The sequence below is a fragment of the Pseudophryne corroboree genome, chromosome 6 (assembly GCF_028390025.1).
Source record: "Pseudophryne corroboree isolate aPseCor3 chromosome 6, aPseCor3.hap2, whole genome shotgun sequence".
Classification (NCBI taxonomy): Eukaryota; Metazoa; Chordata; class Amphibia; order Anura; family Myobatrachidae; genus Pseudophryne; species Pseudophryne corroboree.
The window spans coordinates 42,999,302-43,143,480 of NC_086449.1; the positions used below are offsets into that span (position 1 = coordinate 42,999,302).

Here is a 144,179-nt window from a genome sequence, read left to right on the forward strand (position 1 = left end):
CCCTGCACAAGCGATTGCACACTTGCTGAGCTACAATACACTCCCCCACAGGCGGCGACTATCTGGTCGCGCGGCTTCAAAAAACTGCAACCGTGTGATCAACTCGGAATGACCCCCACAGTACAGGTGCCGGGACCTAGGCAATGGAAATCTGGTGGCGGAGACTCGGCAGCGATGCCAGTGGCAGCCCTCCTCCTCCACCAAGGTAGGAGCTGTCGCTGCACCCCACCCAAATCTAACTCTCTCTGCACATGTTACATCTGCCCCACCTGCAGTACAACATGGTTTTGCCCAGGACTCCAGACAGGTCCAGTTACTTGTTTTTTTCCTCTTTACTTCCAAATCAGAAAACGGCTCGGTGACGTTCCGAGAGGTGCGGTGTACTGTATTTTTCTTTACATTTTCCAGTTGCATCACAGGCGCAGCAAAAAGCCGCTCACAGAGTACAAGAACGCTCGACCGCGACTTTAACCACAAATGCATTGGTTTTACAAACATAGACAGCCGCAGATGATGCACAAAGGAACTCGGCATGAGGAAAAGCAGCGGCCGCTCGTATCAGAGCCCTTTTACACAGATTAGATGCCTGTTTTAAACAAAAGGGGCTATTTGATGCTTCTGAAGCCACAGAAATAAAAGACACATCTAACAATATTTATTTTCCCAGAATGAAGGTTATGCAATGAGAAAGAGACTGGCGAAACAGGAGGCAACACCGCAGAGTGAGCTCCTGTGGGCTTTCCTGGAAACACAGAGAAACATATGGAGAGAGGTAGGGGATCTCAATTATTTCTTATAGGCTGCATAAAATGCAAGTTTTTATGGGAGCATCGAGACTCAGAGGTCTATTTACTAAGTCTTGGATGGAGATAAAGTGGACAGAGATAAAGTACCAATCAATCAGCTCCTAACTGTCATTTCTCTGACGTCCTAGTGGATGATGGGAACTCCGTAAGGACCATGGGGAATAGACGGGCTCCGCAGGAGACTGGGCACTCTAAAGAAAAGATTAGGTACTATCTGGTGTGCACTGGCTTCTCCCTCTATGCCCCTCCTCCAGACCTCAGTTAGAATCTGTGCCCGGCCAGAGCTGGGTGCTCCTAGTGGGCTCTCCTGAGTTCACTATAGAGAAAGTATTTGTTAGGTTTTTTATTTTCAGAGAGCTTCTGCTGGCAACAGACTCACTGCTACGTGGGACTGAGGGGAGAGAAGCAAACCTACCTGCTTGCAGCTAGCTTGTGCTTCTTAGGCTACTGGACACCATTAGCTCCAGAGGGTTCGAACACAGGCACCTGTCCTCGATCGTCCGTTCCCGGAGCCGCGCCGCCGTCCCCCTCGCAGAGCCAGAAGAACAGAAGCTTGAAGACGACGAAATCGGCGGCAGAAGACTCCTGTCTTCATTTAAGGTAGCGCACAGCACCGCAGCTGTGCGCCATTGCTCCCAGCACACTTACACACTCCGGTCACTGTAGGGTGCAGGGCGCTGGGGGGGGGGGGGGGCGCCCTGGGCAGCAATTGAAGTACCTTTTGGCAATAAAAATACATATATACAGTCTGGCACTGTATATATGTAAAAACCCCAGCCATTTTTTTACACAGAAAGCGGGACAGAAGCCCGCCACTGAGGGGGCGGGGCCTTCTTCCTCAGCACACCAGCGCCATTTTCTCTTCACAGCTCCGCTGGAAGCAGCTCCCCAGGCTCTCCCCTGCAGTATCCAGGTACAAGAAGGGTAAAAAAGAGAGGGGGGGCACATAAATTTAGGCGCAAATAAAACATATAAGGCAGCTATTGGGTAATCACTTATTATAAGTGAAAATCCCTGTGTTATATAGCGCTGTGGTGTGTGCTGGCATACTCTCTCTCTGTCTCCCCAAAGGACTTTGTAGGGTCCTGTCCTCAGTCTGAGCATTCCCTGTGTGTGTGCGGTGTGTCGGTACGGCTGTGTCGACATGTTTGATGAGGAGGGTTACGTGGAGGCGGAGCAAGGGCAGATAAGTGTGGTGTCGCCCCAGTCTGGGACGACACCTGATTGGATGAATATGTGGAAGGTCTTAAACGACAATGTAAGCTCCTTACATAAAAGGTTTGATGACGCTGCAGCCTTGGCATACCTCCCAACTGTCCCGATTTTCGCGGGACAGTCCCGTTTTTTGGGGACTGTCCCGCTGTCCCACCCGCGGGCCGCAGTGTCCCGCGGTGGGGGGGTCAGTTGAGAGGCTCTGTCAATCGCTGCTCTGCTTAGCAGAGCAGCGGTGAATAGACGCTGTGTGCATGCGCACAGCGTCTATTCAGTGGAGTCAGAGGGAGAGGGAGCATGCCAGCGGCTCACAGAGCGCTGGGCATGCCCCCTCAGTGACGAAAACGGGGGCGTGGCTCGCGATCGCGGGTCCTCCGTGAAGCAACGCTCCCTTTTCACAGACCACGCCCCCTTTTTCGGGAACGCGCGCGGCTTCGCCGCGCAAGTGTCCTGCTCCACAGTACTGTAAAGTTGGAAGGTATGGCCTTGGGACAGCCGGGGTCTCAGCCCGCGCCTGCCCAGGCGACTCAGAAACCGTCAGGGGCTCATAAACGCCCTCTATCTCAGATGGTTGACACAGATGTCGACACGGAGTCCGACTCAAGTGTCGACGATGATGAGGCACATTTACAGTCTAAAATGACCAAGGCCATCCGATACATGATTATTGCAATGAAAGATGTATTACACATTTCTGAGATTAACCCTGTTAATACCAAGAGGGTTTATATGTTTGGGGAGAAAAAGCAGCCAGTGACTTTTCCCCCATCTGATCAATTAAATGAATTATGTGAAGAAGCGTGGAGTTCCCCTGATAAGAAACTAGTGATTTCTAAGAGGTTACTGATGGCTTACCCTTTCCCGCCAACGGACAGGTTACGTTGGGAAACATCCCCTAGGGTGGACAAGGCGCTGACACGCTTATCTAAAAAGGTGGCCCTGCCGTCTCAGGATACGGCCGCCCTAAAGGAGCCTGCGGATAGAAAGCAGGAAGCTATCCTGAAGTCAGTGTATACGCACTCTGGTACTCTACTGGTACTCTACTGAGACCTGCTATTGCTTCAGCCTGGATGTGTAGTGCTGTAGCAGCATGGACAGATACTCTGTCAGATGACATAGATTCCCTCGACAGGGATACTGTTTTGCTAACCCTGGGCCATATAAAAGACGTCGTCTTATATATGCGGGATGCTCAGAGGGACATTTGCCTGCTGGGCTCTAGAATTAATGCTATGTCCATTTCTGCCAGGAGGGTCTTATGGACTCGGCAATGGACAGGAGATGCTGATTCTAAAAAACACATGGAGGTTTTGCCTTATAAGGGTGAGGAATTGTTTGGGGACGGTCTATCGGACCTCGTGTCCACAGCGACAGCTGGAAAGTCGACTTTCTTGCCTCAGGTTTCCTCACAGCCTAAGAAAGCACCGTATTATCAAATGCAGTCCTTTCGTTCTCAGAAAGGCAAGAGGGTCAGGGGCACATCCTTTCTTGCCAGAGGCAGGGGTAGAGGTAAGTAGCTGCACCATGCTGCCAGTTCCCAGGAACAAAAGCCCTCCCCTGCTTCCACTAAGTCCACCGCATGACGTTGGGGCTCCACAGGCGGAGCCAGGTGCGGTGGGGGCGCGTCTCTGAAACTTTAGCAACCAGTGGGTTCGCTCACAGGTGGATCTCTGGGCTGTACAAATTGTATCTCAGGGATACAAGCTGGACTTCGAAGCGACTCCCCCCCGCCGTTACCTCAAATCAGCCTTGCCAGCTTCCCCCATCGAAAGGGAGGTAGTACTGGCGGCAATTCACAAGCTGTACCTCCAGCAAGTGATTATCAGGGTCCCCCTCCTTCAACAGGGAAGGGGTTACTATTCCACAATGTTTGTGGTACCGAAACCGGACGGTTCGGTGAGACCCATTCTGAATTTAAAATCCTTGAACACTTATATAAAGAAATTCAAGTTCAAAATGGAATCGCTCAGAGCGGTTATTGCAAGCCTGGAAGAGGGGGATTTTATGGTGTCGCTGGACATCAAGGATGCTTACTTGCATGTCCCCATTTACCCACTTCACCAGGAGTACCTCAGGTTTGTGGTACAGGACTGTCATTACCAGTTCCAGACGTTGCCGTTTGGCCTGTCCACGGCACCGAGGATATTTACCAAGGTAATGGCCGAAATGATGATACTCCTTCGGAAGAAGGGAGTTATAGTTATCCCGTACTTGGACGATCTCCTCATAAAGGCGAGGTCCAGAGAGCAGTTGTTGATCAGCGTAGCACTCTCTCAGGAGGTGTTGCAACAGCACGGCTGGATTCTGAATGTTCCAAAGTCGCAGCTGATTCCTACGACGCGTCTGCTTTTCCTGGGCATGATTCTGGACACAAAACAGAAGAAGGTGTTTCTCCCGGTGGAGAAGGCCCAGGAATTAGCATCTCTGGTCAGGGACCTCCTGAAACCAAAACAGGTATCGGTGCATCACTGCACGCGAGTCCTGGGAAAGATGGTGGCTTCATACGAAGCCATTCCCTTCGGCAGGTTCCATGCAAGGATCTTTCAGTGGGATCTGTTGGACAAGTGGTCCGGATCGCATCTTCAGATGCATCGGCTGATCACCCTGTCCTCAAGGGCCAGGGTGTCTCTTCTGTGGTGGCTGCAGAGTGCTCATCTTCTCGAGGGCCGCAGGTTCGGCATACAGGACTGGGTCCTGGTGACCACGGATGCAAGCCTCCGAGGATGGGGGGCAGGCACTCAGGGAAGAAACTTCCAAGGGCTGTGGTCAAGTCTGGAGACTTCTCTACACATAAATACAAAAAGCTAAAAAGATATTGCGCCAGGTCAAGGGACCCTCAGGCGATAGCTGTGGACGCCCTAGTGACACCGTGGGTGTACCAGTCGGTATATGTGTTTCCTCCTCTTCCTCTCATACCCAAAGTACTGAGAATAGTAAGAAAGAGAGGAATAAGAACAATACTCATTGTTCCGGATTGGCCAAGAAGGACTTGGTACCCGGAACTGCAAGAAATGCGCACAGAGGACCCATGGCCTCTGCCTCTCAGACAGGACCTGCTGCAACAAGGGCCCTATCTGTTCCAAGACTTACCGCGGCTGCATTTGACAGCATGGCATTCCGGATGAAATTATTCCTACGCTGATAAAGGCTAGGAAGGACGTGACAGCAAAGCATTATCACCGTATATGGTGAAAATATGTTGCTTGGTGTGAGGCCAGGATGGCCCCTACAGAGGAATTCCAGCTGGGTCGATTCCTGCACTTCCTACAGTCAGGGGTGACTATGGGCCTAAAATTGGGGTCCATAAAGGTCCAGATTTCGGCCCTATCCATTTTCTTTCAAAAAGAACTGGCTTCACTGCCTGAGGTTCAGACGTTTGTTAAGGGAGTGCTGCATATTCAGCCCCCTTTTGTGCCACCAGTGGCACCTTGGGATCTTAACGTTGTGTTGGATTTCCTGAAATCCCACTGGTTTGAGCCACTTAGGACCGTGGAACTAAAGTATCTCACGTGGAAAGTGGTCATGCTGTTGGCCTTAGCATCGGCTAGGCGTGTGTCGGAATTGGCGCTTTGTCATGTAAAAGCCCATATCTGATCTTCCATATGGACAGGGCAGAATTGAGGACTCGTCCCCAATTTCTCCCAAAGGTGGTATCATCGTTTCATTTGAACCAACCTATTGTGGTGCCTGCGGCTACTCTGGACTTTTAGGTCTCCAAGTTGCTGGACGTAGTCAGGGCTTTGAAAATATATGTTTCCAGAATGGCTGGAGTCAGGAAGACTGACTCGCTGTTTATCCTGCATGCACCCAACAAGCTGGGTGCTCCTGCTTCAAAGCAAACTATTGCTCGCTGGATCTGTAGCACGATTCAGCTGGCTCACTCTGCGGCTGGATTGCCGCATCCAAAATCAGTAAAAGCCCATTCCACAAGGAAGGTGGGCTCTTCTTGGGCGGCTGCCCGAGGGGTCTCGGCTTTACAGCTTTGCTGAGCGGCTACTTGGTCGGGTTCAAACACTTTTGCAAAGTTCTACAAGTTTGATACCCTGGCTGAGGAGGACCTTGTGTTTGCTCATTCGGTGCTGCAGAGTCATCCGCACTCTCCCGCCCGTTTGGGAGCTTTGGTATAATCCCCATGGTCCTTACGGAGTTCCCAGCATCCACTAGGACGTCAGAGAAAATAAGAATTTACTCACCGGTAATTCTATTTCTCGTAGTCCGTAGTGGATGCTGGGCGCCCGTCCCAAGTGCGGACTTTCTGCAATACGTGTATATAGTTATTGCTTAAATAAGGGTTATTGTTATGAGCCATCCGTTGAGTGAGGCTCAGTTGTTGTTCATACTGTTAACTGGGTAAGGTTATCACAAGTTGTACGGTGTGATTGGTGTGGCTGGTATGAGTCTTACCCTGGATTCCAAAAATACTTTCCTTGTAATGTCAGCTCTTCCGGGCACAGTTTCCTTAACTGAGGTCTGGAGGAGGGGCATAGAGGGAGGAGCCAGTGCACACCAGATAGTACCTAATCTTTTCTTTAGAGTGCCCAGTCTCCTGCGGAGCCCGTCTATTCCCCATGGTCCTTACGGAGTTCCCAGCATCCACTACGGACTACGAGAAATAGAATTACCGGTGAGTAAATTCTTATTTTTTCAAACCCAGCCTGTAGCATGGCAATTAGAAGCTGATAGGCTGGTACTTTGGCCCTCATTCCGAGAGGCTGGTACTTTGGCCCTCATTCCGAGATGATCGTAGCTGTGCTAAATTTAGCACAGCTACGATCATTCACACTGACATGCGGGGGGACCCCCAGCACAGGGCTAGTCCTCCCCGCATGTCAGTGCCAGCCCCCCAGCAGAAGTGCAAAGGCATCGCACAGCGGTGATGCCTTTGCACTTCAAGAGTAGCTCCCGACCAGCGCAGCTTTAGCGTGCTGGCCGGGAGCTACTCGTCGCTCCCCGGCCCGCAGCGGCTGCGTATGATGTCACGCAGCCGCTGCGGCCATCCCCCCGCGCGGTCTGGCCACGCCTGCGTTGGTCGGACCGCGCCCCCATAACGGCGGCCAAACGCCGCTGTGCCGCCCCCACCCGCCCAGCGACCGCCTCTGCCTGTCAATCAGGCAGAGGCGATCGCAGGGAAACGACGGCCTTCGACCGTCCGGCATGCGCCGGCGCACTGCGGCACCGACGCATGCGCAATTCCGACCCGATCGCTGTGCTGCGATAAACTGCAGCGAGCGATCAGGTCGGAATGACCCCCCTTATTTCCATCCACTTTATATCCATCCAAGTCTTAGTAAATAGACATAACCTTTGAATATTTGAATATTAAACATACTTGTCTTATTGGTAGCCCCCGACCAAAGTCACACCCCTTACTGGATGCATATTTATAAACTGGGTAATCACAGACTGGCTTGAGAATATGTGGAGTGATACCTAATAAGAACATTAGAATGTTAACAGCAGTACAGAGTGTTTCAGCTCAGTCGTCTCCCTTCTGTGAACATGCACACACAACCAGAAATGTTTCATAGCTATGTGAAACTCTTTCCGATCTGTAGTGGGAAGTTTGCAGTGTCAAATGCAGATCTATATAAAAATAAAGCCAATTTATCATGTGTATTCAGAAGTCCGCAAAGTTAATTACATATTTCCAAAACCACGTAAAAATGGTCTTCACAAGGAAACTAGTAATGTCTCTGGTTAGGGAGTGAGATAAATGTATGTTAGATGTTTAGGATGGAAATATTTGAGGTAATCATAGTCCCCCAGTGGAAATATTTTTCTATTAAAACCGCATTACCGTACTCTTTCCATTAAGCTAAAGTGATAAAAAAAAAATGACCGTGCACATGACGCTAGTATTGTATACATTGGTTCAGCAGTGAGGACGCCCCTTCAGACTCCCTCTGACGGTAGTTATCGTTTTAACCTGAGCCGTTATTGTTATTTTTGTATATTTACATTTTTTTTTATTTTGATAGATTATATTATTTGTTGGTTTCACCCCCCCTGAAGATTTTTTCTTCCACCATTTGCAGTAAGCGTTTTTTTAATTGAGTTCTAAGTGGAACCAAATGGAGACTGAAGTGATTCCATGTGGAGACTGATTTAAATTAATTCTGATTCATTGTAACACACAAATATATCCATGGAATTGACAAGCTCGTCTTATGGAACTGCAATAAAAGATAGAGAAACGCGTCAGCTCAATTAACCAGGGACTAGATAACTGGAGATTTCTGCATGCAGGACATTTTTTATAAAGTTGCTGTTTGTTTACCCTTGAGCTGCTGCGTTGCCTCTGAATTGAACAGTCCGTTGCTCTCGGTTACTAACTGAATACAGATACACTGTGTTGCTATCTAAGGATGTGGGCACCTAGAGGATATATCAGAGTTTAAGATCTCCCCCTGAGATTTTTGCAATTGTGCAAGAACTTTTCCCAGTACATTAGCTGTTTTTGGTTCCTTCAGGCATTAACTAGGACTTGTTAGTCCCAGTTAACATACTATGTCAGAGAGCTGAAGCTCTCATCTCAGTGCAATGAACTTTTATATTTTAATCTGACCTAACTTTATAAGACTTTCTCTATTATATTTCACACAGGAGGATCAGTTTAGTCTGCTCAAGCGCAACCAAAGCAGCAACCGCTGCTGCAGGTCAGGTCCTCGCAGTGCACAGCAACAACCAGCCACCGATGGCGCCACAGTGTTCTTAATTAGTATATTTCCTTGCATTTGTTGTATGCATATTAGAATGGGCACTGTTACAGATAAGACCTGGATAAATGCATGTAATGTGTCAGTATTAGGGATGTTAGGGACCCACCTGATGAGGTCTCCGTGACGTGGCATTTTTGGCCAAGCATGTGCTAAGAACCTCAAATTTACTCCACATTAAATATTAGAGTTTACTATAATTGTTGTGATCATCAGTGTTCTTAATGCTTAGAGTGTGCAGCTGCATTTTTCTTTTTTACTCTGCGGCACTACAAGTCTCAGCATGGTAGCACCTCTTGTGTTTAAAATTAGGGTATGCAGTCCAGCACCGCCCACCCCCTTTACTCTGTAATTTTGTATGTATGTACACTTGAAGGTGGAGACTACTTCTACCTGGACTAGCTGCCCACCCACCAGCACTTAGGTGTTTTTAATTAATCTTCCATTTAAAGCCATTTATCGGCTAATGCTCCTGCATATATAGACTTGCCATATACCTTGAATCCGGGACACATAGGCATACATAGCAGCTGACACAGCAGGTGCCCCCACCCATCAAGGACATAGACTGCTTACCTAGGCGGCCCAAGGGGAGCAGTCTAAATTCCAGAGAAAGGGGTGGAGGAGGTAGTCTGTTACCCAGCGGATTGGGGAATTCCTGGATCGGCAATGTCAACCTTTTGAACCTGTGTAAATCATAGGTGTCCCAAATTATGGCCAGCCTTTGCATACACATCTGCAATTATTAAGCCGATATCGGGGGAGCAGATTGATAATTGCATAGGTGTACCCAGCTTTAAGTGAACCTAACTTTCTCTCCAATGCACACTTTTAGTACACTCTCTTTATCTGGTAGTCAAGGGTTAACAATTGCTAGCACTCGAAGGGTTAAATTCTTTGCAGACTTGCATTCCATAGTTAACAGGGCCTAAGCAATTTGTCCAGCGGTCATTCAGAACAATCCAATAACCGTGTTACTCGGAGCATGAAGGAAACATTTAATGTTACGTATGATACGCCAAAAAGTAGCACAGCACTAAAAAAAAATTCATTGCAACACGACGTACAGTAAGTTTGCAAATATACAATTAAAAATAAAAAGAAGAAATTTACGGAGTACAGTATATGGAACACACAGTGTCATCTGGCTGGGGGGACAGCTGGAGATTAATGTATAGTCTTGACAAATTCTTATCTGATCTACAGGGTTTATAAACTTTAATCACTGGGGGGAGCACTCAGACAGCCGGTCCAGGTGCTGATGTGGGGGTGTACATTTCTACAAGTTATGAATGATAGCATCACAAAACTATTCCAATTCTTTTTTACACTAAAATTCTTCTCTGATGTTTCACATAAACATATTTGCACTATCACTACATCAGTCGGCCATAGCCTCCTGTACAGATTAATGTAAATGTATAAACTGCCATAAAGAGTATATGTGATAACTAGAAGCAAAGAAAATTAATGCCTTCACTGCAGAACTCCAAATAAGCCTATCTTACACTAACAAATACTACGAGGCTGACCTGTTGGCCATACCCCCAATTACCCACCCCCTTCCTAATTTTGTAATACACCCCTGTAGTATGAGGGATAATAACATATTTTTGCTCCTAAATCTAGTCCGCAAGTGGTGAAAGATGTACTTGGGCCTTCCCATCCACATTTATGATGTATATTTAAAAGGACATGTGTAGTTTAACAAACCAAGCACTTCAGTAACAGGGAGCAGTATTTTTGTGGCTGAAGTGCTTGGTTTGTTTGGGCCCCCCACAAGGACTACCTCCGATCATTAATGAGAAGGTTGAAATATGAGGGTGTTGGTGGTGGCGATTACATGTGCTGGTAGCTGATACTGGGATGCTAGTTATTTTACAAATAACTTGCATGAACTCGCTGCAAAATATGTAACATGGAGGAGATGCCTAGATGGTTAATGTTCCTACTTCTACTAATTTTGGCCATTCACAAATGGTACATGTCATGAATACAGCCTGCCCCTCGGATACAGCAATTTAGAACAGCTAGTCGTGATGGTGGGCACCTCAGTCACTCACTGGTAACTGCACAATTTCTCTGCCAACATGAGGGATTATAATGGAGCCCCTACGTTCTCCACACAAATGTCAATATTCTACACTTAGTTACACATAGGTATGTACAGTGTAGCATGGGCTTCATAGGCTCACAGACTCAGTAACAATCATGGAGAGTATGCTAGATTAAATGTGTTTAATCTGAAAAATGTTTCCAAGGCTCACTTATCAAAACACTTACTACAATGATAAACAGATTATAAATGCAAATTAGTTTCACAAATGAAACTAAAAGGAATAATTTAGCAGGGTAGGGCCTAATGCCGTGAAGTGCCCCCACCCCCATCAGAGACCTGTGCTGAAGTCTAATCAGGATGTAACAGATAGTGTATCTCCCGCTTGCACTCCCTCCCTCTTTATCTCTCCCCCCTCCCTTGCACCCCTCTCTCTCTCCCTCTCTTTGTCTCACCCACTTTCTCTCCCTGACAAGCTCTCTCTCTCTCTTTCTCTCTCACTGCTTTCCTGAGGCTCTCACTCCCTGATGTGCTCTCTCTCTCCCTCTGACACCCTCCCTCTCTCTCCCACTCACTCCTTCTCCTCTCTCTCTTGCACCCCTATCTCCCCCTCTCTTTGTCTGTCCCTCATTCTCTCCCTGACGCTCTTTTCCTCTCTCTTGTTTCCTCTCTGTCTCCCTTGCTCCCTGATGCCCTCTCTCTCTCCCACATGCCCTCCCTCTCTCTCTTATATCTCCTCTCTCTATACCTCTCTTTTTCTCTCCCTCTTTATCTCCCTGACATGCTCTCAACTGCCCTGATACCCTCTCTCACTCTCCCGCTCGTACCCCTCCCTCACTCCCTTATCTTCTCTCTCCCTCTCGCGCCCCTCTCACTCTCCCTTTCTCCACCCCTCTCTTTCCCTGACACCCCCACTCTCTCCCCCTCTTTTTCTCAATCACCCTCTTTCTCACTCTCTCTTGCGCCTCTCTCACGGTCTCTCTCTCTCCCCTCTCTTTCCTTCTCTCTCTCTCCCTGAGACCCTCTTGCTCTCTCTCCCCTCTTTCTTCTAATCCCTTTCTTTCCCTGACACCCTCGCTCTCTCTCGCTATGATACCATCTCTCCCCCTCTCTCCCTGACCCTCTCTCCCTGGCACTTTCTCTCTCTCTCTCTCTCTCTCTCCCTAACACCCACTATCTCTCTCTCTGACATCCTCTTTCACTATCTCACTCTTCTTTTTCTCCCTGATACCATCTTTTTCTCTCATTCTCCCCTTTCTCCCCCTTTCTCTCTCCCTCTTCCGGACATACTCTTAATCCAGCCCTGACCATATGGGTGAGAGTGACAAAACCTAACCAAAAAGCCAGGGGCAGATTAAGAGAGAAGCCTCCATGTAGGTAATCCTGTCTCTGCGGTGCAGATGTGTAAATATGGGTCCCCGGGAACATGGTGATTGTACCATGTTTCATGTGATTTCTGTACTGCACTTGTTCAAGTCTCCAGGAAAATGGCATCCATTTTCCCAACCAGCACCGATGCTGCACTCTGGAGTTTATACCAAATAGTTGCATGGTGTTTGGTGTGGGCACCTCCTTGGCCCATGTGCTCTCAATGACCTTACAATTACAAAATGCAGTTCATATATACTGTACTGTTATCATTTGAGCAGTAGTCAAATTATTACTAACGAGAGATATTCTCTCCCCAGCTATGCCCTGACCGCCACAACCTTAAACAGCAGCAATGTCTGTGAGTGCTGACGGCAATTAAGTGTAAATGGGGTTTAGAGGTTTATTTAATAAAATGGTGCCCCAGTGCTTCAGCACATAAAGGCCAATCAGTTATTACACTGTATAGGTCTAGCTTGTACTGGGTCCAATGACAGATAATATATGTTTGTCCCATGCTATTAAATAGCCATCCATTTCATCTAGGTACAAAGATCTAATTATATAAATAGAAGCCTTTGAAGTCACAGAAATTGCAGCGTGCGGGCTTTCTTCAATAAGCCATGGTCCTGATTTGCCGTTCACTTCCGTCCTCCCAGTAAAGGGTCAGGTCACTGCCGTCTGTCTGTTACATAACATTACTGTTATTCCGAACTCAGTTATAAAATTAACTTTTTTAGCCTAAAGGTTTGGTCTTTGGCACCCACTGAATTGTGTATTGCATTAAACTAGTATTTATATCTAGATCAGGACCATATTTCCACAAGAGGAGTTGCTGTATGGAATAGTTAATCCAGATACGGAATAGTTAATCTCTTCCCCAGCCACTAACGAGCTGCACTCATTAAGCCCAGGGTGGCTATAGCTTTTTCTACAGAATATATGGAACATTGGGGGTCATTCTGAGTTGATCGCTCGCTAGCAACTTTTTGCAGCGCTGCGATCAGATAGTCGCCACCTATGGGGGAGTGTATTTTCGCTTTGCAAGTGTGCAAACGCATGTGCAGCCGAGCGGTACAAAAAACGTTTGTGTAGTTTCTGAGTAGCTTAGAACTTACTCAGCCGCTACGATCACTTCAGCCTGTCTGGACCGGAATTGACGTCAGACACCCTCCCTGCAAATGCTTGGACACGCCTGCGTTTTTTCAAACACTCCCAGAAAACAGTCAGTTGCCACCCACAAATGCTTTATTCCTGTCAATCACCTTGCGATCGGCTGCGCGAATGGATTCTTCGTTAAATCCATCGCCCAGCGCGATATGCTTTGTACCCGTATGATGCGCCTGCGCATTGCGGTGCATACACATGTGCAGTTTTGCTAAGTGTTAACCTGATTGCAGCGCTGCAAAAAGTTACTAGCGAGTGATCAACTCGGAATGACCCCAATTCTCTCCACTGACTCCCACCAGGGCAGATTCTAGACAATATGACTCCTTGTGCTAAAGTCAAAATTAACCCCTAACCCCCAGGGCCGGTGCAAGGTGTCTGGCACTCTAGGAAAAACTTCAGCCTACCCCCTTCCTTTCCTCCTCTTTTATTTATTATTATTTTCTGTTCAGGATTGAAGCATACATCAGCAGAATACATCTGTTGTGCAATTGTATAAAAATATCTACACACTGGTGGTGCCTAACCCTAACCCTCCCATCCCCGCTGCCTAACCCTAACCCTCCCTTCCCCGCTGCCTAACCCTAACCCTCTCCTGCCGGTCCATAACCCTAACCCTCCCTTCCCCGCTGCCTAACCCTAACCGTCTCCTGCCGGTCCATAACCCTAACCCTCCCTTCCCCGCTGTCTAACTCTTACCCTCTCCCGCTGGTCCATAACCCTAACCCTCCCTTCCCCGCTGCCTAACCCTAACCCTCCCTTCCCCGCTGCCTAACCCTAACCCTCTCCTGCCAGTCCATAATCCTAACCCTCCCTTCCCCACTGCCTAACTTTAACCCGCTCCCGCTGGTCCATAACCCTAACCCTCCCTTCTCCGCTGCCTAACTCTAACCCTCCCTTCCCCGCTGTCTAACCCTAACCCTCCCTTCCCCGCTGCTTAACCCTCCCTTTTCCGCTGCCTAACCCTAACCCTCTCCTGCCAGTCCATAACCCTAACCCTCCCTTCCCCGCTGCCTAACCCTAACCCTCTCCCGCTGGTCCATGACCCTAACCCTCCCTTCCCCGCTGCCTAACCCTAACCCTCTCCTGCCAGTCCATAACCCTAACCCTCCCTTCCCCGCTGCCTAACTCTAACCCTCTCCCGCTGGTCCATAACCCTAACCCTCCCTTCCCCGCTGCCTAACCCTCCCTTCCCCGCTGCCTAACCCTCCCTTCCCCGCTGCCTAACTCTAACCCTCTCCCGCTGGTTCATAACCCTAACCCTCCCTTCCCCGCTGCCTAACCCTAACCCTCCCTTCCCCGCTGCCTAACCCTAACCCTCTCCTGCCGGACCATAACCCTAACCCTCCCTTCCCCGCTGCCTAACTCTAACCCTCTCCCGCTGGTCCATAACCCTAACCCTCCCTTCCCCGCTGCCTAACCCTCCCTTCCCCACTTCCTAACCCTAACTCTCTCCCGCTGGTCCATAACCCTAACCCTCCCTTCCCCGCTGCCTAACCCTAACCCTCTCCTGCCGGTCCATAACCCTAACCCTCCCTTCCCACTGCCTAACCCTAACCCTCCCTTCCCCGCTGCCTAACCCTAACACTCTCCTGCCAGTCCATAATCCTAACCCTCCCTTCCCCGCTGCCTAACTTTAACCCGCTCCCGCTGGTCCATAACCCTTACCCTCCCTTCTCCGCTGACTAACCCCAACCCTCCCTTCCCCGCTGCCTAACCCTAACCCTCTCCTGCCGGTCCATAACCCTAACCCTCCCTTCCCCGCTGCCTAACTCTAACCCTCTCCCGCTGGTCCATAACCCTAACCCTCCCTTCCCCGCTGCCTAACCCTCCCTTCCCCACTTCCTAACCCTAACTCTCTCCCGCTGGTCTATAACCCTAACCCTCCCTTCCCCGCTGCCTAACCCTAACCCTCTCCTGCCGGTCCATAACTCTAACCCTCCCTTCCCCGCTGCCTAACCCTAACCCTCTCCTGCTGGTTCATAACCCTAACCCTCCCTTCCCCGCTGCCTGACTCTAACCCTCTCCCGCTGGTCCATAACCCTAACCCTCCCTTCCCCGCTGCCTAACCCTAACCCTCCCTTCCCCGCTGCCTAACCCTAACCCTCTCCTGCCAGTCCATAATCCTAACCCTCCCTTCCCCACTGCCTAACTTTAACCCGCTCCCGCTGGTCCATAACCCTAACCCTCCCTTCTCCGCTGACTAACTCTAACCCTCCCTTCCCCGCTGTCTAACCCTAACCCTCCCTTCCCCGCTGCCTAACCCTCCCTTCCCCGCTGCCTAACCCTAACCCTCTCCTGCCAGTCCATAACCCTAACCCTCCCTTCCCCGCTGCCTAACCCTAACCCTCTCCCGCTGGTCCATAACCCTAACCCTCCCTTCCCAGCTGCCTAACTCTAACCCTCTCCCGCTGGTCCATAACCATAGCCCTCCCTTCCCCGCTGCCTAACCCTAACCCTCCCTTCCCCGCTGCCTAACCCTAACCCTCTCCTGCCAGTCCATAACCCTAACCCTCCCTTCCCCGCTGCCTAACTCTAACCCTCTCCCGCTGGTCCATAACCCTAACCCTCCCTTCCCCGCTGCCTAACCCTCCCTTCCCCACTTCCTAACCCTAACTCTCTCCCGCTGGTACATAACCCTAACCCTCCCTTCCCCGCTGCCTAACCCTAACCCTCTCCTGCCGGTCCATAACCCTAACCCTCCCTTCCCCGCTGCCTAACCCTAACCCTCTCCTGCCGGTCCATAATCCTAACCCTCCCTTCCCCGCTGCCTAACTCTAACCCTCTCCCGCTGGTCCATAACCCTAACCCTCCCTTCCCCGCTGCCTAACCCTAACCCTCCCTTCCCCGCTGCCTAACCCTAACCCTCTCCTGCCAGTCCATAATCCTAACCCTCCCTTCCCCACTGCCTAACTTTAACCCGCTCCCGCTGGTCCATAACGCTAACCCTCCCTTCTCCGCTGACTAACTCTAACCCTCCCTTCACCGCTGTCTAACCCTAACCCTCCCTTCTCCGCTGCCTAACCCTCCCTTCCCCGCTGCCTAACCCTAACCCTCTCCTGCCAGTCCATAACCCTAACCCTCCCTTCCCCGCTGCCTAACCCTAACCCTCTCCCGCTGGTCCATAACCCTAACCCTCCCTTCCCCGCTGCCTAACTCTAACCCTTTCCCGCTGGTCCATAACCCTAACCCTCCCTTCCCCGCTGCCTAACCCTAACCCTCCCTTCCCCGCTGCCTAACCCTAACCCTCTCCTGCCAGTCCATAACCCTAACCCTCCCTTCCCCGCTGCCTAACTTTAACCCTCTCCCGCTGGTCCATAACCCTAACCCTCCCTTCCCCGCTGCCTAACCCTCCCTTCCCCGCTGCCTAACTCTAACCCTCTCCCGCTGGTCCATAACCCTAACCCTCCCTTCCCCGCTGCCTAACCCTAACCCTCCCTTCCCCGCTGCCTAACCCTAACCCTCTCCTGCCGGTCCATAACCCTAACCCTCCCTTCCCTGCTGCCTAACTCTAACCCTCTCCCGCTGGTCCATAACCCTAACCCTCCCTTCCCCGCTGCCTAACTCTAACCCTCTCCCGCTGGTCCATAACCCTAACCCTCCCTTCTCCGCTGCCTAACCCTAACCCTCTCCTGCCAGTCCATAACCCTAACCCTCCCTTCCCCGCTGCCTAAACCTAACCCTCTCCCGCTGGTCCATAAGCCTAACCCTCCCTTCCCCGCTGCCTAACTCTAACCCTCTCCCGCTGGTCCATAACCCTAACCCTCCCTTCCCCGCTGCCTAACCCTAACCCTCCCTTCCCCGCTGCCTAACCCTAACCATCTCCTGCCAGTCCATAACCCTAACCCTCCCTTCCCCGTTGCCTAACTCTAACCCTCTCCCGCTGGTCCATAACCCTAACCCTCCCTTCCCCGCTGCCTAACCCTCCCTTCCCCGCTGCCTAACTCTAACCCTCTCCCGCTGGTCCATAACCCTAACCCTCCCTTCCCCGCTGCCTAACCCTAACCCTCCCTTTCCTGCTGCCTAACCCTATCCCTCTCCTGCCGGTCCATAACCCTAACCCTCCCTTCCCCGCTACCTAACTCTAACCCTCTCCCGCTGGTCCATAACCCTAACCCTCCCTTCTCCGCTGCCTAACTCTAACCCTCCCTTCCCCGCTGTCTAACCCTAACCCTCCCTTCCCCGCTGCTTAACCCTCCCTTTTCCGCTGCCTAACCCTAACCCTCTCCTGCCAGTCCATAACCCTAACCCTCCCTTCCCCGCTGCCTAACCCTAACCCTCTCCCGCTGGTCCATAACCCTAACCCTCCCATCGCCGCTGCCTAACTCTAACCCTCTCCCGCTGGTCCATAACCCTAACCCTCCCTTCCCTGCTGCCTAACCCTAACCCTCCCTTCCCCGCTGCATAACCCTAACACTCTCCTGCCAGTCCATAGCCCTAACCCTCCCTTCCCCGCTGCCTAACCCTAACCCTCCCTTCCCCGCTGCCTAACCCTAACCCTCTCCTGCCAGTCCATAATCCTAACCCTCCCTTCCCCACTGCCTAACTTTAACCCGCTCCCGCTGGTCCATAACCCTAACCCTCCCTTCCCCGCTGCCTAACCCTCCCTTCCCCGCTGTCTAACCCTAACCCTCCCTTCCCCGCTGCTTAACCCTCCCTTTTCCGCTGCCTAACCCTAACCCTCTCCTGCCAGTCCATAACCCTAACCCTCCCTTTCCCGCTGCCTAACCCTAACCCTCTCCCGCTGGTCCATAACCCTAACCCTCCCTTCCCCGCTGCCTAACTCTAACCCTCTCCCGCTGGTCCATAACCCTAACCCTCCCTTCCCCGCTGCCTAACCCTAACCCTCCCTTCCCCGCTGCCTAACCCTAACCCTCTCCTGCCAGTCCATAACCCTAACCCTCCCTTCCCCGCTGCCTAACTCTAACCCTCTCCCGCTGGTCCATAACCCTAACCCTCCCTTCCCCGCTGCCTAACCCTCCCTTCCCCGCTGCCTAACTCTAACCCTCTCCCGCTGGTTCATAACCCTAACCCTCCCTTCCCCGCTGCCTAACCCTAACCCTCCCTTCCCCGCTGCCTAACCCTAACCCTCTCCTGCCGGTCCATAACCCTAACCCTCCCTTCCCCGCTGCCTAACTCTAAACCTCTCCCGCTGGTCCATAACCCTAACCCTCCCTTCCCCGCTGCCTAACCCTCCCTTCCCCACTTCCTAACCCTAACTCTCTCCCGCTGGTCCATAACCCTAACCCTCCCTTGCCCGCTGCCTAACCCTAACCCTCTCCTGCCGGTCCATAACCCTAACCCTCCCTTCCCCGCTGCCTAAGCCTTTCCCTCTCCAGCCGGTCCATAACCCTAACCCTCCCTTCCCCGCTGCCTAACTCTAACCCTCTCCCGCTGGTCCATAACCCTAACCCTCCCTTCCCCGCTGCCTAACCCTAACCCTCCCTTCCCCGCTGCCTAACCCTAACACTCTCCTGCCAGTCCATAATCCTAACCCTCCCTTCCCCACTGCCTAACTTTAACCCGCTCCCGCTGGTCCATAACCCTTACCCTCCCTTCTCCGCTGACTAACCCTAACCCTCCCTTCCCCGCTGCCTAACCCTAACCCTCTCCTGCCGGTCCATAACCCTAACCCTCCCTTCCCCGCTGCCTAACTCTAACCCTCTCCCGCTGGTCCATAACCCTAACCCTCCCTTCCCCGCTGCCTAACCCTAACCCTCCCTTCCCCGCTGCCTAACCCTAACCCTCTCCTGCCGGTCCATAACCCTAACCCTCCCTTCCCCGCTGCCTAACTCTAACCCTCTCCCGCTGGTCCATAACCCTAACCCTCCCTTCCCCGCTGCCTAACCCTTCCTTCCCCACTTCCTAACCCTAACTCTCTCCCGCTGGTCTATAACCCTAACCCTCCCTTCCCCGCTGCCTAACCCTAACCCTCTCCTGCCCGTCCATAACCCTAACCCTCCCTTCCCCGCTGCCTAACCCTAACCCTCTCCTGCCGGTTAATAACCCTAACCCTCCCTTCCCCGCTGCCTAACTCTAACCCTCTCCCGCTGGTCCATAACCCTAACCCTCCCTTCCCCGCTGCCTAACCCTAACCCTCTCCTGCCGGTCCATAACCCTAACCCTCCCTTCCCCGCTGCCTAACCCTAACCCTCTCCTGCCGGTTCATAACCCTAACCCTCCCTTCCCCGCTGCCTAACTCTAACCCTCTCCTTCTGGTCCATAACCCTAACCCTCCCTTCCCCGCTGCCTAGCCCTAACCCTCCCTTCCCCGCTGCCTAACCCTAACCCTCTCCTGCCAGTCCATAATCCTAACCCTCCCTTCCCCACTGCCTAACTTTAACCCGCTCCCGCTGGTCCATAACCCTAACCCTCCCTTCTCCGCTGACTAACTCTAACCCTCCCTTCCCCGCTGTCTAACCCTAACCCTCCCTTCCCCGCTGCCTAACCCTCCCTTCCCCGCTGCCTAACCCTAACCCTCTCCTGCCAGTCCATAACCCTAACCCTCCCTTCCCCGCTGCCTAACCCTAACCCTCTCCCGCTGGTCCATAACCCTAACCCTCCCTTCCCCGCTGCCTAACCCTAACCCTCCCTTCCCCGCTGCCTAACCCTAACCCTCTCCTGCCAGTCCATAACCCTAACCCTCCCTTCCCCGCTGCCTAACTTTAACCCTCTCCCGCTGGTCCATAACCCTAACCCTCCCTTCCCCGCTGCCTAACCCTCCCTTCCCCGCTGCCTAACTCTAACCCTCTCCCGCTGGTCCATAACCCTAACCCTCCCTTCCCCGCTGCCTAACCCTAACCCTCCCTTCCCCGCTGCCTAACCCTAACCCTCTCCTGCCGGTCCATAACCCTAACCCTCCCTTCCCTGCTGCCTAACTCTAACCCTCTCCCGCTGGTCCATAACCCTAACCCTCCCTTCCCCGCTGCCTAACTCTAACCCTCTCCCGCTGGTCCATAACCCTAACCCTCCCTTCTCCGCTGCCTAACCCTAACCCTCTCCTGCCAGTCCATAACCCTAACCCTCCCTTCCCCGCTGCCTAAACCTAACCCTCTCCCGCTGGTCCATAAGCCTAACCCTCCCTTCCCCGCTGCCTAACTCTAACCCTCTCCCGCTGGTCCATAACCCTAACCCTCCCTTCCCCGCTGCCTAACCCTAACCCTCCCTTCCCCGCTGCCTAACCCTAACCATCTCCTGCCAGTCCATAACCCTAACCCTCCCTTCCCCGTTGCCTAACTCTAACCCTCTCCCGCTGGTCCATAACCCTAACCCTCCCTTCCCCGCTGCCTAACCCTCCCTTCCCCGCTGCCTAACTCTAACCCTCTCCCGCTGGTCCATAACCCTAACCCTCCCTTCCCCGCTGCCTAACCCTAACCCTCCCTTTCCTGCTGCCTAACCCTATCCCTCTCCTGCCGGTCCATAACCCTAACCCTCCCTTCCCCGCTACCTAACTCTAACCCTCTCCCGCTGGTCCATAACCCTAACCCTCCCTTCTCCGCTGCCTAACTCTAACCCTCCCTTCCCCGCTGTCTAACCCTAACCCTCCCTTCCCCGCTGCTTAACCCTCCCTTTTCCGCTGCCTAACCCTAACCCTCTCCTGCCAGTCCATAACCCTAACCCTCCCTTCCCCGCTGCCTAACCCTAACCCTCTCCCGCTGGTCCATAACCCTAACCCTCCCATCGCCGCTGCCTAACTCTAACCCTCTCCCGCTGGTCCATAACCCTAACCCTCCCTTCCCTGCTGCCTAACCCTAACCCTCCCTTCCCCGCTGCATAACCCTAACACTCTCCTGCCAGTCCATAGCCCTAACCCTCCCTTCCCCGCTGCCTAACCCTAACCCTCCCTTCCCCGCTGCCTAACCCTAACCCTCTCCTGCCAGTCCATAATCCTAACCCTCCCTTCCCCACTGCCTAACTTTAACCCGCTCCCGCTGGTCCATAACCCTAACCCTCCCTTCCCCGCTGCCTAACCCTCCCTTCCCCGCTGTCTAACCCTAACCCTCCCTTCCCCGCTGCTTAACCCTCCCTTTTCCGCTGCCTAACCCTAACCCTCTCCTGCCAGTCCATAACCCTAACCCTCCCTTTCCCGCTGCCTAACCCTAACCCTCTCCCGCTGGTCCATAACCCTAACCCTCCCTTCCCCGCTGCCTAACTCTAACCCTCTCCCGCTGGTCCATAACCCTAACCCTCCCTTCCCCGCTGCCTAACCCTAACCCTCCCTTCCCCGCTGCCTAACCCTAACCCTCTCCTGCCAGTCCATAACCCTAACCCTCCCTTCCCCGCTGCCTAACTCTAACCCTCTCCCGCTGGTCCATAACCCTAACCCTCCCTTCCCCGCTGCCTAACCCTCCCTTCCCCGCTGCCTAACTCTAACCCTCTCCCGCTGGTTCATAACCCTAACCCTCCCTTCCCCGCTGCCTAACCCTAACCCTCCCTTCCCCGCTGCCTAACCCTAACCCTATCCTGCCGGTCCATAACCCTAACCCTCCCTTCCCCGCTGCCTAACTCTAAACCTCTCCCGCTGGTCCATAACCCTAACCCTCCCTTCCCCGCTGCCTAACCCTCCCTTCCCCACTTCCTAACCCTAACTCTCTCCCGCTGGTCCATAACCCTAACCCTCCCTTGCCCGCTGCCTAACCCTAACCCTCTCCTGCCGGTCCATAACCCTAACCCTCCCTTCCCCGCTGCCTAAGCCTTTCCCTCTCCAGCCGGTCCATAACCCTAACCCTCCCTTCCCCGCTGCCTAACTCTAACCCTCTCCCGCTGGTCCATAACCCTAACCCTCCCTTCCCCGCTGCCTAACCCTAACCCTCCCTTCCCCGCTGCCTAACCCTAACACTCTCCTGCCAGTCCATAATCCTAAACCTCCCTTCCCCACTGCCTAACTTTAACCCGCTCCCGCTGGTCCATAACCCTTACCCTCCCTTCTCCGCTGACTAACCCTAACCCTCCCTTCCCCGCTGCCTAACCCTAACCCTCTCCTGCCGGTCCATAACCCTAACCCTCCCTTCCCCGCTGCCTAACTCTAACCCTCTCCCGCTGGTCCATAACCCTAACCCTCCCTTCCCCGCTGCCTAACCCTAACCCTCCCTTCCCCGCTGCCTAACCCTAACCCTCTCCTGCCGGTCCATAACCCTAACCCTCCCTTCCCCGCTGCCTAACTCTAACCCTCTCCCGCTGGTCCATAACCCTAACCCTCCCTTCCCCGCTGCCTAACCCTTCCTTCCCCACTTCCTAACCCTAACTCTCTCCCGCTGGTCTATAACCCTAACCCTCCCTTCCCCGCTGCCTAACCCTAACCCTCTCCTGCCCGTCCATAACCCTAACCCTCCCTTCCCCGCTGCCTAACCCTAACCCTCTCCTGCCGGTTAATAACCCTAACCCTCCCTTCCCCGCTGCCTAACTCTAACCCTCTCCCGCTGGTCCATAACCCTAACCCTCCCTTCCCCGCTGCCTAACCCTAACCCTCTCCTGCCGGTCCATAACCCTAACCCTCCCTTCCCCGCTGCCTAACCCTAACCCTCTCCTGCCGGTTCATAACCCTAACCCTCCCTTCCCCGCTGCCTAACTCTAACCCTCTCCTTCTGGTCCATAACCCTAACCCTCCCTTCCCCGCTGCCTAACCCTAACCCTCCCTTCCCCGCTGCCTAACCCTAACCCTCTCCTGCCAGTCCATAATCCTAACCCTCCCTTCCCCACTGCCTAACTTTAACCCGCTCCCGCTGGTCCATAACCCTAACCCTCCCTTCTCCGCTGACTAACTCTAACCCTCCCTTCCCCGCTGTCTAACCCTAACCCTCCCTTCCCCGCTGCCTAACCCTCCCTTCCCCGCTGCCTAACCCTAACCCTCTCCTGCCAGTCCATAACCCTAACCCTCCCTTCCCCGCTGCATAACCCTAACACTCTCCTGCCAGTCCATAACCCTAACCCTCCCTTCCCCGCTGCCTAACCCTAACCCTCCCTTCCCCGCTGCCTAACCCTAACCCTCTCCTGCCAGTCCATAATCCTAACCCTCCCTTCCCCACTGCCTAACTTTAACCCGCTCCCGCTGGTCCATAACCCTAACCCTCCCTTCTCCGCTGCCTAACTCTAACCCTCCCTTCCCCGCTGTCTAACCCTAACCCTCCCTTCCCCGCTGCTTAACCCTCCCTTTTCCGCTGCCTAACCCTAACCATCTCCTGCCAGTCCATAACCCTAACCCTCCCTTCCCCGCTGCCTAACCCTAACCCTCCCTTCCCCGCTGCCTAACCCTAACCCTCTCCTGCCAGTCCATAACCCTAACTCTCCCTTCCCCGCTGCCTAACTCTAACCCTCTTCCGCTATTCCATAACCCTAACCCTCCCTTCCCCGCTGCCTAACCCTCCCTTCCCCGCTGCCTAACTCTAACCCTCTCCCGCTGGTTCATAACCCTAACCCCCCCTTCCCCGCTGCCTAACCCTAACCCTCCCTTCCCCGCTGCCTTACCCTAACCCTCTCCTGCCGGTCCATAACCCTAACCCTCCCTTCCCCGCTGCCTAACTCTAACCCTCTCCCGCTGGTCCATAACCCTAACCCTCCCTTCCCCGCTGCCTAACCCTCCCTTCCCCACTTCCTAACCCTAACTCTCTCCCGCTGGTCCATAACCCTAACCCTCCCTTCCCCGCTGCCTAACCCTAACCCTCTCCTGCCGGTCCATAACCCTAACCCTCCCTTCCCCGCTGCCTAAGCCTTTCCCTCTCCTGCCAGTCCATAACCCTAACCCTCCCTTCCCCGCTGCCTAACTCTAACCCTCTCCCGCTGGTCCATAACCCTAACCCTCCCTTCCCCGCTGCCTAACCCTAACCCTCCCTTCCCCGCTGCCTAACCCTAACACTCTCCTGCCAGTCCATAATCCTAACCCTCCCTTCCCCACTGCCTAACTTTAACCCGCTCCCGCTGGTCCATAACCCTTACCCTCCCTTCTCCGCTGACTAACCCTAACCCTCCCTTCCCCGCTGCCTAACCCTAACCCTCTCCTGCCGGTCCATAACCCTAACCCTCCCTTCCCCGCTGCCTAACTCTAACCCTCTCCCGCTGGTCCATAACCCTAACCCTCCCTTCCCCGCTGCCTAACCCTAACCCTCCCTTCCCCGCTGCCTAACCCTAACCCTCTCCTGCCGGTCTATAACCCTAACCCTCCCTTCCCCGCTGCCTAACTCTAACCCTCTCCCGCTGGTCCATAGCCCTAACCCTCCCTTCCCCGCTGCCTAACCCTCCCTTCCCCACTTCCTAACCCTAACTCTCTCCCGCTGGTCTATAAACCTAACCCTCCCTTCCCCGCTGCCTAACCCTAACCCTCTCCTGCTGGTCCATAACCCTAACCCTCCCTTCCCCGCTGCCTAACCCTAACCCTCTCCTGCCGGTTCATAACCCTAACCCTCCCTTCCCCGCTGCCTAACTCTAACCCTCTCCCGCTGGTCCATAACCCTAACCCTCCCTTCCCCGCTGCCTAACCCTAACCCTCTCCTGCCGGTCCATAACCCTAACCCTCCCTTCCCCGCTGCCTAACCCTAACCCTCTCCTGCCGGTTCATAACCCTAACCCTCCCTTCCCCGCTGCCTAACTCTAACCCTCTCCCGCTGGTCCATAACCCTAACCCTCCCTTCCCCACTGCCTAACCCTAACCCTCCCTTCCCCGCTGCCTAACCCTAACCCTCTCCTGCCAGTCCATAATCCTAACCCTCCCTTCCCCAATGCCTAACTTTAACCCGCTCCCGCTGGTCCATAACCCTAACCCTCCCTTCTCCGCTGACTAACTCTAACCCTCCCTTCCCCGCTGTCTAACCCTAACCCTCCCTTCCCCGCTGCCTAACCCTCCCTTCCCCGCTGCCTAACCCTAACCCTCTCCTGCCAGTCCATAACCCTAACCCTCCCTTCCCCGCTGCCTAACCCTAACCCTCTCCCGCTGATCCATAACCCTAACCCTCCCTTCCCCGCTGCCTAACTCTAACCCTCTCCCGCTGGTCCATAACCCTAACCCTCCCTTCCCCGCTGCCTAACCCTAACCCTCCCTTCCCCGCTGCCTAACCCTAACCCTCTCCTGCCAGTCCATAACCCTAACCCTCCCTTCCCCGCTGCCTAACTCTAACCCTCTCCCGCTGGTCCATAACCCTAACCCTCCCTTCCGCGCTGCCTAACCCTCCCTTCCCCGCTGCCTAACTCTAACCCTCTCCCGCTGGTTCATAACCCTAACCATCCCTTCCCCGCTGCCTAACCCTAACCCTCCCTTCCCCGCTGCCTAACCCTAACCCTCTCCTGCCGATCCATAACCCTAACCCTCCCTTCCCCGCTGCCTAACTCTAACCCTCTCCCGCTGGTCCATAACCCTAACCCTCCCTTCCCCGCTGCCTAACCCTCCCTTCCCCACTTCCTAACCCTAACTCTCTCCCACTGGTACATAACCCTAACCCTCACTTCCCCGCTGCCTAACCCTAACCCTCTCCTGCCGGTCCAAAACCCTAACCCTCCCTTCCCCGCTGCCTAACCCTAACCCTCTCCTGCCGGTCCATAACCCTAACCCTCCCTTCCCCGCTGCCTAACTCTAACCCTCTCCCGCTGGTCCATAACCCTAACCCTCCCTTCCCCGCTGCCTAACCCTAACCCTCCCTTCCCCGCTGCCTAACCCTAACCCTCTCCTGCCAGTCCATAATCATAACCCTCCCTTCCCCACTGCCTAACTTTAACCCGCTCCCGCTGGTCCATAACCCTAACCCTCCCTTCTCCGCTGACTAACTCTAACCCTCCCTTCCCCGCTGTCTAACCCTAACCCTCCCTTCCCCGCTGCCTAACCCTCCTTTCCCCGCTGCCTAACCCTAACCCTCCCTTCCCCGCTGCCTAACCCTAACCCTCTCCTGCCAGTCCATAACCCTAACCCTCCCTTCCCCTCTGCCTAACCCTAACCCTCTCCCGCTGGTCCATAACCCTAACCCTGCCTTCCCCGCTGCCTAACTCTAACCCTCTCCCGCTGGTCCATAACCCTAACCCTCCCTTCCCCGCTGCCTAACCCTAACCCTCCCTTCCCCGCTGCCTAACCCTAACCCTCTCCTGCCAGTCCATAACCCTAACCCTCCCTTCCCCGCTGCCTAACTCTAACCCTCTCCCGCTGGTCCATAACCCTAACCCTCCCTTCCCCGCTGCCTAACCCTCCCTTCCCCGCTGCCTAACTCTAACCCTCTCCCGCTGGTCCATAACCCTCCCTTCCCCGCTGCCTAACCCTAACCCTCCCTTCCCCGCTGCCTAACCCTAACCCTCTCCTGCCGGTCCATAACCCTAACCCTCCCTTCCCTGCTGCCTAACTCTAACCCTCTCCCGCTGGTCCATAACCCTAACCCTCCCTTCCCCGCTGCCTAACTCTAACCCTCTCCCGCTGGTCCATAACCCTAACCCTCCCTTCTCCGCTGCCTAACCCTAACCCTCTCCTGCCAGTCCATAACCCTAACCCTCTCTTCCCCGCTGCCTAAACCTAACCCTCTCCCGCTGGTCCATAACCCTAACCCTCCCTTCCCCGCTGCCTAACTCTAACCCTCTCCCGCTGGTCCATAACCCTAACCCTCCCTTCCCCGCTGCCTAACCCTAACCCTCCCTTCCCCGCTGCCTAACCCTAACCCTCTCCTGCCAGTCCATAACCCTAACCCTCCCTTCCCCGTTGCCTAACTCTAACCCTCTCCCGCTGGTCCATAACCGTAACCCTCCCTTCCCCGCTGCCTAACCCTCCCTTCCCCGCTGCCTAACTCTAACCCTCTTCCGCTGGTCCATAACCCTAACCCTCCCTTCCCCGCTGCCTAACCCTAACCCTCCCTTTCCTGCTGCCTAACCCTAACCCTCTCCTGCCGGTCCATAACCCTAACCCTCCCTTCCCCGCTGCCTAACTCTAACCCTCTCCCGCTGGTCCATAACCCTAACCCTCCCTTCCCCGCTGCCTAACCCTCCCTTCCCCACTTCCTAACCCTAACTCTCTCCCGCTGGTCCATAACCCTAACCCTCCCTTCTCCGCTGCCTAACCATAACCCTCCCTTCCCCGCTGCCTAACCCTAACCCTCTCCTGCCAGTCCATAACCCTAAACCCCCTTCTTCACCCTAAACCTAACCTCCCCCCCACGCTATCAGGATGCTCAGGATGCCAGCTGTCGGTATTTTGATGCCGGCATCCTGTTCAGCATTGGTATGTTGACGCCGGGATGGTGTCATCGTTTGGGATGCTGGCATCGGTATAGCGACCGTCGTTATCCCGTCCGTTGGTTAGGTAAATGCTTCCCGCTGTCACCCATACACAGCTGTCACCCGCTGTCACCCATACACAGCTGTCACCCACTGTCACCCATACACAGCAGTCACCCACTGTCACATACCCTCCAGCTGGACCTTTTTGGTAGGTACAGTACCTTTTTTTATGGTCTGTACCGATTTTTGGCTCTCCAAACTTCCATTGAAAGTATAGGGAAAGGGGCGTGGTCTTAGCCGTGGCCACGCCCCTTCTCGGATTTGTACCGATTTTTATGTGTAAAATGTTGGAGGGTATGCTGTCACCCATACACAGCTGTCACACACACAGCTGTCCCCATACACAGCTGTCACCCAATCTCTCACACACACACAAACAGTGCACCCAGTAGTGCTCACCTAGCGCCACCTCACACTATGCAGCGGGCTGTGATGAGCACAGGCAGCAGATGTCATCTGCAGAGGTTATGTGCCCAGCTCTAGATCACTTGTGGTACAGTAGCTGCGACTGGTGTGATGGCTGCTCAGTGGCTAGGAGAAGCTCTGCTCCACCCGTCAGGATCAGCCACTGCAGCAACAGCCGGGGGAGGGACAGGGAACTGCCAGCAGGGAGTGCGCAGGGAGGATGTACCGGGTCCCAATGCTGATGTGTTCTAAGAAGCGGGAAGTCTCTGACTCTCCTCAGCTTGGCCCCAGCAGCCCCGCTCCTCGAGCAGGCCAGGGATTGGGCGCCACACAGGAAGGATTCATTGAAGCGCACGGCATGACAGCGCTGGGGGCGGGACTCGAAGAGACCAATAGACTGCAGGCGGTGAGGTGAGTGACGGACAGACCCTCGCCGCGGCCGCCCCTAGGCTAGCAAAATGTATTTTTTACAAAAAAAGGATTTAACTGGAGCATGCCGCCCTCTAGTGGCCGGCGTCCATAGGCAGCTGCCTAAAGCTGCCTAATGGTGGCGCTGACCCTGCTAACCCCCCTAGAAGCATAAAATAGGACATCTGCTTAGCATTATGACAGGGAGTCTGGACTCAATGGAAAAGACTACCTTACACCTCAGTTTTGCACCCTGTATCCCTGCAGGGAAAAAAGTTACTCCAATTGGCCCCCACAGGAGAAAATAAAACACATTGACCCTGATAGGGGGGGGGGGGGGGGATTTTTTCCTGTGGTGGCCAAACACATTGCTCCCCACAGTAGAAACAAACAAATACAGTATCCCACACAGTAAAGAAATAATATACAATGGCCGGTATAGACCCCTGCATTACTGCTGTTACCTGTGTACCTGTTGTTACCAATAAGCCAGCAACCTGCTCAAGGGCTCTCTGCACTGCAAGGAAAGAGTTAAGCAGGGTATTCCCCAAAAGTGGATTAGTAGTGATCCCGTCTTGTCATACTAATGAGATCTAAAGTCCTTCTGATAAGCCGTATACACCCCCCTGGTTGTGCACCTGCCATGCAACATTCCTTTCAGAAGAAATGAGAGAGTCTCATTCTGCGTCCCTATCAGCCTCTCACCCGCCAGGTCCTCTAAGCCCATCCTAGCGACATGCTCCATTCTCTCTGGCTGCCACGCACAGATGGCCTGTCCACGGTGAGGCTCCTAATCTGGTCTTCAGCAAAGACTCTTATCGATACAGAGATGAGGCAGGAAGATGACGCGTTAAAGACAAGGCACAATGCTCTGCGCTCGTAGGTGTCAGAATCATGGACGCAACCCAAAGTGCCTTGGTATTATATCTCACCCATACTTTTTCCTGGGATGGATCAATTTTCCAGATGACGCAGCCTTGAGTACTAGTTATGTCACAGAGGCACGAGCCATGAAGTGAAATAGCAGATGCCCTCTAATATTTGCTCAGTCTGCAAAGTGTATTCCTCTGGTGTGCGCAGGTAAAGTATCCTCTTCTGACTCTGTATCATCTTCTGACCCTGGAGTCGCATTATATTCGATCTGGCCAACCTGGATGCACTAATGTGCATTCTCAGCATTTCCACATGCCCCTGAGACTCTCCCCAGAGAGACGGCTTACACTACAGGAGAGACCCTGCACACTCCACTATATGTAAGTGGGTGCATACCCCACTGCCACCACTGCTTGTATGTATACAGGTGTGTGCTCCAGTACAGGTACACCACCTGCATTATCCCCCTCATGTCCCTGGCTGGATCTGCAGAACCTGATGTATTGTGCACCTACTGCATTAACACTGTGTTGCCCTGCAAATTAGGGTTGGCAATCGACCATTGATGGTTACAAACCATTGATGGTTAAACGCCAATGTTGGATAGTTTTGCCGATGGTTGGAGAGAACCAATGGTTCTCCACTATGAATGGTACAGAGGCCCCCCCGCCCCCAATGGTTTACCCCCCAGTGTGAGCAGGGACACGGAGCCTAGCTTTGCCCCCAATTCCCCCGGTGAAGACCCACCCCAGTGTCCACTGTCCATCCACTCCAGTGCTGCCATTGCACCTGTCCAGTGTCCATCCGCTCCAGTACTGCCAACACACCTGTCCTGTGTCTAACTGCTACAGTGTTGTCGACGCACCTGGCCAGTATCCATCCGCTCCAGAGCTCATGATGAACCTGTCCACTGTAACGCCACAGGCCATACCCCACTGTGTATCCATAATGTACAAGTACTGTGGACTCTGCAGCCTGTACCTCACTGTGTATCCATAACACACAAGTACTGTGGACTCCACAGGCCATACCCCACTGTGTATTCATAACATACAAGTACTGTGGACCCTGCAGGCTGTACCCCACTGTGTATCCATAACATACAAGTACTGTGGACCCTGCAGGCTGTACCCCACTGTGTATCCATAACATACAAGTACTGTGGACTCTGCAGGCCATAACTAACTGTGTATCCATAATGTACAAGTACTGTGGACCTCGCAGGCTGTGCATCACTGTGAATCAATAACATATAAATACTGTGGACTCCATAGGCCGTAGCCCACTGTGTATCCATAACATACAAGTACTGTACTGTGGACTCCTCAGGCCATACCCCACTGTGTATCCATAACATACAAGTACTGTGGACCCTGCAGGCTGTATCCCACTGTGTATCCGTAACATACAAGTACTGTGGACCCTGCAGGCTGTACCCCACTGTGTATCCATAACATACAAATATTGTGGACTTCGCAGGCCATTCCCAACTGTGTATCCATAATGTACAAGTACTGTGGACTCTGCAGGCTGTACAATACTGTATATCCATAACATATAAGTACTGTGGACTCCATAGGCCGTACCCCACTGTGTATCCATAACATACAAGTACTGTACTATGGACTCTGCAGGCCATACCCCACTGTGTATCAATAACATACAAGTAATGTGGACCCTGCAGGCCGTACCCCACTGTGTATCCATAACATACAAGTACTGTGGACCCTGTAGGCTGTACCCCATTGTGTACCCATAACATACAAGTACTGTGGACCCTGCAGGCTGTACCCCACTGTGTATCCATAACATACAAGTACTGTGGACCCTGCAGGCTGTACCCCACTTTGTATCCATAGCATACAAGTACTGTGGACTCTGTAGGCCATACCCAACTGTGTATCCATAATTTACAAGTACTATGGACTCCGCAGGCCATACCCCACTGTGTAGCAATAACATACAAGTACAGTGGACTCCACAGGCCATACCCCATTGTGAATCCATAATGTACAAGTACTGTGGACTCTGCAGGCTGTACATCACTGTGTATCCATAACATATAAGTAGTGTGGACTCCATAGGTCGTACGCCACTGTGTATCCATAACATACAAGTGCTGTGGAAGCTGCAGACTGTACCCCACTGTGTATCCATAACATAAAAGTACTGTGGACCCTGAGGCTGTACCCTGTTTATCTATGACATACAAATACTGTGGACTCTGCAGGCCATACCCCACTGTGTATCCATAACATAAAAAGTACTGTGGACCCTACAGGCTGTAACCCACTGTGAATCCATAACATACAAGTACTATGGACTCCACAGGCCATACCCCACTGTGTATCCATAACATACAATTACTGTGGACTCCACTGGTCGTACCCCACTGTGTATGCATGACATACAAATACTGTGGACTCCGCAAGCCATACCCCACTGTGTATCCATGACATACCTTTACTGTGTACTCTGCAGGCTGTACCTCACTGTGTTTCCATAACGTACAAGTATTGTACCTCTGCAGGCTGTACCCCACTGTGTATCCATAACATTCAAGTATTGTGACTCCGCAGGCCATACCCCACTGTTTATCCATAACATTCAAGTATTGTGACTCCGCAGGCCATACCCCACTGTGTAGCAATAACATACAAGTACAGTGGACTCCACAGGCCATACCCCATTGTGAATCCATAATGTACAAGTACTGTGGACTCTGCAGGCTGTACATCACTGTGTATCCATAACATATAAGTAGTGTGGACTCCATAGGTCGTACGCCACTGTGTATCCATAACATACAAGTGCTGTGGAAGCTGCAGACTGTACCCCACTGTGTATCCAATCCATAACATAAAAGTACTGTGGACCCTGAGGCTGTACCCTGTTTATCTATGACATACAAATACTGTGGACTCTGCAGGCCATACCCCACTGTGTATCCATCACATAAAAAGTACTGTGGACCCTACAGGCTGTAACCCACTGTGAATCCATAACATACAAGTACTATGGACTCCACAGGCCATACCCCACTGTGTATCCATAACATACAATTACTGTGGACTACGCTGGTCGTACCCCACTGTGTATGCATGACATACAAGTACTGTGGACTCCGCAAGCCATACCCCACTGTGTATCCATGACATACCTTTACTGTGTACTCTGCAGGCTGTACCTCACTGTGTTTCCATAACGTACAAGTATTGTACCTCTGCAGGCTGTACCCCACTGTGTATCCATAACATTCAAGTATTGTGACTCCGCAGGCCATACCCCACTGTTTATCCATAACATTCAAGTATTGTGACTCCGCAGGCCATACCCCACTGTGTATCCATAACATACAAGTCCTGTGGACTCTACAGGTTGTACCCCATTGTGTATCCATAACGTACAAGTCCTGTGGACTCCACAAGCTGTACTCCACTGTTTATCCATAATGTACAAGTAATGTGGCACTACAGGCCTTACCCTACTGTGTATCCATAACTTGCAGGCGGTCCAGCTGCATTTTTTTCATCAGTACGGCTACATGTTACGTCACGCAGCCACCCCTGAAAATGTTCCCAACATGCCCTCATTTCTCCCATCATGCCTGCAAAATGCCTCATGCTGCACTTGCACAGCCGGAGGAACTCTCTCCAATAGAATTGGGGAAAGAGTAGCCTATAGCTACTACAGGCTAATGTCGCCTTCAGGTGGCATTAGTAGGCTTTGCATCGTAAAGCTTGGTAATTCCGACAACACAGCTGCTCCATCCAAAATGTCATTTTTACCAATATTTGCAACCGCTATGGGCAGGCCAGAGACACATTAAAAGCCAGCAAGGGAATTTTCCTCCTTGGAATTCATGGTTTGTGCTGTTTTCTGTTACTCCATAGAACAAATTAGTTGGACCGCAAATGTTTTGGATATATGGGCCAAAAATAGCAGGTCTGCTGGGAGAATATGGCGGGCTGCAGCAGTGAGAGGCCAGTGCATGGCTGTAATCAGATACAATCATATGTGCATTAGGGTCCCACTGGGGAGAATTCTGCTCATTCAGTAAATACCAGCACAGCGATCGTGGTTCAGCTGATACGTCCTGGTGTACACAGCTGATGTTCTAGCAGCACTGGCGTTTCTACCTTGTGAATAAAGAGCAATACAGGTAAAAAAAAAAGTTAGGGTGAATAGCTGTACTACATTATAAGATGGACTGGATGGGGAAACTGGATTGCAAATATGATGAGGCTGATTCCCACAAAACGATCGGCAACAGTAGTGGTGCCAGAAGTGGGGCTGCAAATAATAAAACTGGGCAGTGAGGGCTGGCTATTACTGTTATGCTTAGGGGCGAACTGACCAATAAATCTACCCTTGGAAACAGAACATGGGTCCTGATTCAAAGATGGACTCTACCGTATTTGTGTCGCTGCTGCGTCTTTGGATGCAGCAGCAATGCGAAAACATGATACTACCTGCAGGAGGTGCCTGAAGACAAAAGACAGCCACTGACGGAATTGCAGGTCCAGTGGTGTAACTAGAGGCTTGGAGACCCCTTGCAGATTCTCTAGGTGGGCCTCCTATTTAACTTCTATAAACCCTTAGGTCTACATGTGCAGCTGCAGCAGTGTAGGTACCAACGGAACCAAACAGCGAAGCGGCAGACTAGGAGGGAGCTGAGTAAAATGGTGGTAAGAGGCACTTCCAGGGGACAGACACACCTACAGGCAACCATGAAAGTTCCAATCTCCATAGACAGACCCCAGCGACGGAGGAGCCTCCTCAGGTAAGTTGCAGACAGTTGGGAATCAGGCCTGGCCAGCAGCACCAGCGTCGACATGGTCATGGCAGATGATGTTCCAGGAGTCTGGAAATCCAGGCCACAGCTTCGGGTCTATCCAGACGGCAGAGCTCCGTGGGCCATTTCACCTTGTAAGCCCTTGGACAATTGCCTGTCTAGCAACCATAGGCATTTTTATAATGGGTGTAATGTGTGCAGTACACATGCTGCACCCATTTTTAATAACTTTCCGGAGTCAAGCGTCGGGCGCTGCAGTCGCGATGAAAATCACCACCAAAATGGGCGCCGCACATGCACAATAGGGATTTTGGTCTCCAGAACATTGCGCACACCAGAGCCGGCACTAACCAATATAATGCCCTAGGCAAGATTTTGGCTGGTGCCCCCTAGCACCGCCGCTAGTTCTGCAGGAGATGATGGCATGAGTCAGCTGGTAGCTCTGCTAATGCCGGGCGCCTTTTGTTTATAAAAATGCATCTTATTTGCATTACTATGTGGCTAGGATGCACCTGCAGCTTCTGCTGATTAAAATGTGACAATGCTAAATTCCTTTGTCGTATAACCAACCCTTTATGAAGTCTAAGAACACTGTACGCTGTTTACTTAAGAAGTACCGTAATGGTACGCTGTTGGCGTAACGATCGCTCGGCCGTAAGCGAGACGCTCAAGCGTCACGTTCGCTCGCGGCCCAGCGATCACAGGACACGTTATTGGTTATGTCTAGGGTAATGATTCGCTATGGCGTAGCTTACGCTCGAGACCACGAGGAGGTCACCAGCGATGCAGACGCTCACAACACTATACCTTTATGTTAAAACCTTATACCAATGAAATACTCTGAATACCTTAATATGAGTACAGGGTGTAAGTGCAACCTTGTGTAACCTGACTAACTACAAAGCTGCTTGAGCGTCACCGACGCTCAAGTGAACACTTAACACTATAGAAAATACACAGATACTGGTTTAGGTTCCAAAGCCTATTAACTATGTATTATAACTAATATACTTGCAAAAAGGAATCACAGTACAAATGATACACTACAGTATAACATAAACCACCTAACCAGATAACTATACAGGAAACACACTACAATACAATACAGTTAAGTTTAAGGAGAAATAAGAGAAGATGAGAAGACAAGAGAGAGAGAGAGATTTGAGAGAGATTGGCTCACAATAACATTAAAAGACAATATGGTTGCAGCGAAGCTTACACATGTGAGGAACAATCGCTGCGCAGTTAATCAATGCTGAGAATCTTTGTTTAGAAAGTACTTGAGCTTACCCATGCTGCCTGTCCCTATATACACAACACCCAGCTACACAATCGTCCCTACAATGCCGCATGGGGCAGAAGCTAGACTCCATTTTATTCCAAAATGTCCAAGCCTCAAAACAATGCATATGTTCTGATTTTACAATTCCAAACAATCTAAATCACCTTTCACAATTTCAAGCAAACACAGTATCTCTATAACCAGAGCATATGAGTTATCACAAGACCAGACCACCAGGTACTCACAAGTATCAGCCTGCCATTGCTACCAGCACATATTCAAAAGTACTGCATGGTGGTATTTATGATTAACAAGATCCCAGCTACCATCACAGATTCCACAGGGCACCAACACTAACACCCAACAATCATCACAGCCAAGTTACAATATCCTATTTAAACCAGAAAGCAATATGTCTATATTTCCTTCTATAGCCATGTGATTCTATACTTAGCCTTTGGGAAGGAATTCTGTCCTGGGGATGTAGCCGCCATGCTGCTTGATGCTAGCTTAGTTCTGAGTGTCAGTCAGCCCTGTGATCTCCAGTGGGTATATCATACCTGCATTCCAGCTGTGGGGGTGTGTCAACCACAGGAAGTGTGTGTCCCTCCCAGCATGTGAGCCAGCTGCATCAGTGGCCTTGGTTATGTAACACAATGGGTGATGACCAACACATTCCTGTCTAGTGAGAAGCTATTGTTTGGCGAATACAAAACAGAATCCTGTCTGGGTTTTGTTCTATATTCATGATGTCCACTTTCAGTTGAGACAATGACATCTCAGCCCTCATTCTCCTGTATACAAATCCAGCCCCATTTGTAAACACAGGTGTTGGCCCTCCTTATTGAGTCTCAAAAGCTCAGTGTAATTAAAGGCTATTGTACTCCGTCTGCGGGAAAGATACTGATTTGGAGTACAATTGATCTTCAATTACTATTCCTGTGTTTACCTTATGCATGTGTAGATATGAGGCCCTCTTAACATGCAAACTATTGTTTGGGGGATCTCTGAGGTCAAAGAGACATTTGAGACCTACTGATGCCTGTCTCCAACTGTTCAGATGCATGACTAAGTAAGAACAAATACTAATAAATAAATGGACATAACTTCTTATGTCCATAACTATTCGCACGAGCAATTAATACGCTCCAAACCAACACCGGAATATTGCTAATTAAATACTCTTCCGATGGGTACCAAACACTGCTGTATGATTCCTGTTAGACCCTTCGTACGATGCAAAGAGGGACTCCTCAGCTCAGGGACATTCTATTTTAACCAAACTTTCAGAATCTATCAAAGGGACCATGATCTATAAACTACATTAATTGTGAACAGTTGTAACGAATGGGTCGCATGCTACGACTACGTAAACTCTACCGTAAATACGCATACCGCGCCTGTGAGTGCACGCTATTGCGGGTATGCGCCTCCACGGGAGAGCGCACGCATGCGCAGCACGGACCAGTGTGCGGTGCAAATATGGCAACGTGCATAGAGACATTTTTCTGACTTCGACAGTCCACCCTTTGGCAGTCAATAATAACTGCCACAAAACGTTTAAGGAGAAAAATGTAAGTCAGGGGTTAATTGATTTCCATGGTGGGGTAAGGAAGAAGAGAGGAGTAGGTGTGAAAAGGGTATGACCTAGTGAGAGAGTAGAAGCATGTGTGTATGAGTCCATGTTTGGAGGGTCATGTATCATCGTGCCGTACGTGTGGTAAATCAAGCTTCGAGGTATTGCGAAGTATACATTTGAATTCCTTCTTATCCTGTGGTACAGGTCTGTGGATGGGCTGTCAAACTCTACCGAGCTCATTTCGGCTGTGGTTGTAACAAAATGGGGATGCACATTTTAGTTGATGATACATGAATGGGGGAGGTATGTGGTTGCTGATATCTGTGCCTGTATTCCCTATCGACTATGTGTGTCGTTACCTGAGGGTTGTAGAGATGAAGATAAAGAACACTTACGAAAAATGCAATGATATTCTATGTCAGGGAAATGTACATCTGTCGTTGAGGTTGTGTTCGGTATCTGTTGAGAGTCGTCTTCTTTGCGCTGTATTGCTCCTTAGGCATGAGCAAATAGCTTTGTCTGAGCCATCAGATTTACAAAAAATGTTGGGCTAGCGTGAGTTTAAAAGTACTAGGGAAACTGGGGATCCATGGCAAAGTTCATCAAGTGTCCATATCATAGGTTGTCAAAACTTCATCTTTGGTGCTTGTCTGTTGTCTGTATAGCGTCTCGTCAACTTCCACGTCCAAGGGGGTCTTTGCATCTTGGAGAAAAGCAGAAAAACAGGTGAAAGAAACGGACCGTATAATCGCATTTTTCATCACATTCTGGTTTCTATCATTGGGTCATAAATCAAATCCAGGTTAATTACAGTTTCCTCACTCCTCAAGCTCATCACTTTTGTACTTTGTTTGCACCTCATTAAAGCCTGCCCGCATCTAAATATCAATCCAATCGATATAACGACACCCAAGATACATAGTAGAAACTTTCCAACATCCTTTATGACTCCTTGAGCCCATTCTCCCAAACCGGAGAACCAATTTCGCGGGTTCAACCATGACACCCAACTAGTCAGCTCATTACCTACAGCAGCAAGGGTGAGATTGTGTTTTCGACGAAATTCCCACTTCAATTGGAGAATATCGTCCATCTTTTGGTCTATGACCTCTACCGGATCCTCGGTGCTATTTGTGATATACGTGCAACACTTTATGCCGTACTGTGTTGCCAATGTAACACAATATCCGCCTGTTACTGCTGTAAGATAATTAAGAACCATCCTATGCTGAACTAGTTCTGTTTTGTAGGCTTGAAGTTCTCTTCCAGTGTATCTAAACGTGTCATCATACATTTCAGTGATATTATCTAACAAATTGTCGAGTGCGGAAATGTATCTATAATTCATCACTCCTCGAGCGGTACGAGTGAAATCTAACGCTACCAGAACCTGAATCCCGGTGGATTCATGGATAAGATCAGAGGCCGGATGCTCTAACCTTTCTGACAGTTGTCTTTTAACTCGGTGCTCGTAATGAGTGTGAGTATAAGGAGCTTGGGCACCACGGTGTATGTCCTTCATTTTGTCATGTGTAACAGTCATCACTTCAGGCAATACTTTTCCAATATAACACAATCCTTCAGAGTTTGGGGCAAGCCACTTGTACGCCTTTCTCCCGCATATGAAATATGCATCATCGGGGAGAACATATGGGACGGAGAAGGACATGACCATGTTACAAACCTTCCAGGTGAAATCTCCTGACCCTAATTCTTCCATCTGCCTAATGCACGTATCAGTTTGTACGATATGTGCACAGTATCCTGGTGATACCTCTCCAACTCTAGTAATCCTATTTCCTAAGGTATATCGATACCGGAAAGATTTTCCTCTACTGGCTATGTGGCGTACCAGCTCTGTATCTGTAGGCATTCTATCTGCTCTGTGTGAAAAGGTCATGGTAAGGTTGCTCCATGACACTTCCCAATTTCCCGGTTTTCTGGGATTGGAGATGTTAAAACATATGAGGGACCTATCCACATGGTATTGGTGGAGCTTCAAACTAGGAGGGCTGGAGATATTAAACCTCCGGTCCACCGGTCTCCCACCCCTTAGCTCAAGTACCTCCCCTAACGTTAAAGGAAATGGTACTAGCCCTGATTTGCTATGACCCTGAGGTACTTGAGAACATACCCAAAAATCTGTCTCATTTAACACGCTACCCACTAAGGAGTGATAGTCACTCAATGGATGCCGGTCCCTATGGTTATTAAAACTGGATTGGCATTATTGTTACCGAGCCTACTGATACAACTTTCTTTTTGAACTAACATTCCTTCACAGTTGTCTACAAATAACATGGTTGTTAGATCGTGCCCGGTACTCGCCTTTGCTTGGTGATTGGGTTGCTATTGGAAATTTACACCTCCGTCTCAGTCATCAGGACCTTTCTGGATCCTTTCTCGACCTCACTGGTACTCTCACCGAAACAGACTGCTCTGGTCAACATCATGGTTAACGGGAAAAATCCATATCACAGTCTCTTGGGGCAAGTCCATCTTACAGGAGGAGAAAAGAAGAAATTTGTAAATGGGGTATAAGAAAATCAGTTTGAGGGGGAGAGAACTCGTTACGATAATAAGTTCTCTCGTCTTGTTGTTCTTCTTGTTCTGCTGTCCTCTCAAAGGTGTTGTCTCTCAGTCTTCAAAAACGATCATTCTGGTGATGCAATATTCCTTCCTAACCGACGATCTTTCTGTAAGGAGCAAAAATCTGGCATTACCATTGGTCCAACTGAGGGGTGACATAGCATCTTTAAACCATGGAAACATGAGTGAGAAGGGAGAGAAAATAAAAAAAAAAACAAAAGAGATAGAGAACAATTCATGTGCATATATACATTACATAACTCGACAATAACCATCAATAAGAAAAGAGAAACAAAGCATTTTTAAACATTGTAAGAAAACATTGTTAGCATTAGAAAAACATTGTCAGACTTATTAGGCTGTCATATCTATGTGTCTACTGGTCTCCTTGAGCAGTCCCTCCCCACCAGCACCTGCATTACTCCACTGTCTGTATCTGGCCAGAAATACATTGTGGCGGAGGTCATGCTGGGGTTTGGTAGACTTCTGCAAGGACCAAGTGGGTATGCAATGTGTGAATTCTTACCACTACTAGTCAGAGATGGGGGTAGAGAGAGGGAGAGAAAAACATTTTTCACAAATACATTTACAACTTTTCACCTGGTCATTCCTGTGTCTTTAGTGAATGACCTCCCACTTCATTAACCGTTACTTCAGGCTTGCCTCCATTCCTAATAATCACCTTTCCTGCCTATGTGATCCTTGATTATAATGGTGTGTATTGTAATTTTGCTCATTTCTTGGTCTAGGGGGTCTAACTTTATGTGGGTTATTACAGTTGCTAGCACAATGCCCTTCTCTTTTGCACAGATCACAAATCCTTAAGTTCCTCCATGTGCCAATGGCCTGGGGTTTTGGTTGATTTGATGCCTCCTCAAACGCTTGGATGCTCATCACCATCAACCGCTTTCCCTGTACCTACCTGATTCCTTGGATACCATGATTATGTCGTTGTCTAGGGAGTTGATATACCTTCTGTGAATCTTTGATCATACAGTTAGATCTTTCCTAGGATCTGGGTAATCAGACATGATTGATCTCAATTCTGTCCGGGACCAGGGATGGCGCATTGCACTGTCCTTGACGGGAATGGTTCCCTGATCGTCAGTCTTCCCATTGGGGACTGTGATCACCCTGACAGGACTAAACTCAATTACATCACCTTGTTTTGGTCTTATAATATGGGGTACATTTGTTTGTGCGTGATATAAAACATTGTACGTACCTGTGGACACGACCTCACCTGACCCTCCGTTAGGGGGTTTGATTATTGCCTTTACCAATTTGGTCGTGTCCACCTGGATGTCTTGTAGGATGGCTTCTGGAAGAGGTGCCGACATCGTTCTGGGCTCACTTTCTTGTTTGTATTCCTGAGGGAGGTTTGACATGGGGTGCAGCTTGCACAGGTTAATAGTTGTACATTCAACAGTATTACAATAATCATTGTTACATTTATTACACTTATTCTTATAATCTATATTACAGTTGCTAAGAGCGTTTTTATTGTTCACCCTTGTGTCTTTCTCTCCGCAATCAACCCCTCTCCTGATGCCACTGTCTCTCCTCTCAAGATAAGAGTCAGAAAAGTCAATAGACTCTTTTTGTAATTCACTTTCCTGTTGCCATAACTGTAAATATTCATAATGTTTATTTTGTCTCTTCGTTGGTTCAATGAGACTTATCCTCCTCCTTAAATTTTGTAACACTACTGGACTGAAGCTACCTATTCTTGGGAATTTGTCCCTGTCTTGTACAGTCATTCTCTCCCATTCATCACATAAAACCTCTGTGTGACTACCGTATTTTTCACACATTACATATCGTGCCGACCCAACTGGTCGGTTCTCTGAATCAACCCGAACCGAGGTTGATCGCCCCCTACCTGAACAAATGGCCCCCATAATCTGCAGGCGTTGCTTATTCCTCCTTGGATCTTTATCTCAAGGTTTTCAGCGAACCCTTACAAACAAACCAAGATGTCCTTGGGCAGGCCGGCGGTGGTGGTTTATCAAGTACCCCACTTACTTCTCGCCCACGTTGGCCTGTGCTGCAATCACTGTAACCAGAGCTGCTGTACCCAACCCAGGGCCCCTGTGAACCTTTATTTACTGGGGCGCGTTCCCCAGCAAGTATCGGTTGTTGGATAGTTCCTGAGTGACCAGCGAACTTCCCTTCCAAAAATAAAAAATTACACAAATCACGTCAGAATGTACAAATAGCGTTTGTGACCACTTTACTCTAATGGTATTAGGTCAGATTACTAACTACTGCACACAATTACGTGCGGTCCAATCGTTCAGTACACGAGCACTACTTGTCATGTACTGAAAGATCAATGGAATCGATGTTTCCGGCCGCGATTCCTTCAGCAAGAGCTTGTATGGCCTATATGGGTTCTGCACCAACACCCCAGGCGTTGTGCCACTGGACTTTTATAGCGGACCTCTTTGTCTATTTTACCTGTTACCTTATGACCTCCTGGTCTGTTACCTTATGACCTCCTGGTCTGTTACCTTATGACCTCCTGGTCTGTTACCTTATGGTCCGCTATACTCTAATGCTCAAATATTATTTAACCAGGGATGCCTCCCTAGCCACCGTATATGTCACTTACACGTATGTCCCTTGACGAGTACCCGGCTTTCCTTTTGGTTCCACCTTACAGTTATATAAACTTTTGTATACAAAACACACTCACTCAACACATGTACACTTTTGTTTCTATATCTATTTCTGCGCAGAAATTGTCTTTAGGCCAAAAGTGTTACCAATTAGGAGCAGGATCTGTTAAACTAAATTTCAGATTTTCCAAAAATAGATTTGCGTTATTTACCGCTTCGCGTTATCTACCGCTGTGCGTTAATTATCGCCTTTGCGTTACTTCACTTTATCACAACTTGAGCTACGTGGGCGTAACCGGACGCTACGTTGCGTAATGTACACTGCGTGCGTCTGCCTTTTGGATTGCGTACGCTAGTCTTTGTTAGCGACACGTGTACGCAATGCAAAGGATCCACCGTAACACAATATATTTTTATCAATGTAAATGATCCCTGATCATCTACCGCAATCCACACTGACTGCCTTGTATCTCAGACAAACCGTGTGTTGTTCTATACTTTAACTATTACCTCTACTATGAAATAACAGCAAATCTCTTTTTAGCACTTTCTATCAACTATAAAATTGGCAAACAGGAATAGTGATATACGAAAATGAAACAGAAATGCAGATATATGCGTGCGTACGCAAGACAAAAGAAAAATAAACAGTTTTAAAAGGACACAAGCGTTTTGTTCTTACTTCCGGTTACCGGGTTCCTTCAGCACTCTTTATCTAAGCGAAGCAGACGCTTATCCCGCCAGCACTATGAGACAATCTCCCACCCTTTGCTGGGGGATAATGTCTGCTGATCTACCTAGTGCAGATGTGAGAAGTATAGGACGAGTTCCCAATTGACAATGCTAAATTCCTTTGTCGTATAACCAACCCTTTATGAAGTCTAAGAACACTGTACGCTGTTTACTTAAGAAGTACCGTAATGGTACGCTGTTGGCGTAACGATCGCTCGGCCGTAGGCGAGACGCTCAAGCGTCACGTTCGCTCGCGGCCCAGCGATCACAGGACACGTTATTGGTTATGTCTAGGGTAATGATTCGCTATGGCGTAGCTTACGCTCGAGACCACGAGGAGGTCACCAGCGATGCAGACGCTCACAACACTATACCTTTATGTTAAAACCTTATACCAATGAAATACTCTGAATACCTTAATATGAGTACAGGGTGTAAGTGCAACCTTGTGTAACCTGACTAACTACAAAGCTGCTTGAGCGTCACCGACGCTCAAGTGAACACTTAACACTATAGAAAATACACAGATACTGGTTTAGGTTCCAAAGCCTATTAACTATGTATTATAACTAATATACTTGCAAAAAGGAATCACAGTACAAATGATACACTACAGTATAACATAAACCACCTAACCAGATAACTATACAGGAAACACACTACAATACAATACAGTTAAGTTTAAGGAGAAATAAGAGAAGATGAGAAGACAAGAGAGAGAGAGAGATTTGAGAGAGATTGGCTCACAATAACATTAAAAGACAATATGGTTGCAGCGAAGCTTACACATGTGAGGAACAATCGCTGCGCAGTTAATCAATGCTGAGAATCTTTGTTTAGAAAGTACTTGAGCTTACCCATGCTGCCTGTCCCTATATACACAACACCCAGCTACACAATCGTCCCTACAATGCCGCATGGGGCAGAAGCTAGACTCCATTTTATTCCAAAATGTCCAAGCCTCAAAACAATGCATATGTTCTGATTTTACAATTCCAAACAATCTAAATCACCTTTCACAATTTCAAGCAAACACAGTATCTCTATAACCAGAGCATATGAGTTATCACAAGACCAGACCACCAGGTACTCACAAGTATCAGCCTGCCATTGCTACCAGCACATATTCAAAAGTACTGCATGGTGGTATTTATGATTAACAAGATCCCAGCTACCATCACAGATTCCACAGGGCACCAACACTAACACCCAACAATCATCACAGCCAAGTTACAATATCCTATTTAAACCAGAAAGCAATATGTCTATATTTCCTTCTATAGCCATGTGATTCTATACTTAGCCTTTGGGAAGGAATTCTGTCCTGGGGATGTAGCCGCCATGCTGCTTGATGCTAGCTTAGTTCTGAGTGTCAGTCAGCCCTGTGATCTCCAGTGGGTATATCATACCTGCATTCCAGCTGTGGGGGTGTGTCAACCACAGGAAGTGTGTGTCCCTCCCAGCATGTGAGCCAGCTGCATCAGTGGCCTTGGTTATGTAACACAATGGGTGATGACCAACACATTCCTGTCTAGTGAGAAGCTATTGTTTGGCGAATACAAAACAGAATCCTGTCTGGGTTTTGTTCTATATTCATGATGTCCACTTTCAGTTGAGACAATGACATCTCAGCCCTCATTCTCCTGTATACAAATCCAGCCCCATTTGTAAACACAGGTGTTGGCCCTCCTTATTGAGTCTCAAAAGCTCAGTGTAATTAAAGGCTATTGTACTCCGTCTGCGGGAAAGATACTGATTTGGAGTACAATTGATCTTCAATTACTATTCCTGTGTTTACCTTATGCATGTGTAGATATGAGGCCCTCTTAACATGCAAACTATTGTTTGGGGGATCTCTGAGGTCAAAGAGACATTTGAGACCTACTGATGCCTGTCTCCAACTGTTCAGATGCATGACTAAGTAAGAACAAATACTAATAAATAAATGGACATAACTTCTTATGTCCATAACTATTCGCACGAGCAATTAATACGCTCCAAACCAACACCGGAATATTGCTAATTAAATACTCTTCCGATGGGTACCAAACACTGCTGTATGATTCCTGTTAGACCCTTCGTACGATGCAAAGAGGGACTCCTCAGCTCAGGGACATTCTATTTTAACCAAACTTTCAGAATCTATCAAAGGGACCATGATCTATAAACTACATTAATTGTGAACAGTTGTAACGAATGGGTCGCACGCTACGACTACGTAAACTCTACCGTAAATACGCATACCGCGCCTGTGAGTGCACGCTATTGCGGGTATGCGCCTCCACGGGAGAGCGCACGCATGCGCAGCACGGACCAGTGTGCGGTGCAAATATGGCAACGTGCATAGAGACATTTTTCTGACTTCGACAAATGATATGCAGCATGCTTATATTCTGTGTGTGACTGCGGCTGTATCTGCATATGAAATACTACATTACAGTGGTTTCCAGGACTACACTGCAACATAGCATTTTGTATGCAGATACAGCCGCAGTCACACACAGAATATAGGCATGCCGCATATCATTTTAATCAGCAGAAGCTGCTGGTGCCCCTAAGCATACCAAATGCCCTAGGCAACTGCCTAGCTTGCCTATGCCTAAGGCCGGCTCTGGCGCACACCATGTTTCCAGAGACCTGTGCATGCGCAGCAGACTCCGGCACAATGCCGGAGTCTACTGTGACGTACAGAGGAGGGGGCCCAACCCGGAGGTGCACATGGTCCCCCTCCTCTGTTAAACGCCCCTGCTAGCCACCCTGTAGTTACGCCACTGCACAGCTCCAAGTGCTGCATCCAAAAATGCAGAATCCTATCACCATCCCGACTTCGAACCTGCATTTGTGGACGGTCACGGCATGGGAGCACAGCAACTGTAGTTGAAGAAAGAGATGCGCTCACGCGCAGATCTTCAACCATAGGAGATGTACGTAAACCATCGGCTCTATGAACTGTACATCTCTCAATCAGGCCTATAGTGTGTAGGTTTCTGGCAGATTTAGAGCAGAAGTAAATTATATTGTTGGGTGAAAGGCAAGGCTGTCTACAGGTCTCTGGCAGGGAAAGGGTTATGGGCAAGATTCTGGAAGAGGAAGATATAACACAGAATAGTCTACAGGTTCCCCACAAGGGACGGAATAGGGGTTAGCTGGTGCGCAAGTTCCTGGAAGATTCTTGGAAGATGAAGAGTTAAGAGCGTAATAGTAGCCAGTAGGGGCTAGGAAAGAGTGAGCTGCCTACAGGTCTTCAGATAGAAGAGGAAGAAGATTGCATCGCTCCCTGACTTACACTTCTCTTCTCCCCTCCCTTCCTAACTATCTCCCACTGTCCATTTATCAGTCCTTAGCCTCAGGTTGTATCAGGAGCCTGGAAGTTTCCTGTGTCCAGGGGATGAGATTCCCCACCAAACAGGCACAGAATTTCCCCTCTCCTCCACCATTGCTCCCTCCCCCTGGAGAATAGCAGCGGGATCACTAAATAGCACTTTTGTTAGGAAAGAATTCTGAGGACAGATGGAGAAGTAAGAAGAGAAGGAAGAAAGAGGAGAGAAAGGAGGGGGGACAAAGAGAGAAGGGAGGGAGGGGGGGCGACAGGGGAGAGAGGGTGAGCTGGGAGAGTCTGGGGTAACAGAAGGCAGACAGAGGCAGAAGAGAGAGACAAGGGGGGCTTACAGCAGGGGCAAGAGAGGGCAATAAGGGGGGCAGGAAAATCAGGGCAGGAGAGAGAGAGAGAATAGGGTCAGGGACAGCAGGGAGGGGAGGAAGGAAAGAGAGAGAGAGAGAGAGAGAGAGAGAGAGAGAGAGAGAGAGAGAGAGAGAGAGAGAAAACTGAAAAGTAGAGAATACGGAGAACACCAGAGGGAAATGAGAGACAGATGAGAGGAAGACAGACAGACGACTCGCACAACAACCAGGGAAAGTTCTGCAACTGATGGAGATACACAGTGAGGTGGACATGAGTAACGGAGGGCACCCACATTACAGGGGAAATGTATAAGTATGAGAAAGGCCTGAATCACCATCAGGGGGAGAGATCAGGATGAGAGATGTTGTGACTTGTGCAAGCTGGAAATAAGGAGGGAACGTGACATCTATAGACGGATAAACTGAGAGACATCACCAGACACCCCCAGCACATCACCTAGACAGGTGAGTGCAACTCAGGTAACATCTATCTCATATCTGCCTACTGTGTCTGCACTATCTATCTATCTGTCTATCTATCTATCTATCTGTCCATCTCATAAATATTTATCTATCTATCTGTCCATCTCATAAATATTTATCTATCTATCTATCTATCTATCTATCTATCTATCTATCTATCTATCTATCTATCTATCTCACATCTGCCTACTGTGTCTGCACTATCTATCTATCTATCTATCTGTATCTCAGAAATATTGCATCTATCTATCTATCTATCTATCGCTACACTATCACTCTATCTATCTGTCCATCTCATAAATATTACATTATCTATCTATCTATTTATCTATCAATCTATCTATCTATATCAATTTATATCTCAGAAATATTGCATCTATCTATCTATCGATCTATCTATCTGTCTATCTATCTATCTATCTATCTATCTATCTATCTATCTATCTATCTCTCAGAAATATTGCATCTATCTATCTATCGATCTATCTATCTCATTTCTGCCTACTGTGTCTGCACTATCTATCCAGGGCCGTAACTAGGTGTGTGCGGAGGGGGCACCGCACATAGCGCTGCAGGCTAGGGGGCACTGTTGGCGGTACTTATCAATTATCTGTTTTAATTACTTTCACTTGCAGATTCCCCCCTTTTTGAATCCCACTATCTTCTGACCACCCCTGTCTCCTACCCTGACCCCTTCTGTCACTGATACCTATGTAACATTCATAAACTATACTTGAGATTTCTTTGTTATTCAGTCACACTGTCTATTATTAAATTTCAAGATGCTGACATCCCGGGATTCAAACCCATTGCCTGTGTCATTGCAGTCAGACAATCTTATTAATTGAGCTACAGTATCTGCCCTTGTACAGCAAGCTAGAGAATTCTAACTATTTGAAGTCTACTTTGCATTTTGTGAAGAAATGATCAGCATTGCGGCTGAGCAGATCTATGTAGTGTGTGGCTGCAAAGGATTGGATGTGTGGCTGCACACTACATAGATCTGCTCAATTGCAATGCTGATTATTTTGTTACAAAGTACCAGTAGTTTCATATAGTGTTCATAGTTTTTATGCAGGATCACATAGCTCAATGAGTAGGGTGTTTGATTATAATTCAACAGGTTATAGGTTTGAATCCTGGGTATGGCAGTATATTGAAGTGTGTTATTTAATAAAGGGTATTGTAACTGAATAACAATATATATATAAATGTGGGAAGGGGCATCATAGCACGTGCTTTCTCTGGGATCAATTTTGTCATTCCTCTTCCCAAAAGGCATGCACCTTATGTCCATATTGGAAAAATGGGGAGGAGGAGCGCCAATTCTCTCTCTGGCACAGGGCACCAAAAAGTCTAGTTATGGCTCTGTATCTATCTATCTATCTATCTATCTATCTATCTATCTATCTATCCTATATCCATCCATCTCATATCTACCTACTGTGTCTGCACTATCTATCTATCTATCTATCTATCTATCTGTCCATCTCATAAATATTACTCTATCTATCTATCTATCTATCTATCTATCTATCTATCTATCTATCTATCTATCTATCCATCCATCTCATTTCTGCCTAGCTCATATCTGTCTAGTATGCCTACACTATCTATCTATCTATCTATCTATCTATCTATCTATCTATCTATCTATCTATCTATCTATCTATCTAATCTATATTTCTATCTATCCATCTCATATCTCCCTATCTCACATCTGCCTACTGTGTCTATCTATCTATCTATCTATCTATCTATCTATCTATCTATCTATCTATCTATCTATCTATCTATCTAATCTATCTTTCTATCTATCTATCTCATATCTCCGTCTCACATCTGCCTACTGTGTCTGATCTATCTATCTGTCTATCTATCTATCTATCTATCTATCTATCTATCTATCTATCTATCTATCTATCTATCCATCCATCCATCCATCCATCCATCCATCCATCCATCCATCTATCTAATCTATCTTTCTATCTATCTATCCATCTCATATCTCCGTCTCACATCTGCCTACTGTGTCTGCTCTATCTATCTATCTATCTATCTATCTATCTATCTATTCATCTCATATCTGCCTATAGCTGGGCTATCCATCCTTCCATCCATCCATCCATCCATCTATCTATCTATCTATCTATCTATCTATTCATCTCATATCTGCCTATAGCTGGGCTATCCATCCATCCATCTATCTATCTATCTATCTATCTATCTATCTATCTATCCATCCATCTCATTTCTGCCTAGCTCATATCTGTCTAGTATGCCTACACTATCTATCTATCTATCTATCTATCTATCTATCTATCTATCTATCTATCTATCTATCTAATCTATATTTCTATCTATCCATCTCATATCTCCCTATCTCACATCTGCCTACTGTGTCTATCTATCTATCTATCTATCTATCTATCTATCTATCTATCTATCTATCTATCTAATCTATCTTTCTATCTATCTATCTCATATCTCCGTCTCACATCTGCCTACTGTGTCTGATCTATCTATCTATCTATCTATCTATCTATCTATCTATCCATCTATCCATCCTTCCATCCATCCATCCATCCATCCATCCATCCATCCATCCATCCATCCATCCATCTATCTAATCTATCTTTCTATCTATCTATCTATCTATCTATCCATCTCATATCTCCGTCTCACATCTGCCTACTGTGTCTGCTCTATCTATCTATCTATCTATCTATCTATCTATCTATCTATTCATCTCATATCTGCCTATAGCTGGGCTATCCATCCATCCATCTATCTATCTATCTATCTATCTATCTATCTATCTATCTATCTATCTATCTATTCATCTCATATCTGGCTATAGCTGGGCTATCCATCCATCCATCCATCCATCCATCCATCCTTCCATCCATCCATCCTTCCTTCCATCCATCCATCCATCCATCCATCCATCCATCTCATCTATCTATCTATCTATCTATCTATCTATCTATCTATCTATCTATCTATTCATCTCATATCTGCCTATAGCTGGGTACACACGGTAAGATTTTGGCTAAGTTAAGATATCCTACACTATTTCTCTGAGCTCCGGAACAAAGCAAATAGTCATACACCCGGTAAGATATAGCATGTGATTTAGCACAATCGGATATAGCATAAGATACTGTATGGCTTCTCACTACTGTGATGACACAGATTGGATACAATATCATACATTACCACACACACGGTACAATGGGACTAATCCAGACCCGATCGCTGCTGGGCGTTTTCACACAGTGGGTGATCAGGTCTGAACTGCGCAGTGCGCCAGTACATGCCAGAGATGCCATCGGCATCTCAGCCCAGCGATCGCCTCTGACTGATTGACAGGCAGAGGCAGTCGCTGGGCGGGAGGGGGGCAGCACGGCGGCGCCCGTGACATCACACGCAGCCACTGCTACCCGGAGAGCGACAGGTAGCTCCCTGCCAGTGCGCAGGAGCTGCGCTGCTAGGGAGCTACTCTTCAGGTACAAAAGCATGGCCGCCGTGTGATGCTTTTGTACTTGTGCAGGGGGGGTAGGGCCAGACATGCGGAGTGGACTAGCCCTGTGCTGGGCGTCCCCCCGCACAGAGGCGGAACTACCGCCAGTGCAACCAGTGCATTGCACTGGGGCCCGCCTCTGTCCAGGGGCCCAAAGCATGTAATGAGTCAAACTGACTCATTACATGCCGCTGTGTGCTGCGGGCAACCGCTGCCCGCAGCACACAGCCGCCCGGAGAGGAGAGGAGCGCAGCGGACACGGGGGGAAGGAAGAGGAGGGAGGTGGAGGAGGGAGCCGCAGCAGCGCTTTGTTACTGGTGGAGGCGCTGCTGCTGCCCCTCTGCATCACTATAGGCTGTCTTCCGAGAACAGCCTATAGTGAAGCAGAGGGGCAGCAGCACCTCCACCAATAACACAGCGCTGCTGCGGCTCCCTCCTCCTCCTTCTCTACTGCCCGGGAATCGTCAGAAGCTGCACCGAGGAGCCTGAGCCAGCGGAGAGGGTAAGTATAATTCTTCTTTCTTTCTGTCTCTTTATTACTTACTTACTTACTTACTTTCTTTCTTTCTGTCTTTCTTTCTGTCTTTCTTGGGACTGCCTGCCGCAATGTGTAAAAATGGGGAATCTGCCGCAATGTGTAAAAAGGGGGAATCTGCCTGCCGCAATGTGTAAAAATGGGGAATCTGCCTGCCGCAATGTGTAAAAATGGGGAATCTGCCTGCCGCAATGTGTAAAAAGGGGGAATCTGCCTGCCGTAATGTGTAAAAAGGGGGACGCTGTCTGCCGTAATGTGTAACAAGGGCACGCTGTCTGCCGTTATGTGTAAAAAGGGGACGCTGTCTGCCGATATGTGTAAAAAGTGTACGCTGTTTGCCGTAATATGTAAAAAGGGGGACGCTGTCTGCCGTTATGTGTAAAAAGTGTATGCTGTCTGCCGCTATGTTTAACAAGGGCACACTGGCTGCCGTTATGTGTAAAAAGTATACGCTGTCTGCCGCTATGTGTAACAAGGGCACGCTGTCTGCCGTTATGTGTAAAAAGGGGACGCTGTCTGCCGTTATGTGTAAAAAGTGCATGCTGTCTGCCGTAATGTGTAAAAAGGGGGACGCTGTCTGCCGTAATGTGTAAAAAGGGGACGCTGTCTGCCGTAATTTGTAAAAAGAGGAATCTGTCCGCAGTAAGGTGTAAAAGGGTCTCTACCTGGTGTAGTGGTGCTACTGTGCGGCGTAATTTGAATAATGGAGACTACTGTGCACCGTTTTATGAATTGGTATTATTTTGTGGCCACACCCCTTCCCCACGAAGCCACGCCACTATGTATTTTTGGGCGCGCCCACGGCGCGCACTGACCATGTTTTGCATGCAGGGGTGGGGCTCCGATGCCGTTTCTTGCACACAGTGCTAAAATGTCTAGTTACGGCACTGTTGCTAGGTATCCATTTCTCTGGCCCTGAGCAGGTCCCCCTCACCAGATCCTCTCCAGGGGTGAGGGGGTGGACTTGGATGGGATGGGGGGGGGGGGGGGGCAAAGCATTTTGTCGCACTTGGGCCCACCGCTCGCTAGTTCCGCCACTGCCCCCGCATGTCAGGGTGGCTGATCATAGCCGTGCAAAATCTACAATCAGGTCTGAATTAGGCCCAATATGCACTAAATAGTGCACTATCTAGCCAAAAGTGAGCTGCATGTTCATCCAATATAGAACATTGGATCCGACCCGTGGGAGCGCGCACCGCACTATAGGCCTAATTCAGATCTGATCGCTCGCTAGTGTTTTTTTGCAGTCCAGCGTTCACGCAGTCGCCGCCCACCGGGGAGTGTATTTTAGCTGTGCAAGTGTGCGATCGCATGTGCAGCCGAGCGGTACAAAAAACTTTGTGCAGTTTCTGAGTTTCCCAGAACTTACTCAGCCGCTGCGATCACTTCAGCCTGTCCGGGGCCGGAATTGACGTCAGACACCCGCCCTGCAAACGCTTGGATGTGGATGGCATGTGATAAAATCACCCAAATCCGCACTGCGATAGTTGATTACATCGCAGGGATATATCAATTATTGCACGCAGGGACAGAGCTTGTGAGCAAGCATCTGTCCTGCGATGACAATCCGCAGCATCATCAGGGTATTTTTCGGGAAAGATACCCTGATGTCCTGCTGCGCATGCACTGCCAACATCACTGCTACCGCAGCCGCCTTGTTGACCCACCGTCGTGAAAACCCCCCTTGCGCCACGGACTCCTTCCCCACTGGAAATATACTTACCAGTCCAGGGAGCTGGTCATCACTGCTCCTGCTGGGCTGCCGGACACCGGATCCTGTGCGCTGCTGTGACCCCCGGTGCTGTAAAGTGAGCTGCTGTTTTGCAGCGTCACTTTACTGCACCTGGGGTCACAGCGCAGCTCATGGAGGACATGGTGCCTGGCAGCGCTCACCAGAGCACCAACCACTGGCTCCCTAGACTGGTAAGTATGTTTTGGGGATTTTTTACTCTTTTTTTTTTTTTAAACAGTGATCAGCGAGTCCCCGCACAGCTTTCTCAGAGCCGTCTTAACAGCAGTGTAGGCCCCTGGACACAGCAATGCACTGGGGCCATACTTACCGACATTTTCTTTCTCCTCTCCGGGAGAAGCCCGGAGAAGAGATGCTGCAGTGACTTCGGGGGGCGGGGCCGGACTGTGACATCACTAAGCCCCGCCCCGCATCGGGAAATGCCGTGATTCGCGGGTCCGCGGGAAGGGGGTGGGGCTAAAATGACGCGATTTGCGTCATTTTAACCCCTTCTCCACCCGACGGACCCGCGAATCGGGAGGTTATTTCTCCATCCTGCCCGCATCACTAGGGTGCGAGCAGGATGCGGGAGACCTGCCCACTCTTCCGGGGGTGCGGGGGGCTACCCCAAAAAACGGGAGCCTCCTGCAGCTTCCGGGAGAGTAGGTAAGTATGACTGGGGCCCCTACCCACCCATCAGCGGAAGGGGTGGGGGGTGCTATCAGCGGCAGCTTTGATGTTCCGCGGGGGGTAGGGGGTGTTCTATCTTTCGCTCAGCATGTAGGACCTGGAGAAATAATTTCTGCTAATTACTCCTTTACTGCACAAATGGGGCGGGAAGGAGAACACTAAACTGTAGAAGGGGGCATTGTGCTGAATGAAGGGGCCCTGGTACATGACTTCCAGGGTGGTAAGGGATGTTTAATACACAGGGGAGGGGTGGATAGTGGAGTGGGCTTAATATTCATCATTTTCCGGGGGTCAGGGCAGCTTGCTTTACTGCAGATATCTCCAGATCCTGGAAATAGATTTCTTAGCTTTAATGGGAAAAAAAAAACTAGAGAGTCCCATCTTTCAGGAGGTACTGGGGACACCTGTCAGGAGGTACTGGGGACACCTGTCAGGAGGTACTGGGGACTTGGGGATTAGAATTCAGGAGCCAGAGCAATCCACCAACAAAAATATAAAACTGCATATTAGGAGTGTGGAGCTGGAGCAGGGACCAGCTGCTTGAAGGCTGATATCTCTGGTTCTGGGCACAGTAGAGACAAGCTGCCAGTGTCCACCAAAAGGGGAGAGTCTCAGCTTTTGGAGTATACCCTCAGAAAAACTGTAAACCAGACAGAACCCAAGATATCTGGCTGGGAAGAGCAATTAACAGGCTTGGATGGGGACCACTGCTTTGAAGTCTGATATCTCTGGTTCCCCTGGGCCGATTTTCAAAAATCTGGTACCCCTGGAAAGAGGGAACCCTCAGCTATCAGCCTAGGGCCCTTTTACTCCTGGGGCCCTTGGGCAAGAGCCCATTGAGCCCATACGAAAAGACGGCCCTGAGCTTTCTCTACCAGGGGGCAGAGAAAGCTGGGCAGAAGTAGGGATCTCGCAGTGCTGCCATGTGATTTCGCCAGCCTGAGCTGGTGTTATTATCACAGGGCAGCACGGCAGTGTTTTGTTTTGCTTTGTTTTTTAAATTAGTAAATTTGGCCACTTTGCATTTCCCATTATAAGTATGGGAACTGCTCCAAATGCCCTTTAATACATTGGAGTGATACTAACATAGGGGGGTCATTCCGAGTTGATTGCTCGCTAGCTACTTTTTGCAGCGCTGCGATCAGATAGTCGCCGCCTATAGGGGAGTGTATTTTCGCTTGTGCAGCTGAGCGGTACAAAAAAGTTTTGTGCAGTTTCTGAGTAGGTTTGAACTTACTCAGCCGCTGCGATCACTTCAGCCTGTCCGGGACCGGAATTGACGTCAGACACCCGACCTGCAAACGCTTGGACACGCCTGCGTTTTTCCAAATACTCCCAGAAAACGGTCATTTGCCACCCACAAACGCCTTCTTCCTGTCAATCTCCTTGCGATCGGCTGTGCGAATGGATTCTTCGTTAAATCCATCGCTCAGCAACGATCCGCTTTGTACTCATATGACGCGCATGCGCTTTGCGGTACATACGCATGCGCAGTTTTGACCTGATCGCATCGCTGCAAAAAAAACCTACCGTGCGATCAGGTCGGAATGACCCCCATAATGTGAAAAGGGTGTGAAAATTCCCTTTTTCACATTATTTTAGTAAAAATAATGTTAATAAATAGGCCTCATAGTGCACTATTTGGCAATCTAGCCAGATGGTGTACAATATATTGTAAACATTCTTACCGTGTGTACCCAGCTTAACTCCTATCTATCTATCTATCTATCTATCTATCTATCTATCTATCTATCTATCTATCTATCTATCCATCTAATAAATAGTACATTATCTATCTATCTATCTATCTATCTGATAAATAGTATATTATCTATCTATCTGTCCATCTCATACACAGTACATTATCTATCTATCTATCTATCTATCTGATAAATAGTATATTATCTATCTATCTATCTGTCCATCTCATGCACAGTACATTATCTATCTATCTATCTATCTATCTATCTATCTATCTATCTATCTATCTATCTATCTGTCCGTCTCATAAGTAGTACATTATCTATCTATCTATCTATCTATCTATCTATCTATCTATCTATCTATCTATATGTCTGTCATCTCAGAAATAGTACATCGTACATTATCTATTTATCTATCGATCTATCCATCTCATAAATAGTACATTATCTATCTATCTATCTATCTATCTATCTATCTATCTATCTATCTATCTATCTGTCCATCTCATAAATAGTACATTATCTATCTCTCTATCTATCTATCTATCTATCTATCTATCTCATAAATAGTACATTATCTATCTATCTATCTATCTATCTATCTATCTATCTGTCTATCTATCTGTCTGTCCATCTCATAAATAGTACATTATCTATCTATCTATCTATCTATTTATCTATCTATCTATCTCATAAATAGTACATTATCTATCTATCTATCTATCTATCTATCTATCTATCTGTCTGTCTGTCCATCTAATAAATAGTACATTATCTATCTATCTATTTATCTATCTATCTATCTCATAAATAGTACATTATCTATCTATCTATTTATCTATCTATCTATCTATCTATCTATCTATCTATCTATCTATCACTCATATATCTGTCTATTTATCTGTCATGTTCTTCTACTCAGTGCTGTACATTGAGGTGGCCATGAGAAAATAACTTACTAATTACTTACTAACGAATCACTTCATTTGAAGCTTATGAGCTGCAAGACGATAAATGGATTTTATTTTATGACATTGTTTCTTATACATTTATATCATGCTTCCATTAATCCTTGCTATGGTATCAATGACACATTTAGAGCTTTTCTGAAGCGTATTACCATTTCATTATTTATAGGGAAGTAGCTAGGTGACCGGCGGTCAGGAGAGCGCCAGCCACAATACCGACGCCGGAATCCCGTTCCCTTACAGTCCCGACAGTCGGACTATTCCCACTAGTGGGTGCCCACGACACACATAGACTGGGGAAACTATCCCTGCGCATACCCAACCTTTATTTATAGGGTGCCACAAGGCTCTGCAGAGCATTGATACAAACAGGACAGACATAGTAACACAATGACAAGGTTAGTAGACATAGTAACACAATGACAAGGCTGCTGCTATACCTGTGCATAGTTACAAGTGATTCATTTACTTGCAGAAATAGTTATGTGAGTTATAGGGGAAGATGAGACGAGGAGGGAGGGCCCTGCTTATGAGAGCTTACAGTACATTAGGAATGGATTTTGGCCTGAGGGAGACAGTGAGAGTCTTCCATAGATTAGGAGCACCATGGGAGAAGGTGTGGAGATGGGAGTGAGAGGTAATGATGATAATTATGGCAGGTGAACATTCCCATGTTAGGTTTTATGTGCATCCTTTATTACAATGCAATGTAACACTCAGGTTTTCTAAGACGTGCCCTTTTAAAGGTAGGACTCGGGCGCTTACTATTTTGGATTTTGTACATATGATTATAACTTTAAATATGCTGATTAACCCATGCACACAGACTGCACCAGCAGTCCTCAGTCTTCTTCCTCACATCCTTACTGCCTGTCAGGGGCAACAGAGGACGTGACATCATCATTTGCTCCCAAACACTGGAAAATAGACAAAAACTGTTGTCCAGACAAATTGGTCTGATTGAACCATTTTCCAGTGTTAGGGGGCAAATGGTCGATCGATTGTGGTCGTCCCCACATCGCCCACCTTTGACGATGCAACGTCCCCTGTTGCCCTGAAAGTCAGTAAGGATGTGATTTGCTCCCATCCATTACCAGATTTTCATTCCAACCAGCCAGATAACTGTATAGTGTACGCCCAGCCAGGGCCGGTGCTAGGGTGTTCGGCGCCCCTCCTGCAAAATATAAATTTGCGCCCTCCCATACTTTACATGCAGGGCCGGGGGGATTACCGCTTTGTGCAAGAGAGGGCATCACCCCACGCGTATGTAAAATAGGAGCAGTGCGTGCCACAGGCGCGCGCAATAAATATAGGGGCGTGGCTTCGTGGGGAAGGGGTGTGGCCACAAAATAATACCAATTCATATTACATATTATAGTAGTCTCCATTATTCAAACTACGCTGCACAGTAGCGCCACTACACCAGGTAGAGCCCCTTTTACACATTACGGAGGACAGATTCCCCTTTTTACATATTACGGCGGACAGATTCCCCTTTTTACATATTACGGCAGACAGCGTCCCCCTTTTTACACATTACGGCAGCCAGTGTCCCCATTTTTACACATTACAGCAGCCAGCGTCCCCTTTTTACACATTACGGCGGACAGCGTCCTCCTTTTTACACATTACGGCAGCCAGCGTCCCCCTTTTTACACATTACGGCAGCCAGCGTCCCTTTTTTACACATTATGGCGGACAGAGTCCCCTTTTTACACATTACGGCAGCCAGCGTCCCCCTTTTTACACATTACGGCAGGCAGCGTCCCTCTTTTTACACATTACGGCAGACAGCGTACCGTTTTTAAATACAAACACACACATACATATGTCATATACACAAACACACACACACACACACTTTCTCTCTCACACTCTTTTTACATCCCCTTACCACAAACTTGCTGGCCAGATCTGCCACAGTCAGCTAGCCCGGTCCGTGTAGCTCCGCCCCCTTTCGTCAGAATGAAAAACTGACACTCCTCTTACTGTCACAGGGGACAGAGGAGAATGAGTCATGCTTCCGGCGCTGCTGCGGCTGCCTGTCAGTGTGACAGGGCAGGCGCAGCAGCCAGCAGCAGGGGGGATAGGACGGCGCTTCAGCAGGGATGCAGAGCAGTGAAGGCGCCTCTCCTGCCCGGCGCCTACCTGCACTGCATCCCTTTGCTGAGCGGGTAGCGCCGAACCTGTGCCCAGCTTTCTATCTATCTATCTATCTATCTATCTATCTATCTATCTATCTATCTATCTATCTATCTATCTATCTATCTATCTATCTATCTACAGTATCTATCTATCTATCTATCTATCTATCTATCTATTTGTTCAACTCATAAATATTACATCTATCTATCTATCTATCTATCTATCTATCTATCTATCTATCTAATCATCTTACTATCTGTCTTGTATCCTTTAATCTATCTAGACAATTTCCCATACTTACTCATCACATACAGGTGTGCCCTTACTCGTCTTGCGGTTTTTCACCGAATAACCGTAGCCTGTCGCTGCTAGTTGCGATGTGCGTACGCACCATGAATTCCTATGGAAGCGAGTGTGTACACACTTGCCCGCGAGTAGTTGCGGGCACACTAATTGCAGAAAACAAGTCAAATTTGCCATGAATAGCTGGTAATATGAATGTGAACACATCTGTACCATTGAAAACACAGACACTCCTGATAATTAGCCAATAACAATATCACAATATCAGCAACAAAGAAAATGGCTATCTGGTCAGAAAGTGACACCAGAATGCGGACAGTTCCTGAGTGTCAGCAGTCAGAATGTTGACGTGAACATAAGATCGACAAGAAAAATACCAATATTCACACATGTACATGTAGACTTGAGAATGTCAGGATAGTTTTTTGCATATTGTAGCCTAACCCTGTCCCCTAACCCTAAAAATAACGCAAAAATGTACTTCCGACCTTCTGGTGTCAACAATTATTGTTGACACCAGAAGGTCGGAAGTACATTTTTGTGTTATTTTTAGGGTTAGGGGACAGGGTTAGGCTACAATATGCAAAAAACTATCCTGACATTCTCAAGTCTACATGTTAAAAGTCAACATTATGAACATTATTAATTTATTAATAATTCCTCAACAGCTTTGCTTCCTGGCTTCCTCGCTTCTGACATTCCCTCCATTATCCTAGGTGATTTCAAAATCCCTATCGATATCCCCACAGAATCCTCTATCTCTAAACTCTCACATCTTCACTTGGTCTCTCCCAGTGGACCTCCTCACCCTCCCATGAGAATGGGAGCTCACTGGATCTGGTCTTCACCCACCATTGAGGTTATCGACACCTCATCCCTATCATCCATGTTCAACTCACTTCTCTCTCCTATTCTGTCTCTCTCATGCCATGAACAAGCCACGTCCCTATACAATGCATCCCTTACTTCTGCTCTTGACTTTGTCACTGCACCAACCACTATTAACCCTCGCAGATTAACAGCACAACCCTGGCACACCAAATGCACCAGATATCTGAATAAATGCTCAAGTACTGCTGAGCGACACTGGAGAAAATCACGCTCTAAGGCAGACTTCCTCCATTTCAAACTTATGCTCTCATCCTTCAGTGCTGCCCTTTCCCTCGCTAACAGTCATACTTCAAGAACCTCATCTCCACCCAGACTTCAAACCTCCGGTGCCTCTTTGCCACTGTCAACTCCCTCCTCTGCCCACCTCCACCTCATCTCCCTTCCTCACTCTCTGCTCTTGATTTTGCCACTTACTTACTTCACATATAAAATTGACTCCATATGTCAGGCCATCACATCCCACCAGACCATCAGCAACCAGCCACCTCCTTTCCCTTACCATCCCTTTCCATTCCTCTCACCAACGCTGACATCTTTCTTCCATGGATCAGGTGAGGAAGTCATGACTTTCATCCATTACTCCACCCCACCACCTCTCCACTTGACCCTATACCCTCCTGCCTCCTCCGCTACCTCTCTCTTTCTGCCTGTTCCCATCTTGCCCACCTTCTCAATCTCTCCCTCTCATCTGGCACTGTCCCCTCTGCCTTCAATCATACACTCATCTCCCCTATTCTTAAATAACCTACCCTTGATCCAAACACCCTTTCCAACTACCGACCAATCTCTTCCCTCCCTTTTGCCTCCAAACTCCTGGATCGTATTGTCTTTCTTTCCTACCACTCACTGCTTGACCCATTCCAATCTGGCTTCCGTCCTCTCCACTCCACTGAAACTGCCCTCAAAAAAGTCTGCAATGACCTCCATGCAGCCAAATCTAAGGGCCACCACTCTCTGCTTATTCTTCTTGACCTCGCTGCTGATTTTGACACTGGACCACCCTCTACTTCTGCAAATCCTTCCCTCCCTTGGTCTGTGTGATATTCCCCTGACCTTTCCACTTCTCTCACTCGTATCTTCAACTGTTTCTCTGCTATCTCTTCCTGAATGTCCCAGCGCTTTCTTAAACTCAACATATCTAAGACTGAGCTGATCATCTTCCCACCCTCCCGCATAACCTCACCTCCCACAATTAAAATTATCTATTGATGGCACTACTGTCTCTTCTAGCCCCCAAGTGCGCTGTCTTGGAGTAATCCTTGACTCCTTCCTCTCCTTTAAACAACACTTTCTGCACCTATCACAAATCTGCCGTTTATATATATTTTTAAATTCCAGGATCAGACCCTTTCTTACCCAGGATGCCACTAAGACTTTTATCCACCCACTGTAATCTTCTCCTATCTGGCATCCCTGACAAATGCCTCTCTCCACTCCAATCTATCCTCAATGCTGCAGCCCGGCTCATCTTCCTCACCAAGCACACTACATCCACCTCTCCTCTCTCCTACAAGCCCTTCACTTGCTCCCCTTCCCTTTCAGAATCCATTTCAAGCTTCTCACACTCACCAACACCTCCCTCATTTACATCTCTGACCTTATCTCCCTTTACACTCACAACCATTTTTGCTCCGCTAGTGCATGCCACCTCTGCTGCCTACATATTGCTTCCTCCCACTTCTACCTCCAAGATTTTTCACGTGCTGCTCCCTTTCTCTGGAATTCTCTAACTCTCCTCCGACTCTCCACCTCTCTACAAAACTTCAAACAGACTCTCACTTCTTCACCAAACCCAGCCAACTCTCACTCTCACTGTCTACCCCATCTGTGTCACCCTTGTCTGTCTGCCGCTTCCCTTTAGAATGTAAGCTCTCACGAGCAGGGCCCTCTTCCCTCATGTGATTTTCCTTCTCTTAAACTATCTTTGACGGCACCAAATCCTGTGGTTTTCTGCCACCTGATGCTTATGTCAGTGTCGGCTGCGGATACAGCTATGTTTATATATCCTGTACTTGTCCTATATTGTATTGAATTATAAGTTGCTGTTTTCCTGTTTTGCTTATTAATTTATGTACTCTGTAATTGGGCGCTGTGGATCTTTTGTGGCGCCATATAAATAAAGGATAATAATAATAACAATATAGTGCAGCATATTTAATTGTACTTTTCAACACTGGGTAATAACAGATATACATAGAGGTAGGAGGGCCCTGCTCACAAGCTTACAATGTAAAGAGAAATAGGCATTGATACACAAAGATAGGTGTTATCTGTTGCATGATGCTCCACCAGATTGCAAAGGTTCTTAATGGGCTATGGGGGTGATTCCGAGTTGTTCGCTCGCTAGCAGATTTTAGCAGCATTGCACACGCTAGGCCGCCGCCCTATGGGAGTGTATCTTCGCTTAGCAGAATTGTGAACGAAAGATTAGCAGAATTGCGAATAGAAAATTCTTAGCAGTTTCTGAGTAGCTCAAGACTTACTCACTCCTACACTGCGATCAGCTCAGCCCGTTTCGTTCCTGGTTTGACGTCACAAACACGCCCTGCGTTCGGCCAGCCACTCCCCCGTTTCTCCAGACACTCCCGCGTTTTATCCTGGCACGCCTGCGTTTTTCCGCACACTCCCAGAAAACGGCCAGTTTCCACCCAGAAACACCCACTACCTGTCAATCACACTCCGATCACTTCAACGATGAAAATTCTTAGTTCTGCCGTGAGTAAATCTACTAAGTTTTGTGCTAAAATACTTAGCGCATGCGCACTGCGTACCATGCGCATGCGCATTTTCGCATTAATCGCTCCGTTGCGAAAATCGGCAACGAGCGATCAACTCGGAATGACCCCCTTTATGATATAGCCTTACAACTATGTTGGAAAAGGGTCAGGAGGATGTGAAATTGAGGTAAAAGAAAATAAGTGAGGATATAAGTGGATTGTAGTTGTACAGAGAAGATGTTATTAGGGATGTTTATGAATGTTATGTTTGTGGTTCCAGACCTTGATAAGCTTGTATGAAGAGATGAGTGTTCAGAGAATACTTGAAGGTTTGGAGACTAGAGGAGAATCATATTGTGCGTGGGAGGGCATTCCACAGAGTGGGTGCAGCTCGTAAGAAGTGTTGAAATCGTGAGTGGGAGCGAGTAATGCGTGTGGAAGAGAGACGTAGATCTTGTGAAGAGGTCGGGTTAGGAGAGATTTTGAGATAAGCGAAGAGATGTACTTTGGTGCAGTTTGGTTAATAAGCCTTATATGTAAGTAAAAGTATTTTATATTGAATACCGGTAACCAATGGAGGGACTGACAGAGTGGACCCACAGATGATGAACGTCTAGTGAGGAAGATTAGCCTCGCAGCTGCATTCAGAGTGGATTGTAGTGGTGAGAGTCCCTTTTTGGTAAGACCAGTAAGAAGACTATTGCCATAATGCGGGAGATAATGGTGGAAATTTACAAAGCTCCCGATTTGATTCGAGATTGCATTTTCATACGAAAAAATGCAACTCGGAAATTTACTAAACACAATTCACGGCAGTGTTGGGCCAATTTGTATTGAGATACACAGCCGTCCACACAAATACGAATCAATAGACTATCGGTCAAACACGGTTGTTTTTTCACATACACCTCATACCACACGGGAATTTACTAAGAATTTGTATTCTCAATCACTTCCAACAATAGCCAAACACTGCCAGAAAAGTATTGAATTCGTACAGAAATAGAACTTTCAAATAGACCTGCTTCTGGCTGGCGTGTTTGGAGAATCGTGCACGGATCAGTGAGATCAGTGCGTGCTTCTCTATTTAAAAATGTAGTAAAAACTTAAAAATAAAAAATGCGTGGTGTCCCCCCTCCTGAACATAACCAGTCCAGGGGTCTTTGAGATGGTCCTGGTTTTTAAAATACCGGGGAAAAATTGTGTAGGGTCCCCAGTATTTTAAAAACTAGCACCGGGCTCTTGGACCGGTCCTGGTTCCAAAAATACGAGGGAAAAAGGATGTAGGGGGTCACCCGTATTTTTTTTTAAAAAGCACTGGGCTCCACTAGTCAAGGAGATAAGGCCACAGCCAGGGGACACATTTATATAGGTCCCGGCGGCCGTGGCTTTACCCCCCCCCCAACTGGTCACCCCTGGTCGGGGTTTCCTGGGGGACTGGGGACCAACCCCAATAAATACCCGTCCCTGGCCCGCCTTGAAACAGAAAGCTGTGGTTTTGGGGAACTGCGAGAGATCTCACAGTAGAAGATCAGTGAATGTGCCAAACTGGTCATGTGCGCGCATAGCGGGATCCGGTCAGGACGCAATGGACATGATGTAGTTAATATCCCAGTGGTCAGAATACCGACGTTGGGATCCCGGCCAACAGAATGCCGGCAGCTGCGCCACGGCTATACCCACTCGTGGGTGTCCACGACACCCATAGAGTGGGAATAGAACTTGTGGTGAGCGCAGTGAGCCCACAAGGGGCTTTCTATCGCTCGCCCCGCTGCCGGCATTCTGGCGGACAGGATTTCATACTCAACCCCAATGGACGGAATCCCGGCTGTCGAAATACAGATGCCGTAATCCCAACACTGCTCGGAATGCCAAATTAGGCTGCGGGAATGGAGGGTTGGGGTAAGGGGGGCATTGCGGAAAGGTAGTATACTTACCTTGCCCCTGTCAGGATTATCATATCACCATCAGGATACCGCGGTATTCTGACCGTCGGCATCCCGACTGCCAGCATATCGAACCCGGGTGTGGTATGGGGGGTCGACCACACTTAGGTTGACCACTATTGGTCGGCAGTAATTAGGTCGACGGGGATGCTAGGTCGACAGGATTTCTAGGTCGACATGGTCTAGATCGACATGTCAAAAGGTCGACATGAGGTTATTTAAAAAAAATTGGTGCCGTTTTCTCCTTACAGTGGCCGGGAACCCCAATTAGTGAACCGTGTCCCCTCGCATGGCTCGCGAAGCAAGTGTTAGGTTCCTGGTGCTCAGAACAAGGGAGATGTTCATGAAGTGAGTCCAGAGCACCAGGACGTAACGCTGGGAAAGGGGAATGGAAAGGGAATAGCCCCTGGCGCCCTAACTCTGTTGTCTCACCCGTGCTGTCAGAAATCCCTTGCGAGACTATGGTTTCTTGAGCCCTTGGCAGCCGCGTTTGAAGGGCGGATTATGTCTGCCCAACTCCGATGCCCCCCGGTCTTAGTGAGAGACAAAGGGAAATCCGAGACAGGATGATAACAAGAGGCCCTCTAACTAAGCAAACAGGCCAGGGGCTACAAGCTAACTAAAAACCTAAAGTATGTGCGGAGAAACCGCCAAAGGAAAAGAACAACAAAGGAAATGCTGATCACACGCCGACACAATACCTTTGTGTACCGGCGGTGACAGCATAAGCAGAACCCTCTGCAAAACACCAGGGACAGAAACAATAATGGAATACAGCGGCCTAGGCCAACGGACGCGGCAGAGCCGCTACTCACGGAACCGGTACGAATACTGGCAAACGGACAGGAACCCTCAATGATGCCGACACACACTCTCAGAACTGGAGGACAGGCAGAATCCCAAACGACAGACCGGAGGACACCAGGAAACCAGGAACTTGACCAGGGATAGGCAAAGCCACTGGACATCAGGGCAGGAACGCCTCACAGCAGGACACGGGCTCAGACACAGGAATCGACACAGGGACTGACACAGGAATCAACACAGGAAGCAGCTAGTCAGATACTGCTATACAGGAGCTCAGGGACTGGCAGGAACCAGCACAGACTTCAAGCAGACTGAAAACCAAGAAATATCACCAGCATCTGTGAATTGCAGACAGCCAGCATATAACAGAGAGGCCTAATTAATAATCCCATGCAGCTGCCCTGTTGCATGACTCTAAACTGACAAGATGCAATTAGCAGCCAGGTGAGGCTGAACACATGGGAACAAGCTGCAATTACACAGACCCACCAGCGGCAGCAGACAAGAGTATTCTAAAACAGAGCAACGGGAAATCCTGGCATGCAAGACAACTTTATAAACATAAAATAGGAATGAACCACTACCTGTGGTTCATAACAGTATCCCCTCCTTAAGGGTGAGCTCCGAGCACCCCATGACACCCACGGGGAACATAAACAGAAGTATAACATAAAATACAGAACAAAAATGCAAAACAGGAATGAGCCACAGCCGTGGCTCATAACATTACCCCCCCCTTGAGGAGGGGTCAAAAGACCCCAAAATTCAGACTATCCAGAACAAGGGATACAAAAAAAAAACCTGACACACTGGTCTAACAGACAAGAAAACAAAAAACAAGCTGTAGCAACAACTTGTAACAGTGCCCTCCCCTTGATGGTGGCCACTGGACACAAGACAAGGGAAAAAAATCTTTTTTTTTTTTTTTTTTTATCAAGGCAAGAGTCAAAAATTATTTCTTTTTCTTCTTCTTCTTTTTACAAAGCTCTTTAGGTCTGACCAAGGTAATTCCCCAAACATTGTCTGAACTGATGGTACCACCCAGCAAGGCTGCGTTCAAATCAGAGACATGTCTCTTACCCTTGGGAGCTGAACTTTCTGGTAAAGTACTATTATTAGAAGAAGAAGTCAGAAAAGCACATCCTGCAGTCAAAACAACGGGCTGGGACTCTTGTGCCGAGTTTACAGTATTTGGTGGACTCTCAGCAGACAAGACGGGTGACTTATCTTTTAATAATTGCATCACAGAATGCTAGGGGATCCTGAAGAATGGGATCTTCAGCTTTCATTAGGCTGGTCGCCCACTCAAAAGGCTCTCCTCTAAAAGAATAAATCAGATAGAGCCCAAGGTTTTCTGAAGTGATGCCCAGAAATTGTCTAGACAACATAATAGTGTAATAGTGTTTGAAAAGCGCCAGAAATTGGGCTAAGTCCCCATCAAAGGTTATGGATGTTGAGATATCAGAGTCAGGATCTGTTTCCTTCTCATCTGACTGACTGGAGTGCTTTGCTAGGACCTGGTCACTATTGACCTTACTCGAGGCTGAGACTCTCTGAACCCCACCCGGGGCAGTTGCTTTCTGAACCCCACCTGGGGCTGAGACTTTCTGAACCCCACCCGGGGCAGTGACTTTCTGAACCCCACCCGGGGCAGTGACTTTCTGAACCCCACCCAGGGCAGTGACTTTCTGAACCCCTCCCGGGGCAGTGACTTTCTGAATCCCACCCGGGGCAGTGACTTTCTGAACCCCACCCGGGGCAGTGACTTTCTGAACCCCACCCGGGGCAGTGACTTCCGGGAACCCCGCTGGGGCAGTGGCCTCCGGGAACCCCGCTGGGGCAGTGGCCTCCGGGAACCCCGCTGGGGTCAGCACCTCGGATTCTTTTACTGGGACCGGGCCGTTGGCCTCCCTGACTGGGATCGGGCCATCGGCCTCCCTCTCTGAGTCGATAATTATCGAAAGTTCTCCCGGGACTATGACTTCCGGGACTTTTGCTGAAGCAATAACGTTCAGATCCTCCACTAATGCTATGCTTCTTAAGTTCTTTCCTGGGGAAGCGACTTCTAGACCCTTCTTTGGGGCTGCGTCTCTCGAGACCCCACTTGGGGATATTACTTCAAAGATCCCTTCTGGGGTTTTGCTTCTCGAGTTCCCTTCTAGAACTATGGTTTTAGAGACCCTTTCTAGGGTTGCGCTCTTCAAGTCCCTACCTGGGGTAACAGCTTCTGAGACCCCTTCTGGTATGGACACCTGAACTACAATATTTGATGTCCCTCTATAAGCTTGGGCATCGGGTACCGCACCAGCACTCTGGGCATCGGGTACCGCACCAGCACTCTGGGCATCGGGTACCGCACCAGCACTCTGGGCATCGGGTACCGCACCAGCACTCTGGGCATCGGGTACCGCACCAAGATCCTGAGCTACGGGCACCACTCCAGGACCCTGGGCTACGGGCACCACTCCAGGACCCTGGGCTACGGGCACCACTCCAGGACCCTGGGCATCGGGCACCACTCCAGGACCCTGGGCATCGGGCACCACTCCAGGACCCTGGGCATCGGGCATCACTCCAGGACCCTGGGCATCGGGCACCACTCCAGGACCCTGGGCATCGGGCACCCACTCCAGGAACCTGGGCAACGGGCACCACTCCAGGAACCTGGACAACGGGCACCACTCCAGGGGCTTGCAACTCTGCTTCAACAGGAACCTCAAGAGAGGATAGAAACATTCTCTTTTGATTCCTAAATCCATAACGGGGCTCCTTTGCCCAAGGACCCCAATTATAGGACAGAGAGCTTTTTAGTGTGGGTTGTGTGACAAGTACCTCTGCCACAGTAGAGACAGGAGTAGGTCTTGTATCCTGACTCAACTTGGCCAGAGGGCAAGACTCGTCACCACACTTTGGCTTGCGCAACTCACAGGTCTGCAGATAGTGACCTAAACCCCCACAATATAGGCATAAGTTTAAGTTTCTGCGACGCAGACGCTCCTCTTCTGAGAGCCTGGGCCGCAGAAAACTGTTAAACCTTTTCTCTTCAATTAAACCAGAGGATTCTCTTGTCACCATACTGTGAACAAGAGTCTCTTTAGAGATAGATGTACTCTCAACGACTTCTGGCAAGATGAGCAAGATTTTAGTCAGAAGGTTTTGCAGTTGCTTTAGGGATTGCTGCAAAACTTCTAGTCGCTCTGGTCTCAAAGCACTGAAAACAGAGTTCAGGGCTGCGAGAGATGCCTGCAGGGCTTGCATAGTAGACATAGGAGGATTTAAAACTAGACAAGACAAAGCAGGACTAGACAAGGCAGGACTAGACAAGGCAGGACTAGACAAGGCAGGACTAAATTTTTGCTAAACAAAACAAGACTTTTTTTTTTTTTTTTAAACACCGGACTGGATTCTAAACACCGGACTGGATTCTAACACCGGACTGGATTCTAACACCGGACTGGATTCTAACACCGGACTGGATTCTAAACACCGGACTGGATTCTAAACACTGAATTCTAGACAGGACTGGATTCTAAACACCGGATTGGATTCTGCACACTGAATTCTAGACAAGACTGGATTCTAAACACCGGTTTGGATTCTGCACACTGAATTCTAGACAGGACTGGATTCTAGACTAGACACTGGACTGGGCCAAAAAAGGAAAAAAAAGTTTTATTTCTTTTTTGTGGTAGGGCTGGTGATAATGTTAGGTTCCTGGTGCTCAGAACAAGGGAGATGTTCATGAAGTGAGTCCAGAGCACCAGGACGTAACGCTGGGAAAGGGGAATGGAAAGGGAATAGCCCCTGGCGCCCTAACTCTGTTGTCTCACCCGTGCTGTCAGAAATCCCTTGCAAGACTATGGTTTCTTGAGCCCTTGGCAGCCGCGTTTGAAGGGCGGATTATGTCTGCCCAACTCCGATGCCCCCCGGTCCTAGTGAGAGACAAAGGGAAATCCGAGACAGGATGATAACAAGAGGCCCTCTAACTAAGCAAACAGGCCAGGGGCTACAAGCTAACTAAAAACCTAAAGTATGTGCGGAGAAACCGCCAAAGGAAAAGAACAACAAAGGAAATGCTGATCACACGCCGACACAATACCTTTGTGTACCGGCGGTGACAGCATAAGCAGAACCCTCTGCAAAACACCAGGGACAGAAACAATAATGGAATACAGCGGCCTAGGCCAACGGACGCGGCAGAGCCGCTACTCACGGAACCGGTACGAATACTGGCAAACAGACAGGAACCCTCAATGATGCCGATACACACTCTCAGAACTGGAGGACAGGCAGAATCCCAAACGACAGACTGGTGGACACCAGGAAACCAGGAACTTGACCAGGGATAGGCAAAGCCACTGGACATCAGGGCAGGAACGCCTCACAGCAGGACACGGGCTCAGACACAGGAATCGACACAGGGACTGACACAGGAATCAACACAGGAAGCAGCTAGTCAGATACTGCTATACAGGAGCTCAGGGACTGGCAGGAACCAGCACAGACTTCAAGCAGACTGAAAACCAAGAAATATCACCAGCATCTGTGAATTGCAGACAGCCAGCATATAACAGAGAGGCCTAATTAATAATCCCATGCAGCTGCCCTGTTGCATGACTCTAAACTGACAAGATGCAATTAGCAGCCAGGTGAGGCTGAACACATGGGAACAAGCTGCAATTACACAGACTCACCAGCGGCAGCAGACAAGAGTATTCTAAAACAGAGCAACGGGAAATCCTGGCATGCAAGACAACTTTATAAACATAAAATAGGAATGAACCACTACCTGTGGTTCATAACAGTATCCCCTCCTTAAGGGTGAGCTCCGAGCACCCCATGACACCCACGGGGAACATAAACAGAAGTATAACATAAAATACAGAACAAAAATGCAAAACAGGAATGAGCCACAGCCGTGGCTCATAACAGCAAGGTGTCTCGCTCCGCTACTGCTGCGCTCGGCACAGGTTACCGTTCCCAATTGTAGTCCGCGCAGATCGTTAAGTATGAAAAAGTAAAAAAAAAAAGAAAATATGTGAAAAACTCATGTCGACCTTTGACCTGTCGACCTAGAACATGTCGACCTAGAAACCCTGTCGACCTAGTGACTGTCAACCAATAGTGGTCGACCTAGAGACCGGATACCGTCGAACCCAAACACTTGTAACGTTGGGATAGTAAGCGCACCATCAGGGTTTATTCTCAGGGAATAAGCAGAAAATGTAAGCAGGATTCAGTGCTGCAGTGCATACCTCCCAGCTGTCCCGATTTTTATGGGACAGTCCCGTTTTTTTGGGACTGTCCCGCTGTCCCACCCGCGGGCCGCAGTGTCCCGTGTTGGTGGTGGGGGGGGGGGGGCAGTGAATAGATGCTGTGCACATTCACAGGAGACAGAGGGAGAGGGGGCATGCCAGCAGCTCACATAGCACTGTCCATGCCCCCTCAGTGACAGAAAACGGGGGCGTGACAGGCGGTCCCGGCATTCCCGTGAAGCCACGCCCCTTTTTGATGAGGCCACACCCCCTTTTCGGTCGGCCGCTGATTCGCCACGCAAAGGAGTCCCGCTTCAACTTAATTCAAAGTTGGGAGGTATGGTGCTGTATTAATAAAAATAAAAAGGTTTAAGTCCCATCTTGTTTGGAAAGCTCTTTGACATGACTCCACTGCCACTGCACTCGTACTAGGATTCTCTAACACAAAGAAGCCTGATTTCTGGAGGAACCAGTCTTATAAGTGCAAACCTCACAAAGAAATATAGGCATAGTTACTAGAGATGTGCACCGGAAATTTTTCTGGTTTTATGTTTTGATTTTGGATTCGGTTCCGCGGCCGTGTTTTGGATTCGGACGCGTTTTGCCAAAACCTCCCTGAAAAATTTTTGTCGGATTCGGGTGTGTTTTGGATTCGGGTGGTTTTTTTTTTACAAAAAACCCTCAAAAACAGCTTAAATCATAGAATTTGGGGGTCATTTTGATCCCATAGTATTATTAACCTCAATAACCATAATTTACAATCATTTACAGTCTATTCTAAACACCTCACACCTCACAATATTATTTTTAGTCCTAAAATTTGCACCAAGGTCGTTGGATGGCTAAGCTAAGCGACACAAGTGGCCGACACAAACACCTGGCCCATCTAGGAGTGGCACTGCAGTGTCAGATAGGATGGCACTTAAAAAAATAGTCCTCAAACAGCACATGATGCAAAGAAAAATGGAAGAAAAAAGAGGTGCAAGATGGAATTGTCCTTGGGCCCTCCCACCCACCCTTATGTTGTATAAACAGGACATGCACACTTTAACGAACCCATCATTTCAGCGAGAGGGTCTGCCACACGACTGTGACTGAAATGACTGGTTGGTTTGGGCCCCCACCAAAAAAGAAGCAATCAATCTCTCCTTGCACAAACTGGCTCTACAGAGGCAAGATGTCCACCTCATCATCACCCTCCGATTCCTCACCCCTTTCACTGTGTACATCCCCCTCCTCACAGATTATTAATTCGTCCCCACTGGAATCCACCATTTCAGATCCCTGTGTACTTTCTGGAGGCAATTGCTGGTGAATGTCTCCACGGAGGAATTGATTATAATTCATTTTGATGAACATCATCTTCTCCACATTTTCTGGAAGTAACCTCGTACGCCGATTGCTGACAAGGTGAGCGGCTGCACTAAACACTCTTTCGGAGTACACACTGGAGGGAGGGCAACTTAGGTAGAATAAAGCCAGTTTGTGCAAGGGCCTCCAAATTGCCTCTTTTTCCTGCCAGTATACGTACGGACTGTCTGACGTGCCTACTTGGATGCGGTCACTCATATAATCCTCCACCATTCTTTCAATGGTGACAGAATCATATGCAGTGACAGTAGACGACATGTCAGTAATCGTTGGCAGGTCCTTCAGTCCGGACCAGATGTCAGCACTCGCTCCAGACTGCTCTACATCACCGCCAGCGGGTGGGCTCGGAATTCTTAGCCTTTTCCTCGCACCCCCAGTTGCGGGAGAATGTGTAGGAGGAGCTGTTGACGGGTCACGTTCCGCTTGACTTGACAATTTTCTTACCAGCAGGTATTTGAACCTCTGCAGACTTGTGTCTGCTGGAAAGAGAGATACAACGTAGGTTTTAAATCTAGGATCGAGCACGGTGGCCAAAATGTAGTGCTCTGATTTCAACAGATTGATCACCCGTGAATCCTGGTTAAGCGAATTAAGGGCTCCATCCACAAGTCCCACATGCCTAGTGGAATCGCTCTGTTTTAGCTCCTCCTTCAATGTCTCCAGCTTCTTCTGCAAAAGCCTGATGAGGGGAATGACCTGACTCAGGCTGGCAGTGTCTGAACTGACTTCACGTGTGGCAAGTTCAAAGGGTTGCAGAACCTTGCACAACGTTGAAATCATTCTCCACTGCGCTTGAGTCAGGTGCATTCCCCCTCCTTTGCCTATATCGTGGGCAGATGTATAGGCTTGAATGGCCTTTTGCTGCTCCTCCATCCTCTGAAGCATATAGAGGGTTGAATTCCACCTCGTTACCACCTCTTGCTTCAGATGATGGCAGGGCAGGTTCAGGACTGTTTGCTGGTGCTCCAGTCTTCGGCACGCGGTGGCTGAATGCCGAAAGTGGCCCGCAATTATTTGGGCCACCGACAGCATCTCTTGCACGCCCCTGTCGTTTTTTAAATAATTCTGCACCACCAAATTCAATGTATGTGCAAAACATGGGACGTGCTGAAATTTGCCCAGATGTAATGCACGCACAATATTGGTGGCGTTGTCCGATGTCACAAATCCCCAGGAGAGTCCAATTGGGGTAAGCCATTCTGCGATGATGTTCCTCAGTTTCCGTAAGAGGTTGTCAGCTGTGTGCCTCTTATGGAAAGCAGTGATACAAAGCGTAGCCTGACTAGGAACGAGTTGGCGTTTGCGAGATGCTGCTACTGGTGCCGTCGCTGCTGTTCTTGCTGCGGGAGGCAATACATCTACCCAGTGGGCTGTCACAGTCATATAGTCCTGAGTCTGCCCTGCTCCACTTGTCCACTTGTCCACATGTCCGTGGTTAAGTGGACATTGGGTACAACTGCATTTTTTAGGACACTGGTGACTCTTTTTCTGACGTCTGTGTACATTTTCGGTATCGCCTGCCTAGAGAAATGGAACCTAGATGGTATTTGTTACCGGGGACACAGTACCTCAATCAAGTCTCTAGTTGCCTGTGAATAAACGGTGGATACCGGACACACATTTCTCACCACCCAGGCTGACAAGACCTGAGTTATCCGCTTTGCAGCAGGATGACTGCTGTGATATTTCATCTTCCTCGCAAAGGACTGTTGGACAGTCAATTGCTTACTGGAAGTAGTACAAGTGGTCTTCTGACTTCACCTCTGGGATGACGATCGACTCCCAGCAGCAACAACAGCAGCGCCAGCAGCAGTAGGCGTTACACTCAAGGATGCATCGGAGGAATCCCAGGCAGGAGAGGACTCGTCAGACTTGCCAGTGACATGGCCTGCAGGACTATTGGCTTTCCTGTGAAAGGTGGAAATTGACACTGAGGGAGTTGGTGGTGTGGTTTGCAGGAGCTTGGTTATAAGAGGAAGGGATTTAGTGGTCAGTGGACTGCTTCCGCTGTCATCCAAAGTTTTTGAACTTGTCACTGACTTCTGATGAATGCGGTCCAGGTGACGTATAAGGGAGGATGTTCCTAGGTGGTTAACGTCCTTACCCCTACTTATTACAGCTTGACAAAGGCAACACACGGCTTGACACCTGTTGTCCGCATTTGTGTTGAAATAATTCTACACCGAAGAGGTGATTTTTTTTGTATTTTGACCAGGCATGTCAATGGCCATATTCATCCCACGGACAACAGGTGTCTCCCCGGGTGCCTGACTTAAACAAACCACCTCACCATCAGAATCCTCCTTGTCAATTTCCTCCCCAGCGCCAGCAACACCCATATCCTCATCCTGGTGTACTTCAACAGTGACATCTTCAATTTGACTATCAGGAACTGGACTGCGGGTGCTCCTTCCAGCACTTGCAGGGGGCGTGCAAATGGTGGAAGGCATCGCAACCGACACAATTGGACTCTCCTTGGGGATTTGTGATTTAGAAGAATGCACAGTTCTTTGCTGTGCTTTTGCCAGCTTAAGCCTTTTCATTTTTCTAGCGAGAGGATGAGTGCTTCCATCCTCATGTGAATCTGAACCCCTAACCATGAACATAGGCCAGGGCCTCAGCCGTTCCTTGCCACTCCGTGTCGTAAATGGCACATTGGCAAGTTTACGCTTCTCATCAGACGCTTTCAATTTTGATTTTGGGTCATTTTACTGAACTTTTGTTTTTTGGATTTTACATGCTCTCTACTATGACATTGGGCATCGGCCTTGGCAGACGACGTTGATGGCATTTCATCGTCTCGGCCATGACTAGTGGCAGCAGCTTCAGCACGAGGTGGAAGTGGATCTTGATCTTTCCCTATTTTAACCTCCACATTTTTGTTCTCCATTTTTTAATGTGTGGAATTATATGCCAGTATCAATAGCAATGGCCTACTACTATATATACTGCGCACAACTGAAATGCACCACAGGTATGGATGGATAGTATACTTGACGACACAGAGGTAGGTAGAGCAGTGGCCTTCCGTACCGTACTGCTATATATACTGGTGGTCACTGTCAGCAAACTGCAAAACTAAAATGCACCACAGGTATAGAATCTAGATGGATAGTATACTTGACGACACAGAGGTAGGTAGAGCAGTGGCCTTCCGTACCGTACTGCTATATATACTGGTGGTCACTGTCAGCAAACTGCAAAACTAAAATGTACCACAGGTATAGAATGTAGATGGATAGTATACTTGATGACACAGAGGTAGGTAGAGCAGTGGCCTTCCGTACCGTACTGCTATATATACTGGTGGTCACTGTCAGCAAACTGCAAAACTAAAATGCACCACAGGTATAGAATCTAGATGGATAGTATACTTGACGACACAGAGGTAGGTAGAGCAGTGGCCTTCCATACCGTACTGCTATATATACTGGTGGTCACTGTCAGCAAACTGCAAAACTAAAATGCACCACAGGTATAGAATCTAGATGGATAGTATACTTGACGACACAGAGGTAGGTAGAGCAGTGGCCTTCCATACCGTACTGCTATATATACTGGTGGTCACTGTCAGCAAACTACAAAAATAAAATGCACCACAGGTATACAATCTAGATGGATAGTATACTTGACGACACAGAGGTAGGTAGAGCAGTGGCCTTTCGTACCGTACTGCTATATATACTGGTGGTCACTGTCAGCAAACTGCAAAACTAAAATGCCCCACAGGTATAGAATCTAGATGGATAGTATACTTGACGACACAGAGGTAGGTAGAGCAGTGGCCTTCCATACCGTACTGCTATATATACTGGTGATCACTGTCAGCAAACTGCAAAACTAAAATGCACCACAGGTATAGAATCTAGATGGATAGTATACTTGACGACACAGAGGTAGGTAGAGCAGTGGCCTTCCGTACCGTACTGCTGTATATACTGGTGGTCACTGTCAGCAAACTGCAAAACTAAAATGCACCACAGGTATAGAATCTAGATGGATAGTATACTTGACGGCACAGAGGTAGGTAGAGCAGTGGCTTTCCGTACCGTACTGCTATATATACTGGTGGTCACTGTCAGCAAACTGCAAAACTAAAATGCACCACAGGTATAGAATCTAGATGAATAGTATACTTGACGACACAGAGGTAGGTAGAGCAGTGGCCTTCCGTACCGTACTGCTATATATACTGGTGGTCACTGTCTGCAAACTGCAAAACTAAAATGCACCACAGGTATAGAATCTAGATGGATAGTATACTTGACGACACAGAGGTAGGTAGAGCAGTGGCCTTCCGTACCGTACTGCTATATATACTGGTGGTCACTGTCAGCAAACTGCAAAACTAAAATGCACCACAGGTATAGAATCTAGATGGATAGTATACTTGACGACACAGAGGTAGGTAGAGCAGTGGCCTTCCGTACCGTACTGCTATATATACTGGTGGTCACTGTCAGCAAAACTCTGCACTGTACTCCTCCTATATAATACTGCTGGTCCCCAGTCCCCACAATAAAGCAGTGTGAGCACAGATATATGCAGCACACTGAGCACAGATATGGAGCGTTTTTCAGGCAGAGAATGGATAAAACTGGTGGTCACTGATCAGCAAAACTCTGCACTGTACTCCTCCTATATAATACAGCTGCTCCCCAGTCCCCACAATTAAGCAATAAGCACAAATATTTGCAGCAACATTAATAAACGGAGAGGACGCCAGCCACGTCCTCTCCAAAACATTTCCAATGCACAAGTGAAAAATGGCGGTGACGCGCGGCTCCTTATATAGAATTCCGAATCTTGCGAGAATCCGACAGCGGGATGATGACGTTCGGGCGCGCTCGGGTTAACCGAGCCGTACGGGAGAATCCGAGTATGCCTCGGACCCGTGTAAAATGGGTGAAGTTCGGGGGGGTTCGGTTTCCGAGGAACCGAACCCGCTCATCACTATTAGTTACCTACCCTCCCTCATTCTGCAGGAGACTCCCTGAAATAGCAGCAATCTCCCTGACTCCCTGAATAGACCAGCAATCTCCCTGATTGCATGTTACCCCCATTATGCAGCTGTTACATTCTTGGGGGGGGGGAATAAATCAGAGATAAATTCATTCAAATGGGATCATCAGTGCTATTTCCCTGCATTGGTTATTATAAGGCACAATGATCCCTATGGCTACATGCATTTTAAATAAGGTTTCTTGTGGCCACTTACAGTATATGGAACCTCTTGTAAAACACAATACACAAACAAATCCTGAAAAATATCAGTGTCTTTTCCTCAACAAATAGATATTACTAAGTTTGGGCCTCATTTACATTTGGATGTAAGTCATTTTCATAACACGCCTCTCTGATGTAGCAGTACGCGCCCGCGCTTTTAGTTGTTACTTTCACAATCTCGCTGAAATGCTTTTTCAAAAGTAGGCAAGTATGGATATATAGGACCTGTATCATGTTTGAAAGTAAAGCAAAAAAGCAAGCAACTGGGCAAAACCATGCTGCACTGCAGGTGGGGCAGATGTAACATGTGCAGAGAGAGTTAGATTTGAGTGGGGTGTGTTCAAACTGAAATCTAAATTGCAGTGTAAAAATAAAGCAGCCAGTATTTACCCTGCACAGAAACAATATAACCCACCCAAATCTAACTCTCTCTGCACATGTTACATCTGCCCCACCTGCAGTGCACATGGTTTTTCCAAGTTGCTTGCATTTTTGCTTTACTTTCAAACATGAGTCAGGCGCCACACTGTAGCTGCTTATCATAATGGCTCAGTCTATGAAAAGAGCACTTGAGCCGCACCAAGAGCGCAGGATAAGAGGCGGGTCTTCAGTGAGAGTGATGTCCTAGAAGAGGAACTGTCTTATAAAACATGTCACAATGCAGCAGCCTCAGCGCATGCTGTATGTCATTTTGCAATTAAACTTGTCAATGAGTAACTGGCTCTCTCCTTAGTCACCTCATTAAGAAGAGTGGCCCTCCCTTAACCCTTTACTTGCCGCTTGCAGAGCCCCCCCCCCCCCCCCCCCCTCGCCTTTTACGAGTTGCTGACTGACACAGAAACGGTTCCTTGTATTTTAACACCTTCCAGGACTATTTTCTACACAAATATGTATTTTGCTGCAGGCCATGCGGCAGTGTTCCCATCCACCCAATTTTAGTGATGTCATTGTGGGAAATGAATGAAAACGTTTAAACTTGCAGCTGGGTTTTCCCAAGTGACTGCAATAGGCTAAACAAATACAGCCTGAGAGATACTATAGGACAGGGATGAGGAGGTGGTGGGATGGAAGGCGTCCCAGCCGGGAAGACTGAGTGATAGAGGGAGAAGGAGAAAGGAAGGATGAGAAGGTGTGAGGTGAGTGTGACAAGAGGGAAAGCCGAGGTGGAGAGGGGGTGATGCAAGAGGGGGGTCCTGCTATAGATGGGAGTAGGCTGGGGCATAATCCTGCACTTAGAGTAATATCCCCAGGATCACATGGCTGAGAGAGTTTATACTTAACCCCTGACTCTCCAGATCAGCATCACAAATGAAAGGGCAGAACCCACTGTGTGAGTGTGAGGGGAGATATTGGTTCCTTGCTGTCTGACTCAGAGATGTTGCGCACTGCGGAGCGATTTGTGGCCACTTCGCCCGCATGGAAGTCGCACTGCGCATGTTCCGCGATGGTCCTGTGACGGTGGTAGCACAGAGGGTTTATTTGCAGAGTGAGTGACAGGCAGGGGGCGTTGGTGGGAGGCATGTTGCGACCATATCCTGAGCGTGTTTCAGCCTGCGACTACGATACCGTGCGCAGTTACGGTGGTTCCTGTAGCTTACTTCCTGCCACCGTGCAGTGCAGCCGTAGGGTAACTAAGAAGGGTGATTGTCGGCCGATGTGTGTCCGATGGTTGCATCTTTGTTCACAAGTGGCCGATATGCGGCGCTGCAGTGGTGGTCTCAGTACAAATCCTGAAGGCTGCACATATTTTCGCAGAGGCACTGCGGAATAAATTGCAAATGTGACGGCATGTATCACTAGTGCAGCCATTTGCGGAGTAACACTGTATCACTAGTGCAGCCACCTGTGGGTTAACACTGTTAACACTAGTGCAGCCACCTGTGGGTTAACACTGTTAACACTAGTGCAGCCACCTGTGGGTTAACGCTGTATCACTACTGTAGCTACCTGCTGAGTAAAACTGTATCACTAGTGCAGCCACCTGCTGAGTAACACTGCATCACTAGTGCAGCCACCTGCTGAGTAACACTGCATCACTAGTGCAGCCACCTGTGGAGTAACACTGTATCACTGGCACAGCCACCTGCGGTGTAACACTGTATCACTAGTGCAGCCACCTGTGGAGTAACACTGTATCACTACTGCAGCCACCTGCTGAGTAACACTGTATCACTGGCACAGCCACCTGCGGTGTAACACTGTATCACTAGTGCCGCCACCTGTGGAGTAACACTGTATCACTAGTACAGCCATATGCGGAGTAACACTGTATCACTTAGTGCAGCCATCTGCTGAGTAACACTGTATCACTAGTGCAGCCACCTGTGGAGTAACACTGTATCATTACTGCAGCCACCTCCTGAGTAACACTGTATCACTAGTGCAACCACCTGCTGAGTAACAGTGTATCACTAGTGCAGCCACCTGCTGAGTAACACTGCATCACTAGTGCAGCCGCCTGTGGAGTAACACTGTATCACTACTGCAGCCACCTGCTGAGTAACACTGTATCGCTAGTGCAACCACCTACTGAGTAACACTGTATCACTACTGCAGCCACCTTCTGAGTAACACTGTATCACTACTGCAGCCATATGCGGAGTAACACTGTATCACTAGTGCAGCCACCTGTGGAGTAACACTGTATCATTACTGCAGCCACCTGCTGAGTAACACTGTATCACTAGTACAGCCATATGCGGAGTAACACTGTATTACTAGTACAGCCACCTGCAGAGTAACACTGTATCACTAGTGCAGCAACCTGCGGGGTAACACTGTATCATTACTGCAGCCACCTGCTGAGTAACACTGCATCACTAGTGCAACCACCTGCTGAGTAACAGTGTATCACTAGTGCAGCCACCTGCTGAGTAACACCACATCACTAGTGCAGCCGCCTGTGGAGTAACACTGTATCACTACTGCAGCCACCTGCTGAATAACACTGTATCACTAGTGCAGCCACCTGCTGAGTAACACTGTATCACTAGTGCAGACACCTGCTGAGTAACACTGCATCACTAGTGCAGCCGCCTGTGGAGTAACACTGTATCACTACTGCAGCCACCTGCAGAGTAACACTGTATCACTACTGCAGCCATATGCGGAGTAACACTGTATCACTAGCACAGCCACCTGCGGTGTAACACTGTATCACTAGTGCAGCCATATGCGGAGTAACACTGTATTACTAGTACAGCCACCTGCAGAGTAACACTGTATCACTAGTGCAGCCACCTGCGGGGTAACACTGTATACTAGTACAGCCACCTGCAGGGTAACACTGTATCACTAGTGTAGCCACCTGCTGAGTAACACTGTATCACTAGTGCAGCTACCTGTGGAGTAATACTGTATCACTAGTATAGCCATATGCGGGGTAACACTGTATACTAGTACAGCCACCTGCAGGGTAACACTATCACTAGTGCAGCCACCTGCTGAGTAAAACTGTATCACTAGTGCAGCCACTTGTGGAGTAACACTGTATCACTAGTACAGCCATATGCGGAGTAACACTGTATTACTAGTACAGCCACCAGCAGGGTAACACTGTATCACTAGTGCAGCCACCTGCGGAGTAACACTATATCATTAGGCAGCTGCCTGTGTGGTAACACCATATTACTAGTGCAGCCACCTACAGGGTAACATTCTGTCACTAGTGCAGCCATCTGTGGGATAACATTCTGTCACTAGTGCAGTTACCTGTGGAGTAACATTGTATCACTATTGCAGCGACCTCTGGGGTAATAGCCTGTCACTAGTGCAACTACCTGGAGTGTAATAATATATCACTGATGCAGCCACCTGTGAGGTAACATTCTATCACTGAAGCAGCCACCTGTGGGGTAACATTCTGTCACTGATGCAGCCACCTGCGGGGTAACATTTTATCACTGATGCAGCCACCTGTTGGGGTAACATTCTATCACTGATGCAGCCACCTGTGGGGTAACATTCTATCACTGATGCAGCCACCTCTGGGGTAACATTCTATCACTGAAGCAGCCACCTGTGGGGTCACATTCTATCACTGATGCAGCCACTGCTGGGGTAACATTCTATCACTGATGCAGCCACCTGTGGGGTAACATTCTAGCACTGATGCAGCCACTGCTGGGGTAACATTCTAGCACTGATGCAGCCACCTGTGGGGTAACATTCTAGCACTGATGCCGCCACCTGTCTGTAACATTCTAGCACTGATACAGTCACCTGTGGGTAACATTCTAGCACTGATGCAGCCACCTGTGGGGTAACATTCTATCACTGATGCAGCCACCTGTGGAGTAACATTCTATCACCGATGCAGTCACCTGTGGGGTAACATTCTATCACTGATGCAGCCACCTGTGGGGTAATATTTTATCACTGATGCAGCCACCTGTGGGGTAACATTCTATCACTGATGCAGCCACCTGTGTGTAACATTCTAGCACTGATGCAGCCACCTGTGGGTAACATTCTAGCACTGATGCAGCAACCTGTGGAGTTACATTCTAGCACTGATGCAGTCACCTGTGGGTAACATTCTAGCACTGATGCAGCCACCTTTGGGGTAACATTCTAGCACTGATGCAGCCACATGTGGCTAACATTCTAGCACTGATGCAGCCACCTGTGGGTAACATTCTATCACTGATGCAGCCACCGGTGGGGTAACATTCTATCACTGATGCAGCCACCTGTGGGTAACATTCTATTACTGATGCAGTCACCTGTGGGGCAACATTCTATCACTGATGCATCCACCTGTGAGGTAATATTTTATCACTGATGCAGCCACCTGTGGGGTAACATTCTATCACTGATGCAGTCACCTGTGTGTAACATTCTAGCACTGATGCAGCCACCTGTGGGTAACATTCTAGCACTGATGCAGCAACCTGTGGAGTAACATTCTATCACTGATGCAGCCACCTGTAGGGTAACAGTCTATCACTGATGCAGCCACCTGTGGGGTAAAATTATATCACTGATGCAGCCACCTCTGGGGTAACATTCTATCACTGAAGCAGCCACCTGTGGGGTCACATTCTATCACTGATGCAGCCACTGCTGGGGTAACATTCTATCACTGATGCAGCCACCTGCGGGGTAACATTCTAGCACTGATGCAGCCACTGCTGGGGTAACATTCTAGCACTAATGCAGCCACCTGTGGTGTAACATTCTAGCACTGATGCAGCCACCTGTGGGGTAACATTCTAGCACTGATGCCGCTGCCTGTCGGTATCATTCTAGCACTGATGCAGTCACCTGTGGGTAACATTCTAGCACTGATGCAGCCACCTTTTGGGTAACATTCTATCACTGATGCAGCCACATGTGGGTAACATTCTATCACTGATGCAGCCACCTGTGGGTAACATTCTATCACTGATGCAGCCACCTGTGGGGTAACATTCTATCACTGATGCAGCCACCTGTGGAGTAACATTCTATCACTGATGCAGTCACCTGTGGGGTAACATTCTATCACTGATGCAGCCACCTGTGTGTAACATTCTAGCACTGATGCAGCCACATGTGGGTAACATTCTAGCACTGATGCAGCAACCTGTGGAGTAACATTCTAGCACTGATGCAGTCACCTGTGGGTAATATTCTAGCACTGATGCAGCCACCTTTGGGGTAACATTCTAGCACTGATACAGCCACATGTGGGTAACATTCTATCACTGACGCAGCCACCTGTGGGCAACATTCTATCACTGATGCAGCCACCTGTGGGGTAACATTCTATCACTGATGGAGCCACCTGTGGGTAACATTCTATCACTGATGCAGCCACCTGTGTAACATTCTAGCACTGATGCAGTCACCTGTGGGTAACATTCTAGCACTGATACAGCAACCTGTGGAGTAACATTCTATCACTGATGCAGCCACCTGTAGGGTAACAGTCTATCACTTATGCAGCCACCTGTGGGGTAAAATTCTATCACTGATGCAGCCACCTTCTGAGTAACACTGTATCACTACTGCAGCCACCTTCTGAGTAACACTGTATCACTACTGCAGCAATATGCGTAGTAACACTGTATCACTAGTGCAGCCACCTGTGGAGTAACACTGTATCATTACTGCAGCCACCTGCTGAGTAACACTGTATCACTAGTACAGCCATATGCGGAGTAACACTGTATTACTAGTACAGCCACCTGCAGAGTAACACTGTATCACTAGTGCAGCAACCTGCGGGGTAACACTGTATCATTACTGCAGCCACCTGCTGAGTAACACTGCATCACTAGTGCAACCACCTGCTGAGTAACAGTGTATCACTAGTGCAGCCACCTGCTGAGTAACACCACATCACTAGTGCAGCCGCCTGTGGAGTAACACTGTATCACTACTGCAGCCACCTGCTGAATAACACTGTATCACTAGTGCAGCCACCTGCTGAGTAACACTGTATCACTAGTGCAGACACCTGCTGAGTAACACTGCATCACTAGTGCAGCCGCCTGTGGAGTAACACTGTATCACTACTGCAGCCACCTGCAGAGTAACACTGTATCACTACTGCAGCCATATGCGGAGTAACACTGTATCACTAGCACAGCCACCTGCGGTGTAACACTGTATCACTAGTGCAGCCACCTGTGGAGTAACACTGTATCACTAGTACAGCCATATGCGGAGTAACACTGTATTACTAGTACAGCCACCTGCAGAGTAACACTGTATCACTAGTGCAGCCACCTGCGGGGTAACACTGTATACTAGTACAGCCACCTGCAGGGTAACACTGTATCACTAGTGTAGCCACCTGCTGAGTAACACTGTATCACTAGTGCAGCTACCTGTGGAGTAATACTGTATCACTAGTATAGCCATATGCGGGGTAACACTGTATACTAGTACAGCCACCTGCAGGGTAACACTATCACTAGTGCAGCCACCTGCTGAGTAACACTGTATCACTAGTGCAGCCACTTGTGGAGTAACACTGTATCACTAGTACAGCCATATGCGGAGTAACACTGTATTACTAGTACAGCCACCTGCAGGGTAACACTGTATCACTAGTGCAGCCACCTGCGGAGTAACACTATATCATTAGGCAGCTGCCTGTGTGGTAACACCATATTACTAGTGCAGCCACCTACAGGGTAACATTCTGTCACTAGTGCAGCCATCTGTGGGATAACATTCTGTCACTAGTGCAGTTACCTGTGGAGTAACATTGTATCACTATTGCAGCGACCTCTGGGGTAATAGCCTGTCACTAGTGCAACTACCTGGAGTGTAATAATATATCACTGATGCAGCCACCTGTGAGGTAACATTCTATCACTGAAGCAGCCACCTGTGGGGTAACATTCTGTCACTGATGCAGCCACCTGCGGGGTAACATTTTATCACTGATGCAGCCACCTGTGGGGTAACATTCTATCACTGATGCAGCCACCTGTGGGGTAACATTCTATCACTGATGCAGCCACCTCTGGGATAACATTCTATCACTGATGCAGCCACTGCTGGGGTAACATTCTATCACTGATGCAGCCACCTGTGGGGTAACATTCTAGCACTGATGCAGCCACTGCTGGGGTAACATTCTAGCACTGATGCAGCCACCTGTGGGGTAACATTCTAGCACTGATGCCGCCACCTGTCGGTAACATTCTAGCACTGATGCAGTCACCTGTGGGTAACATTCTAGCACTGATGCAGCCACCTGTGGGGTAACATTCTATCACTGATGCAGCCACCTGTGGAGTAACATTCTATCACTGATGCAGTCACCTGTGGGGTAACATTCTATCACTGATGCAGCCACCTGTGGGGTAATATTTTATCACTGATGCAGCCACCTGTGGGGTAACATTCTATCACTGATGCAGCCACCTGTGTGTAACATTCTAGCACTGATGCAGCCACCTGTGGGTAACATTCTAGCACTGATGCAGCAACCTGTGGAGTTACATTCTAGCACTGATGCAGTCACCTGTGGGTAACATTCTAGCACTGATGCAGCCACCTTTGGGGTAACATTCTAGCACTGATGCAGCCACATGTGGCTAACATTCTATCACTGATGCAGCCACCTGTGGGTAACATTCTATCACTGATGCAGCCACCTGTGGGTAACATTCTATCACTGATGCAGCCACCTGTGGGTAACATTCTATTACTGATGCAGTCACCTGTGGGGCAACATTCTATCACTGATGCATCCACCTGTGGGGTAATATTTTATCACTGATGCAGCCACCTGTGGGGTAACATTCTATCACTGATGCAGTCACCTGTGTGTAACATTCTAGCACTGATGCAGCCACCTGTGGGTAACATTCTAGCACTGATGCAGCAACCTGTGGAGTAACATTCTATCACTGATGCAGCCACCTGTAGGGTAACAGTCTATCACTGATGCAGCCACCTGTGGGGTAAAATTATATCACTGATGCAGCCACCTCTGGGGTAACATTCTATCACTGAAGCAGCCACCTGTGGGGTCACATTCTATCACTGATGCAACCACTGCTGGGGTAACATTCTATCACTGATGCAGCCACCTGTGGGGTAACATTCTAGCACTGATGCAGCCACTGCTGGGGTAACATTCTAGCACTGATGCAGCCACCTGTGGTGTAACATTCTAGCACTGATGCAGCCACCTGTGGGGTAACATTCTAGCACTGATGCCGCTGCCTGTCGGTATCATTCTAGCACTGATGCAGTCACCTGTGGGTAACATTCTAGCACTGATGCAGCCACCTTTTGGGTAACATTCTATCACTGATGCAGCCACATGTGGGTAACATTCTATCACTGATGCAGCCACCTGTGGGTAACATTCTATCACTGATGCAGCCACCTGTGGGGTAACATTCTATCACTGATGCAGCCACCTGTGGAGTAACATTCTATCACTGATGCAGTCACCTGTGGGGTAACATTCTATCACTGATGCAGCCACCTGTGTGTAACATTCTAGCACTGATGCAGCCACATGTGGGTAACATTCTAGCACTGATGCAGCAACCTGTGGAGTAACATTCTAGCACTGATGCAGTCACCTGTGGGTAATATTCTAGCACTGATGCAGCCACCTTTGGGGTAACATTCTAGCACTGATACAGCCACATGTGGGTAACATTCTATCACTGACGCAGCCACCTGTGGGTAACATTCTATCACTGATGCAGCCACCTGTGGGGTAACATTCTATCACTGATGGAGCCACCTGTGGGTAACATTCTATCACTGATGCAGTCACCTATGGGGCAACATTCTATCACTGATGCAGCCACCTGTGGGGTAATATTTTATCACTGATGCAGCCACCTGTGGGGTAACATTCTATCACTGATGCAGCCACCTGTGTAACATTCTAGCACTGATGCAGTCACCTGTGGGTAACATTCTAGCACTGATACAGCAACCTGTGGAGTAACATTCTATCACTGATGCAGCCACCTGTAGGGTAACAGTCTATCACTTATGCAGCCACCTGTGGGGTAAAATTCTATCACTGATGCAGCCACCTCTGGGGTAACATTCTTTCACTGAAGCAGCCACCTGTGGGGTCACATTCTATCACTGATGCAGCCACTGCTGGGGTAACATTCTATCACTGATGCAGCCACCTGTGGGGTAACATTCTAGCACTGATGCAGCCACTGCTGGGGTAACATTCTAGCACTGATGCAGCCACTGCTGGGGTAACATTCTAGCACTGATGCAGCCACCTGTGGGGTAACATTCTAGCACTGATGCAGCCACCTGTGGGTAACATTCTAGCACTGATGCAGCAACCTGTGGAGTAACATTCTATCACTGATGCAGCCACCTGTGGGGTAACAGTCTATCACTGATGCAGCCACCTGTGGGGTAAAATTCTACCACTGATGCAGCCTCCTGTGGGGTAACATTCTATCACTGATGCAGCCACTGCTGGGGTAACAGTCTATCACTGATGCAGCCACCTGTGGGGTAACAGTCTATCACTGATGCAGCCACCTGCGGGGTAACATTCTATGACTGATGCAACCACCGCTTGCTGGTATCTTGACATATGGGGTATAATTCTGACACATTTTGTCCTGACATTAGTGCAGCCATCTGTGAGATATTGTGGAGTTAGTGCAGCCACCCCCGGGGTAATGTCAAAGTCAGAAAAATATCTCTATGCACACTACCATATTTGCACCTCACACAGGTCCGTGCTGCGCATGCGTACGCTCTCCCGTACGTGCGCATACTCACATTCGCGGGCACCCGCAGGCGCACGGTATGCGTATTTACGGTAGAGTTTATGTGATCGTAGCGTGCGACTCAATCATTACATATTTTCACTATATAATGTATTTTTTAGATCATGGTCCCTTTGATAGATTCTGAAAGTTTGGTTAATATAGAATGTTCATGAACAGAGAAATCCCTCTTTGTTTGATACGAAGGGTCAGACAGGAGTAATACAGTGGTGTTTAGTATCCATCGGAAGAATATTTAATTAGAAATATTCCGGTGTTGGTTTGAAGCAGATCAATCGCTCGTGCGAATAGTTATGGACATAAGAAGTTTATGAACATTTACTTTATTTGCACTTTATTACCCATGCGGCGGGAAACCCAGTTTCCCTCCCACCTGAGCTGTTGGAAATAGTCACAGCCCACCTGTATGAATCAACCTATGACCTTTTGTTATAATGCGAAGCCGAATTCCTGTGTCCAATGAACAATGAGATTGTAGGGACCATTGAATTGCATTGTGTGTGGGGCATAAATAGAAAGGCCGATCACATCCAGCTCTCACTCTTCAACGGTTATCATTGCTGAAAATCGGGAGCTGGATGTCCAGAGGTGCATGCGATCGTTTCCTTTGTGCGTAAGTTTTTCTCCGTAATCATACTGTTTCTCTCTTGTTATTATGGGCCATATCTTTCTCTCTCTTCTCTTTCTCTCATTTTCTCTTAAACTTAATTGTATTGTATTTACTGTATAGTTACCTGGTTAGTTAGTCTATGTTATATTGTAGTGTATGATTTGTATTTGTATTAATTCTTTTGCAAGTATATCATTCAAAATATATATATATTAGGCGTTGGACCCTAAGCCTAGGTATCTGTGTATTTCTTATAGAGTTAAGTATTCTCAGAGCGTCGGTGACGCTCAAACTGCTTTTAAGCTAGTAAGGTTATACTGTGTTGCATTTACACCATATCACTACACAAAGGGTTTACTGCATAATACACTGTTTATGGTTTAGATATAAAGGTTTTACATTGTGAGCGTATGCGCCGCTGGTGATCTCCTCGTGGTCTCGAGCGGTCGCATCGCTATAGCGAATCATTACGGTAGTCGGCAGCCAATAGCGTGCCTGCCAGTGATCTCTTGGCCGTGAGCGAACGTAACGCTTGAGCGTCTCGACCACGGCTAAGCGATCATTACGCAACGTGCGTACCCTTGCGGTACTTCATACGTAGTTAGCGTACAGTGTTCTTAGACCTCATAAAGGGTATTATATACGATAAATATTTAGCTTTATCAATTGGGGGCTCGTCCTGTCCTTCACATATCTGCACTAGGTAATTTCAGCAGACATTATCCAGCAGCAAAGGGCGGGAGATCATATTCCTCGTAGTGCTGTTTGGATAAGCGTCTGCTTCTCTTAGTAAAGGGTGCTGAAGGAATCCGGGAACCGGAGGTAAGAACAACACGCTAGTCTCTTTTAAAACTGTTTATTTCTGTCTTGCGTACACACGCACGCATATCTGCATTTCTTTTCATTCGTGTATTTTCATATATCACTCTCCTGTTTGCTATTGTATAGTTGATAAACGTGCTAAGAGAGATTTGCCGCTATTTCATAGTTTAAGAGTAAAGGTAATATAGTTAAAGTATAGACAAACACACAGCTGTGCCTGAGAGACAAGGCGAAGTCAGTGTGGTGCGGGGTAGATGATAAAGGATCATCTACATTGATAAACGTATAAATTGTGTTACGGTGGATCTTTGCTTTGCGTACACGTGTCTCTAACAAAAGACTGAGACTTGCGTACGCAATCCAAGGGCCGACGCACGCAGCGTATATTACGTAACGGAGCGTACGGGTACGCCCACGTAACTCAAATCACAAGTTTTTTTTTTTCTCTCCTCTCAACGCGATAAGTAGCGCCACGCGGTAAATAACGCCAGGCGATAAATCGCGCAAATCTATTTTTTTTTAAATTCGAAATTTAAATTACCGTATATACTCGAGTATAAGTCGACCCGAATATAAGCCGAGGCACCTAATTCTACCACAAAAACCTGGGAAAACTTATTGACTCGAGTATAAGCCTAGGGTGGGAAATGCAGCTCTAGCCGTACACAGCCCTCAGTGCCAGATATGCCCTCATAGTGCCAGATATGCCCCCACAGTGCTGCCAGATATGCCCCCACAGTGCTGCCAGATATGCCCCCACAGTGCTGCCAGTTATGCCCCCACAGTGCTGCCAGATATGCCCCCACAGTGCTGCCAGATATGCCCCCACAGTGCTGCCAGTTATGCCCCCACAGTGCTGCCAGATATGCCCCCACAGTGCTGCCAGATATGCCCCCACAGTGCTGCCAGATATGCCCCCACAGTGCTGCCAGTTATGCCCCCACAGTGCTGCCAGTTATGCCCCCACAGTGCTGCCAGATATGCCCCCACAGTGCTGCCAGATATGCCCCCACAGTGCTGCCAGATATGCCCCCACAGTGCTGCCAGATATGCCCCCACAGTGCTGCCAGATATGCCCCCACAGTGCTGCCAGATATGCCCCCACAGTGCTGCCAGATATGCCCCCACAGTGCTGCCAGATATGCCCACACAGTGCTGCCAGATATGCCCCCACAGTGCTGCCAGATATGCCCCCACAGTGCTGCCAGATACGTTCCCTCCCCAAGTGCCAGGTATGCCCCACAGTGTTGTTACTTACCCCTCCGTCGATCCCGCGCTGTCTTCTGGAGGGACACGAAGCACACAGCGTGCGCGGCTCTCCTGTGTCCCTCCTGCATCTTCGGCGGCCGCGGCGGGTCTATTATAGGAAGTGCCGGTTCGTGATCAGAGGTCACGAACGGGTATTTCCTGTAATAGAACCGCCGCTGCTGCCGCCGGAGATGCAGGAGGGACACAGGAGCGCCGCGCGCTGTGCGCTCCATGTCCCTCCTTCACACTGCTCTGCCTCTGCCTGCACTGACTCGAGTATAAGCCGAGGTGGCTTTTTCAGCACAAAAAAAAGTGCTGAAAAAGTCGGCTTATACTCGAGTATATACGGTAATAGATCCTTCTCCTAATTTGTAACACATCTGGTCTAAAGAGAAATTTCTGCGCAGAAATAGAAATAGAAACAAAAGTGTACATGTGGTGAGTGAGTGTGGTGTATACAATTTTACAGGTTGAACCACAAGAAAAGTCGAGTTCTCGTGAGGTACATGCGTGTAAGTGACGTACATGGTGGCTAGGGAGGCATCCCTGGTTAAAACATACAATTTGAGCATTAGAGTGTAGCAGACCAGGAGGTCATACTGTAACAGACCAGGAGGTCATAGCAGACCAACAGGTTCAGGTACAGCAGACAAGGAAGTCCGCTATACAGTCCACAGGCACAACACCAAGAAAGGGTTGGTGCAACACCCATATAGGCCATACAAGCTCTGGCTGAAGGAATTCGCAGCCGCAATTTTCGATTCCACTGGTCGCTCCGTACATAAGATTAGTTGCTTATGTGCTGAACGATTGTACCGCACGTAATTGTGTACATTAGTAAACCTGACCGGTACTATTTGTGTACGAAGGTCATAAACGCTATTTGTACATTCTAACGTGATTTGTGTAATTTTTTTTTATTTTAAGGGAAGTTCGCTGCTCACTCAGGAACTATCCAACAACCAATAGTTACTGGAAAGAGTAAGTGTTCTTCGGATCACCCTCACAGGTTCCAGTAAATAGAGGTTCAGGTCGCAGGGGCCCTAGGTCGAGTACGCCAGCACCATATCGGTGTGATCAGGTCGTATTGGTCGGCGTGGGCGAGTGAGTGGGGTACTCGGTAAACCGCCACCGTCAGCCTATTTTGGACATTTGGTTTGCGTAAGGGTTGGCTGGATAAAGCAACACTTTCGAACTATGGGGGCCACTTGTTCAGGTAGGGGGCGATCAACCTCGGTTCGGGTTGATTCAGTGAACCGACCAATTGGGTCGGCAAGGTATGTAATGTGTGAGAAATACGGAAGTCACACAGAAGCTTTATGTGATGAATGGGAGAGAATGACAGTACATGACGGGGAGAAATTCCCAAGAGTAGGTAGCTTCAGCACAGAAGTGTTAACGAATTTAAGGAGAAGGATATGTCTCATTACATCAGCAAAGAGACGAATCAAGCATTATGATTATTTGCAGTTGTGGCAACAGGAGGGTGACATACAGAGAGGATTGGCTCAGGCGGCGGGATCTGGCTCAATCAGAAAACTGATAGCCACGGCCCCACCGCCACCATACATATCAGGAGAGAAATTGGTTGCGGAGAATGACGCACTAAGGTGTAACACACAAACACTTAGCAACTGTGTAAATGTTAAAGATAATGTTAACCAATTAACCAATGCAAGTATTAACCCGTGCAAGTTGTACCCTGTTTTGAACTTTCCTCAGGAGTGTGATCAAGAAGATGAATCGGCAACAATTTCAGCGCTCTCTCTAGCAGCCACCATAGCAGAGACCACAGTAGGCACAGCTCCACCCACGAGATTAGTAACAAGGGCCCCTAGCGGAGGGATAGGTGAGGTCGTATCTACAGGTAAGTACGGCACCATACACTATGCTGAAACCATTTCACCACAGGCTGTAGAACCCACACAGAGTGATGTTGTTAGAGTTAATCCTGTTAGGGTAATAGCTGTTCCAAATGGGAAAACTGACACATCAGGAGTCACCCCTGTGAGGAACATTGCCATGTATAGCCCATTTTCCAGAATGGAATTAAGGACCATAGTGTCTGAATTCCCTGACCCTAGAAAAGACTTAGTTGCCAGTCAAAAATACATCAGAGACTTAGGTAACACTGTAGAGCCCAACAATAAAGACTGGCAGATATTGCTGAGAGCATGTTTACCCTCCAATGTTGACGCAACTCAATTTTTAGCTGATTGCGGATTAGATCAGGATGTACCTCTTACAGATGTGTACAACAAAGATAATGTAAAAAGAATAAGCTTACAGTTAAAAGAGTATTTCCCAGCCGTAGTTAAATGGAACAAAATATTCTCCATTAAACAGAAGGAGTCAGAGACAGCTGCAGAGTATTTTCACAGAGCATTATCAGAAATGGCAAAATACACAGGCATAGAGGACATTAAAACAAACATAAACCATCGAGAAGTAGCAGTATCGGTACTGATGGATGGTTTAAAAGAATCATTAAAGACTAGGGTACAGACCACACAACCATGTTGGCGAGGTCTGTCTGTGGCTACTTTGAGAGAGGCTGCTATTGATCACGATAGGAACATCACCAGACACAGGGAACAACAAAGTGATAAGTTAATGGCAGTAAGTATACAGGCCCTGACCACAAAACAGCCTGTGTTAACATCACCAAACCCTGTGGGTAAGTCAAATGTGGTAACATGTTATTTTTGTCACAAACAGGGACACTTTGCACGAGACTGTAGATCGAGAAATGTACAAAAATCTTATCAACCCCCTAGACAACGACACGACACACGACATTGGGAGCAGGGTCCGCAGAAACGGAGTTATGAGCCACATGCAGGGGAAACAAAAAGATACCCCCCAAACAGAGATTGGCAAACCTCTGGTAGTTCCCAGCTAACTCCCTCACAAGTAGTTGCTGCCAGCGGGATTCAGGGAGGTCACCATACCCAATAGGGGTGTGGCCATACCTGTAATCTGCAGCCAGTAAAATTGATTGCAAGCCTTGGAAGTGAACCAGAAATTGCAATCAATGTAGCTGGTAAATCATTAAACTTTCTTGTAGACACAGGGGCGGCCAAATCAGTGATAAATTCGACAGTGGGCATGAGAACCACTGGTAAGACAATTCCAGCCATAGGGGTAACGGGAGTAGTCCAGCACTACCCTGTTAGCAAACCAGCCGAGATTACAGTAGGGCCGTTACATACCAAGCATTCCTTTTTGCTGGCTGCATCGGCACCGACCAATCTCCTGGGTAGAGACTTATTGTGTAAAATGGGGTGCGTCATTTATTGTACTCCTGAAGGTGTATTCTTGGACATACCTGAGAATCACGCTCAGGAAGTACGAGACATGTTATACTCCCCGTCAAAATTAATGTCACATACCATTATGACAAATAGGACTCCCTCCCAAGTAGAAGAAATGACATCTCAGATACCAGAGTCACTTTGGACAAAAGATGGACAGGACACTGGATTAATGGCAAACGTAGCTCCGGTAGTTGTACAAGTAAAAGATGGTAGGATAGCTCCAAAAATCCCACAGTACCCTCTGAAGCCAGAGGTGGAGTTAGGAGTTTATCCCGTAATAGAGCGCTTGCTACAACAGGGCATTCTGGTAAGAACGTCCAGCACTGCTAATAGTCCCATCTTCCCTGTGAAAAAGAGTGGGGGGAGGGGTTACAGGCTAGTGCAGGATCTAAGGGGGATTAACAAAATAGTTGAGAGTCAGTTCCCCGTAGTGCCAAATCCAGCTGTCATCCTAATGCAAATCCCTCCCACTGCGAAATTTTTCACTGTTATTGACCTCTGCTCCGCTTTCTTTTCGGTACCTCTGCACCCTGACAGTCAATATTTGTTTGCATTTACATACAGAGGAGTCCAATACACATGGACTCGATTACCACAAGGATTCATAGATAGTCCAAGTATATTTTCTCAGGCTTTGCATGATTGTTTACAGTCTTTCCAACCAGTGAGTGGATCAGTATTAATACAGTACGTGGATGATCTACTGCTGTGTTCTGATTCATTGGAAGCATCCCTGAAGGATACGAAACAGCTCCTGTTTCATCTTTCAGACACAGGACACAAGGTTTCCAAAGACAAGTTGCAATTATGCCAAACTAAGGTAAAATATTTGGGACACTGTTTAACACAAGGACTGAGACACCTGACCGCTGATAGAATTCAAGCAATTAGAGACATGACTCTGCCACAAACCCAGCAACAGATCAGAACATTTTTAGGAATGTGTGGGTATTGCCGTAATTGGATCCCAGGGTTTTCCATTTTAGCTTTACCTTTGCAGGAGATGGTCTCCTCAAACAAACCTGATCGGATTTCGCATACAGACGAGTCTGAGGCAGCATTTGAGAGACTTAAACAGTGCCTAACGCAGGCACCAGCATTAGGTATGCCGGACTATGGGAAACCCTTTGAACTATACGGAACAGAAAGTGCTGGTTGCGCGGCAGGCGTACTAACCCAAAAGAACGGTGATGCCAGCAGGCCAGTAGCATATTACAGCGCTCAGCTAGACACAGTAGCGCGATCCCTCCCCACATGCTTGCGAAGCGTTGCTGCGATAGCATTGCTAGTAACGAAAAGCGAAGACGTCGTGCTAGGTCACAACCTCACAATTCATACACCACATGCAGTGTCAGCCTTGTTAAATTCTGCACAAACCAGACACGTCTCATCAGCGCGGTTTACAAGATGGGAATTGGCACTAATGGCCCCCGTAAACATCACCATAAGGAGATGCAGTGCATTAAATCCTGCAACATATCTCCCAGGTGTGCCTGGACAGGCACAAAGGGTGGAGGATGAGAGTGGTGGGGAAGGAGGATTTAATACAAAGGAAGACACTCATGATTGTATGGAATATTTGACCCAAAATTTTACCGCAAGGCCTGACATCAGTGACAACCCACTGGAAGATGCAGAACTTACGTTCTACACGGACGGTAGTTGTCATAGACAGTCAGACTCGGGAGACTTGTGTACTGGGTACGCAGTCGTAGATGACCAAGGCACCATAGAAGCGGAACCGCTAGGCCCACCTCACTCAGCCCAGGTTGCTGAACTGGTCGCTCTAACCAGAGCATGTGAATTGGCTAAGGGCAAATCAGCCAATATCTACACCGATTCTAGATACGCATTTGGGGTAGTCCATGATTTCGGAGCCCTATGGCGCCTCAGAAATTTCATGACGGCAGCTGGTACACCGGTAGCGCATGCAGCTCACATAAAAAGGCTTCTAACAGCGATACAGGAACCCGACAGAGTGGCTGTTATCAAATGTAAAGCACATACATATAGCCAAGACCCAGTATCGCTTGGTAACAGCCGATCAGACGAAGCTGCTAAATTAGCAGCTGCTACCCCCAGACAGACAGACACCACACAATTGATGGTATTTAATACCATCAACACACAGAAGTTGTGTGAAATGCAAAATTTGTGTTCCACACAGGAAAAGGCAGTCTGGAAGGCAAAGGGATATGGCCAGGAGTCCTCAGGACTCTGGACGGATGGACATGGTAAACCAGTGGCCCCCAGAGCATATCTTCCATGTTTGGCGGAAGCAGCTCACGGGCTGACTCATCTAGGCAAGGAAGGGATGTGCAAGTTGGTAAGAGCATATTGGTGCGCCCCAGGATTCTCTTCTCATGCGAGTAAAAGAGCCATGTCATGCCTTACCTGTTTGAGAAAGAATATTGGAAAGGCAATACCTACAGAACCATCCCATATCCCACCTGCCGGCGGCCCTTTCCAGGTAATACAGATTGACTTCATTCAATTACCCCCTTGTCGAAATTTGAAATATGTACTTGTTTGTATAGATGTTTTCTCAAATTGGGTCGAAGCATTTCCGGCGGCCACAAATACCGCTATGTTTACTGCTAAGAAAATTGTGCAGGAATTTGTATGTAGATATGGTATCCCTAGAATTATCGAAAGTGATAGGGGTACCCATTTTACAGGTGATGTCTTTCAAGGAATGTGTAAATTGATGGGAATTGATAGCAAGCTGCACACTCCATACCGTCCACAGGCGAGTGCGAAAGTGGAAAGAGTGAACAGCACTATTAAAAATAAACTGAGTAAAGTGATGGCAGAGACAGGATTGACATGGCCAGAAGCTTTACCCATTGTACTGTACAGCATCAGAACCACTCCCAGGTCCCCTCTTAATCTGTCTCCCTTTGAAATCTTGTTTGGTCGACAACCGCATGTTATGATTAACCCTCAGGATGATTTGAAGTGTAACAATGAAGTGACTGTAAAATACTTGATTAACATGAGTAAACAGTTAAGGAATCAAAATGATAATCTGAAGTTAGTGATTCCTGATTTACCAGATAGTAATTGTCATGACATTGAACCTGGGGATTATGTAATGATACAGAATTTTCTACGCTCAGGTTGCCTTATTGACAGATGGGAAGGACCATACCAGGTCTTATTGACTAGCACTACAGCATTGAAGGTTGCTGAGAGAGAGACTTGGGTTCATTCGTCCCACTGTAAGAAGGTCGTTGATCCAGAGAAGTCCTGTGATAAGGAACAGACGGTAGAGGTTGTATCACTAGAGTGTCTGTTCCAGGAGGACTAAGGCGGCACCTGAGCATCGAGAACCACAAGATCAAAAGCAGTTGTCGATCCCCTGTTCCCTTTTATTGTTTTTCTCCACTTCCCATCCCCTCTCCCTCAAATTATTTTTTCCCCCTTCTCATTCTTCTTCGTCTCCTCCTAAGATGGACTTGCCTCAAGAGACTGTGATCCGGATTTTCCTGTTGACCATGATGTTGACCAGAACAGTCTGTTCCGGCGAGAGTACCATGGAGTTCGAGAGAGGTTCTGGAATGGGTTCTGATGACAGAAATGGAGGCGTAGTTTTCCGAGAACAACATAATCAACAAGCAAAGGCGAGTATCAGAAAACGATCCGATAGCATTGACCATAGAAGGAATTGTGAAGGATTGTTAGCTGAAGAAAACTGTATCTGTCGGCTTTGTAACAATGTCATTGAGGATGGGTGCATAAAGAAATGCCAATCCAGTTTTAATATCCATATGGACCGGCATCCCTTGAGTGACTATCACTCCTTAGTGGGTAATGTGTTAAATAAAACAGATTGTTGGGTATGCTCTCAAGTACCTCAAGGTCATAGCAAATCAGGGCTAGTACCATTTCCTTTAACGATAGGGGAGGTACTTGAGTTAAGTGGTGGGAGACCGGTGGACAGGAGGTTTAATATCTCCAGTCCTCCTAGTTTGAAGCTCCACCAATACCATGTGGATAGGTCCCTATTATGTTTCGACATCTCCAATCCCCGAAAGCAGGGAAATTGGGAAGTGTCATGGAGTAACCAAACCATGACCTTTTCGCATAGAGCAGATAGAATGCCTACAGATACAGAACTTGTACGCCACATAGCCAGTAGAGGAAAATCTTTCCGGTATAGGTATACCTTAGGAAATAGGATTACGAGAGTTGGAGAGGTATCACCAGGATACTGTGCACATATCATACAACCTGATACGTGTACTAAGCAGATGGAAGAATTAGGGTTAGGAGATTTCACATGGAAGGTGTGTAATATGGTTATGTCCTACTCCGTCCCATATGTTCTCCCCGATGATGCATATTTCATATGCGGGAGAAAGGCGTACAAGTGGCTTGCCCCAAACTCTGAAGGATTGTGTTATATTGGAAAAGTACTGCCCGAAGTAATGACTGTATCACATGACAAAATGAAAGACATACACCGTGGTGCCCAAGCTCCTTATACTCACACCCATTACGAGCACGTTGTTAAAAGGCACCTGATAGAGAAGACAGAGCATCCGGCCTCTGATCTGATAAGTGAATCCACCGGGATTCAATTCTTAATCGCGTTAGATTTCACCCGCACCGCTAGAGGAGTGCTGAATTATAAATACATATCGGCGCTCGCAAATTTGTTAGATAATATCACTGAAATGTATGATGACACGTTTAGGTATACTGGAAGGGAACTTCAGGCTTACAAAACAGAACTAGTCCAGCATAGAATGGTTCTTAATTACCTCACAGCAGTAACAGGCGGATATTGTGTCACACTGGCAACACAATACGGCGTGAAATGTTGCACATATATTACGAATAGCACCGAGGACCCGGTCGAGGTCATAGACCAAAAGATGGACGATATTCTCCAATTGAAGTGGGAATTTCGCAGGAGACACAATCTCACTCTTGCTGCTGTAGGTAATGAGCTGACTGGTTGGGTGTCATGGTTGAACCCGCGAAATTGGTTCTCCGGTTTAGGAGAATGGGCCCAAGGAGTTATAATGGATGTTGGGAAGTTTCTCCTATGTATCTTAGGTGTTATCATAACGATTGGTTTGATATTTAGATGCGGTCAGGCTTTAATGAGGTGCAATCATCGTACTAGGGTAATGAGTTTAAGGAGTGAGGAAACTGTAATTCCAATGGACTTGATTTATGACCCAAATGTAGAAACAATGATGTGATGAAAATGCGATTTCTACGGTCCGTTTCTTTCACCTGTTTTTCCGTTTCCTCCAAGGTAAAAAGACCCACTTGGACGAGGAATTTGATGAGCCGATATACAGACAACAGGTGGATTAAAGAAGAAGTTTTGACAACCTGAAACACAGATTTTGATTAACTATGCCATGGATCCCCAGTTTCCCTAGAAATTTTAAAATTACGCTAGCCCAACACTTTTGTAAATCTATGGACATTGACAGCTTTGCTCGCACCTTATGAGCAAAAGCACAAAGAAGACTGCATTCAACAGACACCAAACAAGACCTCAATCGACGAATGTACATTTACCTGACATAGAATACCACCGCATTTACCGTAATTATGTCTTTTCTTCATTTCTACAACCCTCAGGTAATGACACACATAGTCGATAGGGAATACAGGCACAGATATCAGCAATCACATATCTCCCCCATTCATGTATCATCAACTAAAATGTGCTCCCCCATTTTGTTACAACCAAAGCCGAAAAGAGCTCGGTAAAGTTTGACAGCCCATCCACTGACCCGTACCACGGGATAAGAAGGAATTCAAATGTATACTTCGCAATACCTCGAAGCTTGATTTAAAACACGTACGGCACGATGATACATGACCCCCAAGCACGGATTCATACACACATGCTTCTGCTATCTCACTAGGTCATACCCTTTTCCTACCATCTCCTCTCCTCCCTTACCCAACCATGTAAATGTATTAACCCCTAACATATATTTTTCTCTTTTTGAAATGTTTTCAGGAAGTGGCAGTTATTGTTGACTGCCAAAGGGTGGACTGTCAAAGTCAGAAAAATATCTCTATGCACACTACCATATTTGCACCTCACACAGGTCCGTGCTGCGCATGCGTACGCTCTCCCGTACGTGCGCATACTCACAGTCGCGGGCACCCGCAGGCGCACGGTATGCGTATTTACGGTAGAGTTTATGTGATCGTAGCGTGCGACTCAATCATTACATATTTTCACTATATAATGTATTTTTTAGATCATGGTCCCTTTGATAGATTCTGAAAGTTTGGTTAATATAGAATGTTCATGAACAGAGAAATCCCTCTTTGTTTGATACGAAGGGTCAGACAGGAGTAATACAGTGGTGTTTAGTATCCATCGGAAGAATATTTAATTAGAAATATTCCGGTGTTGGTTTGAAGCAGATCAATCGCTCGTGCGAATAGTTATGGACATAAGAAGTTTATGAACATTTACTTTATTTGCACTTTATTACCCATGCGGCGGGAAACCCAGTTTCCCTCCCACCTGAGCTGTTGGAAATAGTCACAGCCCACCTGTATGAATCAACCTATGACCTTTTGTTATAATGCGAAGCCGAATTCCTGTGTCCAATGAACAATGAGATTGTAGGGACCATTGAATTGCATTGTGTGTGGGGCATAAATAGAAAGGCCGATCACATCCAGCTCTCACTCTTCAACGGTTATCATTGCTGAAAATCGGGAGCTGGATGTCCAGAGGCGCATGCGATCGTTTCCTTTGTGCGTAAGTTTTTCTCCGTAATCATACTGTTTCTCTCTTGTTATTATGGGCCATATCTTTCTCTCTCTTCTCTTTCTCTCATTTTCTCTTAAACTTAATTGTATTGTATTTACTGTATAGTTACCTGGTTAGTTAGTCTATGTTATATTGTAGTGTATGATTTGTATTTGTATTAATTCTTTTGCAAGTATATCATTCAAAATATATATATATTAGGCGTTGGACCCTAAGCCTAGGTATCTGTGTATTTCTTATAGAGTTAAGTATTCTCAGAGCGTCGGTGACGCTCAAACTGCTTTTAAGCTAGTAAGGTTATACTGTGTTGCATTTACACCATATCACTACACAATGGGTTTACTGCATAATACACTGTTTATGGTTTAGATATAAAGGTTTTACATTGTGAGCGTATGCGCCGCTGGTGATCTCCTCGTGGTCTCGAGCGGTCGCATCGCTATAGCGAATCATTACGGTAGTCGGCAGCCAATAGCGTGCCTGCCAGTGATCTCTTGGCCGTGAGCGAACGTAACGCTTGAGCGTCTCGACCACGGCTAAGCGATCGTTACGCAACGTGCGTACCCTTGCGGTACTTCATACGTAGTTAGCGTACAGTGTTCTTAGACCTCATAAAGGGTATTATATACGATAAATATTTAGCTTTATCAGTAACATTCTAGCACTGATGCAGCCACTGCTGGGGTAACATTCTAGCACTGATGCAGCCACTGCTGGGGTAGCATTCTAGCACTGATGCAGCCACCTGTGGGGTAACATTCTAGCACTGATGCAGCAACCTGTGGAGTAACATTCTAGCACTGATGCAGTCACCTGTGAGGTAACATTCTAGCATTGATGCTGCCACCTTTTGGGTAAAATTCTATCACTGATGCAGCCACATGTGGGTAACATTCTTTCACTGATGCAGCCACCTGTGGGTAACATTCTATCACTGATGCAGCAACCTGTGGGGTAACATTCTATCACTGATGCAGCCACCTGTGGAGTAACATTCTATCACTGATGCAGTCACCTGTGGGGTAACATTCTATCACTGATGCAGCCACCTGTGGGGTAACATTCTATCACTGATGCAGCCACCTGTGGGTAACATTCTAGCATTGATGCAGCAACCTGTGGAGTAACATTCTAGCACTGATGCAGTCACCTGTGGGTAACATTCTAGCACTGATGCAGCCACCTTTGGGGTAACATTCTAGCACTGATGCAGCCACATGTGGGTAACATTCTATCACTGACGCAGCCACCTGTGGGTAACATTCTATCACTGATGCAGCCACCTGTGGGGTAACATTCTATCACTGATGCAGCCACCTGTGGGTAACATTCTATCACTGATGCAGTCACCTGTGGGGCAACATTCTATCACTGATGCAGCCACCTGTGGGGTAATATTTTATCACTGATGCAGCCACCTGTGGGGTAACATTCTATCACTGATGCAGCCACCTGTGTGTAACATTCTAGCACTGATACAGCCACCTGTGGGTAACATTCTAGCACTGATGCAGCCACCTGTGGGTAACATTCTAGCATTGATGCAGCAACCTGTGGAGTAACATTCTAGCACTGATGCAGTCACCTGTGGGTAACATTCTAGCACTGATGCAGCCACCTTTTGGGTAAAATTCTATCACTGATGCAGCCACATGTGGGTAACATTCTTTCACTGATGCAGCCACCTGTGGGTAACATTTTATCACTGATGCAGCAACCTGTGGGGTAACATTCTATCACTGATGCAGCCACCTGTGGAGTAACATTCTATCACTGATGCAGTCACCTGTGGGGTAACATTCTATCACTGATGCAGCCACCTGTGGGGTAACATTCTATCACTGATGCAGCCACCTGTGTGTAACATTCTAGCATTGATGCAGCAACCTGTGGAGTAACATTCTAGCACTGATGCAGTCACCTGTGGGTAACATTCTAGCACTGATGCAGCCACCTTTGGGGTAACATTCTAGCACTGATGCAGCCACATGTGGGTAACATTCTATCACTGACGCAGCCACCTGTGGGTAACATTCTATCACTGACGCAGCCACCTGTGGGGTAACATTCTATCACTGATGCAGCCACCTGTGGGTAACATTCTATCACTGATGCAGCCACCTGTGGGTAACATTCTATCACTGATGCAGCAACCTGTGGGGTAACATTCTATCACTGATGCAGCCACCTGTGGAGTAACATTCTATCACTGATGCAGTCACCTGTGGGGTAACATTCTATCACTGATGCAGCCACCTGTGGGGTAACATTCTATCACTGATGCAGCCACCTGTGGGTAACATTCTAGCATTGATGCAGCAACCTGTGGAGTAACATTCTAGCACTGATGCAGTCACCTGTGGGTAACATTCTAGCACTGATGCAGCCACCTTTGGGGTAACATTCTAGCACTGATGCAGCCACATGTGGGTAACATTCTATCACTGACGCAGCCACCTGTGGGTAACATTCTATCACTGATGCAGCCACCTGTGGGGTAACATTCTATCACTGATGCAGCCACCTGTGGGTAACATTCTATCACTGATGCAGTCACCTGTGGGGCAACATTCTATCACTGATGCAGCCACCTGTGGGGTAATATTTTATCACTGATGCAGCCACCTGTGGGGTAACATTCTATCACTGATGCAGCCACCTGTGTGTAACATTCTAGCACTGATACAGCCACCTGTGGGTAACATTCTAGCACTGATGCAGCCACCTGTGGGTAACATTCTAGCATTGATGCAGCAACCTGTGGAGTAACATTCTAGCACTGATGCAGTCACCTGTGGGTAACATTCTAGCACTGATGCAGCCACCTTTTGGGTAAAATTCTATCACTGATGCAGCCACATGTGGGTAACATTCTTTCACTGATGCAGCCACCTGTGGGTAACATTTTATCACTGATGCAGCAACCTGTGGGGTAACATTCTATCACTGATGCAGCCACCTGTGGAGTAACATTCTATCACTGATGCAGTCACCTGTGGGGTAACATTCTATCACTGATGCAGCCACCTGTGGGGTAACATTCTATCACTGATGCAGCCACCTGTGTGTAACATTCTAGCATTGATGCAGCAACCTGTGGAGTAACATTCTAGCACTGATGCAGTCACCTGTGGGTAACATTCTAGCACTGATGCAGCCACCTTTGGGGTAACATTCTAGCACTGATGCAGCCACATGTGGGTAACATTCTATCACTGACGCAGCCACCTGTGGGTAACATTCTATCACTGATGCAGCCACCTGTGGGGTAACATTCTATCACTGATGCAGCCACCTGTGGGTAACATTCTATCACTGATGCAGTCACCTGTGGGGCAACATTCTATCACTGATGCAGCCACCTGTGGGGTAATATTTTATCACTGATGCAGCCACCTGTGGGGTAACATTCTATCACTGATGCAGCCACCTGTGTGTAACATTCTAGCACTGATGCAGCCACCTTTGGGGTAACATTCTAGCACTGATGCAGCAACCTGTGGAGTAACATTCTATCACTGATGCAGCCACCTGTGGGGTAACAGTCTATCACTGATGCAGCCACCTGTGGGGTAAAATTCTATCACTGATGCAGCCTCCTGTGGGGTAACATACTATCACTGATGCAGCCACTGCTGGGTTAACAGTCTATCACTGATGCAGCCACCTGTGGGGTAACAGTCTATCACTGATGCAGCCACCTGCGGGGTAACATTCTATGACTGATGCAACCACCGCTTGCTGGTATCTTGACATATGGGGTATAATTCTGACACATTTTGTCCTGACATTAGTGCAGCCATCTGTGAGATATTGTGGAGTTAGTGCAGCCACCCCCGGGGTAACATTCTAGCACTGATGCAGCCACTGCTGGGGTAACATTCTAGCACTGATGCAGCCACTGCTGGGGTAGCATTCTAGCACTGATGCAGCCACCTGTGGGGTAACATTCCAGCACTGATGCAGCCACCTGTGGGGTAACATTCTAGCACTGATGCAGCAACCTGTGGAGTAACATTCTAGCACTGATGCAGTCACCTGTGAGGTAACATTCTAGCACTGATGCTGCCACCTTTTGGGTAAAATGCTATCACTGATGCAGCCACATGTGGGTAACATTCTATCACTGATGCAGCCACCTGTGGGTAACATTCTATCACTGATGCAGCAATCTGTGGGGTAACATTCTATCACTGATGCAGCCACCTGTGGAGTAACATTCTATCACTGATGCAGTCACCTGTGGGGTAACATTCTATCACTGATGCAGCCACCTGTGGGGTAACATTCTATCACTGATGCAGCCACCTGTGTGTAACATTCTAGCACTGATGCAGCCACCTGTGGGTAACATTCTAGCACTGATGCAGCAACCTGTGGAGTAACATTCTAGCACTGATGCAGTCACCTGTGGGTAACATTCTAGCACTGATGCAGCCACCTTTGGGGTAACATTCTAGACTGATGCAGCCACATGTGGGTAACATTCTATCACTGACGCAGCCACCTGTGGGTAACATTCTATCACTGATGCAGCCACCTGTGGGGTAACATTCTATCACTGATGCAGCCACCTGTGGGTAACATTCTATCACTGATGCAGTCACCTGTGGGGCAACATTCTATCACTGATGCAGCCACCTGTGGGGTAATATTTTATCACTGATGCAGCCACCTGTGGGGTAACATTCTATCACTGATGCAGCCACCTGTGTGTAACATTCTAGCACTGATGCAGCCACCTGTGGGTAACATTCTAGCACTGATGCAGCAACCTGTGGAGTAACATTCTATCACTGATGCAGCCACCTCTGGGGTAACAGTCTATCACTGATGCAGCCACCTGTGGGGTAAAATTCTATCACTGATGCAGCCTCCTGTGGGGTAACATTCTATCACTGATGCAGCCACTGCTGGGGTAACAGTCTATCACTGATGCAGCCACCTGTGGGGTAACAGTCTATCACTGATGCAGCCACCTGCGGGGTAACATTCTATCACTGATGCAACCACCGCTTGCTGGTATCTTGACATATGGGGTATAATTCTGACACATTTTGTCCTGACATTAGTGCAGCCATCTGTGAGATATTGTGGAGTTAGTGCAGCCACCCCCGGGTTGTCATCTGGACGCATACTGTATGTCGGCAGCTATAATGACTACATAATGTTGATATGTGCTGTATGTTGCCATTCTGCCCTCCCTGGGCTCGCCTTAGCACACCTGCGTTGCGGTTTGACAGGTCAAACGCCGCACCTAGCACTGTCCTTGGAGCAGGTAGACATGTTGACAGTGCATGATGTCGACTTGTAATATGTCAACGCTGCCATAATGTCGACATTTATTTATTTGTTACATGTTCACAAAGTTGACATCTAAGCCTAACGGTATCCCTAACGTTAAATGTTGACGTGTTATAGTACATGATGACATTTTCCAGACATCTTAGCATTAAGCATCCTTATGTCGACATTAATGTGAATGCATAGCCATGACATCATATCATTAGTTCAGCCCCCTTTGATGAGACACTGTGGTGTGTTTTGTGGTAACATTTCCTTCTTCTTGTCACAGGAGAATGAAGCTATGTCAGTTCTACAGGGTACGAATCCTGGGTTTTGGCCTCATTATTATTTTGACCATTGGATTTACAGTTCAGCTTCTGGGAATCCATCTCCCCAAGAGGTGAGTGAGCAACTAACCGGCCATTTTCCAAATATGTCATTCTATATCATCCCGGTATCTCTGCAATGCCGCTAGCCAACACAGGGGCCCAAATGTAATGTAGCCTTCGAGCCGTAGGCAGGGGAGCAATTCTGGCCATTCAGCCCATTGACTTAAAGCAAACGACTGAATCGTACGGGCGCCTGCAATTCGCTATTACAATCGGGCCAATGACCCCCCTACTTTCTGCCGTTCTAGGCTGCAATTGATGCTTATCAAATAGTAACTAGATGTATCCCACTGGCTCTGACGGCTGGTGGCGTGTGACCGAGGAGACACCCTATGGGACTAATTCAAGGTTGATTGCAAAACAACATCTTCCTCTAATGGGCAAAACCATGTGCACTGCAGGTGTGGCAGATATAACATGTGCAGAGAGAGTTAGATTTGGGTGGGTTATATTATTTCTGTGCAGGGTAAATACTGGTTGCTTTATTTTTACACTGCCATTTAGATTTCAGTTTGAACACACCCCACCCAAATCTAACTCTCTCTGCACATGTTACATCTGCCCCACCTGCACTGCACATGGTTTTGCCCATTAGAGGAAAATGTTGTTTTGCAATCAACCTTGAATTAAGTTCTAAATACATTTACTTTCCCAAACCATTACCACTCTTCTTAGTGCGAGTATTTCCCTAATCTAAGGGCGTTCCCAGCAGATGTGGTGCAGCGTTCCCAAACATCTGGGACAAGTGAGTCTTGAAAAAGGAAGCAGCCTTGTTACATTTCTATAATGAGACCAAGTTAAACAATGAATAAATCTTGTATACTGTAGCAACGTAACGTACAGTGCGGGTAAGAGGCTCACGGCCCTTTTGTCCTTTCTTCCAGTGTTTGTATATACTTTGATCCATCATCTTACATTCTACTTTAGTACAAAATGATGACACCAGAATGTCGGCAGGGACGGGAGGGCGATAGGTCACATGTCAATGGTATGCGGTTTCTTATAGGGGTCTTCACTAACCCTAAACCTAACCCTAACCGCAGCCTTACTCTAACTCTATGATCAACAAGCATTGAGTGTCGGCACATTATGTCCTGCCGACATTCTGGATGTATGCCTTCTAGACAAATTCAGATTTATGCCATATTCTATGTCTTTATGTGGGTCTTCTTGACCGTGGATGGACTGGGGGCCGTGGAGCAGCGTTGGCACATCCCTGTGCAGTGTGCACGCACACCACAGATGCATGCGCACGATAAGGGGTGTGTGGCCATGGCTGAGGGTGCATGCCACGAGTCGGGGGGAGGGGGGGGGGGGGCATGCAGTTGCATGTACAGCTGCGAGTGTAGTTGCGATAATATGCTAATGACCCATCCACCGTCTTGTGCATATGCAGGAACATCTTATTTACATAAGCAGGATCATCGGCTTCTGGGCAACTCTATGCTGCCCCAGTGGCAGTCCTGAAACACAGGGGGCCTCTCCAGCAGCGTACAACTTTGCAGCGGCTGATTAGGGAACGCCCTTAAAACGGCCCCGATGCACATGCATTTTTATAGCCATCCCTGTTACCTCCCCAAAACCCTGACTACTTGTCACTTACTTTGCCAAAAATCTCTCCACTGCATCTGACATCGACATTGCGTGCACCTCCTTGTTTCCTATTTGCTTTGAGTTTTTCTTTGATCTTCATGATGAAGCTCGAGTGCTGGAAATACACTAAACAACTGTGGGACACTATTTATGTTCAAATCAACTGAAACACTTTTTTTTTGCACACAGATGGGTTCCAATCGATGCATGGTTTCCCCCAAGATATTTATTTAGGTATAGCATAGTGTACAATCCAGTCAAAGCCACATAACTTCCTTGATATAAGCAAGTTGTAGAATGTATTATTTCTGCATCTCTTTGCCTTAATGAGTCTGTGCGCTGACCTGTATACCGAGAAGTAAATGACTGTACTCCATTGTCAGGTACCGGCAGACAGCTGAGCTGCGCATGGTGTTCGCTGAGCCTTCATCCTCTCCTCGGACATGCCAGGCGAAAAGACACATTGTGTTCCTAAAGACGCACAAAACCGCCGGGAGCACCATTCTGAACCTACTGCACCGCTATGGAGACCGGAACGGCTTAATCTTCGCTTTGCCCTTCAAATACCAATTCAACTATCCCAACCTCTTCCACTCTCGCAGGGTTAAGGGGTTTAGTTCCCCTGCGAGGCCGACCTACGACATCCTCTGTCATCACATGCGCTTCAACCTGCCAGAGGTAAGGCCACAGTCCTGTGTTGTACTGTAATTATATGTCCTCCGCGTTAAAGGTAATGGGTATGAATCTTAGTCGCACACAAGTCCAACCGCTCGTGCGTCGTGGTCCGCATGCGGATATTTGCCGACGTGCGAAAGATTAAAAGTTATGCACAATCTCGGTCGTTTTCCTTGCGGAGCTGAATGGGGGTTTCTGGGAGGTAACTGGGCGGCAGCGATGTGGAAGAGCGCAAGAGAACCGTTTTGTGGGTGCGTCGTGGGGGTGTAGCCAGAGTTGCACGGTGGACGCCAAATTCCGACGGATCTCCTGCAGCTGGCCAATGATAGTGTTGACAGAGGAGGAAGTGTGTAGGGTAGGTTGCTGCTGCCATAGGGTAGAAACGAGACGTGCCAGTGTTAGCAGGAAATGCTACAGTAACAGTACTCTATTTGTACACAATATACTAATGTAATGAGTAGGTGGAGGAATAATCAAACAGAGAAAGGGGTCCGTGTGCAGACTCTCTATGGGTCCCCTCCTCTCTATGGTGCTGTAGACTATGGCCTTGTCTCATGGGCTACTCAGCATGCACAGGTGTCCGACAAGATGGCACCCACCGTGTTCCGGTGACTAATGATTGCTGATATGTCCCTAGGCAGAGGGAAGACTGCAACACATGCTTGTTCATGCTCTGGAGCGCATAAAGCAAAACCCAGAGCAATGAGGGACGTCTGGGCGCCCACTTCAGAGCTGGCGACCGCCTTCCATTGTCTCCTGTATTTATGCCCCTGTCTGCGCATTAGATTCAACTCTGCATAGCCACAATTCTGTCAACAGGCCCTGAATGAACTTACAATAGCCCACAGAAGATCAGGCATTAGAGGGAGGGTTAGGGATAGGCAGTAGGGGGAGGTTAGGGCTGCAGGGGAGGGTTAGGGCTACACTGCGGGGTGGTTAGGGTTAGGCTGCAGGGGAGGGTTAGGGCTACACTGCGGGGGGGTTAGGATTAGGCTGCAGGGGTGAGTTAGGGCTAAACTGGGGGGGATTAGGGTTAGGCTGCGGGGGTTACGGTTTGGCTGCAGAGGGGTTAGGGATAGGCATTAGAGGGAGGTTAGGGTTAGGCTGCGGGAGGTTAGGGTTAGGCTGTGGGGGGATAGGGATTAGGGTTAGGTATAGGGGGAGAAATACTGAAGCTGCTGTAGCGATGCTCTCCCCCATCTCCTCCTCGCCCCCTCGTCTCCTCCTCTCCCCGGCTCTGCTCCCGCATCTCAATTCGACTTTTTTTAAAGTCGAATTGAGATGGTCGAAAAGGGGGCCAATAACTGTTGGTTTTGGCCCCGTTTTCGACAGAAGCACGCGGATTGGCAGCTATTCCGCCAATCCACGTGCTTTTCGACAAATAGAATTCCTCGACTTGTTGAATAATTTGGGGTTAGATTGAATAGGTCGGAACCCCTAAAAAAGTTGAAAACCGCCGTCTTTTCGACAGATGGCAGCTTTCGACTTCCATTGAATATACCCCTCGAAATTCCGGAATAGTAATAGCTTAGGCCAGTAGTCTCCCTGGTGGTGCTCCCCTACAGTTTCAAGGGGAATATGCTACAAAGAAAAAACAAATTCTTTTTGGTGTGGCAAATGCTGATAAAATATAACTATTATTATTATTTCAATAAAAACCACAAATAATCCTTATAAGCCTCTAGAAGTCTTAATCCGGCCCTGTGATGACTGTCGACAAGTCATATGACACCCTTTCAGGCGGATTGCAGTCATGATGCCGGAAGTCGCAATCCCGGCGCTGGAATCCCAAAACGCGGCCACAATCCTGATGCCGGAACTCCGACAGTGGGCGAAATGCTGATGCCAGAATCCCAATACCTGGCATCCTGCTGTTAGTGCTAGCTCGTGGGCGGGGAAGGGGGGGGGTTAGGGTTAGGCCGCCAGGTGCATACCGGTTGGCATGTAGAAGGATGAAGATTTCCAGTTGTTAATACCTTCCCTTCCCATGTAATATAAGTAATAAAATGCAGGCTGCCTTTAGGTGTGTTGTTTAAACTGACATTATTCCTGCAATTTGTTTCCAGCGCAAAACAATCCCACAGCTGCTATTTATATTTGTAACATTGCCCAGCAAATCCTCTCCCAGTCCCAGACTGGGCTCCACCAGTGATCATCAGACATTGACCTCTCTCATAACCCCTTCTCACATGCAGCAGCAAGACTTCTGAGAATGTTCCCTTCTATATAATGCATAATATAATTTTCTTCTTCGGGGTCCACAGTATCCACAGGGTTAACCTTGGGACATCAGGACTGGCACCAAACAATAAAGCTCTGTGAGCCTCCCAGGATGCACTGGGCTCCTCTCACTTCATACCCCGCCCCCATGCTCGGGCACTTCAGTTTTTTTTATTTTGGTATCTGGTCAGAATGTCGACTTGGACATAATGTCGATTGTATGTTGAGATTATGGTGTTGACGTGTTAAATGACGACACCATGAACAAGTTGACATTTTAACGGTGTCTACATTTGTTAATGTCAACATATTGCGTGTCGAACTAACGTCCATGTCAACATTCTGAACGTCGATTTGCTATACCACAACCCATTAATTATCTCTCTTCCTTACCCCCACTTCATAAATACCATTGTTTTTCTCGCTTCACCTTGTTGGATTGTAAGTAATGGCCCCCATACCTCAGCAATTAATTGTTGCAATGTCCCGATTCCCCCACGGCTGAGTCGGCAAATTGGGAATATTAAAAATGTTTAACTTCCTGGATTCTCAGATGGATCACCGATCATCGTTGGCCACTGATCAGGGGATCCAGGTGGCGGATCATTAGTGCCAGGGGTTGGGGAATCACAGTCGCTGATGAATGGAGGCCATAAGTTTGGGCAAGGCCAACCTTACACTGTCACAGTATAGAGTTTGCTTCCAACACAAGACCCTGAGTACTGTATCCAGTCTACTTGATGGTAACCTTTGTGTGTATATACCAAGAAATAGTTACACCAGAATGTGTATAATAGAAAGATTTTTTGTTTTTTTCCCCAGGTTCGGAAGGTCATGCCGTCAGACTCCTTCTATTTCACAATTCTTCGAGATCCCGCCACAATGGCCGAGTCTTCCTTCTCCTACTATCGTTCTGTGTCGTCCGCTTTCAAGAAGGCGCCTAATTTCAAAGCGTTTATTTCCCATCCGTCAGACTACTATCGACAGGGAGAGAGGTCCAACCAGTATGCCCGAAACCTACTGTGGTTTGATCTAGGGTTTAACCCCGATGCCCCATTTACGGAAATTCTGGCAAAAGCAGGAGCTCGAGCAGTGGAGGGGATTTTTAATTTGGTCCTTCTAGCTGAGCACTTTGACGAATCCATGATCCTCTTGAAAGAGGAGTTCTGTTGGGAGCTCGATGATGTGGTAACCTTTAAACTCAACATCCGAGGGTCCTCAAGGCCACTGGAGCAAAGAGAAGTGGAGCAACTGAGGGCATGGAATGCTCTGGACTGGTACCTCTATTCCTACTTTAACCGGACATTCTGGGGGAAGGTGGAACGTTTTGGGAGGGAAAGGATGGACAATGAGGTCAAGAGGTTGAGGGAAAGGAGACAGCAGTTGGCTAATGTCTGCCTTGAGGGTTTGGAGCCTGTTGGAGCAGAAGACATTAAAGAAGAAGCTATTAAGCCCTTCCAATTTGGACAGGAGAAGATCCTAGGGTGGGCGGTAAGGAAAAATCTTTCACCCTACGTCCATACACGATGTGTGAAAATGGTGACTCCAGAGCTGCAGTACAAGGATCTTTTAGATGCACATCAGTTTCCAGCAGGGTCACAAAATGAGTCAGATCTAGCCGTGACCCTTGCAAGGGCCATTGGTCGCTGAGAGGACCACAGATGACCTATGCAAACTCTTGAGGCACAAGGATGAAAATATGACCACTTTAAAGTCAATCTGGGGCCTATTAGGAAAAATGCCAACTTTGAACAATTTTGCATCTTTACTAAACAAAGGCTGGCTAATCACTTCCTTCATCACCTCGTTTCGGATGGAAATGTACTGTAGCAAGATCTCGAAGGCCGTACAGAGAGTATAGCACCAGGCTGTAGTGTAGAGAATGCACTATTAATCACAATGATGGTGCCGGGAGTATAAGACTGCACCACTTGCATTACCTGCAAAAAACTGGAAGTTAATGAGTAAAAAAACACATCAATAGACTGTAATATTCACTGACTGACACTCTGGGCCTGACAATCACATAAAATAAACTCATGAACTTTTATTTCTTGGCTGTGGGCTGAAAATATGGTCAAATTCTAGTGTATCGGTACAAATGGGCATTAGACATCATCATCACCTTGGACGCTTGCATCAAGTCTATGGTACTCCAAAATATGACTTCTAAAAGGTGAATCCTAAGGATACGTGTAAGCTAAAATCGGATGCAATTGTAAGAGACATGGCTGACTTGCATTTCCATGTACCTAAAATTCCCATGACACTCTTCTCCAAAATCAAGTGGACACGAGTATAAGATATGCATGCGCAATGCAACAAGATGTAGGAGATTCAAGATTCAAGTTGTACAAGTGGGCTTACATCCAACTCAAATCAGGCTCTTTATGGTCAATGGGTCACGTATTGCAGATACTGCTACCAGTCAATTATCATCTATGGTATATGAGAACATGGCCTGTTCGGGTTGAGAAATGATAACCTCTAGACCAGTGGTTCTCAAACTCGGTCCTCAGGACCACACACGGTTCATGTTTTCCATGTCACCCGGCAGCTGCTCTGTGTTTCATCAACTGTCACATTTTAAAAATCTACAGGTGACCTGCAAAACATGGACCGTGTGGGCTCCTGAGGACTGAGTTTGAGAACCTGTGATCTAGACTGAAGCTATCAGGCTATGGTGGTCATTCCGAGTTGATCGCTCGCTAGCAGTTTTTAGCAGCCGTGCAAACGCATAGCCGCCGCCCACCGGGGAGTGTATTTTCGCTTTGCAGAAGTGCGAACGCCTGTGCAGCAGAGCGCCTGCAAAATCTTTTTGTGTAAAACAAGACCAGCCCTGTAGTTACTCTTCGTGTGCGTTGATTCTAATGATGGTGGGACGGCTTTTGACGTCACACACCCGCCAAGCCACGCCTGCGTTTTCCCCAACACACCTGCGTTTTTCTAAGCACTCCCTAAAAACGGTCGGTTGACACCCAGAAACGCCCACTTCATGTCAATCTTCCTGCGTTGTGCCGTGCGACTGAAAGCTTCGCTAGAACCTGCGCAAAACCACAAAGGACTTTGTACCCGTACGTCGCGCGTGCGCATTGCGGTGCAAACGCATGCGCAGAAATGTCGATTTTTAGCCTGAACGCTGCGCTGCGAAAAACGGCAGCTAGCGATCAACTCGGAATGACCCCCCTATGTCTGAGAGTGAGGCTGATTGTTAATGAGTTGCCCTTATTAAAATTGCCCTAAATTTAAATGTGGGCACTCCCAGTTATGGGCAGCAAGGTAAAGACTGCAATTCCAGATAATAATCCTGTAGAAATTGGTAGGGTCATAATCATTCATTTCCGAAAATGTTGTAAGATATCTGCGAGGCCATGTGCCTAGTGGCAATGAGACGATGTGATCTGGGCGCTTTGTCCACCAGACGAGTAGCTCATTATTGTCCAATACAACCATCCACATTTGTGTAAAATGAAACAATTATCCAGCCATATCACAAAGTGGGATTGGTCCATGTGGGGCCACCATAAGGAACTTTAATGTGTGCCTACCACCAGAAGCTCTTTTCCAGGTTCCCAATTATCAGATATACAAAACACTGTATTGGGAACGGCCTCTATTGTGGACTTATAATACTGGCACACTGACACAAACTATGCAAAAGCCTTAAATAAGTGTTGCCTTATATTTCTCTGACGTCCTAGTGGATGCTGGGAACTCCGTAAGGACCATGGGGAATAACGGCTCCGCAGGAGACTGGGCACAAAAGAAAAGCTTTAGGACTACCTGGTGTGCACTGGCTCCTCCCCCTATGACCCTCCTCCAAGCCTCAGTTAGATTTTTGTGCCCGACCGAGCTGGGTGCAATCTAGGGGGCTCTCCTGAGCTTCTTAGGAAAAGTTAGTTTTAGGTTTTTTATTTTCAGTGAGACCTGCTGGCAACAGGCTCACTGCATCGAGGGACTAAGGGGAGAAGAAGCGAACCTGCCTGCTTGCAGCCAGCTTGGGCCTCTTAGGCTACTGGACACCATTAGCTCCAGAGGGACCGAACACAGGCCCAGCCTCGGAGTCCGGTCCCAGAGCCGCTCCGCCGGCCCCCTTACAGAGCCAGAAGCAAGAAGAAGTCCGGAAAATCGGCGGCAGAAGACATCAGTCTTCACCAAGGTAGCGCACAGCACTGCAGCTGTGCGCCATTGCTCCTCATGCACACCACACGCTCCGGTCACTGATGGGTGCAGGGTGCTGGGGGGGGGGGCGCCCTGAGCAGCAATATGAACACCTTGGCTGGCTAAAATACATCACATATAACCTCCAGGGCTATATGGATGTATATTAACCCCTGCCAGATTCCTGAAAAAAGCGGGAGAAAAGTCCGCCGAGAAGGGGGCGGAGCCTATCTCCTCAGCACACTGGCGCCATTTTCCCTCACAGCTCCGCTGGAAGGACGTCTCCCTGACTCTCCCCTGCAGTCCTGCACTACAGAAAAGGGTAAAACAAGAGGGGGGGGGGGGGGCACTAATTAGGCGCAGTATAATATAAACAGCAGCTATAAGGGGAAAAACACTCTGCATAGTGTTATCCCAACATATATATAGCGCTCTGGTGTGTGCTGGCATACTCTCCCTCTGTCTCCCCAAAGGGCTAGTGGGGTCCTGTCCTCTATCAGAGCATTCCCTGTGTGTGTGCTGTGTGTCGGTACGACTGTGTCGACATGTATGAGGAGGAAAATGATGTGGAGGCGGAGCAATTGCCTATAATGGAGATGTCACCCCCTAGGGAGTCGACACCTGAGTGGATGGGCTTATGGAAGGATTTACGTGAAAGTGTCAGCTCTTTACAAAAGACGGTTGATGACATGAGACAGCCGGCTACTCAGCTTGTGCCTGTCCAGGCGTCTCAAAGACCATCAGGGGCTCTAAAACGCCCGCTACCTCAGATGGCAGATACAGACGCCGACACGGATACTGACTCCAGTGTCGACGATGAAGAGACGAATGTGACTTCCAGTAGGGCCACACGTTACATGATTGAGGCAATGAAAAATGTTTTACACATTTCTGATAGTACAAGTACCACTAAAAAGGGTATTATGTTTGGTGAGAAAAAACTACCTGTAGTTTTTCCTGCATCTGAGGAATTAAATGAAGTGTGTGATGAGGCGTGGGTTTCTCCCGATAAAAAACTGATAATTCCTAAAAGGTTATTGGCATCATACCCCTTCCCGCCAGAGGATAGGGCACATTGGGAAACACCCCCTAGGGTGGATAAAGCACTCACACGCTTGTCTAAACAGGTGGCACTACCGTCTCCTGATACGGCCGCCCTTAAGGAACCTGCTGACAGAAAGCAGGAGAATATCCTAAAATGTATATACACTCACACGGGTGTTATACTGCGACCATCAATCGCCTCAGCCTGGATGTGCAGTGCTGGGGTGGCTTGGTCGGATTCCCTGACTGAAAATATTGATACCCTGGATAGCGACAGTATATTACTGACTATAGAGCATTTAAAAGATGCATTTTTATATATGCGTGATGCACAGAGGGATATTTGCCGACTGGCATCAAGAGTAAGTGCGCTGTCCATATCTGCCAGAAGAGGGTTATGGACGCGGCAGTGGTCAGGTGATGCTGATTCCAAAAGGCATATGGAAGTATTGCCTTTTAAAGGGGAGGAGTTATTTGGGGTAGGTCTATCGGACCTGGTGTCCACGGCAACTGCTGGGAAATCCACATTTTTACCCCAGGTAACCTCTCAACATAAGAAGACGCCGTATTATCAGGCGCAGTCCTTTCGGCCCCATAAGGGCAAGCGGGCAAAAGGCTCCTCATTTCTGCCCCGTGGCAGAGGGAGAGGAAAAAGGCTGCAGCAAACAGCCAGTTCCCAGGAACAGAAGCCCTCTCCCGCTTCTGCCAAGTCCTCAGCATGACGCTGGGGCTCTACAAGCGGACTCAGGCACGGTGGGGGCCCGTCTCAAGAATTTCAGCGCGCAGTGGGCTCACTCACAAGTGGACCCCTGGATCCTTCAGGTGGTATCTCAGGGGTACAAATTGGAATTCGAGACGTCTCCCCCCCGCCGTTTCCTAAAGTCTGCCTTACCGACGTCTCCCTCCGACAGGGAGGCGGTATTGGAAGCCATTCACAAGCTGTATTCTCAGCAGGTGATAATCAAGGTACCCCTCCTGCAACAGGGAAAGGGGTATTATTCTACGCTGTTTGTGGTACCGAAGCCGGATGGCTCGGTGAGACCTATTTTAAATCTAAAATCTTTGAACACTTACATACAGAGGTTCAAATTCAAGATGGAGTCACTCAGAGCGGTGATCGCGAACCTGGAAGAAGGGGATTATATTAGAGATGAGCGGGTTCGGTTTCTCTGAATCCGAACCCGCCAGAACTTCATGTTTTTTTTCACGGGTCCGAGCGACTCGGATCTTCCCGCCTTGCTCGGTTAACCCGAGCGCGCCCGAACGTCATCATGACGCTGTCGGATTCTCGCGAGGCTCGGATTCTATCGCGAGACTCGGATTCTATATAAGGAGCCGCGCGTCGCCGCCATTTTCACACGTGCATTGAGATTGATAGGGAGAGGACGTGGCTGGCGTCCTCTCCGTTTAGAATAGATTAGAGAGACACTTGATTTACTAATTTTGGGGAGCATTAGGAGTACTCAGTACAGTGCAGAGTTTTGCTGATAGTGACCACCAGTTTTATTTATAATCCGTTCTCTGCCTGAAAAAAGCGATACACAGCACACAGTGACTCAGTCACAACACATACCATATCTGTGTGCACTGCTCAGGCTCAGGCCAGTGTGCTGCATCATCTATTATCTATATATAATATTATATATATCTGTCTGACTGCTCAGCTCACACAGCTTATAATTGTGGGGGAGACTGGGGAGCACTACTGCAGTGCCAGTTATAGGTTATAGCAGGAGCCAGGAGTACATAATATATTATATAGTGAGTGACCACCAGACACACAGTGCAGTTTATTTAATATATCCGTTCTCTGCCTGAAAAAAGCGATACACACAGTGACTCAGTCAGTCACATACCATATCTGTGTGCACTGCTCAGGCTCAGGCCAGTGTGCTGCATCATCTATATATATTATATATCTGTCTGACTGCTCAGCTCACACAGCTTATAATTGTGGGGGAGACTGGGGAGCACTACTGCAGTGCCAGTTATAGGTTATAGCAGGAGCCAGGAGTACATAATATTATATTAAAATTAAACAGTGCACACTTTTGCTGCAGGAGTGCCACTGCCAGTGTGACTAGTGACCAGTGACCTGACCACCAGTATATATAATATTAGTAGTATACTATCTCTTTATCAACCAGTCTATATTAGCAGCAGACACAGTACAGTGCGGTAGTTCACGGCTGTGGCTACCTCTGTGTCGGCACTCGGCAGCCCGTCCATAATTGTATATACCACCTAACCGTGGTTTTTTTTTCTTTCTTTATACATACATACTAGTTACGAGTATACTATCTCTTTATCAACCAGTCTATATATTAGCAGCAGACACAGTACAGTGCGGTAGTTCACGGCTGTGGCTACCTCTGTGTCGGCACTCGGCAGCCCGTCCATAATTGTATATACCACCTAACCGTGGTTTTTTTTTCTTTCTTTATACATACATACTAGTTACGAGTATACTATCTCTTTATCAACCAGTCTATATATTAGCAGCAGACACAGTACAGTGTGGTAGTTCACGGCTGTGGCTACCTCTGTGTCGGCACTCGGCAGCCCGTCCATAATTGTATATACCACCTAACCGTGGTTTTTTTTTCTTTCTTTATACATACATACTAGTTACGAGTATACTATCTCTTTATCAACCAGTCTATATTAGCAGCAGACACAGTACAGTGCGGTAGTTCACGGCTGTGGCTACCTCTGTGTCGGCACTCGGCAGCCCGTCCATAATTGTATATACCACCTAACCGTGGTTTTTTTTTCTTTCTTTATACATACATACTAGTTCCGAGTATACTATCTCTTTATCAACCAGTCTATATATTAGCAGCAGACACAGTACAGTGCGGTAGTTCACGGCTGTGGCTACCTCTGTGTCGGCACTCGGCAGCCCGTCCATAATTGTATATACCACCTAACCGTGTTTTTTTTTTCTTTCTTTATACATACATACTAGTTACGAGTATACTATCTCTTTATCAACCAGTCTATATATTAGCAGCAGACACAGTACAGTGCGGTAGTTCACGGCTGTGGCTACCTCTGTGTCGGCACTCGGCAGCCCGTCCATAATTGTATATACCACCTAACCGTGGTTTTTTTTTCTTTCTTTATACATACATACTAGTTACGAGTATACTATCTCTTTATCAACCAGTCTATATATTAGCAGCAGACACAGTACAGTGCGGTAGTTCACGGCTGTGGCTACCTCTGTGTCGGCACTCGGCAGCCCGTCCATAATTGTATATACCACCTAACCGTGGTTTTTTTTTCTTTCTTTATACATACATACTAGTTACGAGTATACTATCTCTTTATCAACCAGTCTATATTAGCAGCAGACACAGTACAGTGCGGTAGTTCACGGCTGTGGCTACCTCTGTGTCGGCACTCGGCAGCCCGTCCATAATTGTATATACCACCTAACCGTGGTTTTTTTTTCTTTCTTTATACATACATACTAGTTACGAGTATACTATCTCTTTATCAACCAGTCTATATATTAGCAGCAGACACAGTACAGTGCGGTAGTTCACGGCTGTGGCTACCTCTGTGTCGGCACTCGGCAGCCCGTCCATAATTGTATACTAGTATCCAATCCATCCATCTCCATTGTTTACCTGAGGTGCCTTTTAGTTGTGCCTATTAAAATATGGAGAACAAAAATGTTGAGGTTCCAAAATTAGGGAAAGATCAAGATCCACTTCCACCTCGTGCTGAAGCTGCTGCCACTAGTCATGGCCGAGACGATGAAATGCCAGCAACGTCGTCTGCCAAGGCCGATGCCCAATGTCATAGTACAGAGCATGTCAAATCCAAAACACCAAATATCAGTAAAAAAAGGACTCCAAAACCTAAAATAAAATTGTCGGAGGAGAAGCGTAAACTTGCCAATATGCCATTTACCACACGGAGTGGCAAGGAACGGCTGAGGCCCTGGCCTATGTTCATGGCTAGTGGTTCAGCTTCACATGAGGATGGAAGCACTCAGCCTCTCGCTAGAAAAATGAAAAGACTCAAGCTGGCAAAAGCAGCACAGCAAAGAACTGTGCATTCTTCGAAATCCCAAATCCACAAGGAGAGTCCAATTGTGTCGGTTGCGATGCCTGACCTTCCCAACACTGGACGTGAAGAGCATGCGCCTTCCACCATTTGCACGCCCCCTGCAAGTGCTGGAAGGAGCACCCGCAGTCCAGTTCCTGATAGTCAGATTGAAGATGTCAGTGTTGAAGTACACCAGGATGAGGAGGATATGGGTGTTGCTGGCGCTGGGGAGGAAATTGACCAGGAGGATTCTGATGGTGAGGTGGTTTGTTTAAGTCAGGCACCCGGGGAGACACCTGTTGTCCGTGGGAGGAATATGGCCGTTGACATGCCAGGTGAAAATACCAAAAAAATCAGCTCTTCGGTGTGGAGGTATTTCACCAGAAATGCGGACAACAGGTGTCAAGCCGTGTGTTCCCTTTGTCAAGCTGTAATAAGTAGGGGTAAGGACGTTAACCACCTCGGAACATCCTCCCTTATACGTCACCTGCAGCGCATTCATAATAAGTCAGTGACAAGTTCAAAAACTTTGGGTGACAGCGGAAGCAGTCCACTGACCAGTAAATCCCTTCCTCTTGTAACCAAGCTCACGCAAACCACCCCACCAACTCCCTCAGTGTCAATTTCCTCCTTCCCCAGGAATGCCAATAGTCCTGCAGGCCATGTCACTGGCAATTCTGACGAGTCCTCTCCTGCCTGGGATTCCTCCGATGCATCCTTGCGTGTAACGCCTACTGCTGCTGGCGCTGCTGTTGTTGCCGCTGGGAGTCGATGGTCATCCCAGAGGGGAAGTCGTAAGCCCACTTGTACTACTTCCAGTAAGCAATTGACTGTTCAACAGTCCTTTGCGAGGAAGATGAAATATCACAGCAGTCATCCTACTGCAAAGCGGATAACTGAGTCCTTGACAACTATGTTGGTGTTAGACGTGCGTCCGGTATCTGCTGTTAGTTCACAGGGAACTAGACAATTTATTGAGGCAGTGTGCCCCCGTTACCAAATACCATCTAGGTTCCACTTCTCTAGGCAGGCGATACCGAGAATGTACACGGACGTCAGAAAAAGACTCACCAGTGTCCTAAAAAATGCAGTTGTACCCAATGTCCACTTAACCACGGACATGTGGACAAGTGGAGCAGGGCAGGGTCAGGACTATATGACTGTGACAGCCCACTGGGTAGATGTATGGACTCCCGCCGCAAGAACAGCAGCGGCGGCACCAGTAGCAGCATCTCGCAAACGCCAACTCTTTCCTAGGCAGGCTACGCTTTGTATCACCGCTTTCCAGAATACGCACACAGCTGAAAACCTCTTACGGCAACTGAGGAAGATCATCGCGGAATGACTTACCCCAATTGGACTCTCCTGTGGATTTGTGGCATCGGACAACGCCAGCAATATTGTGTGTGCATTAAATATGGGCAAATTCCAGCACGTCCCATGTTTTGCACATACCTTGAATTTGGTGGTGCAGAATTTTTTAAAAAACGACAGGGGCGTGCAAGAGATGCTGTCGGTGGCCAGAAAAATTGTGGGACACTTTCGGCGTACAGGCACCACGTACAGAAGACTGGAGCACCACCAAAAACTACTGAACCTGCCCTGCCATCATCTGAAGCAAGAAGTGGTAACGAGGTGGAATTCAACCCTCTATATGCTTCAGAGGTTGGAGGAGCAGCAAAAGGCCATTCAAGCCTATACAATTGAGCACGATATAGTAGGTGGAATGCACCTGTCTCAAGTGCAGTGGAGAATGATTTCAACGTTGTGCAAGGTTCTGATGCCCTTTGAACTTGCCACACGTGAAGTCAGTTCAGACACTGCCAGCCTGAGTCAGGTCATTCCCCTCATCAGGCTTTTGCAGAAGAAGCTGGAGGCATTGAAGAAGGAGCTAAAAGGGAGCGATTCCGCTAGGCATGTGGGACTTGTGGATGCAGCCCTTAATTAGCTTAACAAGGATTCACGGGTGGTCAATCTGTTGAAATCAGAGCACTACATTTTGGCCACCGTGCTCGATCCTAGATTTAAAGCCTACCTTGGATCTCTCTTTCCGGCAGACACAGGTCTGCTGGGGTTGAAAGACCTGCTGGTGACAAAATTGTCAAGTCAAGCGGAACGCGACCTGTCAACATCTCCTCCTTCACATTCTCCCGCAACTGGGGGTGCGAGGAAAAGGCTCAGAATTCCGAGCCCACCCGCTGGCGGTGATGCAGGGCAGTCTGGAGCGACTGCTGATGCTGACATCTGGTCCGGACTGAAGGACCTGACAACGATTACGGACATGTCGTCTACTGTCACTGCATATGATTCTCTCAACATTGATAGAATGGTGGAGGATTATATGAGTGACCGCATCCAAGTAGGCACGTCACACAGTCCGTACTTATACTGGCAGGAAAAAGAGGCAATTTGGAGGCCCTTGCACAAACTGGCTTTATTCTACCTAAGTTGCCCTCCCACAAGTGTGTACTCCGAAAGAGTGTTTAGTGCCGCCGCTCACCTTGTCAGCAATCGGCGTACGAGGTTACATCCAGAAAATGTGGAGAAGATGATGTTCATTAAAATGAATTATAATCAATTCCTCCGCGGAGACATTGACCAGCAGCAATTGCCTCCACAAAGTACACAGGGAGCTGAGATGGTGGATTCCAGTGGGGACGAATTGATAATCTGTGAGGAGGGGGATGTACACGGTGATATATCGGAGGGTGAAGATGAGGTGGACATCTTGCCTCTGTAGAGCCAGTTTGTGCAAGGAGAGATTAATTGCTTCTTTTTTGGGAGGGGTCCAAACCAACCCGTCATATCAGTCACAGTCGTGTGGCAGACCCTGTCACTGAAATGATGGGTTGGTTAAAGTGTGCATGTCCTGTTTTGTTTATACAACATAAGGGTGGGTGGGACTGGGAGGGCCCAAGGACAATTCCATCTTGCACCTCTTTTTTCTTTTCTTTTTCTTTGCATCATGTGCTGATTGGGGAGGGTTTTTTGGAAGGGACATCCTGCGTGACACTGCAGTGCCACTCCTAGATGGGCCCGGTGTTTGTGTCGGCCACTAGGGTCGCTAATCTTACTCACACAGTCAGCTACCTCATTGCGCCTCTTTTTTTCTTTGCGTCATGTGCTGTTTGGGGAGGGTTTTTTGGAAGGGACATCCTGCGTGACACTGCAGTGCCACTCCTAGATGGGCCCGGTGTTTGTGTCGGCCACTAGGGTCGCTAATCTTACTCACACAGCTACCTCATTGCGCCTCTTTTTTTCTTTGCGTCATGTGCTGTTTGGGGAGGGTTTTTTGGAAGGGACATCCTGCGTGACACTGCAGTGCCACTCCTAGATGGGCCCGGTGTTTGTGTCGGCCACTAGGGTCGCTTATCTTACTCACACAGCGACCTCGGTGCAAATTTTAGGACTAAAAATAATATTGTGAGGTGTGAGGTATTCAGAATAGACTGAAAATGAGTGGAAATTATGGTTTTTGAGGTTAATAATACTTTGGGATCAAAATGACCCCCAAATTCTATGATTTAAGCTGTTTTTTAGTGTTTTTTGAAAAAAACACCCGAATCCAAAACACACCCGAATCCGACAAAAAAAATTCGGTGAGGTTTTGCCAAAACGCGTTCGAACCCAAAACACGGCCGCGGAACCGAACCCAAAACCAAAACACAAAACCCGAAAAATTTCAGGCGCTCATCTCTAGATTATATGGTGTCTCTGGACATCAAGGATGCTTACCTCCATGTCCCAATTTACCCTTCTCACCAAGGGTACCTCGGGTTTGTGGTACAGAACTGCCACTATCAGTTTCAGACGCTGCCGTTTGGATTGTCCACGGCGCCCCGGGTCTTTACCAAAGTAATGGCCGAAATGATGATACTCCTTCGAAGGAAAGGAGTTTTAATTATCCCTTACTTGGACGATCTCCTGATAAGGGCAAGATCCAAGGAACAGTTGGTAGTCGGAGTAGCACTATCTCAAGTAGTGCTGCGGCAGCACGGTTGGATTCTCAATATCCCAAAATCGCAGCTGATCCCGACGACACGTCTTCTATTCCTAGGGATGATCCTGGACACAGTCCAGAAAAAGGTGTTTCTCCCGGAAGAGAAAGCCAGAGAGTTATCCGAGCTAGTCAGAAACCTCCTAAAACCAGGCCAAGTATCAGTGCATCAATGCACAAGGGTCCTGGGAAAATTGGTGGCTTCCTACGAAGCAATCCCATTCGGCAGATTCCACGCAAGAACATTCCAGTGGGACCTGCTGGACAAATGGTCCGGATCGCATCTTCAGATGCATCGGCGGATAACCCTGTCCACAAGGACAAGGGTGTCTCTCCTGTGGTGGTTGCAGAGTGCTCATCTTCTAGAGGGCCGCAGATTCGGCATTCAGGACTGGGTCCTGGTGACCACAGATGCCAGCCTGCGAGGCTGGGGAGCAGTCACACAGGGAAGAAACTTCCAGGGCTTGTGGTCAAGCCTGGAGACATCACTTCACATAAATATCCTGGAGTTAAGAGCCATTTACAATGCTCTAAGCCAAGCAAGACCTCTGCTTCAAGGTCAGCCGGTGCTGATCCAGTCGGACAACATCACGGCAGTCGCCCACGTAAACAGACAGGGCGACACAAGAAGCAGGAGGGCAATGGCAGAAGCTGCAAGGATTCTTCGCTGGGCAGAAAATCATGTGATAGCACTGTCAGCAGTGTTCATTCCGGGAGTGGACAACTGGGAAGCAGACTTCCTCAGCAGGCACGACCTCCACCCGGGAGAGTGGGGACTTCACCCAGAAGTCTTCCACATGATTGTAAACCGTTGGGAAAAACCAAAGGTGGACATGATGGCGTCCCGCCTCAACAAAAAACTGGACAGGTATTGCGCCAGGTCAAGGGACCCTCAAGCAATAGCTGTGGACGCTCTGGTAACACCGTGGGTGTACCAGTCAGTGTATGTGTTCCCTCCTCTGCCTCTCATACCCAAGGTGCTGAGGATTATACGGCGGGGAGGAGTAAGAACTATTCTCGTGGCTCCGGATTGGCCAAGAAGGACTTGGTACCCGGAACTTCAAGAAATGCTCACAGAGGACCCGTGGCCTCTACCTCTGAGAAGGGACCTGCTCCAGCAGGGACCCTGTCTGTTCCAAGACTTACCGCGGCTGCGTTTGACGGCATGGCGGTTGAACGCCGGATCCTAAAGGAAAAAGGCATTCCAGACGAAGTCATCCCTACTTTGATAAAAGCCAGAAAGGATGTAACCGCAAAGCATTATCACCGCATCTGGCGGAAATATGTTGCGTGGTGCGAGGCCAAAAAGGCCCCGACGGAGGAATTTCAACTGGGTCGATTCCTGCATTTCCTGCAAGCAGGAGTGTCTATGGGCCTAAAATTAGGATCCATTAAGGTCCAGATTTCGGCCCTGTCGATTTTCTTTCAGAGAGAACTGGCTTCAGTGCCTGAAGTCCAGACGTTTGTTAAGGGAGTGCTACATATACAGCCTCCTTTTGTGCCTCCAGTGGCACCCTGGGATCTGAATGTTGTTTTGGGATTCCTAAAATCACATTGGTTTGAACCACTCAACACTGTGGACTTAAAATATCTCACATGGAAAGTGGTCATGCTGTTGGCCCTGGCTTCAGCCAGGCGTGTGTCAGAATTGGCGGCTTTATCCTGTAAAAGCCCTTACCTGATTTTTCATACGGACAGGGCAGAATTGAGGACTCGTCCTCAATTTCTCCCAAAGGTGGTTTCAGCGTTTCATCTGAACCAGCCTATTGTGGTACCTGCGGCTACTAAAGACTTAGAGGACTCCAAGTTGCTGGACGTTGTCAGGGCCCTAAAAATATATGTTTCCAGGACGGCTGGAGTCAGAAAATCTGACTCGCTATTTATCCTGTACGCACCCAACAAGCTGGGTGCCCCTGCTTCTAAGCAGACTATTGCTCGCTGGATTTGTAGTACAATTCAGCTTGCGCATTCTGTGGCAGGCCTGCCACAGCCAAAATCTGGTAAAGCCCACTCCACAAGGAAGGTGGGCTCATCTTGGGCGGCTGCCCGAGGGGTCTCGGCTTTACAACTTTGCCGAGCTGCCACTTGGTCAGGGTCAAATACTTTTGTGAAATTTTACAAATTTGACACTCTGGCTGAGGAGGACCTGGAGTTTTCTCACTCGGTGCTGCAGAGTCATCCGCACTCTCCCGCCCGTTTGGGAGCTTTGGTATAATCCCCATGGTCATTACGGAGTTCCCAGCATCCACTAGGACGTCAGAGAATATAAGAATTTACTTACCGATAATTCTATTTCTCGTAGTCCGTAGTGGATGCTGGGCGCCCATCCCAAGTGCGGATTATCTGCAATACTTGTACATAGTTATTGTTAACAAATCGGGTTATTGTTGTTGTGAGCCATCTATCCAGAGGCTCCCCTGTTATCATGCTGTTAACTGGGTTCATATCACAAGTTGTACGGTGTGATTGGTGTGGCTGGTATGAGTCTTACCCGGGATTCAAAATCCTTCCTTATTGTGTACGCTCGTCCGGGCACAGTATCCTAACTGAGGCTTGGAGGAGGGTCATAGGGGGAGGAGCCAGTGCACACCAGGTAGTCCTAAAGCTTTTCTTTTGTGCCCAGTCTCCTGCGGAGCCGCTATTCCCCATGGTCCTTACGGAGTTCCCAGCATCCACTACGGACTACGAGAAATAGAATTATCGGTAAGTAAATTCTTATTATTCCAGCTACACATAGTAATAACATACAAAATACATGTTTAAGGGGTTTCCTTTTTTGCCTAACTTTTTTAAACCCAGGATCCGAAAGGTAAGTATGCACTGCTGAGTTAGGTTTAGAGTGCAGGAGGGGAGGTTAGGGGTAGGCACCCTCCGGAGGGGTTAGGGTTAGGCTGTGAGGGTGGGGGAGGTTAGGGTTAGGCTGCAGAAAGGGGGAGTTAGAGTTAGGCACACTCCGGGGGAGTGTTAGGGTTAGACACTAAGGGGGGAGGACAGGGGTGTATTTAGGTGTCCGAGCGCCCCTGGCAAAGAAAAGGACTGGTGCCCCCCCATATTTGAAATAGTGAAGGCACGTGTGCCAAAAAAGGGGCGTGGCCACTCAATAGTACCCCAATTCAAATTACACCACAGCAGTGTGCCTTACTCACATTACACAGCACAGTAATGTACATTATTCACGTTATGCTACACAGTAGTACCCCTTATACACATTATGCCACACAGTAGTGCCCATATATATATATATATATATATATATAGGAAGGCGTGCACGCTCCTGGAAAAGTGGGCGTGGTCTCACAATTTTATATTATGGTATCAAACTATAAATATATAATCACACCCCCTACACATGCGCATACACACAATTAGCAGCCTTACACACAATACCCACAGTAGTTCTCATTACACATAATGTCCCCAGTATAGTGTCAGATGCACATAATGTCCCCCAGTATAGTGCCAGTTACACATAATGATCCCAGTAGTGCAGTGCCAGATACACATAATGCCTCCGAGTATAGTGCCAGATACACATATGCCCCCACTGAGCCAGATACACATATGCCCCCACAGTGCCAGATACACATGCCCCCACTGAGCCAGACACTCATATGCCCCCACAGTGCCAGATACACGTATGCCCCCACAGTGCCAGACACACATATGCCCCATGTTGATTTTACTATTAAAGGCAGCACTTTTAGGTAGATTCACTTTTAGAGGTGACAGCTATCCCCCCACCCTCGTGTAGTTCCTCAACAGCAGGGATGCCCATTAGTGATCAAAGAATGCAACAGCAGCCACTGTGATTGGCGCCGGGGTCCAGCACCGCACCACAATACAGACAAGAAACTCTACATAAACTACACCCCCCCATCAGCCGCTGCTGCATACTGTGATCATTACTGGGCATCCCTGCTGGTGAGGAACTACACAGGGTTGGAGGGATTGCTGCTGCCTCTAAAAGTGATTCTACCTACTGCCCGCGGGTGGCACCTCTGGATGGCGCCCCTCCTCAGCTGGCGCCCCTGGCGAGTGCCATCCTGGCCAATAGGAAGATACACCCCTGGGGGAGGATTAGGTTTAGGCTGCTGGAAGGGAGGGTTAGGTTTAGGCACCACGGGGCGGGGAGGTTAGGGTTAGGCACCAATAGGGGAGGTTAGGGTTAGGTAGTGGACTTGGAGGGTTAGGGGGTAAGGGAGGGTGGTTAGGGTACCCTGCACACCCTTGACAGCGTCGGTACACTGAATGCCGGCATCCCAACCGCCGGCTTTTCATACTGAACCCGAGAACCGTCCTTATGCTGAAATCTGCAATACCAGTCCGCATTGAAACTTGCCTCCGATTCAATATCAAGCCCTAAGTGCAGGGGAGGAACCACATACAAAATACTAGTATGGACAAGAGCGTTGCAAAAAAATTGTGGCAACCAGAGAATGGGAAGGCATGCTGACACTTATAGTTCCACGACCACTGTCAAACCACAATGGGAGTATCTATGTTTTAAAAACTGAAATAACACAATTTGCATAAAAAAATGTGCGCTCCCCCTTTCCGTGAACGGATGGGAGACGACTGTGCTATACAGGTATGTATTACTTCCCAGGGTAATAACCCCCTGATGTAGACACTAGTGCCTTACAGTAACGTTAGTGACACCGCTCACCACAAACTGAGCCTCATCGTCCATTGGGAGCATTTGCTAAGGACGTCTGTTTGAGTGCATTTTATAGGAATGATTTTTGCGTATAATTTAAATCTTGTGTTACTATTTATAGATCTTTGTACTGTTAGTGTGTAGTAAGCACACATTTTATTATATGTTGCTGTATGTTATTACTACTATAAAAAACAATTGCTGATCTGATCTTAAAAGTGAATGAAAATAAATATATTCAATTTGATTGGGTGAAAACATCGATGCAGCTGAATCAACAAATCTGTTTACATAAAGACTTCAGAGATCTATGGGGCAAGTAGAAGTTCACAGATGTTCCATGAGAGTTACAGCACTGTTGCAGGAATGCAGTGTTGTCATATCTTGGCATTCAGCTCAGTATTAAATCTCTTTGCCAAGGATCCGACTAATCTGAATATTACAACTGATCACAATCAGGGCCATCTTTTCGTATTGGCTCAATGGGCAGTTGCCCAAGGGCCCCAGGAGTATAGGGGCTCTAGGCTGATAGCTGAGGGACCCCTTTTGCCAGGGGCACCAGATATTTGAAAATCGGCCCTGGGAAACCGGAGATATCCGACCTCAAATCAGTGGACCCCATCCGATCCTGTTAATTGCTCTTCTCAGCCAGATATCTCTGGTTCTGTCTGATTTAGAGTTTTTCTGATGGTATTCTCCAAGAGCTGGGACTCTCCCCTTTCAGTGGACACTGGCAGCTTGTCTCTACTATGCCCAGAACCAGAGATATCAGCCTTCCAGCAGCTGGTCTCCGCTCCAGCTCCACATGCCTGATATGGAGTTTTATATTTTTATCGGTGGATTGCTCTGGCTCCTGATCTCTGATCCCCAAGTCCCCAGTACCTTGTGAAAGGTGGGACTCTCCAGTTTTTTCATCCAGTTGAAAGCTAAGAAATCTATTCCCAGGAACTGGGAGATACGTGCAGTTAAGCAAGCTGCCCTCCCACCGGAAAATTAAGAATATTAAGCCCACTCCACTATCTACCCCTCCCCTACGTATTAAACACCCCCTGCCACCCTGGAAGTCATGTACCGGGGCCCCTTCATTCAGCCCAATGCCCCCTTCTACAGTTTAGTGTTCTCCCTCCCGCCCCATCTCCCCCCATCTGTGCAGTAAAGGAGTAATTAGCAGAAATTACTGCTCCAGGTCCTACATGCTGAGCGGAAGATAGAACACCCCCTACCGCCCGCGCGACATCAAAGCTGCCGCTGATAGCAACCCCCACCCCTACCACTGGAGGATGGGTAGGGGCCACAGTGCGTTACTGTGCCCAGGGGCCTACACTGCTGTTAAGACGGTCCTAATCACAATGGGCTCAAATGTTAACATAATATTAATTTTATTAATAACTTGCACACTAACATCACAGACACACCAGGTGGGGTGGTATCTGGCTCCCGGCGCTTGGGATGCCAGCCATCAGAATACCGACGGCGGCATCCCGACGCTCAGGATCCCAACGCCTACTTGGGAAGTTTACCACCCCTAATCCATTACCCTCCTTACCTGCATCCTGACGCTAACCCCCCCCCTACCCTGCGGCTACCTATCCCTCCATCTCCGCAGACTAACCCTAACCCCCCCACCCCACGCATCCTAGACCTCCCCCCCTCCCGCCGCCCCTTACCAGTCTTGAGTCTCGGCAGACCTTTGTTTGGGAGTCCGGCTTTTGGGATATCGGCGCTGGCATTTCAATCTATGCCTGGATTCCAGCTTCGGTATTCCGTTCCAACTACCAGGTTCCCGAACGCCCGGATCCTGTCCTGCTCCCGGGTGGTCTTCTGTATACCGGCGCCGGGAGCCCGACAGCCGGCATACCGACACTTATTTTCCCTCGTGGGGGTCCACGACCCCCATAGAGGGAGAATAAAATAGTGTGGCGCGCGTAGCGCGGCGAGCGCAGCGAGCCCGCAAGGGGCTCATTTGCGCTCGCCACGCTGTCGGTAAGCCGGCGGTCGGGCTCCCGGCGCCGGGATGCTGGTCGCCGGGAGCCCGACCGCCGGCCAGCCGTAGTGAACCCCCTGCTCCCCACCAGGGTATATCAGAAATACTGCTCCCAAATGTTACTATTCTGCATTACAGGCATTCATTGTGTGAAATTTTATTTCAATGATCGCTTTTAAGGCAAAATTGTGTTTTAAATGTCTGAAAATAGAAAAATATTAACATCAATTTAAAAAAATGTAAAAACTCACAAAAATTCCATATTGAAAAACAAAAATTTTGAACCAGAAAAAGTGTGGTCAAAGTTTTGTTTTGCTTGTGAATTTCACTGTAGTTAGATCATAGAGCTGCATTGCCTACTAGGAAAATATATTCCTAAAGTCACCCCTCCCCCTATTCATGGACCCAGGGGTTGCCCTATATAGGGGTCTACTCATGAAGCAGTGAAAACAGTGGAGAAACAGACCATTGGAGAAGTTGCCCATGGCAACCAATCAGCATCTCCCTTACATTTATAGAATGTTCTTGATAAAGACTTCCTTCAAAACTGATTGGTTGCCATGGGCAACTTCTCCACTGGTCCATTTCTCCACTCTTTTCACTGCTTCATGAATAGACCCCATAGTCTCTCTCCCATACTTGCCTACCCTCCCGGAATGGCCGGGAGGCTCCCGAAAAGGTGGGCTAGCCTCCCGCTTTCCCTGCAGCCCCTCCACAACCCTCCTTGGCCAGCCGCAGCAGAGAACAAGTGGGCGGTCCGAGGGGTCCGATGACTCGATTCGCGCTGAATTGCGACCCTGATGCCACGCCCCCAGACTGTCCACTTCCCTGTCGGCTGCGCCCCCGGGTCACCCATCCTGCTGCCGGACACGCCCCCATGCACCTACAACGCTGCCTCCTCCCGGATGAGGGGGCAGTAAAGTAGGTAAGTATGCGCTTTCCCTAGGGTTCTACTAGGAAAAAATCTCACAGGCACAAAAGATGGTGGCTTGTAGTTGGCCCCCAACCTCTCACAAACCTCTGCAGTCATGGTGGCCTATCAAGGTTTATTTGTCATTTCATGTAGCAGTCTTGAATCCCTGATGATTGCTATATGTGTTTGTTTTTCTGGGGTTCTGGCTAGTAGAGTAGAGTTGGTCATCCACGGGCTCTCCATCAGTGGTACTACCGGTTCTTAAATTCAATGTCATCCCTCCTCGATGGTTGAGGGCCATGGCATGGTTGATGGCCATGCCCAACATAGTTTATGAGGTGCTAGAAAGTAACATAGATCAAACACAATGCTTGATTAGAAGAAACAAAAGTACACTTACACATTTGATCAGAGATCATGGACACGAGTTGTGGACACGTAGCTCATCACATTTGTTTGCAGATGTAGAATGGCTCAAATCATCTCCACATACAGTAGGAGGGACACGGGAGATCTCAACTAAGCTGTACTCTCTGCCTATGGTAAGCCGGTAGACCACCATCGTAGAATAACCAGCTTCATGTATCTTTCCATCCCTTGGTTCTGTGGAAAACTTCTGTACCAAGGGGATGTGCGTTACAGTTCTCCAGAAACCCGAATCCACAAAACTTTTGTGGATCCAAACTGAAACCCGGTACGGATCTCCTGAGGAAACCTGATCCAAACCAAGCCTCGGGTTGGATCTTCCCGCGGTTTTGGATTACAAAAATTACGGGATTTTAGCTGTTTTGTCAATTTTTTAAATTTACTTTTATCAATCGCTTTTTAAAGCAAGCCGAAATCCGAATCCAAACCGAAACACTTGAGGGTGGTTTGGAAAACCAAAACACAAAGATAAATTCAGATCCAAAATCGCCGGGTTCGGTGCACATCTCTAGTTATATATGAAAGACACCTATAGGAGGTGGTGGGAAGAGTGGAGGCACTGGAGGTCCTATGGGAATCGGGAACCCCGACACTACTGCCCCACTAAAATGACCTACAGTAAGTTCTGCCTACTTCTCAGCCCGAGGTTTGGTGATAACATTACACGATGACCCGGCTATTGGTGACTAGCTATTATGTACAGTACCTGAGTGTGTTGCCTTTGTTTTCCTCTTTTCCATATTCTTTCCTACAACTTTGTCATCATCAGGGCCAGATTGGCCATTGCCTGTACCGGGGAGGTCCCCGGTGGGCCGAGTGGCGTGCGGGGCCGCTTCTCATATGTGGCTCCGCCCCCCCATGTGTCACCCTGCGTTGCGGCCGCCAGCAGCTGCAGCAGTTATAGGGACTCAGGAGCACAGCCCCTACCTGTGGAGGCGGAGGTCCGCGCGGGCGTTTGGCAGGAGAGACTGAGCAGCAGCGGGTCCTGCAGCAGAGCCGGCCCCAGCCATAACGCAAACTGGGGCCGACTTTGACTTCTGCTGGGCACAGTGGAGCAGAGCCTTACTGTAGTGCCACCACCTCCTCTCCCGGGCTCCAGCCTGCAGCTTGCTATGGGGTTTTAAAAAGGGGGCGTGGCCACGGGGGTCCGTGATTAGGCCACGCCCCCAAATTTGCCTGGGGTTAACTGATCGTCTGTGTGGCCCGTAGCCTGCCTGCCTCCCTCCCTCCCTCCGTGCTGTGGGGACCTGGAGGCAGTGGCGTAACTACTGCCCCCGCAGTCCTCGCGGTGGCTTGGGGGCGAGGGGCTGCGGGGGCGCCACTGACTTTGCACAGATTGACATGCGGACGAGCGTCCGCATGTCAATCTGCGGTCTCCCTCCCTGCTGTAAGGACTTGGAGGGACACGGAGCGCATAGCGCGTCTCTCCTGTGTCCCTCCTGGCTCTCCCCCGGCCGGTCTAAGTGCCGTTCGTGAGCTCTGATTGGGGGGGGGGGGAGCAGGCACTGGGCGCATATACCTGGCACTGGGGGCATATACCTGGCACTGTGGGGGAAGATCTGGCACTGGGGGCATATACCTGGCACTGGGGGCATATACCTGGCACTGTGGGGGTAGATCTGGCACTGGGGGCATATACCTGGCACTGTGGGGGTAGATCTGGCACTGGGGGCATATACCTGGCACTGTGGGGGTAGATCTGGCACTGGGGGCATATACCTGGCACTGGGGGCATATACCTGGCACTGAGGGGGTAGATCTGGCACTGGGGGCATATACCTGGCACTGGGGGCATATACCTGGCACTGTGGACATATACCTGGCACTGGGGGCATATACCTGGCACTGTGGGGGAAGATCTGGCACTGGGGGCATATACCTGGCACTGGGGGCATATACCTGGCACTGTGGGGGAAGATCTGGCACTGGGGGCATATACCTGGCACTGGGGGCATATACCTGGCACTGTGGGGGAAGATCTGGCACTGGGGGCATATACCTGGCACTGGGGGCATATACCTGGCACTGAGGGGGTAGATCTGGCACTGGGGGCATATACCTGGCACTGGGGGCATATACCTGGCACTGTGGACATATACCTGGCACTGGGGGCATATACCTGGCACTGTGGGGGAAGATCTGGCACTGGGGGCATATACCTGGCACTGGGGGCATATAGCTGGCACTGTGGGGGAAGATCTGGCACTGGGGGCATATACCTGGCACTGTGGGGGAATATCTGGCACTGGGGGCATATACTTGGCACTGTGGGGGAATATCTGGTACTGGGGGCATATACCTGGCACTGTGGGGGAATATTTGGCACTGGGGGGAGCAGGCACTGAGGGGGCATATGTGGCACTGTGGGGGAAGATCTGGCACTGGGGGCATATACCCTGTGGTGGCTAACGTCTGGACGTGCAGGTTGCAAAACTGGGGTATAAGGTAGTCTTTTCCTGCAATACCACGCCCCTTTATGCGAAGCCACGCCCATTTCAACGAAGCCACGTCCCCTTTTTGGCGACGCGCGCCTGCGGCGCGCACATATTTGTCCCTTTGCTAATGCCAATTATGGAGGGTATGGGGGGGGGGGGGGCGAAGGATTTTTTGGCTTGGGGGAGGAAAATTTCTAGTTACGCCACTGCCTGGAGGTTAAATTTGACTTATATGTATGTATGCATGCATACATACATATATGAGCTTGTGTGGAGGGTGATGACTCCAGGGAACGGGGTGTGTGGTGAATGGGATGTAACAGGATGTTAGTGTGGTAACTTGGTGGGTAACAGGCTGTGTGTGTGTCTGTGAAGTGTCACCCCCCCCCCCCAGTGTTCTGTGAAGTGTCACCCCCCCCCCCCAGTGTTCTGTGAAGTGTCACCCCCCCCAGTGTTCTGTGAAGTGTCACCCCCCTCCCCAGTGTTCTGTAAAGTGTCATCCCCCCAGTGTCCTGTGAAGTGTCACCCCCCCAGTGTTCTGTGAAGTGTCACCCCCCCCAGTGTTCTGTGAAGTGTCACCCCCCCACACCGCCAGTGTTCTGTGAAGTGTCAACCCCCCACCCCCAGTGTTCTGTGAATTGTCACCCCACCCCCACCCCCTGTGTTCTGTGAAGTGTCACCACTGTGAAGTGTCACCCCCAGTGTTCTGTGAAGTGTCACCCCCCCAGTGTTCTGTGAAGTGTCACCCCCCCAGTGTTCTGTGAAGTGTCACCCTCCTCCCCAGTGTTCTGTGAAGTGTTACCCCCCCCCAGTGTTCTGTGAAGTGTCACCCCCCCAGTGTTCTGTGAAGTGTCACCCCCCTCCCCAGTGTTCTGTGAAGTGTCACCCCCCCAGTGTTCTGTGAAGTGTCACCCCCCTCCCCAGTGTTCTGTGAAGTGTCACCCCCCCAGTGTTCTGTGAAGTGTCACCCCCCTCCCCAGTGTTCTGTGAAGAGTCACCCCCCCAGTGTTCTGTGAAGTGTCACCCCCCCAGTGTTCTGTGACCCCAGTGTTCTGTGAAGTGTCACCCCCCAATGTTCTGTGAAGTGCCACCCCCCCAGTGTTCTGTGAAGTGTCACCCCCCCAGTGTTCTGTGAAGTGTCACCCCCCCCAGTGTTCTGTGAAGTGTCACCCCCCTCCCCAGTGTTCTGTGAAGTGTCACCCCCCCAGTGTTCTGTGAAGTGTCACCCCCCCAGTGTTCTGTGAAGTGTCACCCCCCCAGTGTTCTGTGAAGTGTCACCCCCCTCCCCAGTGTTCTGTGAAGAGTCACCCCCCCAGTGTTCTGTGAAGTGTCACCCCCCTCCCCAGTGTTCTGTGACCCCAGTGTTCTGTGAAGTGCCACCCCCCCAGTGTTCTGTGAAGTGTCACCCCCCCAGTGTCCTGTGAAGTGTCACCCCCCCAGTGTTCTGTGAAGTGTCACCCCCCCCAGTGTTCTGTGAAGTGTCACCCCCCCACACCGCCAGTGTTCTGTGAAGTGTCAACCCCCCACCCCCAGTGTTCTGTGAATTGTCACCCCACCCCCACCCCCTGTGTTCTGTGAAGTGTCACCACTGTGAAGTGTCACCCCCAGTGTTCTGTGAAGTGTCACCCCCCCAGTGTTCTGTGAAGTGTCACCCCCCCAGTGTTCTGTGAAGTGTCACCCTCCTCCCCAGTGTTCTGTGAAGTGTTACCCCCCCCCAGTGTTCTGTGAAGTGTCACCCCCCCAGTGTTCTGTGAAGTGTCACCCCCCTCCCCAGTGTTCTGTGAAGTGTCACCCCCCCCAGTGTTCTGTGAAGTGTCACCCCCCTCCCCAGTGTTCTGTGAAGTGTCACCCCCCCAGTGTTCTGTGAAGTGTCACCCCCCTCCCCAGTGTTCTGTGAAGAGTCACCCCCCCAGTGTTCTGTGAAGTGTCACCCCCCCAGTGTTCTGTGACCCCAGTGTTCTGTGAAGTGTCACCCCCCAATGTTCTGTGAAGTGCCACCCCCCCAGTGTTCTGTGAAGTGTCACCCCCCCAGTGTTCTGTGAAGTGTCACCCCCCCCAGTGTTCTGTGAAGTGTCACCCCCCTCCCCAGTGTTCTGTGAAGTGTCACCCCCCCAGTGTTCTGTGAAGTGTCACCCCCCCAGTGTTCTGTGAAGTGTCACCCCCCCAGTGTTCTGTGAAGTGTCACCCCCCTCCCCAGTGTTCTGTGAAGAGTCACCCCCCCAGTGTTCTGTGAAGTGTCACCCCCCTCCCCAGTGTTCTGTGAAGTGTCACCCCCCCAGTGTTCTGTGAAGTGTCACCCCCCCAGTGTTCTGTGAAGTGTCACCCCCCCAGTGTTCTGTGAAGTGTCACCCCCCTCCCCAGTGTTCTGTGAAGAGTCACCCCCCCAGTGTTCTGTGAAGTGTCACCCCCCTCCCCAGTGTTCTGTGACCCCAGTGTTCTGTGAAGTGCCACCCCCCCAGTGTTCTGTGAAGTGTCACCCCCCCAGTGTTCTGTGAAGTGTCACCCCCCCCAGTGTTCTGTGAAGTGCCACCCCCCCAGTGTTCTGTGAAGTGTCACCCCCCCAGTGTTCTGTGAAGTGTCACCCCCCCAGTGTTCTGTGAAGTGTCACCCCCCCCAGTGTTCTGTGAAGTGCCACCCCCCCAGTGTTCTGTGAAGTGTGTCACCCCCGTTATATTATTGTCACCCCCAAAGTGTTCTGTTATTGTGTCACCCCCCCAGTGTTCTGTCACTGTGCCTCCCCCCAGTGTAATGTTAGTGTCACCCCGCAGTGTTCTGTCACTTTGTCACACCCACCTCTGTGTGTTCTGTCTCAGTCACTGTGACACCCCCCCACCCCCTCTTCCTGTCTGTGTTCTGTGTCTGTACAGGTCAGGGCCGTAACTAGGTGTGTGCCGATGGTGCCTTGCCCACAGCGCAAGTGCAGTGAAGGCGCACCATCTGGCAGCACACCCCTACCTATGGCTGTTTTGGTCAGTGATTGAGTAGTAAAATTTCTGCTGTCCACCGGTGCCTACCTCTGTAAGCGACGGGGAGCGCGCCATTTGGTGTTACCCGTCGTGCAGTAATTCTGGTTGTGAGCTCCGCCGCCACCTCTGAAGTGGAGAGGGAGCGCTCCTTCAGCCACCTGGTCCCGTATAGGAGCCGCCTCTGCCTCTATTGATGCCGCCAGGGAAACCCGCCGCCGCCACCTCTGAAGTGGAGAGAGCGCTCCTTCAGCCGCCTGGTCCCGTATAGGAGCCGCCGCTGCCTCTACTGTAACACCCGCCGCAGCCTGAGCACTGGAGAGGGGATTGTGAGCGCCAGTAAATGAGTGTCTGCGCCTGGTAGTCCTGGATGCCGCATCGCCCTAACAGGTGACTTGAGACACACACACACACACACTCACTCACTCACTCACTCACTCACTCTTGCTCTCTGTTGTTGAGTGTCTGCGCCTGGTAGTCCTGGATGCCGCATCGCCCTAACAGGTGACTTGAGACACACACACACTCTCTGTTGCTGTAATATGTAACAAAGGGTGACTCTACTGCTGTAATGTGTAAAATGGGACTCTGCTGCTGTAATGTGTAAAACGGGACTCTGCTCCTGTAATGTGTAAAATGGTACTCTACGTGCTGTACTGTGCAAAATACCTGCCGTACTGTGTAAAAGGGGACTCTACCTGCCGTACTGTATTAAAGGAAGCTCTGCCTGCCTTACTGTGTAAAAGGGAGCTATGTGGACACGCCCCTTCCCCATAAAGCCACGCTCCTATATTCTGGCGCGCGCCTACGGCGCATTGGCCCAGTTTATATTTGGGGGGAGGGGGCGCCGATGCTGTTTTTTTGCACACAGCACTAAAATGTCTAGTTACGGCACTGGTACAGGAGCCTCACCCCTCCACGCCACGCGGGTCAACCTGCTTCACAGGCACCATGCAGAAGCAATGCCTGGCATGCGCTGTCTCTTCGGCACTCTGTCCCTTTGTGAAGTATGGGAGGGAGGGCGCAAATTTATAGTTTGCAGGGGGTCGCCGAACACCCTAGCACCGGCCCTGCCCCTATAAGTAAACTCTAGATCCGCCACTGGTATAAGTCTGCTCTGACCTCTGCCTGCACTGCGCTCCCGGCCACCACCAGACTGTAATGTCAGCCTGTCTGCAGGGAGGGTAAAGAAGCTGGAAGAAATGGTGACATGGAGCCTGCCCTGATTGCAGCAGTCAAACAGATCTCCATCTACCACTATCAGGTACTGCAGTTTGTAGGACATTTTTTTAAAGATTGAGAGCTGTAGTGCCAGTGTAACATGGAGATCTGGATGGGGGGGGGGGGGGTGTAATAGTATGCAGAAGAGGAATACTCTTAGTTCAATTTCCTCCAGCCCACTTTGCCCGGCCATGAGAATTCTTTAGTGCAGCGCTGTAGTGCAGCCGCATCTCCCACACAAATAGAAGGGACGGTGGGCAGGCGGCGCTAGACTGATACCCTTAGCCCGCCTACCCCAGTCCCCCTCCAATGGTGCTGCACTGCGGAGGGAATAAGGCACACTGAGAGCAGACACCACTGAGAGATGAGGCAAATGGGGTGGGGGTGACATTTATTATGTGTAAAAGGGGCACTGCTTACGTGGACATGTGTATAAGCAGCACTGCTACAATGGCCATTATTATGTGTATAAGCGGCACTGCTACCGTGGGCATTATGTGTATAAGCAGCACCGCTACCGTGGGCATTATGTATACAAGCGGTACTGATACCGTACCAATTATGTGAATAAGCGCCACTGATACTGTGCCCATTATGTGTATAAGCGGCACTGTTACTGTGGTCATTATTATGTGTTTAAGCGGCACTGCTACTGTGGACATTATGTGTTTATAAGCGGCACTGCTACTGTGATTATTATGTACACTAGGTGCTTCATCGCGCCCTACGGGCGCTCTTCACACCGTCGCAAGGGGCTACGCCCCCTTAACCCTTGCATGCCTTTCTGGGGTTCAATATTTGTATTATATGGAGTATTACCTGCATTCCTTTGTTAGTGGTTAAATATTGCACAATGAAAGGGCGTGCGATGGTGAAGGAGGCGCAGCCCCTTGCGACGGCGTGAACAGCACCTGCAGGACATGATGTACAGAATGTAGCGGGTGCCGGGGCGACTGCGGATGGGGGAGGGTGTCTGTAGATGCTGCGGGTGGAGGCAGAGCCGGCCATAGGCATAGTCAAACTAGGCAATTGCCTAGGGCATTGAATATGCCTAGGGGCATCATCATCTTCTGCTGATTAAAATGATATGCGGCATGCCTATATTCTGTGTGTAGCATTTCATATGCAGATACAGCCACAGTCTCACACAGTATATTGGCATGCTGCATATCAGTTTAATCAGCAGAAACTGCTTGTGCATCCTAGCCACATAGCAATGCAAATAAGATGCATTTTCATTAAAAAAAGTGCCCGACGTTAGCATTGATGCAAGATTTGTGAGGACATATCTGTATCCAAGCAGAGGCAGAGGTCACAGTGTTAGTGGCAGTGTGAGTGCTGTGTGCATGTGAGTGGGTTGGTTGTTCAGTAGTGTTCAGAATATGTGTAAGGAGCATTATGTGTGTCATGTAAAAATGCATTAATAATGTGCAACATATGTGTAAAGGGGCACAATGTGTGTCATTATGTGTATAAGGGCATTAATAATGTGCGGCATATGTGTAACAGGGTACTACTGTATGTGTGTCATTATGTGTATAGGGGCACTAATAATGTGCAGCAAATGTGTAGGGGGCACTATGTGTGTCATTATGTGTATAAGAGCATTACTAATGTGCGGCATATGTGTAAAGGACATTATGTGTAAAAGGGCATTAATAAAGGTTGTCATAATGTGTAAGGTGCATTATGTTTATAAGGACATTAATGTGCCTCATATGTGTAAGGGGCATTACTGTGTGGCATTATGTGTATAAATGCATTACTAATGTGTGGCATTATGTGTATAAGGTGCTCTACTATGTGGCGTTGCAAATAGAAAGGGCACTACTGTGTCGTCTAATGTGAATAAAGAGCAATAAGGTGTGGTGTAATGTGAATAAGGAGCAATTCAGTGTGATGTAATGTGAATAAGGGGCTCTACTGTGAGGAGTAACGTTTATAAGGTAAAGTGATACTACTGTGGGATGTAATATGAATTATGGACACTATCGCAAGATAAACTGTAAATAAAGTTGCAGTACTGTGTGGCGTAATTGGAATTGGGGTTACTATTGTGTGGCCATTGTCAAAGTCAGAAAAATATCTCTATGCACACTACCATATTTGCACCTCACACAGGTCCGTGCTGCGCATGCGTACGCTCTCCCGTACGTGCGCATACTCACAGTCGCGGGCACCCGCAGGCGCATGGTATGCGTATTTACGGTAGAGTTTATGTGGTTGTAGCGGGCGACTCAATCGTAACATATTTTCAGTAATAATGTATTTTGTAGATCATGGTCCCTTTGATAGATTCTGAAAGTTTGGTTAATATAGAATGTTTATGAACAGAGGAATCCCTCTTTGTTTGATACGAAGGGTCAGACAGGAGTAATACAGTGGTGTTTAGTATCCATCGGAAGAATATTTAATTAGAAATATTCCGGTGTTGGTTTGAAGCAGATCAATCGCTCGTGCGAATAGTTATGGACATAAGAAGTTTATGAACATTTACTTTATTTGCACTTTATTACCCATGCGGCGGGAAACCCAGTTTCCCTCCCACCTGAGCAGTTGGAAATAGTCACAGCCCACCTGTATGAATCAACCTATGACCTTTTGTTATAATGCGAAGCCGAATTCCTATGTCCAATGAACTATGAGATTGTAGGGACCATTGAATTGTATTGTGTGTGGGGCATAAATAGGCAGGCCGACCATATCCAACTTCACTCTCTTCAACGGTTCTCATTGCTGATAATCGGGAGCTGGATATCGAGGCGCATGCGATCGTTCCCCTTGTGCGTACGTTTTCTCCGTAATCATATTGTCTTACTGTGAGCCATCTCTCTCTCTCTCTCTCTCTACTCTTTCTCTCGTATTTTCCTTAAATTGTATTGTATTGTATTTCCTGTGTAGTTTATCTGGTTAGTTGGTTTATGTTATATTGTAGTGTATCATTTGTACTGTGATTCCTTTTTGCAAGTATAATAGTTATAATACATATAATAGGTTTCGGACCCTAAGCCCAGGTATCTGTGTATTCTTTATAGTGTTAAGTATTCTCTGAGCGTCGGTGACGCTCAAGCAGCTTTGTAGTTAATCAGGTTACACCAGGTTGCACTTACACTCTGTCTCTACACTAAGGTATACTGTGTATCTCATCGTTAAAGGTATAGATATAAAGGTTTAACGTTGTAAGCGTCTGCACCGCTGGTGATCTCCTCGTGGTCCCGAGCGTACGCTACGCTATAGCGAATCATCACGTTAGTCGGCAGCCAATAGCGTGCCTGCCTGTGATCACTGGGCCGTAAGCGAACGTGACGCTTGAGCGTCTCGACTACGGTTGAGCGATCGCTACACAACTTGCGTACCCTTACGGTACTTCTTACGTAGATAGCGTACAGTGTTCTTAGACCTCTTAAGGTGTTTTATATACGATAAATATTCAGCTTTATCAATTGGCGGCTCGCCCGTCCTTCACATATCTGCACTAGGTAGATCAGCAGACATTATCCCTCAGCAAAGGGCGGGAGGTTGTATCCCTCGTAGTGCTGACAGGATAAGCGTCTGCTTCGCTTAAGTAAAGAGTGCTGAAGGAATCCGGGAACCGGAGGTAAGAACAAAACGCTAGTGTCTTTTAAAACTGTTTATTTTTCTGTCTTGCGTACACACGCACGCACACATATATATATCTGCATTTCTTTTTCATTTTCGTATATCACTCTCCTGTCTGCCAGTTTTTATAGTTGATAGAAGTGCTAAAAGAGAGTTGCCGTTATTTCATAGTTTAAGAGTAAAGGTAATATAGTTAAAAGATAGACAAACACACAGTTTCGCCTGGGAGATAAGGCGAAGTCAGTGTGTTTGTGTGGTAGATGATCAAGGATCATCTACATTGATAAAAGTATAAATTGTGTTACGGTGGATCTTTGCTTTGCGTATACGTGTCTCTAACAAAGACTTGCGTACGCAATCCAAAGGCCGACGCACGCAGCGTACGTTACGCAACGGAGTGTCCGGTTACGCCCACGTAGCTCAAGTCACGATAAGTTGATTTTTAACGCAAAGCGATAAATAACGCAAAGCGATAAATAACGCGAGGCGAGAAATAACGCAAGTCTATTTTTGGGTCTCCGAAATTTAGTTAACAGATCCTGCTCCTAATTGGTAACACACCTGATCTGAAGAAAAATTTCTGCGCAGAAATAGAAATAGAAACAAAAGTGTACATGTGATGAGTGAGTGTTTTTACAATTTTTAAAGGTTGAACCACAAAAAAAGTCGAGTACTCGTGAGGTACATGCGTGTAAGTGACGTGCACGGTGGCTAGGGAGGCATCTCTGGTTAAATATACAATTTTGAGCATTAGAGTATAGCAGACCAGGAGGTCATACTGTAACAAGACCAGGAGGTCATACTGTAACAAGACCAGGAGGTCATACTGTAACAAGACCAGGAGGTCATAACAGACCAGGAGGTCCAGGTACAGCCGACAAGGAAGTCCGCTATACAGTTCACAGGCACAACACCGAAAAGGGTTGGTGCAACACCCATATAGGCCATATAAGCTCTGGCTGAAGGAATTCGCTGTCGTAAGTTTCGATTCCATTGGTCTTTCCGTACATAAGCTTAGTTGTTTGTGTACTGAACGACTGGACCGCACGTAAGTGTGTGCAGTAGTTAGTAATCTGACCTAATACCATTAGAGTAAAGGGGTCACAAACGCTATCTGTACACTCTAACGTGATTTGTGTAATTTTTTTTTTATTTTAAGGGAAGTTCGCTGCTCACTCAGGAACTATCCAACAACCAATAGTTACTGGAAAGAGTAAGTGTTCTTCGGATAACCCTCGCAGGTTCCAGTAAATAGAGGTTCAGGTCGCAGGGGCCCTAGGTCGAGTACGCCAGCACCATATCGGTGTGATCAGGTCGTATTGGTCGGCGTGGGCGAGTGAGTGGGGTACTCGGTAAACCGCCACCGTCAGCCTATTGTTGGCATTTGGTTTTGCGTAAAGGGTTGGCTAAATAAAGCAACACTTTCGAACTATGGGGGCCACTTGTTCAGGTAGGGGGCGATCAACCTCGGTTCGGGTTGATTCAGTGGTCCGACCAATTGGGTCGGCCAGGTATATAATGTGTGAGAAATATGGAAGTCACACAGAAACTTTATGTGATGAATGGGAGAGAATGACTGTACATGACGGGGAGAAATTCCCAAGAATAGGGAGCTTCAGCTCAGAAGTGTTACAAAATTTAAGGAGGAGGATATGTCTCATAAAATCAACAAAGAGACGAATCCAGCATTATGATTATTTACAGTTGTGGCAACAGGAAGGTGAGATACAGAGAGGTTTGGCTCAGGCGGCGGGATCTGGCTCTAACAGAAAACTGATTGCCACGGCCCCGCCGCCACCATACATATCAGGAGAGAAGTTGATTGCGGAGAAAGACGCACTAAGGTGTAACACAAAATCACTTAGTAACTGTGTAAATGTTAATGATAATGTTAACCCATTAACCCATGCAAGTATTAACCCGTGCAAGTTGTACCCTGTTTTGAACTTTCCTCAGGAGTGTGATCAAGAGGACGAATCGGCAACGATTTCAGCGCTCTCTCTAGCAGCCACCATAGCAGAGACCACAGTAGGCACAGCTCCACCCACGAGATTAGTAAAGGCCCCTAGCGGAGGGATAGGTGAGGTCGTATCAACTGGTAAGTACGGCACCATGCATTATGCTGAAACTATTTCACCACAGCCTGTAGAATCTACACAGAATGAGGTTGTTAGAATTACACCTGTCAGAGTAATAGCAGTGCCAAATGGGAAAACAGACGCATCAGGAGCCACTCCCATTAGAAACATTGCCATGTACACTCCATTTTCCCGAATGGAATTAAGGACCATAGTGTCTGAATTTCCTGACCCTAGAAAAGACTTAGTTGCCAGTCAAAAATACATCAGAGACTTAGGTAACACTACAGAGCCCAACAATAAAGACTGGCAGATATTGCTGAGAGCATGTTTACCCTCAAATGTCGACGCAACTCAATTTTTAGCTGATTGCGGACTAGATCATGATGTACCTCTTACAGATGTGTACAACCAAGATAATGTGAAAAGAATAAACTTGCAGCTAAAAGAGTATTTCCCAGCAGTAGCTAAATGGAATAAGATATTCTCCATTAAACAGAAGGAGTCAGAGACAGCTGCAGAGTATTTTCACAGAGCATTATTAGAAATGGCAAAATACACAGGCATAGAGGACATTAAAACAGACACAAACCATCGGGAAGTAGCAGTATCGGTACTGATGGATGGTTTAAAAGAGTCATTGAAGACTAGGGTACAGACCAC

The 144,179-nt window shown here is 48.5% G+C and overlaps 1 protein-coding gene across 3 annotated transcripts; it reads left to right on the forward strand.

The window, feature by feature from the left end:
• Positions 1-46,631: 46,631 nt before the first annotated feature.
• LOC134936021 (galactose-3-O-sulfotransferase 4-like) lies at positions 46,632-113,667 on the forward strand. Of its 3 annotated transcripts, none has more exons than XM_063930920.1 (4): positions 46,632-47,008; positions 105,391-105,501; positions 107,467-107,761; positions 110,801-113,667. In XM_063930920.1, exons 2-4 carry the CDS (start codon positions 105,395-105,397, stop codon positions 111,626-111,628), a joined length of 1,230 nt encoding a protein of 409 aa, XP_063786990.1. In that variant the 5' UTR covers positions 46,632-47,008; positions 105,391-105,394; the 3' UTR covers positions 111,629-113,667. The 3 variants fall into 3 exon arrangements, with proteins under 3 accessions (XP_063786990.1, XP_063786989.1, XP_063786991.1); XM_063930919.1 differs by having other exon boundaries at positions 46,632-46,993; XM_063930921.1 differs by lacking the exon at positions 46,632-47,008 and adding an exon at positions 77,907-77,956.
• The last annotated feature ends 30,512 nt before the right edge of the window (positions 113,668-144,179 follow it).

What these genes read in the sequence shown, in the direction of transcription:
- LOC134936021 (XM_063930920.1), top strand. Translation starts at nt 105,395, where the DNA reads ATGAAGCTATGTCAGTTCTACAGGGTACGAATCCTGGGTTTTGGCCTC. An exon ending in GGAATCCATCTCCCCAAGAG is followed by an intron (nt 105,502 to 107,466) that starts GTGAGTGAGCAA and finishes CTCCATTGTCAG; the next exon opens with GTACCGGCAGACAGCTGAGC. An exon ending in TGCGCTTCAACCTGCCAGAG is followed by an intron (nt 107,762 to 110,800) that starts GTAAGGCCACAG and finishes TTTTTTCCCCAG; the next exon opens with GTTCGGAAGGTCATGCCGTC.